Below are 144,179 nucleotides of genomic sequence, written 5' to 3' on the forward strand. Positions count from 1 at the left end.
GTGAGAAGATATGCAGACAGTTATTAGAACTAAATGAAAAAATTTATTAATTACTAAATGTGCTCAGCGATTACATAGAGAACATTAATGATTAATTTGTGGTTCATACTGATGCAATAATTTTTAAAATAAAGGGAAGGATTATGGCAAGGTAAAATGACTAAGAGAGGGATGCAGATTTGAAGCCCAACTCTGTTCTTTGCTAATTGTGAGCTCTTACCTAAGTTCCTTAAACTTTACAAACTGTGTGTTCCTCATCTGTAAAATATCTTTTTCACAAAGTCATTGTGAAAATTTTAAGACTGTATTGTAAAATAGATTAAAATAATTGGTGATAAGGATGGTATTTGACACTTACACAGCACTTTTATGTACCAAAGACTATTTGAAAAAATCACATACAATACCTCACTGAATCCTTGAAAAAAAAGAAAAAAAATGAGGTAGGTACTATTGTTATGCCACTTCGAGAGGAAACTGGGACACAAAGAGGTAAAGAGCAGGAGAAGGATCAGGATATAAACTCAAGATGCCTGGTATTAAACATTACAGTATATTGTCTCTCAGGAAGTTACCAGTCAGGCTTCTCTGGCGGCTCAGTGGTAAATAACCCACCTGCCGATGTGGAAGATGTGGGTTTGATCCCTAGGTTGGCAACATCTCCTGGAGAAGGAAAATGGCAACCTACTCCAGTATTCTTTCTGGGTAATTCCATGAATAGAGGAGCCTGGGGGTCTACCCTTTGGCAGGGTCACAAAAGGGTCGGAAACAACTCCGTGACGACACAAGAACAACAACAAAGTTATCAGTCACAATGAGAACAGTGTTGTTATACAGGTCAGTTAGCAAGAAGCTGAAACATGAGGTTAAAAATAGCATTTACAAAAGACAAAGAATATGTAAAATGATAAATATTACTGGCCACTTGGTTTAACTGTGGAGTCTGGTGGAAGAACTTTTAAGCAGGCGTTTTGTTTTGAGTTGTCACTGCTCCTTGGAAAATGACAAATTCTGCTAACTTATATAATTTAAACGAGGCTAGGCCTACAAGGATAAAGTCCCTTCTCTTCTGTAGGACAAAATTTCCTTTAAAATGTTTCGTCCTCCTGACAATTGTGTACGGGTTTCCTTGTTAAATATTTTATTTTTATCCATTAACAACCTTGTCTCTTATTTTCCTGGCAATACATTCTTTTTACAGGCCCTGACATTATCAAGTTTCCTAAGTTTCTTACTTGACCATGGCAAGTCATTTAAGACCTATGCATTCCAGGGGTCATGATCTGGGTGCATTTCCTGTTCCTATTTCCTAAATTTATTTAACCGGTTTTCTAATGAGTTGTGTTACTTCCCTTCATATATTCACGGTGGTTCCTTCTCAGTTTTGACCTGTCTATAGAATCCCTATCACCACTGCCCATCTGAACTTTCTACATGCTGTATTTTCATGTATGAATTAAACCCATTGTACCTTTCTTCTGTGTACACTTTTTGTTAATGATGCCATAAGAAAGCAGGAGAAATACATATATCCAGAGTTACTCAAAAAGAGTCTCTGTCTTTATTATAGACTTTCCCAACTCAACACTGTCTTTTCTTTTTCCCCCCTCATTTGATATATTCTCCATAGACCATCTTGTCTATACAAAGGAATACTATCTCTATACTTTTCCAAAATCTTTATCTCTAGTCCAGATCTCTTCCCAAACTTTCCTATTCAACTACTTACAAGATCTCTCCAAACTCAGACTCAATCTGTGCAAAACTGAATTCATCTCCCATTCCTTCCTCCCTTCCCCAGCCAGTGGGTTTCTCCTGCTCTCTTACCAACCCCAGGAAATGGCACTTTATCTACCAAGTCATCCAAGTTGGAACCTTAGGGTCATTCTTGACCATTGCCTCCTCAACTCCTATAGCCAGTCATTAGCCAGCTCTTGTCAATATTACCTCCTTAACCTTCTATTAGTCCCCCAATGCCATTATCTTAATTCAAGTCACCATTATTTCTCACCTCATTCCTGAAGTAACCTTCTAATTGATCTACTACTGCCGGATGTTGCCACCCTCACAACAAACAGCTAATAATAATTTATGAAGAACTATTACAAAGCAGTAAGAAAAAGGCCAACAATCAATAGAAAATGAATGAAGGGAATGAAACAAAAGAACAAGGACCAACATGGAAAGATGTTCAATCTCACATAAGGAATAGTACAATACATTAATTAAAAATAAGCCAACAACACTGGCTATAACTGTGATTTCTTTCGCTTTAGAAAATAAAGCATTCAGCTTTTTCCAGACTTTACCATGCAAGAACTCCTTGAATTCTTGAGCTAAGGAGTAATATAATCAAAGAGGTGCTTTAGGAAGGTACAGGTTGAGGGCATTGGAAGAACTAGGAACAGAGATAAGTTAAGAGGCTATTGCTGTCAGTCATTGAGAAGAAGGTCTGAATTAGAATAAAAATAGAAATAATAATGTGCTTAGTTTAAGGGATGTGTCTACTCACAGCTTTAGTCATAGATATATGCATGTATATGCTTTCATGCAAATAGATATTGTTTTTGCAAGGAGAGAGAAATTTACATAAATAGATGTGCATTTCTCTGTGTTACCTTTGTTTTTCACTGTCTGTGACTGTATCGTTTACTTTTTTATTCAGCAAATACTTACTGAGCCCTGATTTTGTGCAAAGCAATGTTCCAGGTACCATGGTAGAACATGAACATGAATCAAACACAAATCCAATGCTTGAGGAGCTTACAGACCAGAAAGAGAGAACACATTTGTCAAATAGCTAAAATGCAAATTAATGAAGTGATAAATATCATAAAGTTAGAAAGTTCAGAAAAGAAAGTCATTACCTTAGCTGGAGAGATAAGGGAGAAGATGGCATTTGAACTTGGTTTTAAGGAATTAAGAGGATGATAGAGTTACCATATGATCCAACAATCCCACTTCTGAGCATATATCTGGAGGAAAATCTAACTTGGAAAGATACATGCACCCCAGTGGTTATAGCAGCACAATTCACAATAGTCAAGACGTGGAAGCAACCTAAATGTCCACTGACACATGAATGGATAAAGATGTGGCATATATACACCACAAACACACACACACACATCCATACAATGGAATATTACTCAGCCATTCTCCAACACCACAGTTCAAAAGCATCAATTCTTCAGTGCTCAGCTTTCTTCACAGTCCAACTCTCACATCCATACATGACTACTGGAAAAACCATAGCTTTGACTAGACAGACCTTTGTTGACAAACTAAAGTCTCTGCTTTTGAATATGCTATCTAGGTTGGTCATAACTTTCCTTCCAAGGAGTAAGCATCTTTTAATTTCATGGCTGCAGTCACCATCTGCAGTGATTTTGGAGCCCAGAAAAATAAAGTCTCTCACTATTTCCCCATCTATTTCCCATGAAGTGATGGGACCAGATACCATGATCTTAGTTTTCTGAATGTTGAGCTTTAAGCCAACTTTTTCACTCTTCTCTTTCACTTTCATCTTAAGTTCCTCTTCACTGTCTGCCATAAGGGTGCTGTCATCTGCATATCTGAGGTTATTGATATTTCTTCTGGCAATCTTGATTCCAGCTTGTGCTTCTTCCAGCCCAGTGTTTCTCATGATGTACTCTGCATAGAAGTTAAATAAGCAGGGTGACAATATACAGCCTTGAGTACTCTTTTTCCTATTTGGAAACAGTCTGTTGTTCCATGTCCAGTTCTAATTGTTGCTTCCTGACCTGCAGATAGGTTTCTCAAGAGGTAGGTCAGGTAGTCTGGTATCCCCATCTCTTTCAGAATTTTCCAGTTTATTGTGATCCACATAGTCAAAGGGTTTGGCATAGTCAGTAAAGCAGAAATAGATGTTTTTCTGAAATGCCCTTGCTTTTTCCATGATCCAGCAGATGTTGGCAATTTGATCTCTGGTTCCCCTGCCTTTTCTAAAACCAGCTTGAACATCTGGAAGTTCACAGTTCACATATTGCTGAAGCCTGGCTTGGAGAATTTTGAGCATTACTTTACTAGCATGTGAGATGAGAGCAATTGTGTGGTAGTTTGAGCATTCTTCGGCATTGCCTTTCTTTGGGACTGGAATAAAAACTGACCTTTTCCAGTCTTGTGGCCACTGCAGAGTTTTCCAAATTTGCTGGCATATTGAGTGCAGCACTTTCACAGCATCATCTTTTAGGATTTGGAATAGCTCAACTGGAATTCCATCACCTCCTCTAGCTTTGTTTGTAGTGATGCTTCCTAAGGCCCACTTGACTTCACATTCCAGGATGTCTGGCTCTAGGTGACTGATCACACCATTGTGATTATCAGGGTTGTGAAGATCTTTTTTGTATAGTTCTTCTGTGTATTCTTGCCATCTCTTCTTAATATCTTCTGCTTCTGTTAAGTCCATACCATTTCTGTCCTTTATCGAGCCCATCTTTGCATGAAATATTCCCTTGGTATCTCTAATTTTCTTGAAGAAAGCTCTAGTCTTTCCCATTCTATTGTTTTCCTCGATTTCTTTGCATTGATCGCTGAGAAAGGCTTTATCTCTCCTTGCTATTCTTTGGAATTCTGCATTCAGATGGGTGTATCTTTCCTTTTCTCCTTTGCTTTTTGCTTCTCTTCTTTTCGCAGCTATTTGTAAGGCCTCCTCAGACAGCCATTTTGCCTTTTTGCATTTCTTTTTCTTGGGGATGGTCTTGATCCCTGTCTCCTGTACAATGTCATGAAATTCTGAAAAAAAAAAAAAAAAAGAAATTCTGTCCATAGTTCATCAGGCACTCTATCAGATCTAGTCCCTTAAATCTATTTGTCACTCCCACTGTATAATCATAAGGGATTTGATTTAGGTTATACCTGAATGGTGTGAGTGGTTTCCCCCACTTTCTTCAATTTAAGTCTGAATTCGGCAATAAGGAGTTCATGATCTGAGCCATAGTCAGCTCCTGGTCTTGTTTTTGCTGACTGTATAGAGCTTCTCAATCTTTGGCTGCAAAGAAAACTAGCCAATCTAATCACATGGACCACAGCCTTGTCTAACTCAACGAGTAAAATTTAGTTCAGTTCAGTTCAGTCCCTCAGTCATGTCCAACTCTTTGCAACCCCATGAATTGCAGCACACCAGGCCTCTCTGTCCATCACCAACTCCCGGAGTTCACCCAAACTCATGTCCATAGAGTCCATGATGCCATCCAACCATCCCATCCTCTGTCGTTCCCTTCTTCTCCTCCCCCAATCCCTCCCACCATCAGTCTTTTCCAATGAGTCAACTCTTTGCATCAGATGGCCAAAGTATTGGAGTTTCAGTTTTAGCATCAGTCCTTCCAAAGAACACCCAGGACTGATTTCCTTTGGAATGGACTGGTTGGATTTCCTTGCAGTCCAAGGACTCTCAAGAGTCTTCTCCAACACCACAGGTCAAAAGCATCAATTCTTCAGCGCTCAGCTTTCTTCACAGTCCAACTCTCAATGGACCTTTGTTGGCAAAGTAATGTCTCTGCTTTTCAATATGCTGTCTAGGTTGGTCATAACTTTCCTTCCAAGGAGTAAGCATCTTTTAATTTCATGGCTGCAATCACCATCTACAGTGATTTTGGAGCCCAGAAAAATAAAGTCTGACACTGTTTCCACATGTATTTCCCATGGAGAGATGGGACCAGATGCCATGATCTTAATTTTCTGAATATTGAGCTTTAAGCCAACTTTTTTTCACTCTCCTCTTTCACTTTCATCAAGAGGCTTTTTAGTTCCTCTTCACTTTCTGCCATAAGGGTGCTGTCATCTGCCTATCTGAGGTTGTTGATATTTCTTCTGGCAATCTTGATTCCAGCTTGTGCTTCTTCCAGCCCAGTGTTTCTCATGATGTACTCTGCATAGAAGATAAATAAGCAGGGTGACAATATACAGCCTTGATGTACTCCTTTTCCTATTTGGAAACAGTCTGTTGTTCCATGTCCAGTTCTAACTATTGCTTCCTGACCTGCAGATAGGTTTCTCAAGAGGCAGGTCAGGTAGTCTGGTATTCCCATCTCTTTCAGAATTTTCCAGTTTATTGTGATCCACACAGTCAAAGGCTTTGGTATAGTCAGTAAAGCAGAAATATATGTTTTTCTGGAATATCTTTGCTTTTTCAATGATCCAGCAGATGTTGGCAATTTGATCTCTGGTTCCTCTGCCTTTTCTAAAACCAGCTTGAACATCTGGAAGTTTACATTTCACATATTGCTGAAGCCTGGCTTGGAGAACTTTGAGCATTATTTTACTAGCATGTGAGATGAGTGCAATTGTGCAGTAGTTTGAGCATTCTTTGGCATTGCCTTTCTATGACTAAAATTAAGACAGCTTAAACCTCATCAACTGTAATGCGCTCTTCTAGAAGCCAGAATTAATGGTCATGGGGAGTGAATGATATCTGTAAGAATCATTTGGACAGGCGGTTGGAAAATAAGTATTGGTCATGTGTCTCCAAGATGGTATTGATCAGACAACATGCAGTCGACTTGGAAATGTTTACTGCATGGGATGCACATGTATCAGGTAAATAGCCACTAAGCTTAGTCAACCAGATCTTCACAAGCTTCCTGTGCCAGGTTCCCAGGTTTGTTTGACTTCTCATACAAGTTTACCTGTAATCAGCCTTCAGTCTCATCAGATTCTTGGCAGCTTTAGGAGTCATTTGGTTTAACCTCTTCTCAAAGAGGAATGTTCCCAGAGTTCTCATCATTTCTTATCCAGACCCACCATCAGTGATTTTTTTTTAAAATAAACTTGTTTTATCAGTCCATGAGCAAACCTTCCTGCCTACAGCTTCAGTCCCAAGATTAAGATAAACTTTTCAGGCCTCTTTTAAGCCTCTTGAAACTCAAATTCACTTTTATAAGGTAAATGGTTAATGTTCTTATAACTTTCTCTCTCTTGCTCCATGCTCAATCACATCTGACTCTTTGTGATGCTTTGGACTACAGCCCGCCAGACTCCTCTGTCCATGGAATTTCTCAGGCAAGAAAACTGGAGTGGGTTACCATTTCCTACATCAGGGGATCTTCCCGACCCAAGGACTGAAATTCCATCTCCTGCACTGCAGAAGATTCTTTACGATTGAGCCATTGGGAAGCCCTCTCACAACTTTATTTGGCCTTAATTGAGGGGAAGGAAAATGACACAGTTATTGTTTTAATTTCTTTATTTATCAATAGTATCCAAAAAAAGAATCAAGAGTTACAAAAACAAGTTAAATGCAATATGGAAGCCTACTAAATACAAATACATTTCACAAACACACAGGCAAAAGAAACCTGTCCAAATTTGCTTCTTGAAATTTGACTATTTAAAAACATAAATGTAAAGGAAAGACATTCAGACAGGTCCAAATGGTCTTATTAGCAGGTGGAGGAGCCCTGCTTTCCAAAAACAGTGATGGAGTCCAGAGCCATGGCATGTGAGAAGGTTTCCATGGACACTGAATCTTAACAGATGCTATAATGTCTTTATAAAAACCATAGACACACAGAGAAAGCCCAAGGAAGCTTGCAGTCTAAGCCCTGTGCTTTTAGAGAGCTGGAGGAACTGAACCTGATTTAATTCTGTTTATTTGCTCCATGCAAAGCTCTATGCAAGACTCCCCAAACTAGGCTATTTAGCAGCTTTCTGTGAATGATCATCATCACGTGACTCTATGGTGCCGACAGCAGCTTCCCTATTTACAGGAGGAATGCAGGTTAGGGTCAACATCGCAGGGTAGGGTCATCTTGGATGGCAGCCACTGACCTAAAGGTAACAGGTGAGGAGACATTCTGCCTTCTTTTTTAAACAGACTGGTACTCCCGCCCTCTCTTCTGGTGTTCAAGGGCTGGCAAAACTTGGTCAAGATGTGCTGTTGGGAGCTCTCCAAGGCACTTTGACATGGAGGTGCATTTCAAACTGTATAAGTTGGGTTGGAAGAGAGCTTTTAAGTGGGATGATTTAACAAAAACTCAGAATTCTAAACAAAGTGGAATGTTCTTCTTTCAAAGGAGAAAAAGGAAACCTGGTTAGAAGGAATTACATTTTCAGCACAACTTTCTCAGAGTTGCCTGTGCAATACGGCCCCCATGATTTCCCTCTGGTGGTCTGTAATCTGCTTTCTGAAAATGAGATCTTATGTCAAGTTTTTAATTTTGTTATTCTAAATGCATCTTAAACATGGTATTGCGCGGGGTTAATTATCACAAGGGTCAAAAGACACAGAAATGACTGACTTCTCCCCAGTCACACTTTTAGGATTTGATTCCACTTTTTTCCCTGTCTTAAAATGTAAACCTTCTTTTCCCCTCATCTCTAAAGGGAGAGTCCTTTTTCTTCCCAAGAAGGTTAAAGATGAACTGCAAAAGCAAAGACAAAGAAGTGGTTCTCTTTCTCACTCTCTTCCTGGGTAGGCTTTACTTGAGGGCTCTACATCATAGCACAACCTGTGGGGCCATTCAGACCGAGGTCAAATTTGGTCATCTGATTCTTACATAAAAACAAGGTTTCATTTATCCTAAGGAGGAGAAAAATCATCTTCTCCTTCTGGACCTATTACCAGAATCACAGAATTTACAGTTCCTCAAATCAAGTTTAATGCATTCCTACCTGTTCACCGAGGAAACTAAGGCCCAGAAACAGGAAGAGATGGGCCAGAGTCACTCTCCTACTTAGTGCAGGATCAACGAGCATATTGATAGGCTGGGAACTAAGTCTTGCTTAGCTGCGCTTGTTTCCATCCTTTGGAATACTGATTTGTATGGCTCTATCAGAATAAATGAAAACAAGTTAGCGTTGTGGATCTTAAAGGCTTTGTGTGGGGATACTTCTCATGGCTTCTGTCTGAGGCACCCCCTGCTCCTCTGGCAGACTACAGACCCACTGGAAACCATAGGAGAATTCCAGGCTGCATGTGGCAGGGTGGGGAGATGTCTGGGTGATAGCATCTCTGCACAAGGAAGAATCCCAAACTCTCCCATCTCTGAAATGCAGGACTAATGAAAAATAATTACAAAAGCTTAATTTCTAGTTAAGAAAATAAAATATTAAACAACAACAATAATATAATGATAATAATTGAAGAATGAAATCAACTTGCCAAAAAAAGTTTACAGAAAAATAGCACCTTTGGTAAAAAGTATTTTAAAAATTTGGTTAGATCTCTAAGGGGCTCAAAGTCTACAAGTATCTGCATCATTTGGGGGCACCCTCTCTGAGACACTGGGGAACTAGCAGGATGGCCGTGTGTCTAGAGCCAGCGGCTGGGGCCTTGAGGAGAAGCACAGATGCTAGAGGTCTGTTACGCTGATGGTGGCAGGAAGGGCTGGAAGCAGAATGCCGTCTTCTTCTCTGAGTTTCCCAATTCCCTCCTCTGGGGACAGCCTGCTCAGCTCTCTCTCACTGCCTGCACTCCCTGCAGCATGTTCACAGCTGTGCTATACTCAGAAGGGTTCCAGATCTGGGTCCACTCTCCCAATCCTGATGCAGTTTCCTTACTTGCCTCCGGCCCCTGAGCACACTGACAGCTTCTCCCAAAACACTCCTAGAAATGAAGGCTCTGGCCTTTCCCCTCCTAGCCAGCCACCCCCATTTCCTTTATTGCAAAACAAATAGACAAAATAAAACTCATTGCTATATAAGCAAATACAGGTGATTTGGCGGTTGTAGCAGACACTTGCATATACTGAACTCAGCGCTGAAACTGAAGAGAAGGTGCCAGGCTCCAGACACCATTCCCAGATGCCTCCTCATTAGATCTCTTTGGTGCTCACTCTCTTGGACTTTTCAGCTGTTTCCTTTGAGAGGCAAGAGAAATAAACATAATGAAATATTTTAAAAAATTATTGGCATTTATCTAGTCTTCAAGGCCAGCATTCACAGAAACATGCTCATGCTGAATTTTGGTTCTGTTTACTTGTCTATCTCCTCCACAGATGATGAACAACTTGAGGGCAAGGATCATGTCTTACCATGACACAGCTGCATAGGGCTGTGGCTAAATTAAGAGCTGACTCTAAACTCCTATGAAACAATAAGGTCAGACATTATTATATTCATTTAAAAAATGAAGAAAGGATGCTACATGGAAGTGCTACGAAATGTTTTGAATCCAAGTTTAGAGAAGCATTGAGAGGGACAGGCTCTGGAAGCAGACTGCCTGAGCTTGAATCATAGCTGTGCAACTTTCTGGGGGACTCGGGCATTATTATGAATAATAATATTATTATTATTTTTATAACAGTGGCAAATGTCTCCAAAGAAGACATTCTTACAGCCAAGAAACACATAAGAAGACGCTTGACATCATTAAGCATTAGGGAAATGAAAATCAAAATACAATGAGATGTCATTTCACACCCACTAGGATGTCTAATAAAAAATAACCACAATGAAAAATGATGGTGAGTTTGTGAGAAATTGGAATATGACTGGTTAGGATATAAAATAGTATAGTCACTTTGGAAAACAATCTGGCAGTTTATTAAAAGATTAAACACAAAGTTACCCTGTGATCCAGCAATCCCACTCCTTAGGTACATACCCAAGAGAAGTGAAAACATATGTCCACAGAGAAACTTGTAGAAGAATGTTTACAGCAGTATCATTCATCATAGTCAGAAAGTAGAAGCAAACTAAATATATACCAACTGATGAATGGATATACAAAATGTGGTATATCTATCCATGAAATGTTCTTTATTCATAAAAAGGAATGAAGTCTTGATTCACGCTACAATAAGGATAAACCTTGAAAACAGTACACTAAATGAAAAAAGTCAGACAGAAAAAGCCATATATTGTATGATTCCAATTATTTGTGTTCATAATAGGCAAATCTATAGAAACAGAAAATATAATAGTGGTTGCCAGGGGCTGAGAGAGGAGAGAATGTGAGTGACTTCTAATGGGTTTGGTGTTTCTTTTGGGGATGATGAAAATGATCTGGAAATAGACAGTGGTAATGGCTGACAATCTTGTGAATATATTAAAAACCATCTGATTGTATACTTTTAAAAGGGTGAGTTTTATGGTATGTGAATTACATCTCAATAAAAAATTAAATAGGGAATAAAAAACAGTGTTTGGCATCTAGTAGGCACTGTCAGCGGAAAAGGCGATGGCACCTGACTCCAGCACTCTTGCCTGGAAAATCCCATGGACGGAGGAGCCTGGTGGGCTGCAGTCCATGGGGTCGCGAACAGTCAGACACGACTGAGTGACTTCACTTTCACTTTCATGCATTGGAGAAGGAAATGGCAACCCTGGCAACCCACTCCAGTGTTCTTGCCTGGAGAATCCCAGGGATGGGGGAGCCTGTTCGGCTGCCGTCTATGGGGTCGCACAGGGTCAGACACGACTGAAGCGACTTAGCAGCAGCAGCAGCAGCAGCAGGCACTGTCAGTGCCCCATCCATAGCCCTTGTCTTCAACATTTCAGTACACTGGCCTGGCTCCTTACTGCCAGCACCTGCATCTTTTTGCCTGAGGCTTTCTCTGGCTGCTGAAGCCTGCTCTGCCCACACACGCTGACAGGCCAGAAATGCCAGGGAATTCATGTTTGCTGGTGGCGGCTCTCAGCCAGTGGCTGCTGGGAGCTCATGCAGGCACAGCCCGGCTCCCTGCCCCCTTTGCACTAACTGTTCCCAGAGTTCTGTAACAGGATAAGCTCCACTTGCCCCCAGTGGTAATGTGCCGGAATACACACTCATTATTTCTTCCCTCCTTGGGCTCACTTCCCAACTCCCCTTCTGGTGTTTCCTGGGGACTTCCTCCCAAATAAACTGTTTGTACTTGAGTTCTTACCTTAGCGTCTGCTTCTGAGGCAACTGACATAAAACGGACAAACTACATAATGTTAGCTATTATAACTCACTCCCCACTGTCTACTCTGATCATTTTTCCACCCTAGATGAAAGGAATTCCTATTAAGTGTTTTTTGCTTTTGTGGGTTTATACTAATCTGGAAGAAGCTCAAGGCTGCTGAAATATGAAAAAGCCAAGGACTAGGAGCTTCTGCATCTGTTTAAAAAACTGACATGAGGTTTCTACACTATCAGTGACAAAATGCACATGAAAAACCATCAATAAATATGAGCAATTACTATTAATACAAATAATTTTTGATTCTCAAGTCACATATTTCATCTCAATAGTTCCTGTGAGCATTACATTGCTTAAAAACTTATATGTCAGAGAGAAGGCTTGTATTACCAGACCTAGTTTACAGACAGATGACTCAAGGAACAATATCCTTTGTTAGGACTACAGGTAAACCAGTGGAAAGACAGTCCTAGGAGTCTAGCTCATCTAGATTTTCTCTCTAGGCCCTCAATAACATATTTCTCGCCAAGAAAGCCTTCAACTTAATGACATAGAACCTGAACAGAATTCTTATTATCCTTTCAAGTCTCTAGGAAACAGAATCTCTAAGTTCTCAGGCTCAGGCCAGCTTGGCATTTAACAAATCCTTTCTGCTACAGTCTAAATTCACTAATTTCATGCTCCCTGAGAGCCAATTATATACAGCAGTGTTCATAAGTTCATAAGTGAAAGTTGCTCAGTCAGACTCTTTGTGACCCCATGGACTATACAGTCCATGGAATTCTCCAGGCCAGAACACTGGAGTGGGTAGCCTCTCCCTTCTCCAGGGGATCTTCCCAACCCAGGGATCAAACCCAGATCTCCCGCATTGCAGGCGGATTCTTTACCAGCTGAGGTACCAGGGAAGCCCAAGAATACTGGAGTGGGTAGCCTCTCCCTTCTCCAGGGGATCTTCCCAACCCAGGGATCTAACCCAGGTCTCCTGCATTGCAGGCAGATTCTTTACCAGCTGAGTCACCAGGGAAGCCCAAGAATACTGGAGTGGGTAGCCTCTCCCTTCTCCAGGGGATCTTCCCAACCCAGGGATCAAACCCAGGTCTCCTGCATTGCAAGCGAATTCTTTACCAACTGAGCTATCAGGGAAGCCCATTATACAGCAGACCCTGTGCTAAATGCAGGGCTACACTGGTGAGCAGGTCACAGAGCCTGCTCTCAAGGAGCTCACAGCCTTTGGGTCTGGGCACTGGTCATGACAAGAAATAGGAATGCTTCTTTAGACCATGCTTATTTGCAAACCACCAACCACCTGATTCTAACTTATAGAGCAATTTACCAAGTTGTAATCTACATCTGCTGGGGCATATTGGCTCTACAAGGACTCTGGCAGGGAACTATCTGTATCATGATCTGCATGGCACAGGTATATAGGTGTGTCGTTCGGGACCTACTGTAAGGAACAGAGCACATGTCCTTGGTCACCTGGGGCATTAGGCAGTGTCTGCGTGGAGGACGGGCCTGGTGGTGACAGGGCTACCTAAACCAGCAACTTACCTGGTGCTTTTGAAGCTCCTGGACATATCTAGTCATTTCCTCCTCTGCCTGGGTCTGGGCCCCCTTCTGATTCTTTCCTATAAGAAGAATCAAGGCTCAGAGCAGTGGTAGCTGTTAGAGATCCCTCCAATACCTACCTTTTAGGCTTTCAAATTCATCTCCCATTTAACTTATGGAAGGAGAAATGAAATACCCACATTTCTCTGAATATAAAGTGTCCCAGGGAAATGGACACCTCCAAAGTAACATGCTTGGGTAGTAAGTGACTGGGCCAGGGCTCAAATCTAGGCTAAGTGGGGAGGGTGTGGAGCTAGAGTTCTAGAAACCTTTTCTGAAAGATCTCTTGGTAGAACTGTGCTAGTGGTGATGCTGGCTTGGGCACTGCACCCCTTCCCCAGATGTCTGATGTCTCCCAACCTGCCCTGCCCATGTCTTAACTATTTCAACTTTCTCTTTTTTTAGGCTTACCCAATCCTGCTAATTCAAACATGCTTATGAACATGTCTCCTTTTCCTGCCGGGCATAGATGGCAAGAAGTCATTTTGCCTTCCAATCACCTTAGTCTTTGACATAGAGGATTTCCTAAGCTGTCATAAGGATTAAGTGGGTTAAAATGTAAAGTGCTTAGAAGAAATGCATGCATGCATGTGTGTGTGTGTGCTCAGTTGTGTCCCACTCATTGTGACCGCAAGGGCTGTAGCCTACGAGGCTCCTCTGTCCATGGAATTTCCCATGCAAGAAAACTGGAGTGGGTTGCCATTTCCTACTCCAAGAAATGCACGTAATTCTCACTAATAAGTGTTTGCTTTCCTTTCTACTTTTACCACTCTAATCTCTTACCAACACTTGATCTTGCCCTGGGTCTTGAATCTTTCTTATTCCCAACCTCTGGAGTGACTTTCTAACATAGCACATCTAGCATAAGTGCTGTGCCCTCAAGGCTGCTCTCTGGGAGCCCTGACGGTCCAAATGTGAGTGGGTCTCTTGCCCTCCAGTTTCTTTTCTCCCAGCCACTGCACTCTTCCCCAGCATCCCCACCCTGACTTCTCTCATGGCGATTCATGAAGACAGCACTCTCCCTACCGGCCCTTCTTTCTCACCGTCACAGGTCATGGCTGTGCAGACCCAGTTTCCACAGGCACACACACAGCGGTTACAGTCCACCTCGGTCTCAGCTCCATCAGCATACGTTTCATCCTCCAGGGCACACTCTGTGTGACCAGAAATGAGGGGCAAAGGTTTAGGGTGAGGGTGGAACAGGACATCCTGGCTACCGTCTGTGCACCTTACCACCTTCCAGATAAGACCTGCTTGTCCCTCAGAGGCACGATAACTGAACAAATGCCTCTATCAACCCAAAGATTTTCGGACCTGAACCTCAGCATGGAGATAATGGGCTGGGGCCCAGTCTAGAATCACGGAAGGGAATTTTCTTGGTAAGCTCTGGAGAGTTCCACAGTCTCCTCTATCTTGGCCCCCTCCAAATAACCCCAACTCCCTACAAGCCGCTATTTCTTAGATTAGGCATACTCTTCTCTGGAGGGTTGAAGGATGGGTTGAGGCACTTGAGGAACTCTTGGAAGCTGAGTTTCCAGTCAGCATTTTCATCAGACAGTTCAATGAGAGCATCAACACAGAGTCCTCTGAAAAGAAAACACAGGAGAAACATGTTGGCAAGACCTCAGCTTCCCTCCTGAAGGAATCAAGCATCAGGATTACATACACCTGGGCCTCTGAAGGTGGCCCAAGAAACTATTTAAAGAGAAAGTTTCTACACTGACCTTCTACAACCATCATGTATCCTGACTCCAGTAAGCTTCCAACCTTTAGTTTATTATATGGGATATCAGATCATTCAAGTTTTTCAAATGATACTCCCAAGATGACTGAAGCTTCCTGGATGGTTTTGTCCACTTGGATTGACAAATGTTTCACCATCTGCACATACCTTCCACTATCAATTGCCTCCCCTGCTCCAGGTATAATGTATCAAGTCAACCGAACTAGAAAGATCAAATAAAAGTGGTAGGAACAGATGACATGAAAAGAATGTGTGATTTGAAAGAATATGACTTTGAAACCAGCAGCACCACTATCATCCTTTTATTATACAAAGAGATCTTTCAGAAAAGTTTTCTAGAACTCCAGCTCCCTCCCTCTCCCCTTGGCCTGGGTTTGAGCCCTGGCTCAATCACTTACAACCCAAATGGCCTTGAGCTAGTTATTCAACCTTCCTGCACCTGTTTGCTTATCTGTGAAATGGGGACAAGCGGCCTTCCGTCACTGCAGTGTTGTAAGGATCAAATGTTGAATTTGTAAAACATTATCTTATTGCAGGTCATCAAAATAAGAAGGATTTACAGGTATTATACTTCAAGGCAATAAGTAAAAGTTCAAAGCTCAGTCATGTCCAACTCTTTGTGACCCCATGGACTGTAGCCCGCCAGGCTCCTCTGTCCATGGGATTTTCCAGGCAAGAATACTGGAACGGGTTGCCATTTCCTTCTCCAGGGGATCTTCCTGACCCGGGGATCAAACCCAGGTCTCCTGCACTGCAGGAAGACTCCTTACCATCTGAGCCACCAGGGAAGCCTTAAGGCCATGGGTTATCATTAAAAAGGAACCCTAGAATCTGGGTTTCATTCTTTGCATTCTTTTGAACAAACAGGTGTTCTCCTGTTTTCCCTCAGTTGTGTCCAACTCTTTGTGACCCCATGGACTATACAAACCATGGAATTCTCCAGGCCAGAATACTGGAGTGGATAGTCATTCCCTTCTCCAGGGGAATCTTCCCAACCCAGGGATTGAACCCTGGTCTCCCAGATAGCAGGCGGATTCTTTACCAGCTGAGCCACCAGGGAAGCCCTTCCTATTTTTAATTCTTACCAATATACTGGAACCACAGTTAATTTAGGGATTAATTTTTATTAATTCTTAGGGGTTAACTTTATTAATATTTACTTAGGGGTTAATTTTTATTAATTCTTAGGGGGTAATTTTTAATAATGTTTACTCTGGAATAATACCAGAAAAGGAGAGGAACGTGCTCCCATTTGTAACAATTAGGGTTCTCTACATGAAATAGCACTTATTATCTTAAAATCAAATCTAAAGCTATTTTAGACTTATCATTAAATAGAACATTGAAGTAATTCCTTAAGAAAATGAACCATTAAAACATCACCCACAACACTAAGAAACAACTTTGCTCTGACGTGATCATTAATTTTAAAACTACTTTCTTCTATTCCTTGCGAGTTCTGGCCAAAAACACTAACTACTTGATCAGATATCAGTGGTGCTCAATGTATTAGTTCATAATGTTCACGGAAGAGATCAGGACAAAACCCTATTTCGCTTTTTAATTCACATTGACTTTGACACTGGAGGCTCCTTGGCAGGTAGGAAGGGGTTCAAATCCCTTCTTATACAGCCTCCCCTTGTGGGCCTCTCCCTGACCCCTTTATTCCACTCACCTGAGAAGCTTGTTGTTCTCCTGGTCTGCATAGGTGGTGATGTTGATGGCGGTTTCATTTTGCTCCACAAATTTCAGAAATTCGCTGGAGTCCAAGCGAGAGTCACCATTATCAAAGTTCTAGAAAGGAGATGAAGAGATCTTTCTGGAACGTTTTGTAAAACCTCAATTCTATCATCCCTCCACTCAGTTTGGCCCATCTCTGGTTCATCTTGTTTTTAACACAGTCCAAACCTGCTCTGCCCTTCGAGGAACAAAGCCTCGAAGCCCTGGGGCACCCAGAAGGCACCTGTGCCCCAAGATGAGAGACTGAAAGTGTCTGGGCAAAGGCTACTGAGGGCCTTTCAATCCCAGACCCTGATAAGGAAGGCAGCCTGAACCCAGGCCTTTGCTGTCAAGGAGCCTGGGGGTGCTTTGGAGGTCTCTGTAGCCCCATCCCTGGCACTATCCTCCAGACATTCTTGAATTCACTCCATCATCCCATGTTCTCAAACCCTAATGATCATGGAACAACAGACTTGTGAATCAGAATCAGTGTTGGAGCCCAGGATGCCTATTTCTAACAAGTTGCTTGTGAACAGTGATGTAGGCGACCCTCAGAGCTCACTCTGGGAACCACAGGATCATTTCTTGCTGCTTGATTTCCAGCCTTCCTGGCTAGCTCTCAGTGCTTACCTCTCCCATTGGTACCCTTAGCCGACCTCATCAAAGACAAAGGCCCCTGTACGTTATCCACATCAAAAACCTGCCTTGTGGAAGTGGTGCAAAGCCCCCCACCCTGCCGCCGTGTGCTGTGGGCCCCACTGTAGACAGTGCAGGCTGTCCTTGTGGTCCAGCTCACGTTCCATGAGCACAAGGCAAGGCAGAGTGAGCTCAACATTATGCTCCCTTTGGCAAGATGGTCGACTGAGACCTTAGCCACCTGGGACCATTCGGGATGCCCAGGCCCTTGCTGCAGGTGGAGGGCAGCAACTTCAAGGCTCTGATCAAATTCTAATTTAGATACTGCTGCTCTCCAAAATATTTTTAGTGGAAAAAAAATATTTTTTTCAAAATTCCTTCCCTAGGCTGCCTCATTCTGCTACCCTGGGAAATAATCAGCACCCCATGTTACTTTCAACGTGGCTCTCCAGATGGTGGAAGAGTTTCTGGAAGAAAAGGCTGCACAGGTTTCCAGGTAGAAGAGAAAGATACAGCTACTGACTCTGATGCAGGACTATCACATATCATGTATATTCTACTCTAAGGCTGTCAATCTTCTAGTGGCATGTATGACAGTTATGTATAAAACAACTCTGGGGGCCCTTGCTTAATACCTATTTATTATTCTTGTCCTAATTCCTAGGAAAAGATCTCAGATGCTCTCTCATCACTATACTTTTACCCTGGCTCCAGTTTCAGCCCTGTTCACCAGGAATTCAGGGTGTGTGTATGTGTGTGTGTGTGAGAGAGAGAGAGACAAGGTCATAAAAGGCTCTGTGGCTCTGTGTGTGTGTGTGTGACATGGTCATAAAAGGCTCTTTCTACCCGAGGCCTTCCCCTCTTTACTCTGTTGGGCTTTTGTCTAAAAAATAATTACTGAATCACCAGTTGAGATGAGAGTCTGATTTTGGTCTCATTCAAATTCCGATTAGATTTCTTTTGCAACTAATTTGATGTAAGGAATGTCAGCTGGGCTGGAGGGGAATTCACTGGCTCAGAAACAGTCTCTGTGAGATACAGATCGCTTAGCAACAGGCAGCTGTTTGCCTAGTGGGGAGAGGACTCCCTTTGAAGATTGTACCATATGGTTCTTTGATGATCATCAAGTAGATTGTGAAAACCCTATTTTCTCGGAGGACACTTGGAAGAGCGAGCATTGTGTTTGTCACTTATGAGCAAGCTTTCTTGGTTAGGATGAGAATGCTCTAGAGAAAAGGTACTTTCTCCAGGGGCCTTGCAGTTTTTAGACAGGCACCTATGAGAGAAAGTTATTGCCAGAGGGGGTGGAGATGTGTGGGGCCCTGGTCCTTGCTGCTGCTACTGCTGCTGCTGCTGCTAAGTCGCTTCAGTCGTGTCTGACTCTGTGCGACCCCATGGACTGCAGCCTACAAGGCTTCTCCATCCATGGGATTCTCCAGGCAAGAACACTGGAGCCCTTTCCTTCTCCAATGCATGAAAGTGAAAAGTGAAAGTGAAGTCACTCAGTCGTGTCTGACTCTTAGCGACCCCATGGACTGCAGCCTACCAGGCTCCTCCATCCATGGGATTTTCCGGGCATCAGTACTGGAGTGGGGAGCCATTGCCTTCTCCCCGCTGGTCCTTAGGAATCAAATTAATAGCACCTTCCAGTGATGCCCAAGGCATGTTCCATCAAGGGGCCACTATGAACAGTTAAAAGGTCCCAAGAAGTCTCCTGGAAAGTGTCCTGGGCCCCATGGCTCCTGAGCTGTAATGACCAAGCCGAAGTCACTGCTCACGACAGACCCAGCAGGTGCTGTTCACTTGGCTTTCAAAAAATCATTTTCTTTAGTTTCTCCTCCTGTCCAAATCTCCTGGCTCAGCAATGTGTGTTTTTCTGTAGATAAGGAACTACCCCTGCTCCCAGAGCTCCCTGATATGGGAGTGGCTGAGACAGAAGACAGAGAGGGCTGTGCTTTCTCTTCTCAAGCCCCTGGAATCCAGAGAGACCGACTTTCTGCCACAGTGAGAAACTTCTACTTAAATGAAGTCCTAGATGACCAATATCCTATTTCAGTCCAACACCGTATTTCTCCATCTCTGGGCAGGGGGTCCATGATGTCAGTTAACAAGAGGAATCCACAGACGAGGCTGGTGTTGACCACACTTAGTGGCCACAGAGTTGCCTAGAAGTCCCTCATGTGTGTGGGTTGCTTCTGAGTCTGAGCTGGTCAAGCCTAGGACACACCATGGAGGTATGTGAGGGCATCTGAGGATGAGCCTTGGAGGGCCTCTATCCAGAGATGTGACTGTCTGTAAGTGATGGGGGCTTTCGTGGCTATGCGGGAACGCGGGCGCCTGAACATGTGTCTGTGTGTACGACAGTCTCCATGTGGCATGCACACCTCTGCATGTGATGGTGTGTTTCTGTATGTGGTGTTTATCTGAGTGTGATGTACATACGTGTGTATGTTCTTATCAATCAGCTGGAAGAGCGCCCTTAACTTCTTCTTTTAACAACTGTCTCAAGCTCTCTGAAAGATCTCTATGGCATGGCCGCCCTATTCATTGATAAATACTGTTTCCTCCCTCATTTTCCTTTTGGAAAGCAGCATCTCTCCTCCCCACAAGTGGAACAATCTGTTGCTTCAACCAAACACGATGGGAACATCAGTTTCTAGGTTCATGAAGAATCCTGGACCCATGAAATACGAGTCCATTGATTCTCCTCAGATGAAGAGAAACTCTGTAAGCCATGGAGGGTCAAGTTAAAGACTTAGAGAAAAGCCAAACTGGGTGGGAAACAGGCTGAAGTGGCCTGGGTCTGAGAATAGGCAGCCAGCTCTGTGTGCTGGGTTACCTTAAAGTACTTGTCTAGGATTTCACTGTAGTTGCTGCCTTTGGAGAACCAGCCGTCTGGAATGATCTCCGCTTCCAGCCACTGGATGATGCGACGCCGGAGTTCATCGCGGTTGGACTGATAGCAAACGACTGCAGGAAAAGGGGTCGGCTGAGCAGTGAGGACTCCAATGTCACCCAGCACCCCTTAGCTGGTGGGCTCAGTGCCTGGGGATCTGGTATGTGTCATCTCACTGAATTTTCACAGCAACCCAGGGAAACAGGACTATTACACACATTTACAAAGGAGTCAATCCAGGATACTGGATTGTATCTACCCAGGATTCAAGCCCATGTCTAAAAAATTTATACAGTTTGAGATAGTTGAAACAGAGATTATGCTTAGTTGAGAAAAAAGTAAAAAGAAAAATAAAGGATATTTTCACTAACTTTAGAAAGCCAAGAGGGAAAAAAAAAATCAATCAATCAATCAATAGAACAGCTCTTTTGGTTCATAGATGAGCTGAATTAATAATGAATAAGAGAGAACATTACAATTCTTTACGCCACTGGATTTTTGATTCTTTCTATATAGCTTTTCCCTCTTTCCCACTTAAAAACTTCTACCATTTAAAATCTTATCCTATATTATAAACAACAGAAAATGAGGTTGGGGAAGGGCATGTTGAAGCCCTGCTCTGGACAGCTGTTTGTTGTAAGCCACATGGCAACAACAGGTGAGGCTGAAAGTCTAGTGGACTGGGAGGCAGAGAAGGGAAAGCTTTGGCAAAAGGGAATTCCCAACATATGTTGGGATGTAAAAAGGGCACTGAGCCAGGGAAATAAAACTGTGGGCACTTTTCCCCACTCTGGCACTTTCTGGCTGTGTGACTCAGGGAAATTCACTTAACCTCTCTGAGTCTCAATTTCCTCATCTATAAGGTAATTATAGTAACTACTTCACAAGGTTACATGAGGATCTAAGGAAAAGTATATGCTAAAGGAGTCTGTAGCTATAAATCGATGAAATCTTAAATTTGTATTCATTGAAAACCATGGAAGAAGATCTGCCATTTCCAATTATCCCCTTTCCAAACCAGCTGTGCCTCCTGATTCTGCTTGTCCCGTGACACCCACAGGTCTCACAGGGCACTGAAGGAGGGACTCAGTGGCTTTTCCATCCTTGCAGTTCAATCATTACTCAGCAAAAATGAAAAACACAGCCAACACTCTGATCCAATCAGCTGCTTTCCATGGCAAGTACCAAAAAATGCAGTACTGCAGCTTTTCTGAACTATGTTGAGGAGCAACCAGTTCTGGGTCACAAGCTCTGACACATTAAAGATCTTGTGAGCTTTGCGGGTAGGGATTGTGGAACATGGAATTTCCATCATGAAAAGAATTTCCACCCTAAATGCACACTGTAGAAAAAAAGAGGTACTCACCTGGGCTGGCAGAAGGACTTACAGATTTCTTCTCTGTAAGACAAAAGGAGAAAATGCATAACATAAAGTGAAGAAAAAAGAAAATTCTATGTATTGCTAGGGTTAAAACTGCCCATATTAAGGGGCCACTTATATCTTTTCATCATTTTGTCTTGAATCCTTGTCTCCTCTCCTTCCAAGTCCCAAGTATGGGGATCATTTCTTTCCTGCTTTGTTTGAATTTTGAGGCCACTGAGCTGCCCTCCTGATATCACACCTCCTTTTGTTAGATTGAGGGGTGGGGGGCTGCTGGGACTTTGAGAATTCATACAGAATCATTACGGACAAAGAAATGCAGTGGAGACCAACATGTGGGAAACAGCTTCTTCTTTCTCCAGAGAAGTTCAAGGTTAGGCAGGAGGCTGGTGTCTAATTAGCAACAAGCTTAGAATCCCTTCCCTTTTACTCTGATAGCAGTGGTTTGAGTGTAAATTAGAGGAACTATATCATCAGGGCTGAAAGGTACCCAAATTTAAAAAGCACAAGATATGTGAAATTACCTGCTTTCTAAAGAGGTACAGAATTCAGCTAAATACTACCACACTATTGATTGTTGATGTGGTCCATATCCACTATCCTTCTCCAGACAGTGTGGGAAGCCACCTGGGGGCTCTGAGGCAGGAAGGGCAGGGTAGAAGCAGGGCCACCCAGGGCAAACCCAGCAGGCTCATGAGCACCAAGGGGATGCCTTTCTAAGCAACTGGGTGGTCCCCACAGCTTTGGGCACTATGTTCGGGGTGGAAAGAACTCCAGGAGGCCAAGCCACACTGCTCCTTCTCTGGCTCCCTGGCTGGAGCTGCAACATGGGATGAGAGCACCATTTACCTTTGCAGTGTCCATCATAATCGACCTGGATTTTGGATCCAGTGAGGCAGGCATCTCTATGCAGCTCACAGTGGTTGAGGTAGGTCTTGCCATTGCTGCCACACACAGGCCTCTTGTGAGGTTTGCATTGCTGAAACAGATAGTGGAGGATGCTGGTACAGTCAAGGCTGAGTCTGTGTGTGCGCCACACACACACACACACACACACACACACACAGCCATCTTGTGAGGCGTCCTCCCCAGCAGAGATGACTTCTACCCTGCCAGGGCACAGGGAGCCTCAGCTCTGGCATCAGTGACCCTACCCTACTCAGTGTTGGAGGGATTACATCACCTTGCAGTCCCTCATGGTGCTCTGTGCCGATCCTGGCCCTGGGTCATCTCTTCTATTCAGTGAAAAGAAATACCCACTCCTTGACCCCAATCCTATCAAATTAGCAGGAAGGGCATTTTGTCAGAAGTCAGGAATCTGGATTATCCGTCACTTTATCACTTTGTAGAAAGTCATTCAATGTCTGGATATTGAAAAACCCCTTAAAATTCCAAAATTTTATGACACAAAACAGCCAGAGCTGGAAATATGGAAACATTGAAAGGAATGTTTCCACAGCCCCCAACCCCCATTACCCCAATTCTTCAATTATTTCAGGGTCTAGCTATAAGAATCTTTGCTCTGTTGCTTTATTTAGTATTTTGTTTTTCTCCTAATCTCACAACGGTTGTTTTCAGGCAGGGAGAGGGGGTGCCAGGTCTTTGTGAAGTGGGACAGAGGATCCTTCTGGACCAGGAAATGGACTAAAGTTCACTTGGCAGCTTGATTCTACTTTGGCTATTAAAGTGCCACAGTGACAGGCAAGCTTAGTTTCTTTACACTTCTGTGGTTTTTGAAAGGGGGAAGGGGTAAGCAAGTTCTGCTTAGACCTAATAAAGACATTAAAACAAAACAGAGTAGATATGGTGAAAGAACATAGGACCCTGGAACTGAAGGCAGGTCAACCTCTCCAATTTATAGACTGGAAAACCAAAGCCCAGAGAGACAAACTTCACTTAACCAATATTTATCATTGGGTTATTAAGATCACCCACTGGGCAAAGCAACTTGGGCCCTGAGCAAAGCCAAACATGGTCGGTCTTCAGGGCATCCAGCGGCAATTAATTTGCTTAAAATCACACAATGGTATGTGGCCAAGTTGAGGTTAAGTTTCTGGACCCTAAATGGCCACAGAGTGGCCAGGTACACCACTAGTGAGGACCTTCCAGAATCCTTAACGGATCTGGTTTGCAAGTTTTTGAGTTGAGACTTCCTTTCTGGGACAACGGGTCGGGATCCTTCAACTGGTTACTAAAGTGGGTGAATTAACTTGCAGCAATATGGATGAATCCAGTCTTGGGTTCTTCTGACAGAAAGAGGGGAAAAAGGCACACATCCAAGCTGTTTATGTTCGCCAAGAGAGAGAATTCTGCCTACAAAAGAAGTATTTCTCAAAAGCTCACTTTGTTTTTTAAATTTCATTAAAAACAAAACCAAACCTGAAAAATCTGCATTCCAGCTAGTATTTTAAAATGTGCATATCCTTGACCTAGCAAGCCTAGGACTCAACCTAACAAGTGGGACTCAATCCTATAGAAATAAAGGCAACAGCATGTAAGAATATTTGGCCAAAGACATTACTGTTTATAATGGTAAACAACCGGAATGTCCATCTGTGGGAAAATGATTACATAAATCTGGTTCTTTTATATCACTAAATATAACTGAGCTATTACAAAATGAGAACTATATGTGCTGACCCATAGAGGGTTGTGTTACATATTAAAGAGTACAAGACGCAAGTTGCATATATCTAGATCTGTCTACATTATGATCTCATTTTTGCATAAAATAGGGGGAAACTCTATATATTTATAGTGCAGAGAAACAAAAAAAACTATGTGGAACAAATATACACAAACTATTAACACTGATTACCTCAGACTAAGGGGATTTGAAGGTTATGGGGGGAGATTATTAACTTTATCTTTGCATAAATGTCTTATGTATCACTTATAAAAAGCAATTGTTAATTTTGTAATTTGAAAATCTTATAAAGCTAAATAATTTTTAAAAGGAAAAAAATCCCTACATTCACATCTGATTTTTAACCTCTGAGATAAAAAGTTCACGTCTTTCAGAGAGTCAAGGTGTGCTTTTATAAAGATGACAAAATCTTTGGCTCTGCTCTGTAGACGGGTAGCTCCAGTGAGGTAACCACATGGCCTTGGCCACCATCCTCTGGCTCTCGCCCGCAGTTCTTACCTCGATGCAGAGGCAGGTAGGCTCTCCTTTCTCTGTGACTGCACATTCCCGGCCAGCTCCACAAAACACATTGGCACAGATCTTGGATTTGCTCCTTACTTGCTCCTGAAACACAAAGCCATCAGGGAAACACGGTCCATGGGAGGAGCCCGTCTCTGGATGAGTCAATGGTGGTGATTATCTCTCAGGCTTGGGTGTGGTCCAGTCGAGGCTCCTGGTGCTGAAGGGTCCTGCACAGCCAGAAGTTCTCCCTGACAGCCGGCATCAGTCTTGCTAGCACTGCTCCTGCCCAGGCCCAGCTGCCTATGAATCCCTAAGACTGTTTCTCAAAGAGCAAGTGCATCTTTCTAGCAAGCTTCCTTTCTTCTGAAAATGTTTACTGAACACCCATTAAATGCTAGTACTAGGCTAAGGACTGGAGATATAAAGGCACAGTCCTTGTCCTCAAGAAGTTCCAGGGCTATCCAAGGAGACACAATAAAGAGACATCTAGAAAGCAGTGGGGAAGTGTAACAGGACGGCAAGACTCAAACAAGGCTTTCTGAAGACAGGTTGCCTTCACTGACTCCTAAAGGATGACAAGAATAAGCCAGGCACAAATGGAAATGCTTGAGAGAAAATACAGGTATCTGAAGGACCAAAAATCTCACTGAGTAGTGTTCAAGGCACTGCCATCTCAAAAGGCAAAAGAAGGATGGCTAAGCCATAGGAAACATGCATCTGCTGTTATTCACATGGTCTCATGCAGCCCCTGTCCAAGTCTGCCTCCAACTTTAAGATCAAGAGGGCTGAAGAATCACCTGACAGAGAGAATTGTTCTCAAACCACTTGTGGTCAGACACTCATGTTCAGACACATGCAGCAGAACTGACAAGGCAGGGAATGGTCCCAGTCTATGCCACTGAGAATGTGGATGTCCATAGGCACTAACCTGTCAGTGACACAGTCCTTCCCTCATATTAATTGGTGGCAGAAAGCCAGCCCCACCTCATCTGCCACTCAGGCCAGTGGTAGTGGAGGCTGAACAAAGAAGTACGTTTTTTCTCTAGCCCTTTTCCTGACTGGCTGGGCAGGTAGTCACTAGGGCCTCCAGGCTCCTGTCCACTGGGGTAGCACTGGCTGTGGAAGAACCAACAAAGATGGCAGAGGTTGGGATGGGGTTGTGGGACTGGCTATAGTAAAGGTGGGGGGTGGAAGCTAAGATTCCATCCTTCGGGAATCCGTCTGCCACGTCACGCAGAGAACTCACAACCACAAAGCTTATAACTGTAAAATTCTTAGTTGGTAAATGTTCTATATCCAAAGCAATAAACAAAAGTGGATGATGACAGCGGAGAGGCTATGTCTAATACAGCTGGTCTGCTGCCACCTGGAGGCTGCTTTGCAAATTCCAGGTTATTTTCTCTCAGCCAGCTTGCCCATGATGCAGGGCTCCCATTGGTCTAGAAGCTCTTGCTATGCTCTCATTTCATTGGTTCACAGGTTGTTGCTAAACCCATTCTTTTTTGTATGTTGCTAAGGAGAATTCAATAAAGCTGGCAGGGAGAAAAGAAGTAATTCCCAGAAGGCTGGGAGTACTGGAGAATTGTTATTTCCTAAATCAGGAGTGGAATATAAAATTGAGTCTATTTGAGTATATTCCGGCTAAGGCCCTCTTGGAAACTGTGCCTGGGAATGGCAAGCAGGTAGAAAAATGAAGAGGAAAAAGGCTGTCACTGACCAGTGTGAAAAAAAAAAAAACACAACTCCCCCTCTTCATGAAACAATATGCTAATTGAGGAATACAGACAAATATATACCCACAGCGAGTATGTCACATGAATAAAAGACACACTAATGCATAAAAAAGCATGCTCAGACACATGCCTACACTCAAAGGCACACCAGCAGATAGCCCCACAGGGAAAACACCCACAAGACTTTACCACTTACAGGGTTCTTGCCTGGAGAATCCCAGGGACGGGAGCCTGGTGGGCTGCCGTCTACGGGGTCGCACAGAGTCGGACACGACTGAAGTGACTTAGCAGCAGCAGCAGCTGTATGTCTGTAATTAGTCACTTTAATTCTTTAAGCCTTGGTTTCCTCATCTGTAAAATAGGGGTAAATACTAGCCCTGCCTTGTGAAAATGAAGAGAGAGAATGTATTTGGAATTGCGTCATAAGCTGTAAAGCAAATCTGCCTGTTAAGTATTATTCATGTTAATGTTTATAGAGCTTCCTGCAGAATAATCTGTGGCATTTACAGAGCCTCTTTTTATCTTATGTTTGCTTTTAGTGAGTATAAAAACTAAAAGCTTTTACTGATAGGTCAAATTCAACCCAAGTCATTTTTCAGAAATAATTATCAAAAATCCATTTGAAGAAACAGATACTGTTTACTTAAAATATAATGACTAACATTTGAATGTTGTTGTTTAGTTGCTAAGACCCCATGGACTCTAGCCCACCAGGCTCCTCTGTCAATGGGATTTCCCAGGCAAGAATACTGGAGTGGGTTGCCATTTCCTTCTCCAAGGGATCGTCCCAATCCAGGTATCAAACATGCATCTCCTGCTTTGGCAGGCGGATTCTTTACCAATGAGCCACCAGAGAAGCCCAATGTCTGAATAGTACTATTTACATTTACAGTGTTTTCATGCCTAAAATTTCATCTTACTGTGGACAACCCTACAAAAACATGCATATTATTAACCACATTTTATAGAAGAGGAAACTGAAGATGGGAAGGTCGAGTAACTTGCCAAAGGTCCCACAGCTAAAAATGAGGAGCTAGGATTCCAACCCAGATCTTCAGACAATAGATGTCTAGGCTCTCATTTATAAATGCCTGACACCCTGCTAAGTGATTTTCATTATACATGATACATTATGACAACATCATAGACATCATAACCATCGCCATTTTACAGATGAGGGAACTGTGCCTTAAGATGTTAAATAAATAGAAAGTGACACAGCTAGGATTCTAGACAACCAAAGAGAAAACTGTTCTTTAATATTTATTTTCATACCTAGAAGATTGGAGGTTAAGGAAATTATGATGGGGAATTGATTTGCATAATTAGCAAATGTCAGGTGAAAGTGCTTAAGAGTATGACAGAGAGTTAGATTTGACTTCCACCTCGATCCTCTGCTCCTTACTTGCCAAGGTTGTAGGCAAGGTACTCTCTGTAAACCTCAGTTTCTGGTATGTAAAACGGGAGCACTGATCTCTGTGAGGACTGGGAGGGTTATACAAGACGTGCTGCATACAGCAGAGTGCCTGCCACACATCAGAAAGCATCCATAATTACAGTGGGCAACTGATGTTCAAACAGTTTTCCCACTGAGATGCCATCATCACTGTGGGCTGTCAAGTCTCCACCCATCCTTCCTTACAATGAATGATAATACTGAGAACTGCACTGACTGGATGGAAAAATCCAAGGACCTAACAACCCCATTATCCTGTTTGAAGACCACAGAGAAATGCTAGCTACACAAGCCTTTCTCTTTGCAGGTGGCTCATCTGTCAATAGGTGGCAATCTCTCTCTTTGTCTTGTGGAGCCTGGCACCACTTGGAGCCGCAATGCAGAAGTGCAGCTTTGGCTTTAGCAGCTCCTCGCAGCTCTGTCCTCTCATGGAGATGTGGGGAAGGGGGCTGGGAGAATGGGCAGGTCCCCCTTGGGCATCAGGACACTACGAACCAGGAATTTGCTGACTTGGGGAAAAATGTCTAACCTGAAGCCCTCATAGCACCCCTGCCCCCTAATTCTGTCCATTCACAGGCATGCTGTAATGCAAGAATCAGCAAGGAAGAAAAACTTTCTTTAGAGAAGAGGTCTCTCTTGTGTTATTAAAAGCCTTTCTCCAAGCCCTATCATCTCTGGGAGTAGGGGTGTCAGGACCACCCTCAAGGCTTCTAGAAAGTTCCTGAGACGGTAGATAGTCTTGCCCATCTGCTGATTCTGAGTGGTGGGGTGGGGGACACCTTGAGAGGGGATAAACATGGCACGAACATGCTCATAGTACAGGACAATGGCTGCCTTGTGTGTGAGTGGAGGAGGGCATGGTGAGGAAGAGATGAGTTGGGGTGTCAGGTGGCAAGAGGTGGGTCTTGCCAAGCAGTCTAGGGGGCTCGCTGCTGAATCTGATGCACAAAGAGGACCTTGGGAGGCTTGGGACAGGTGTCATGATGAAGGTGGTACTTTCAGATATTATTTCTGGTCCCTTCCAGCTGGGAAATACAGACTCAAAGTGCAGGGCAGCCTGGAGAGAAGCTGCAGGCAGAGAAACCTGCCAGGTATAAGGCAGTAAATCTTTTGGGAGTGACCAGGGCCTAGGGCTAGTATTAATCAGAGCCCTTGCAACTGAGTGAGGCTCTTCACAGATCGCTCTGTCCTCACAACATCTTGTAGGTTTCCATATTTTTAGTCCCATATAACAGAGAGGGGGGCTTCTCTTGTGGCTCAAATGGTAAAGAATCTGCCTGCAATTTGGGAGACCCAGGTTTGATCCCTGAGTCGGGAAGATCCAGAAGGGAATTTCAGATTCAGAAAAGCTCTGTGATGTGCAGAGACCACATTAACTAGCGAGAGCTAAGTCAGGATTGGAACACAAGTCAGCCTGACCCCAGAGCCTCGACAGTCCCTTATTGGGAATAGTTGAGGACATGAGCTGCAGGGAGAGCGTACAGCTATAGGAGCTGGCACAGGGAGAGGTCACAGGTGCCGTGCAGCTCTCACAACTGAAATAGATTTGTCTGCTCTACCACCAGAGCAATTTTAGGAATTGGGTTCCAGGGCCGTATGAGAAATTCATCTATGCAGAAGCAACCACATTGGCATAGGAATATTCTCTGGGAGTGTGAGCTCTCAGGTACATGAACCCATAAGTCTGAATATACACCTGTGAGAGTGTGACTGAGTAGGGAGATGGAGTATGTTCTGGAAGGGTGGACACCATGATATATTGAGAAAAATCAACAAAATATCTGCTCCCTATGGAGAGATATATCAAGTTCTAGCTTTATCCTTCTATATCATTTCCCTCACTTGCTTTTATGTTGTTTTCATTATGTGTTGTATGCCAGGCTCTGGGGGTTTGATCTCATTAATTTGCACAATGCAAATTCTCCTTGGAAAAAATTGACCAGAACACATTGCTGACTTTTACCAGGGAAAAACTTCTCTGAACCTCTGCATGGTGATAATGACACTTTTTAAAAAAAATTTTTTATTGGAGGATAATTGCTTTACAATATTGTGTTTGTTTCTACCATACATCAACATGAAACAGCCAAAGGTATACATATGCCCCCTCCCTCCTGAACCCCACTCCCATCTCCCTCCCCATTCCACCCTTCTAAGTTGTCACAGAGCACTGGGTTGAGCTTCCTTCGTCACACAGCAAATTCCTACTTGCCATCATTTTACATATGGTAATGTATATGTTTCTATGCTATTCTCTCAATTTGTCCCGACCTCTCCTTCCCCCACTGTGTTCATAAGTCTGCATATCCACTGCTGCTGCTGCTGCTGCTAAGTCGCTTCAGTCGTGTCCGACTCCGTGCAACCCCATGGACTGCAGCCTACCAGGCTTCTCCGTCCATGGGATTCTCCAGGCAAGAACACTGGAGTGGGTTGCCATTTCCTTCTCCATATATCCATATCCACTGCTGCCCTGCAAATAGGTTCATCAGTACCATCTTTCTAGATTCCATATGTAAGTGTTAACATACAACATTTGTCTTTCTCTTTCTGACTTACTTTACTATGTATTATAGCCTTTAGGTTCATCCACCTCATTAGGACTGATTCAAATGGGTTATTTTTTTAAAGCTGAGTAATATTCTATTATATATATGTAGCCCAATTTCTGTATCCATTCATCTGTTGATGGACATCCAGGTTGCTTCCATGTCCTAACTATTCTAAAAAAAAAAAAAACTCTCCAGAAAGTAGGCATAACCCAGGTGGTGCTAATGGTAAAGAACCCACCTGCCAATGCAGGAGACTTAAGAGATGCAGGTTCGATCTCTGGGTTAGGAAGATCCCCTGAAGAAGGAAATGGCAACACACTTGAGTATTCTTGCCTGGAGAATCCCATGGACAGAGGAGTCTGGTGGGCTACAGTCCATGGGTCGCACAGCTGGACATGACTGAAGCGACTTAACATGGCATGGCACCTCAACATAATAAAGGCCACACACAACAAACCCACGGCAAACATTATTCTCAATGGTAAAAAACTGAAATCATTTCCATTAAGATCAGGAAAAAGACAAGGGTGCCCACTCTCACAACTACTGTCAACATACTTTTCGAGGTCCTAGCCACAGCAATCAGAGAAGAGAAAGAAATAAAAGGAATCCAGATCAGAAAAGAAGAAGTAAAATTCTCACTATTTGTAGATGACATGGTACTATACACAGAAAACTCTAAAGATTCTACCAGAATATTACTAGAGCTAATCAGTGAATGTAGTAAAGTTACAGGATATGAAATTAACACACAGAAACCCCTTGCATTCCTGTACACTAACAATGAAAAATCAGAAAGAGAAGTTAAGGAAACAATCCCATTTACCACTGCAACAAAAATAAAATACCTAGGGATAAACCAACCTAAACAGACAAAAGAGCTGTATGCAGAAAACTATGAGTCACTGATGAAAGAAATCAAAGATGACACAAACAGAGATATACCAAGTTCTGGGACTGGAAGAATCAATATAGTGAAAATGACTATACAACCCCAAGTAATCTACAGATTTGATGCTATTTGTAGAGCAATTTTAACTAGTTTGTAATTTTTACTATTGCCTTTATTCTCAAAACCTCTTAGGATAGGAAGGAAGGGGTTACCTCTAAGGTCGCTCCAGATATAACATCCTGTGATAAAGAAGAAATGGAGGCTCACAGCTGTATTGACAGTTCCAAGACCTCATGGATACAGAACTGTGTCCTGAACCAAGGTCTCCAGACTTTAATTCCAGCCCTCTTTCCAGTAAACCACTATAACTCTTTATAAATCAGAGTTAGAAAAGACAAGGATCCAAGGTCTAAAAAAAAAAATCAGCAATTATTTTTGCAATTGAAAAAGATTCTTTGCAAGCAAAGGGAAAACCAAGTAGAGGTTTGCAAAACCACCAGTAGAGGTGATAGTGTGTCTGAGTCTCTGGGTCGAACAGCATTAAGTCTGAACATAAAATATGCTTTGAATGTTTAAAAAAGTCTTCTGAAGTAAAACAATTTCTGGAAGAACAGTGTGCTTTGGCAGGGGTTGGAAGCTTATAAGCAAAGCCATAAAACTGTCAGCTTAATATACCATCATTTCACTAATGTGAACTGGGTAGGCTCTGTCCCTCCATCCCTTTCCTTCTTCCCAACTTTCTTGTTGAAAAAAGAAAAAAAAGCAGCCCTACGTATGCCAAGGTGGAATTTTGGCTCCCCTTGCCACTATTCTGTGACAGAGCGGCTTTGTTGACATGAGAAAGACTCTCCCTGCATTGCCAGAATTAGTCATGGAAACTTCACAGGAACACGAGGGCCCCTCAGATACGCAGAGCACCACAGAGTTGGGGACAAAGGAATTCACAGAACTGGGGGGTGGGGGCGAGCAGGAGGAGACCTGGGTTGGGCACAGGGTGGAGGGCTGTTCTGGAATGGAGCCCAGTAGCACAGGCCGGAGAAAGCCAGGGGAAAATCCAAGCCACTTCAGGACCTTGAAACCTGGCTGGGGCATCATGTGACTTTGCTCAATTCTCTGCGATTCTTCTCTGAAAAGTTGTGTTGCTGCATGCTACATATTCTAGGGAAGAGGAGGAAGGAGTGATTTCTTGCAGTTGCTCTGACATGCTTGGCAGGAGGCACTTGGTTTGCAGGGACTGTGCCCCGCTTTGTGTGTGCTCACGACCAATCCCTTATCTCCAGGTTTAGGCACCAGAGCCAGACCTTGGTTTTGCAGGGCCTGCAGCTTAAACAATTTGATGGGCCCTCCTTATGAAAAAGAATACATACGTAAAACTGCAAAATTGGGCACAGGGCTTTGGAAGGGGCCTTACAAGAAAAAGGACTGAAACTGAAGCTTAATTAGCTTCTCAGTTGATCTGACTCGCTATATACCCTGTATTTTCTTCATAAACATGGAGGCTTTGAGGCCTTCAATCTATTAGTCAGAGCTCTATTTAATATTTTATGCACATATAGCTTATCTCAAGTACACTAAACGCCTGCACACTGTGGCTTCCCACAGGCTCACCACATTGTCTTGCCAGAGAAAATTCTCAATAAACATATATATATATATTTTTACATTAAATGTCATTTGGGGTTTTTCAGGTTGATGTCAGTGTCAGTGGCTGGTGACAATGCACTCTGATGTTTAGGGGAAAGCGTGGCTGAGCTTTATGATATCAAAATAAGGGCTGCGCCAACCCCAAGAGGATTAGCCTTAAGATTAAAAAAAAAAAAAAAACTCTATTATGGATCTGTCACTCAAGAATGACCTAATTTTTCATTATATTCATTTTGTTTTTTTTAAAAAAGTATTTATTTATGGCTGTGCTGGGTCCTTCTTGCTGAGTGCAGGTTATCTCGAGCTGCAGCGAGCAGGGGCTAGTCTTCGTTGTGGTGTGCAAGCCTCTCCTTGTGGTTGCTTGTCTTACTGCGGAGCATGGGCTCAGTAGTTATGGCTTAGTTGCTCCACAGTATGTGGGATCTTCCCGGATCAGGGATAGAACCCATATCCTCTGCATTGGCAGGAGGATTCTTAACCACTGGTTACATTCAGCTTCTATCATAGCTTATGGGATAGCACATTTTCTACTCACGATATGATAATATATTATGTGCCCGGAAATGACTACTTTCAAATTTCAAATGGGACAAGGCTGTTTACCTTAATCACTGTCTTTATTATTTTACAGATTCTGTCACATTCTCTGAGCGCTGGCCCTGTCAGACAAGGATCTACACTGCCACCTTCATATGGAAGCCCTCCCACTTTCCCAGCTGCTCAGCACCATCTCTGGAATTGCCTCTCGCTTCATACATTTCTCTTGACGTGGCCCAGATACAGCATGGCCGACTGGATGTCTGGTTTCTATGTAAGTTCAGTTTTCGGTCTCCAGTCAGAGCACAAGTACACAGCAGCACTGAGTAAGCACTTAAAGAGTTAAAAATATGCCAGGCCCTTCCACGTGAACTGAAAACAACCTCACAAGGATCTACGAGGTTGGAGGATTCATCCCTGTTGACGGTGAAGAGACTGAATCTGAGTTGTGACTGAGGTAAGAGTCAGCCCAGGAGGCGCTTCTGCTCTCATGCCTTCAGGCCATAGTCCACCACAACGAGCTGCAGTCCTTCTGGGAGTGCCAGGCTGTCTCCCCGACTCAGCACATCCAGTGACTCCACTCTGACGCACAGGGGCTACTAACAGTCTTTTGGACTGTGTGGGAGAGGGCGAGGGTGGGATGATTTTGGAGAATGGCATTAAAACATGTATTTCATATGTGAACTGAATCGCCAGTCCAAGTTCGATGCATGATACAGGATGCTCGGGGCTGGTGCACTGGGATGACCCAGAGGGATGGTACAGGAAGGGAGATGGGAGGGGGGTTCAGGATGGGGAACATGGGTACACCCATGGTGGATTCATGCTGATGTATGGCAAAACCAATACAATATTGTAAAGTAATTAGCCTCCAATTAAAATAAATACATTTATATTTTAAAAAATGAATTAAAAAAAAAGAAAGAGAATTCCAGAAAAAAAAAAAAAGAGTCCTCAGAGTGACCCCTGGGGATTCCCAAGATCACGTGTCAGTCTTACTAAAGAGTGCTTTTTGTACGTTCCCTAGTTTCACCATTCCATCCTTCAGACCACTCTCCACCCTGAATTATTAGTCTGTTGAACATGATATTCCTTTTCTGTTTCCCAACCGTCTGCCTGAGACTTTTCCACTTTAAAGGACAAAGCAGAGGGTATGGATAACCTCCTAGTCTTCTTCAGTGAAGATCAAGGCAAGGAGTTTAAACCCATCAGAAAGCATATCTGACAATGCCTATAACAACAAACAAAAAGGAGAGCGACCTGTGACCGGCACGGCACAAGTTGTATGGCATATACTCTAAAAGCATATAGGATGTGGCCTTCGCCTTCATAGGAGTGTCTAACCTAGCCCAGGAGATGAAATTATCACAGACACTAATGCAGTCCTGAAGTAAATGGGGCTGACTTTGGGAGATGGGTATTATGAATGAGACGGATGGGGAGGGAGGAGGGTGGAGGGTTCAGGATGGGGAACACATGTATACCTGTGGCGGATTCATTTTGATATTTGGCAAAACTAATACAATTTTGTAAAGTTTAAAAATAAAATAAAATTAAAAAAAAATGAATGGGACGGGACTTGAGCCAAGCCCTGAAGAATAGTGGGATCTAGACAGAAAAAGTTGTTGAGCAGGAAGGTTTTAAGAACAGTTGGGTGGTGGTATATGGGAAGAACTAGGTAAAGAGGAGGGGCTTCCCTGGTGGCTCAGACGGTGAAGCGTGGGGTGATGAGTCTCACTGAAGGTGGTGACACAGATTTAGAGAAAGAAAGGAAGCCAAGAGAAATCTCTAAGGAATAAGGAGATCTGGCAGCACATTGGACAGAGGAGAGCAAGGAGAAAATCCAGGGAGCTGCCAATATCTTCGGCTTTGAGGGCCTGGAAGGCTGCTGGTGGAGATGGAGCCCTGGGAAGGGGCTGAATGGAAGAGGGACAAGCGATGACGAGTCAGTTATGGACATGAGTCTAAAAGGACAGTAAGATAACCCACTGACAGCTGAAAATAAAGAGCTGGAGGTACACAGCTGGACATCATATGTGTAGACGATGAGAACAAATGAGCTTAGGAGGAAAGGGTGGGAATGGAGGGCTGAGGGCGACTGAGAGAAAGGGACAAAATGAACACCTAGAGGAGCAGGGAGGAAGGCCCATGGGGGCCTTGTGCAAATCAGAAATGGTGTCTTCTCCTTTGAGCAGATGCAATACCGGACCAGGTTACCAGGCTTGGCAAGGAGATGGCAGGTTGGAATTTAGCCCCCCAACTGTATGAGGACTCTGAAGGCAGACCAGCCAAGCAAGCAAAGTAGACACATTCAGAAAACTGGGAGCTAAACCAGGAAGTCTAGAGAGCTCCAAGAAATGGATGATGAATGGCACTGCATGAGAAATGCTTTAGCAAACACTGCGAAGAAGTAGCCAAAAAAAAAAAAAAAAAACGTTTAAACTTCTGCTAAAACCTGAATCGGTAACTCAGGGGGCAGACCAAGCAGAAGCAGTGAGGTCTTATGTAAAGAGAACTGGTGTAAGAGCCTGGAGACAGGCCCTGGACATGTCTCTGCCTCTAACATACTGTGTGATTAGGGCAATGTGCTTGACCTCTGTGGGCCTCAAATTCCCTGTCTATAAAATCAAGTCTTGTTGATGATACCACAGCCCCTTAAATTGTTAGAAATCTCTTAACTAGTAAGCACAAGAACTTAACATTTCAGATATTCCTGAATATCAAACTTCAATCTCCCAAGGAAACTAACCTAAGTGTCCAAACTAAAGATATTGGTTATGTATAGACTCTCGTGAGGGTTTCAGGGTTTTTGCTGGGCTTTGGTGGGGGAATTAACGTTAGCTTTCATAGTCAAAGGATTTTCATAAGCAATGCTTTTGCATTCCCTCCTGGATCATGGCAGAGGAAATCAGGGGAGCAGTAATGGGACCCCAATTGAGGGGCCTGGTTTCACTCTTAGTTAACTGGTTGGAACCCTCTACTCCCCTAGAATGCCATTAATAATGTTTTTATTCTATTTGTGTTTGCCTTGCAAGAGAAAAAGGGAAGAAAAGAAGGGAGAGAATGGCTAAAGGAAATTCACATGAGATTCACAATTCTTCATTCCTGCCAAGAACCTGTCACTGAAATATGTCTGGGACTGCCAGGACTCACATTTACTCAGCATTCATGCTCTAATTATTTCCACATGTAGTTCAAGGAAAATGGTTGATTAAAAGTAAAAAAAAAAAAAACAACCCACACACCTAAATCCCAACTCCCTCAACTAAAGAGGGGAGATAGCTCTAGGGCAGCTCAGGGAGAGTTCCGAGAGCCAGTTTTAGAAGTGTCCCCTGCAGTGCAGGCCACATCTGGACTAACATCCCCACACATTCCGGGCACTTCATCCCAAGCAAGCCAGCCGTCCACCTCCCCAGGCTTCCCAAGCCCTGAACCACATAGAATTCACATTCTTTGGACTTCTGAGTGGAATATAGGATTTATTCCTCTGCTCTGGTGGAAGGCAGAAGAGATACAGATACAGACTGAGAGCTCTAGCTCTTTTGACTGGGGCTCTTCTGAATTTAGGTAGCTCATGATTTCAGGAGGGCTTCCCTTGTAGCTGTCAGGAAAGAATCTGCTTGCAACGCAGGAGACCTGGGTTCAATCCCTGGGACGGGAAGATCCCCTGGAGAAGGAAACAGCAACCCACTCCAGTATTCTTGCCTGGAGAATCCCATGGACAGAGGAGCCTGGAAGGCTACAGTCCATGGGGTCACAAGAGTTGGACACAAGTTAGCGACTAAAACACCACCTTCTGGGCTCCAAAATCACTACAGATGGTGACTGTAGCCATGAAATTAAAAGACGCTTACTCCTTGGAAGGAAAGTTATGACCAACCTAGATAGCATATTCAAGAGCAGAGACATTACTTTGCCAACAAAGGTTCGTCTAGTCAAGGCTATGGTTTTTCCTGTGGTCGTGTATGGATGTGAGAGTTGGACTGTGAAGAAGGCTGAGCGCCGAAGAATTGATGCTTTTGACCTGTGGTGTTGGAGAAGACTCTTGAGAGTCCCTTGGACTGCAAGGAGATCCAACCAGTCCATTCTGAAGGAGATCAGCCCTGGGATTTCTTTGGAAGGAATGATGCTAAAGCTGAACCTCCAGTACTTTGGCCACCTCATGCGAAGAGTTGACTCATTGGAAAAGTATCTGATGCTGGGAGGGATTGGGGGCAAGAGGAGAAGGGGACGACAGAGGATGAGATGGCTGGATGGCATCACCGACTCGATGGACGTGAGTGTGAGTGAACTCCGGGAGTTGGTGATGGACAGGGAGGCCTGGCGTGCTGCGATTCATGGGGTCGCAAAGAGTCGGACATGACTGAGCGACTGATCTGATCTGATCTGATATCAGAACACTCCTAAGGAAGGAATCCACTGTGGCAGAGAACTTGGTCACCTTCCCTGAACTGTGTCCCCTTTCCAGCATCCCAAATTGCACATGCCTCCCCCTAAAACTGAAAGGTAAGCCACTGTTTTCCAAGGTGGTTCACACGACTTGGCACCAGTGCCAACACTGTCATCTACTTGACCACATTTAACCAGATCTCTGGCACGTGGCTCAGTTTTCTTCCTCTCTCCTGGGTGACTTCCTTGTTTACTTGGCCTGCTCACCTCCAGGAATCCTCATTTCTACAGGCACTTCAGGAGGTGTCTGTGAGTAGAGCAGGTGGCCACAGTAGACTAAAATTAAGGGGATGGGGCTTCTGAGGTTCTACATTTTGAAATAAGAACTCATTACTCTTTTAAAATGTCAACACATAAGGCATTGTTAGCTGCTTCTTTAACCTTCAGATAGGTAGAGAATGTCCCACAAGACCAGCCAAAAAATAATGTTACCATCTGGGAAATCTGATTTATCATCTGAATTACCCCAATTCTTCGGTTCTTCAAGGCTTAGTTCAAGTTATTATACACCACTCCATCTTCAGTGACTTTTTCCTTTTTGTTGGTTATGAATTCCTTCTTCCTTCTCTGAATGTTCATTCCTGTCTTTATGAACTCCTTCTGATCACTTTTTAAAAATTGATTGTGCAGATTTTGCCTTCCTATCTGAACTAAAAGTTCTGAAAGGACAAGGATTATGCTTAAAGTTCTGTCAGGTCCTGGCATCCTGTGACACTCAATCAACCTTTGTTGAAAGTAGGAAAGGGGAACTGAATCCCACCTCCCTAAGGACTTGGAACAGGGGCAGAGAGACAGCTCCTATGCCAGTTCCTCTCCTAGCACTGCCCACTTCCAGGGCCAGTCTTTTTGGGGAATAGCCTGAAGACCCCACTGTTTTCTCTACCAGGCCATAAACAGCTTGGAATTTCACTAACCAGAGATTGTCTTAGACCCACAGAAAGACACTGGGGTGTGTGTGTGTTGACGAAGTGGACAGGAGAACACTACAGGACTGAAATGGCTTTCAGTCACGCCCTTTGTTCACAGTTAATGTACAACCTAGCTGACATGCTGGGGGAATGAGAATTTTGGTGGAGGGAAGCGGTGTGGAAGATGAGGTAATGTGAGAATGTGAGATCCCTCAGAGGAAGGCAAAATTCGGTGAGACTTCAGAGTATAGGGTACATGCCACCCAAGAATAGCCCCACAAGGTGGCAAAAATGGAGAAGATGAAGAGAAGCACATGAGAGGAGGCCAAGAGAAATTGTGAAAATGGGCTTATTATCAAGGCAGCTGTTTTGTGTTCCCTCTTCTCAGGACCCTCACCCCAACACTGCTCTATGAGGTAGAAGGAAGGCAAGATGGTCAGTCTCTCCCTAGATGAGAAAGAGATGCTTCTTGCCTTATTCTACCCCTCCTCCAGCCCCAGAATGTCTCTAGCCACTCCCCTCTGGCTCATCCACTAGGCTGACCCAGCAGTGGGTTGGAAGACACTGAAATGTGAGTTGCCAGAGAAGGGCAAAGGCTTAGCTATGCCCAAGTGATTTATTTCCCCTGGGGCTTGGGGACCTTAAAAGGAACTGTGATGTCCAACTAAATCCTGAGACAATCTGACTGAATGGAGGGGGAAATAAGGTGGGGGGAAAGCAAAGAATTCAGGGCTGACTGGAACAACATAGAACAGAGAGACCCGGAGACTCAGCATAGCAGAGCAGCGTGAGTTTCCTCTTTATAAAGACATAGACAAAGCCCTGGGAATCTTTGGGGCAGTGCAGCTGAAAAGTACTTGTCAAGTTTCCAGATACTGGCAATTATTCTCCAGTCTAAGGAATGAAGAAGGGGTTAAAACCCAGCAAGAAACTCTGGGTTAAATGAAGTCTCCATATGTGTGGCTCAGTATGGTTCCAGGAGAAACAGACAGATGTAATTAGAAGTTCTTAGACATTGTGTTGCCATGGCAACTGCCAGCCCCTGGAGTGGAGGGAGTAGGGGGAAAACCTGGAGTCCGAGGAATACAGTCTTCCAAGGAAATGCCCGAGGTGGGTGGCAATCACCCTCAGGCTCTACAAGCAGGGTCTGTTTCTCTATCCTACCCACTCTCAGACCCTTGAGGACCCTTCCCAGCCAGTTTCTCCTCATCCTCACTTCCCACTACCCAGATACATACTCAGAGCAATTCCAAATGCCAGTGAAGGGCTCCATTCAGATGGCACCCAGAGAAAGTCAATTCTTGGAGGAAAGTTTGTGCAGGTGATAATGTCCTCTGGGCAGTCTCTGGCCCTAGGAGCTTTCTGAATCTGAGTCTGAGGATCAGTGAAGGAAGCTGCAGGCTTAATTTATATATCACTAAGGAGCCCAGTTCCTCTGTGAGGGGGATGCTGGATAAGTGCTGAGGGCAAGTAGGGGCGTGTGAGCTTGAGCAGGGAAGGGGTACACTTGTTCATAATAGGACAACAGTGTATGTTATCAGTCAAACTGGGACATATCTGAGAGTAGAAAGGGAACTTTCAAACAGATATACTTGTGACACATGGTCACTTTAATCAATAGGCTGCCTAAGTGGAAAATGTTTCTTTCCATTTTATGATGTGGGAATTCTTACCTGGTGTCTATGAGACCCTAGAAATCCACCTATAGATTTGGGGACTCAATTTTCCTAGGGTATAATCTAGGAAAGATGAAAAACCCAAAAATGTACTGCTTTAGAGATGAACCGCCTCTTGCAGCTTTAATCTCCCTTGATTCAACTGCGACATAAAGCTATTCAAGGGGGTCTGCTGCTGCAAAGCTGGGGAACCCAGGCAGATGAGACCACTTTTACTTCAGAATCCTTGTCATTACAAATCCTTCTAACTACTTCTCTAAAGAGACAGCCATTTAATACATCATTGCCAAAAGGAGAGGGTTCTCAATGAATATATGGCAATAATGTGGTCAATGGAGGGGGATCATTCCACAGCAGTGAGACCTAATAAATCTCCCCTGAAGAGAGGTTTCCAGAGGTGCTTTCTTACACATTCCTTATCAACCGAACCAAAATACAGTGGCTCAGGGACCCTGTGGTCACAAAACCCAGGGAAAGGTCAGACTCTCCCAGGGAACCAGAAGAAATGACTGTATTTTAGGTGCAATATAGCCAGCCTAGAAATTATGAGCATGTGGTTCAGCCACAACCTCAGTCACAAAATTGTAGGATGTTTAAAGGGTAAGGCCCACCCAGGGTGCATCCCCTGGTATTTTCTCAGGGACGCTGGGAATCACAGCCAAGAGTTCCTGGCAGTTACTTAGCAACCATGGCTGGTGGTTAGCCCTCTTCTTTCAACTCTGCTGCAGGGTTGGGAGCCACTGGGGCTAATGAGTTTTATTTACCTGGACCTATATCCAGACAGATACTGGAAAATGGGGCACAAATCTCTGAGTTTAATGTGGAGCTTCCCCAAATAATTTGGGTGCCAATTTACAATCTTTAACTATCAATTTTAACTATCAATTAACACTGTTGCTCTCTGCTGGGCAGGAGTGTCAGGAAGTTCCAGCACCTACTGCACGTCTCCTGGGTTTTAACAGTCCAGTTTAGAGGAATGTTAATCTCTCTGAAACAAATTAAGAATTACATAAAATCAATCCTTTTGAAAAAAAGCTACATTCCAAACACAATTTAATCTGCATTTCCTTATCATTGTCCAAAGTGGAATTGGACAAAAACCTATTTTGGAGAAAGTCAGCAAAATATAGGACAATCAAGCAACAAAATACCAAACATTATGCTAGATGCTGGGGACTAAAGGAACAATAAAGCATAGTCCATGTTCCTCAGCTGCTGACAGTTTGGATGAGGAGATGGGGTATAAATACGTAAGGGTTTTAAATAACAGAAAAATATAAGCTAACAAGAGCAACCTCAAGACACTGTGAGGCTAAATGCAACATCTGGTGAAGTGACAATTGTCTAGAGCAGTGCTGTCCAATAGACATCAGTCTCACAAATGAGTTAAAATTTTCTAGTAGCCATATTTTAAAAGTAAAAAAAAATAGATAAATTTATTTTAAGAATTTATTTAAACCAATATAGCCAAAAGATGACCATTTCAGCACATAATCAATATTACTGAGACAGTTTACACACTTTTTTCATACTAAGTCTTTGCAGTCCAGCATATATTTTATATCCACAGCACATCTTAACGGGACTGGCCCCATTTCAAGTGCTCAAGGGGCACTTGTGGCTCGTGGCTTTTTCTACTGAACAGCACAGCTCAAAACAGTAAGTTCCAAGTTCTGATACATTACTGAGAGCTAAATCAGGGAGGAGAGTTTAGATAGAAAAATTAAGCCTTTAACTGGGAATGTTTTAGAACATAACTGAAATCGACAGATGTTATCTGATAACAGGGAAGGCAGCACGCTGGCTGCCTCTGGGACTAGGAAACTGAAATACCTAGTCCTGTGAAGATGAACAGGCATCATGGGCACTTCGGCCTAATTCTGACTCAGCTTTCAGAGCCTGTGGGCAAGTCACTTCACCCGTCTGGTCTCCTCTATAAGATAAAATGCTTGCTATCTTCTATTTTAGGACTTTATATGGCTTATTTCATGAAAAAAATAAGGGGCTAATTAAATTACATATTTTGAGCCTTCTCTTAACTACTTAAAGATACTTTTTTGTTTGGGCATAGAAGTACATGGACAACTTTCACAATGACGTAGATATTTCTCAAAACTCTTTTTTCATTTTTTTCTGCTTGACTGATAGACTTACTCTGTTGCTGTCGGCTTTCAATAATCTCTCTCTCTTTCTCTCTCACATACACACACACACTTTTAGTGCCTTGAGATTAAAGTCAACGAATACATGTACATCCTATTCCTCTTGAGACTTTCCTGCCTTGCATTCTTTCCTTGGAACAGTTGCAAGGTCACAGCTCAGGGGGAAGGAACTGTAAAGCCAACTTCTGCCGGTCAGGTCTTAGCTGACAGCAGACCCACCAATGAGAATCTGCCGGGTATCCGGCTCCACTGTAGTGAAACACCCTATTTTTGCAGATTAAAATCCTATGAGAACTTTAAGCTATACCAGCAATGCACAAAGACCTCCTTTTCTGTTCATTTTGTTTCCCCCAAGGACCGTATTAGAAACTCTACCCCAAAACCCACTAGTTTAGTAGCTACACACAGATTATCATTTGCAGTAAAAACATTCCCAAGTATTATGTGGGAGTATACTTCTTAAAATTCTGTTCTCCTTCATTTTTAACTGACTAACCACTAGAGACTCTTGAGAGTCCCTTGGACTGCAAGGAGATCCAACCAGTCCATCCTAAAGGAGATCAGTCCTGGGTGTTCTTTGGAAGGACTGATGTTGAAGCTGAAACGCCAATACTTTAGCCACCTGATGCGAAGAGCTGACTCATATGAAAAGACCCTGATGCTGGGAAAGATTGAGGGCAGGAGGAGAAGGGGACGACAGAGGATGAGATGGTTGGATGGCATCACTGACTCAATGGACATGAGTTTGGGCGGGTTCCGGGAGTTGGTGTTGGACAGGGAGGCCTGGAGTGCTGCTGTTCATGGGGTCACAAAGAGTCTGACATGACTGAGCGACTGAACTGAACTGAACCACTAGAGAAATGCCACACGTAAAACTGGCTCTGTTGAAAAGCAGAGCAAGATGCTGTGGAAGTCAAGAACTTGGTTTGTGGGTCATCTGGAGAGCCTAAAGAGAGTAAGACTGCAGAAAAGCGGAGGTGGTCTGTTCCCTGGGACTCCACTCACTACTGATGACTGTGCCTCTGCTGGAGCTGTCCCAAGGACATGAGACTTCCCTGAGATTTAATGTGTAGGTCCAGAAATATTGTTTTACCCACACTGGGGACATCATAGGTGCCATTCAAAGGAAACAGAAGAAAGAACAAAAGCTTTAGGATCCCAGAAAGCAAAGGTCTCAGCAAATGGTGAGGTCAGAAGACAGACTGACCAGAGGCTTTGGGGCAAAGTATCACCAATAACAGAAATATAATGCTTTATTTTACATTCCTTTGGGACATTTGCTTACTCTAGGAATGATGCCCAGTTAAATCAGAATTGCTGATCATGGAGAAAAAGAATAAAAATATTTACTATTCAGCTAGTGTCTGTGTAAATTCCAACTTTTCCTGGAGCTGAGAGAATCAGGTTTCAGACTAAGTAAGCCCAGCATTACTACCAATTCCAAAGTTAAGCAAAGTATCGATGGCACATGCTATCAACCACCTTCCCAGGTGCACAATATTCTTGCAGAATCTGGCACAGAGATGACTGAGGTAGGCAGGATACTATGCATCTTCTTATACTGCAGATGACATATTTTGGTGTACTGAGCAATGCATTTAGCCAGTGGATTAATCCCACAAATTACTTACTGAGCACCTACGATATATGCTAAGCTCAGTTCTAAGGGCCTGGGATTCACTGGTGAAGGAAAAAGAGAAGGGCTCTGTCCTGAAGAGTACATATTCTAGAGGGAGGACAGTGAATAAACACAAATAACAAGATCATTTTGGATTGTGATGAATGTGTACAAGAATATAGAGCATGTCTCACAGAGCAATCTGGAGAGAGGGCACCATTTAGATCTAGTGCTTAGGAACCATTCTCTTGAGCTGAGATCTGAAGGATGAATGGAGCAGTTCAGACAGAGCGAAGAAAAGTGTGAAGGTTCTGAAGCAGGTGGAACTGGTCATGCTCCTGGAACAAGAGAAAGCCCAGTGTGGCTGTGACACAGGGCCCAACAGGGAGAGCAGTGAGAGGCGAGCTGGGAAAAGCAAATGAGGGCTGGAGCATGTAGGGCCCTGGAGTTGCTGGCAAGAAGTTGACATTTTATTCTTAATGAGACGAAGGCTACTAGAGGGTTTTACATAAAAGAGTGCCGTGAGTGTATGTGCTTTATGAAGATGACTCAGGTTGCTGTGCAGAGAAGTGGATGGAGAAAGCCTAGAGGGCAAAAAGAGCAGCTAGGATATTACTGCAATAGTCCAAGTACAAAATAATGGTAGCATGGACTAAGGTGGTAGTGATGGAGACAGAACAGTCAATGGAGAGGTAATAGATTCTGACAAAAGAGCTGAGAAAATCTGCTGATGGACTGACTGGGTATGGATGGGGAAAGTGAAAAATAGAAAAGAAGACACCTGGATACTTCAAGCTGATAAAAAAAAAAAAAAAAAAAAACCCAGCCAGTTCTAGGTAGGTATACATATGGCCATGCCAATGGTCCAGTCTAGAGTCAGGCTCAGAAGAATCTGTTGGACTGACCCTAGGATCCAGATGAGCCCCATGCCCTCTTAATAAAACTGAATTAGTTTAGGAAGTGAGTTCAGCAAGCTCACTGAGAGCCAGGGGTCAGATGTAAACAGACTCTGCTTGTGGAAATCTGGAATTGACCCATGTTTCCAAACTGTTCCACTAGTCTTTAAATATTTACGGTATTTTTTGAAATGGCTTTATGTGGTGAAATGTCTGGAAAACATTGCTTACTTTTGTTTTAGAGAGGAAAATAAATAATACATATGAACATTATAAGGCTCTGAAGTCTTGCAACAAAAAACCCTTTTATCTGGGCACATAATATTAACATCAATCAGTATTCAGTTTGAGAAACATGGGTTTAGGCTCTGTATGTCTCTCCCTGTAGTTCTACTCTCCCCTGGAATTCAAGCAACAGAAAGAAGAATCATATCAGATGAGGTCAGTCGCTCAGTCGTGTCCGACTCTTTGCAACCCCATGAATCACAGCACGCCAGGCCTCCCTGTCCCTCACCAACTCCTGGAGTTCACTGAGGCTCACGTCCATCGAGTCAGTGATGCCATCCAGCCATCTCATCCTCTGTCGACCCTTCTCCTCCTGCCCCCAATCCCTCCCAGCATCAGAGTCTTTTCCAATGAGTCAAATCTTTGCATGAGGTGGCCAGAGTACCGGAGTTTCAGCTTCAGCATCATTCCTTCCAAAGAAATTCCAGGGCTGATCTCCTTCAGAATAGACTGGTTGGATCTCCTTGCAACTGGTTGGATCTCAAGAGTCTTCTCCAACACCACAGTTCAAAAGCATCAATTCTTTGGCGCTCAGCCTTCTTCACAGTCCAACTCTCACACCCATACATGACCACAGGAAAAACCATAGCCTTGACTAGACGAACCTTTGTTGGCAAAGTAATGTCTCTGCTTTCAAATATGCTATCTAGGTTGGTCATAACTTTCCTTCCAAGGAGTAAGCATCTTTTAATTTCATGGCTGCAGTCACCATCGGCAGTAATTTTGGAGCCCAAAAAATAAAGTCTGACACTGTTTCCACTGTTTCCCCATCTATTTCCCATGAAGTGATGGGACCAGATGCCATGATCTTTGTTTTCTGAATGTTGAGCTTTAAGCCAACTTTTTCACTCTCCACTTTCACTTTCATCAAGAGGCTTTTTAGTTCCTCTTCACTTTCTGCCATAAGGGTGGTGTCATCTACATATCTGAGGTTATTGATATTTCTCCCGGTAATCTTGATTTCAGCTTGTGCTTCTTCCAGCCCAGCGTTTCTCATGATGTACTCTGCATAGAAGTTAAATAAACAGGGTAACAATATACAGCCTTGACGTACTCTTCTTCCTATTTGGAACCAGTCTGTGGTTCCATGTCCAGTTCTCACAGTTGCTTCCTGACCTGCATACGGGTTTCTCAAGAGGTAGGTCAGGTGGTCTGGTATTCCCATCTCTTTCAGAATTTTCCACAGTTTATTGTGATCCACACAGTCAAAGGCTTTGGCGTAGTCAATAAAGCAGAAATAGATGTTTTTCTGGAACTCTCTTGCTTTTTCCATGATCCAGCGGATGTTGGCAATTTGATCTCTGCAGCTACTATTTATTGAGCACTTACCTTTTGTAAGGTACTTTATATCATTATCTCCCTTGCTATACACACTATATACAGGTGCTGTTTAAATTTACAGCTTGTGTGTTATCCTTTGCTGTTGTGATGAGACCATACATCCATCTAGCAAAAACAGTCACCTTTCTTTTCGGGTCATATGTATCAACAGTGCTCACTCACAGTATTTCCTCACAAAGCATTCACGATAAAGACCAGATATTCTTTTTTTTATCACCTCTTCTTCATTTACTTACCCAACTAAGCTAACAGTAAGAGATTCCCACCCCCACCACTGCCTTTCTCCTCTTCCTGTAGTCTTCCCCATCACTATTTTCCTTCTTCCTATTTACTCCACCCATTTCTAAACAAGAAACTGTTTTAGGACAGTTCTCATGCTTTTGATCTTCCCTGGTGGCTCAGAGGGTAAAGGGTCTGCCTACAATGTGGGAGATCTGGGTTCAATCCCTGGGTTGGGAGGATCTCCTGGAGAAGGAAATGGCAACCCACTCCAGTATTCTTGCCTGGAAAATCCCATGGATGGAGGAACCTGGTTAGGCTACAGTCCATGGGGTCACAAAGAGTCAGACACGACTGAGCGACTTCACTAACCCATGCTTTCAACACCCTTGGCTTTAGAATCCTTTGTCTCTCCCTCAAAGAGAATGCCATGGCTTTCCAAATATGGCTGTTGTCACATCTAAATCCACAGACTGGTAATCTAGAGCCCATAATAGTCCTCAGCTGCCTGGGAACAGGCCCCACTCCCCCCTACACACACTTGTGTGTGTGCACTCATTTCACCAAACTTGACAGAGAGAAGACTTTCCCAGATTTAAACAAGAAATCATTGGGGAATGAGAAGGTCTTTGCATTCTAGGCCACTATAACATGAGTAATTATGGTCACTACATGACAATGCCATTTACACTGGGCAAAATAGTGATAACACTACCCAGAAACATAAGCCAATCACCAGCTGAAATATAGCCCCTGGGGAGGAACCCAACCTGCTCTCTAATCCACACAGCAATTCAATGAAGCAACTTAAGCAGGAAATGAAGAGCCTGCTGTTTAATCAAATGTGTAAAAGGAATTTAGAGGGAAAATGCAATTATCTAAGCTATCAAATGACCAAACAGTGGAGTTAATAAACCTCAAGCATTAGTTTTTCTTACAGGATTTCATATCACCTTCATGGTTTCTTTATTATTATGTAAAAAAAAAAAAAAAAAAGAGAGAGAGAGAGACAGAATGCCTAGATAGGGTATATCACAAAAAAAATAGTTTATTATCATCCAGATTGTATTTAACACGTTTTCTCATAGAAGACAAAAAAACCACAGACTCTTTTCCAATTGTATTTCTCAGAGAGAAAACTGTTAACTTTGAAACTATTGTTTAAACAATATGGTCCACAAATAGCTGAGCAAGTTTTATTAAAAAATAAGTCTGCAGTGAGTACTGAATTTATTATACTCGACATTTAGCAAAGACTTGAATGTCTGGCCTCTGCTCAAAACACTTCCCAATCCCATTCTCCCTTCTAGACATCCCCCAGGAAAGGAAATTGAGAAACCCCAAACGAACTCACACCTGAAGTGGATATCCTTGTGCTGGGGTTTTTTTCTTTGATCATTAGCCAGCCCTTGGTGCATGCAGAAAATTACTCTTTTGTTGAACATGATACAGACACCAATTAATGCAAAAAGTGAAAGGTTTCACCCTTAAAATAAATAGCTAAACCATGAAGTCTGCTTCTTGGCATGTGGCTGCTGGCAAGGCCAAGGCCACACAGGCTAAGAAAGGAAAGAAAACAGAAAATGCCAAGGACAGAAGAGGGGTAGGGAGAACAAAGCACAAATGAACAGATTTCCTCAAAGATTCTTAGGACTCCGAGGAGAAGCCAAGTGAATTTCCTGCTTCTGATGTAGACCTCTGTCTGCTCCAATTAATTGTAGCATTGCAATTATAGCACATGGTGAAGACCCAAGGATGGGAATGCCCTTGGGAGAGTGAAGGTGAACGTTCTGAGCACTTGTGAATCCTGCCTCCATTTCCAAGCAGGTTTTGTGAGCTGGGCCGGGTCACCCAGAAGCCACACCTGGGTCCTCTTGACAGGGACCCTGACAATGAAGGGGACTCTGGTTATGTCTGAGTCTCAGCTCAGTGAGGGCATCTGGAATCCTGCTTCAAAAGTTTTAGCTGCTCTAATAGAAATTCCACACTGGTGTGTCAATTTTTCACTAACATCTACATGAGCCAGGTATGCTGGTGAGTCACCAGGAATTTTAAGTTCTCCATCATTTTATTTTTCTCTGTTGCAAATGTTATGCTATAAACTTGGGTCCTTGTCCATAACTGAAAATATTCCTAGTTAGTATAACCCTGAGGGGAACTAGTAGGACATGCTAGCCATAGGATTTGAGAAGAAAAACATTCTTCTTATTCCTGGAATGAGGTAGGGAATGAATGAATGAATGACATATATTAAGTTAATGTTCATTAACAAGCAAACTTCACAACCACAAGTACTGATCTATATCCCTAGATTCAGATAGAAATCAGGACAGTGTAACAGAAGTTAAATACCAAACTAGAACAAACATAGCAATCGAATTAAGGGAAATTTAGTAACATATATCCTTCTTTTCATTAGTTTCCACAGGAATTTGTTTTTGTGAGGGGAGTGTATTTGAACTATAAGTAGATGGTCACATTCTCCAAGTAGTGAAACTTAAGTCAATTAAGCAGTAAAATTTATGTGTGTGTCTGTGTATATAGTCTACCCTGGAGCACAGCCAATTTCAATTCAATTCTGACACTACAAGTGGCCTTATTAGGAAAGCCACAGACAACACTGGGCTGGTCCCCCCTTCAGAACCAAAAGTCAGCACAATTTAGCATACTGAGATTGTGTAGTGGGATTCAGGAACTAGAGGGCAGTTAAGGCACCAGGCATTAAGCAGGACTGAAACATCTGCATTGGCCTCTGCTTCCTTACTGGGTTCACCTTCTCAGGTCACTCGATTTAACCACCGAGGTCAAGGCCAAAGGAGCAGTGCCCTCAGCTGTAACAAGAGCCCTGAACTGATCTAGAGAGAAGGCATGGGGACCCAGGCAGGAACTTCATCAGTTCCTGTTGAGGAAACCCAGGATCTGGTCATGGGCCAGGCAACATGGTGAGAAAGCAAGATGAATTCCAGAAAACAAAATAGTGTCCGTGCAACACTTTCAGACAATGATTTTTGTAAGCCATGAACATTTACGAAGGTCAGAAGGAAGTTTTGTTTTTGTTTTTTTGGTAAGTTCAGCAAAAGCTCAAGTGGCACATTTTGGAATTTCGAGGTCTTTCATTAAAAAAAAAAAAGATTCCTTGCTCAACCCCAAGAGGACCCATCATCCTTCATTTCTTGCCCAGTGTTGTAGAATAGCTACTTTCTAAAGTGGAATAATCAAGTGATTCCTTTCTGTAGAATAAACAGCAGTTGGAATTTCTGGGCATGAAGACTGTTTGGGTGCCACAGGATGTACTGGTTATATTTCAGTCAATGCACACAGGAGGAAGCAAGGGACACAACATGACTTCTGCTTTTACTTGTTCTCTGCTCCCATTCCCTGGCCAGCTTCTCTTTCAAACTCCTCCTCTTTGGGCCATGAGTTAAGAGCTAATCAAATATCCTAACTCCATTAAGTAAATACCGTGACAATCCAACCTAAAACGTCTGCCTTCTTTTATATGGATAGGATTTCAGAGCTGAGTTTGAGAGCTCACCTGCTCTAACCCCCATATTTTATTAATGAGGGGCCCAGTGACTCGCCCAAGTTCACTCCACCAAGGACAGCATAAGGCTCATTACCGGGGTGCCACTGTCAGTCCTGGGTTCGCTCCAGCCCATCTCTGGCCAGTAAATGGAGGCTTACTGGAAGCTGGCTCACATCAGGGATCACTGCAAACCCAGCCACAGCTGCAGCCAGCGCTGCTGATATTTTTTCATCTCTGAACCCCTCAAGACCGCTGAATCCTCATGGTCTCACAAACTCATTCACCTGCTGCTTATATATGCGGCCAGTACCCTGAGACAGTTTAAGGCTAACTAAGAAAATTGGGTGAGGGTGGGGATGAGTGAACAGAGGCAACTGAAGTCAGAGCTGCAGAACTGTGCAGATTGTGCTGCAGAGGCTCACTGCCAAGCAGACACTGTCTAGACTTTAACTGGCCTCTCCAGGGTCGGGGGTGGGGCGGGGAGGACGGGGAGCAAGGCCGGAAAGCCTGCTTGCTTTTTGTTCAGCTAATGCAAACACATGACACAACCTCTGACGGTTCCGGGCTGGGAGTTCACTCTGTCTAAGGCATTTCTTCCTTGGAGCTGGAATTCAGCTGTGGGCTGAGGGAAGTTGTGCTAATCCAGCAGTCAGGGGGAAGCTAGGAATGCTTTTCTCAATTCCTGGGGAATCACAGTTCCCCAACTAGATTGAGTTGGACAAGAGCCAAAAGCAGCACATTTTTGGTTGCAACAGCAAAAGAGACACTGATGTACAGAACAGTCTTATGGACTCTGTGGGAGAGGGAGAGGGTGGGAAGATTTGGGAGAATGACATTGAAACATGTAAAATATCATGTAAGAAACAAGTTGCCAGTCCAGGTTCGATGCACGATACTGGATGCTTGGGGCTAGTGCACTGGGAGGACCCAGAGGGATGGTATGGGGAGGGAGGAGGGAGGAGGGTTCAGGATGGGGAACACATGTATACCTGTGGCGGATTCATTTTGATATTCGGCAAAACTAATACAATTATGTAAAGTTTAAAAATAAAATAAAATTTAAAAAAAAAGAAAACAAAAAGCAAAAGAAAAAAAAAAAACAGATTTTAAAAAAATTTCCATTTATATCATCTTAGGTTATCCATAAGGAAAACCCACAAAAACAAAGAACTGGCTTTTGATGGAGGCCAGTTATGAAAACTTTCTAAGACCCTAAAATGATATTGATTTACAAAATGTATGGAGGAGAAATGGCCACCACAGTCCAATAAGCATCACACATCTGAGAGAAAATGGTGGGTTTGGGTAGCTCTGCACATCAGTTAGAAAAACGGTGACCCTCTGGGAGGTCAGAAAAGCCCCAGGACAGGGCATAGAGACTTGTAAGCAGAGCACAGGGTGGGGTCAGCCCAATTTGCCCCCTTGCCCAGCCACTGTTATGCAGTCGACAGTGTGGACAATCATACCCAGACACTTCGCTGGAGATTTACAGCTCTCTTGCCAATTGGTCTTATTCAATGTGGAATAGTTCTGAATACATCTGAAGGACAAGGACACTGCTATAAAGCATCTCCTGAGTCACTGACCATTATGCAGCAAGCGCTCTGATGGGACATCTACACTTCACTGTGGTTCAAAGAAGCACCTGGACGTGAACCAAGTCGAGGCCATGTCTATGCTGACGTGGCTAGAATGACCATGACCAGGCCTGAAACATTGATCCAGGCACTTGTAGCTGATAGAGTGTGAAATGGTAAATGACAGAGCTTGGGCAGCTGTTTTTGAGTTCAAGTTACCTAGAGAAAAGGTCTTTGCTTTGTTTTCAAAGTCACTTTCATAAATAAAACTAAGACGACCTTAAGCACACTTGAACACAGAGTATTTGCATTGAGAATTGAAGTCCTGGATTTGTATCCTGGCTTTACTATTTATTTACTAGGTGGCTGATTTGGAGTAACTAACTGAATCCTCTGAGCTACGGTTTCTTCTCTGATAAATGAAGAGTATAGTAACAGCATCATCATGTTGTGAGCATTAAATAAGGCTCTTTGTGTCTCCCTGCTGTTGTCTGGCTAACAGCACTCATATTTGGGGCTCAGCTTGGGGACACACCCTCTCTGAGGCCTTCCTGCAACCCCCAGTGATGGGTTAGGTTGTCAGCCCTGTCCTAGCACTTACCACAGTGTGTCACCCTGTCAGCCTCCCCTACTAGCCTGCAAGCTCCTTGGAGACAGGTCTGTGTCTTAGTCACCAGCACTAACTCAAGAGTGCCATAGAGAACAGGCTTGTGATACTTTCTACTTGCCTTCCTTGAGTTTACTCGGAGAAATGTTACTTTGTCCCAGATGGATGAAGCAAAATAATGCATCAAGATTGTGTGCGGTTTTCTTTCTGTATGAGATGTGAGCCTGGTGCTCTGTGCATGTTTTGGCAGCTCCTAAGGCAGCCCAAACACTCCACGATGACCTCTCTGTTATGGTGGATGAAGGAGATGAGAAAGAAGAGGAAAGACAAGAAAGGAGGGGAAAAGATGAAGTGAGCAACACAGGGAGCAATAAAGAGACAGGCTCCGGGGCCTGGGAACCGGCAACCACGTGAAGCTGCAGTCAGGGCTGGCTGCCAGACACAGCAGTGCCCAGCAGAGGATTCAAGTTTGTGTGCAAAACACTGCAGCGCTGCCTTGGTTCCCAAACAGACAAATCAGCCTGCTCCAGCAACACTGCCTACCCTGTCTTTGAGAGAAGGTATTTATTTTTCAAACAGTGAAGGCAAAGGGTTCTATTTTCTAAACCCCAAATTTAGCATCTGGCCTGGGAACAGGCTGTGCTATGGGGACTACACCAAGAACATATGTAAATGACAAATCCCACAAAAAACGGAAGATATCTGGTGGCCACCTCCATATGTCAGAAGGTGGGACACAGGAAAACAACTGGATCTGCAAAAATTCCACAGGAGTTTTATTACCTCTTTTTTTTGCCTTTTCTCGCTCTTCTTCCCTTTCCAGTTCTCTGCCTTATTCACTGTCTTCAGAGAGAACCTGTGCTGGCTTACACAGCTCACTGCCTGCGCAAAGGAGGTTGATGAGTCCTTAACTCTTTTCTCAGAGGAATGATAGAACCGTGGCTCTACAGAGGACATGCTGGAAGTCTGAAGGCAAGACTGGCTAAGTCTAAGTGGAGGCAGGGTTCTGATATGAACTCTGGGTGACAAAGCATCCACTGAAATAAATGCTCTAGTTGTCTTTTAAAAGGTGATCCTTAATCCCTGGAAAGAGTAAAGGAGGCAAGGGGAATTCTGCCAGCCATGAGCACATGCGAGTATGCAAACACACACACACACAACACACACATACACAGCTGTGAAGTTCTTTCAATAAGTAGAGATGCCACAAGGTTGATAATAATAGCTAACTATTTACTGCACTCTATGTGCCAAACCACTCTTCTAATTGGTTTACATGGAACAGCTGGATTCTCACAGCTAACTTATGGGGTGAATACTCCATATTAAGCCCATTTTATAGATGAGGAAAGAGAGCCAGAAGGTCAAGTAACTTCCCCAGGTTCACAGAGCTAATAAGGCCTAGGATTTAAACTCAGGTAATATAGCTTCAGGGTTCCCCAAGGGGTGCTAGTGGTAAAGAACCCACCTGCCAATGCAGGAGATGGAAGAGAGGTGGGTTCCATCCCTGGGTCCAGAAGATCCCTTGGAGGAGGGCATGGCAACCCACTCCATTATTCTTGCCTGGAGAATCCCCATGGACAGAGGAGCCTCACAGGCTACAGTCCAAAGGGTCGCAAACAGTCGGACACTACTGAAACGACTTAGCAGAGCACAGTACAATATAGCCTCAAAGCCTGAGTGCTACACCATTATGCTATACTTCCCCTCAAGGATAAATCAGTAAACAGAGTAATAACCTGAGCTAGGGCACAGGCGGTACAAATGGAGACAATACCTTGTGAATGTCAATGTGTAAACTGAGAATTCTCTCATTGAAATCATGAGTCAAAAACATTCTGGGAAGGGGCACTTCAGTTTTGCAAATGTTTGGCGTTGACTGTGTGCTATGAGGAGAAGGCTTTTCTATCTAATTGATTGACTGGCAGGAGAGATGGCCATTTTACAAATGAGGAAAGTGAGCTCAGGGAGGTTAAGTAACTTGCTCATGGTTTCACAGCTCAGCAAGGCCAGAATTCAAACCCGGTTCATTACCTCAAAGCGCTTGCTCTTAACTGAAGCTGCAAGTCAGAGATATTAATTAGGTGGCTTTAAAATGGTAATATCAGCAAGAAAGGGGAAGAGCAGGACTTCTAAGTCAAGGACTCTTTCATTATTTTATAAGGTTCTTTTCAATCACAAGGAGTTTTGTAACAGGATCCACATAAAAGATAAAACTTGAAAACACCCAGATACAAGAACCAGAGAAGAGAATGAAGAAAGGAGCTCAGTGGAAGGCTCAAGTGACAGGAAAATGGGAAATAAAAGCACCAGCCCTCAAGCAACAGACAATTTCAGATGAAGTTCCACACAAAAAGCTGCCACCTACTGGATAGACTGGTCAAGCGGGCTAGGTGAACAAGCTGAAAATGGCCCCAGCAGCTCTGCTGGAGCCTCTTAAATTCTGAGAAGGCATCCATCCCACAGCTGCATTGCAAAGACTTCTGCACCAGCAGCAGGAGACGAGGAAGGAGGCGGTGTGGCTCCCTAATGGCCAGGTCCATTTGAGCTGTACAGTAGCTATGGTGGTAGCAGCTACTTCAGAATAGGGACCAAAATGGTATTGCTTTTTAGTTCCACACTATTCTTAATAGAAGCATATGTGCAGACTGACTGGCATAATGCCTGGCACTGCTGTAGGAGATCAATAAATTATATTCATTTACTATCATTGAAGGGCAGAATGACAGACTGTGAGGAAAAAGGCAAATTTTGACTCAGACTCAGGATTTTATCCTTGAATACAATAAAAGGTAGAAAACAGAGACATTTTCCCCACCTCAAGCCAATTCAAGCCAATATCCCATGCCACACACATTATAAACCGTGCGTGCATCATATCAGGCTTTTGCCATGTGTCACATGACTTGTTTTGGCAACAGCTTAGTTGGTCATATATAGTGTCTGGGATTATACAGGAAACATTTTAAAGGTCATAAATTCAGACAATCCTGGGAACAGCTTACTGGTGATGGCTTCCAAATGAGCATATAAAAAGTCTGTGAAGAGATTACATGGAAATTCTCCAACCATAGCAGAAAATGCAGATTTACAGGATATATTTTGTACTCCAACTACCCAAAGAGCTTTCCATTAGCATGTTCTTGCCAGGCGGCTGTTATCTATGACAACAGCAGTTCTTAGAGCCTTAGCAAGAGCAACTATTTATTCCACCAGAAGAGCCAAGACAACTCTCATATTTTTGTTGATGGCCAATGTTAAAAAGTTTGCCTTAGGTTTTAAGATGCTCGGATTCATCTAAAGAACTCAGAAGCTTGAGCTAGGAACAAACTTACTGTTTTCCTGACATTTTCATCCATTTCATTTGCAACCCTAGGTCTATCACCCCATGTCGTCTTTGTTTCACATAGTCCCTAACTCTGCCTTCTAAATCATCTTAATTCTGGCTAAAGACATAGCGCTATCTGGATTGACTTCCAAATTGGATTGACTTTTCCAACAGAAAAAGCAAGTATCTTTTTATCTCACACACAGACTAATGGATTGCTAGTGGCTACCTAGAGCACTGGGGCTTCCCTGGTGGCTCAGTGGTTAAGAATCTGCCTGCCAAGGCAAGAGATGCAGGAAATGCGGGTCTGATCCCTGGGTCAGGAAGATCCTCTGGAGGAGAAAATGGCAACCCACTCCAGTATTCTTGCCTGGAAAAATCCCATGGACAGAGGAACCTGGCCGGCTACAGTCCATGTAGTCACAAAGAGTCTGACAGGACAGAGAGACTGAGCACGCACACGTACACTGCATTCCTGAGAAGGATTTTCTAACTTTCTCCAGCCTCAGAAGGGAGAATTCTATGATTGATTAGCAAGGTCTGTCGTAGGTAAGGGAGAAGGTAGTGGTGACACACACATCATGTTTGTTTCATCTCTGCAGGCGATCTATCCTACTGTTGCTCTGCTTAGTCTCCCAGTTGTGTTGGATTCTTTGTGACCCCGTGGACTGTAGCCTGCCAGGCTCCTCTGTCCGTGGGGATTTTCCAGGCAAGAATACTGGAGTGGGTTACCATGCCCTCCTCCAGGGGATCTACCCAACCCAGGGACTGAATCCAGATTTCCCACACTGCAGGCGGATACTTTACTGTCTGAACCACTAGGGAAGCCCCTTATCCTAGTGTTGGGAGGTACTAATTTTCATTACCTGTAGGGTCTAGTATGCACATCACATACATCTGTTAACTGACTGATAATTTCTCTAAAAGGAGGGATGAAAGGCTAGTTTAAGTTTAGGTGGTAGAAGTACAGGCAACTTTATTCTTTGCTCTAGTTTTTTCTATATTCCTGAGCTTCTTATTAACATATTTCTGTATTTTATCAGAAAATAATACTACTTTTTTATTTAAATAAAATAGGATGTATTAGGAGGATAAATTCCTCTTGGAAAATGTGAGATGTCACAAGAATCCTCATGATGGCTTTTAAGACATTTTGTTATCAGTTCAGTTCAGTTGCTCAGTCGTGTCCGACTCTTTGCGACCACTTAAATCGCAGCACGCCAGGCCTCCCTGTCCATCACCATCTCCCGCAGTTCACTCAAACTCACGTCCATCAAGTCGGTGATGCCATCAGCCATCTCATCCTCTGTTGTCCCCTTTTCCTCCGGCCCCCAATCCCTCCCAGTATCAGATTCTTTTCCAGTGAGTCAACTTTTCGCATGAGGTGGCCAAAGTACTTGAGTTTCAGCTTTAGCATCATCATTCCTTCCAAAGAACACCCAGGGTACTTCTCTATAAATTTTTACATAGGTGTGAGCATAGAGCATTGGAGTGGGAATTGTTCTGCTTTTTAATTTAAATCACAATAATCTGCTAGAGCCTTAAATTTTTGTAAACATAACTTTTACTGGCATATATTGCTGTTAACTCTTAACTCTTCTCTTATAGTAGGTTTAAAGTTTTTAGCTTTCAGAATTAATGTGATAGGCATCTTATGTGGAGTCCCTTTAAAAACAATACTGGCCAGGGCAAAGTAGTCAAGGGAATTACTTGAGTTTCTATCCTTGGTTTAGTTTCTCAATGTAGATTATATTGAGCCCTGGAATATCTATTGGCAAAACAGTCAAGTCAGCTCCCCCAAAGCCTATACAAAGTTTGCTAAAATGAATTCATGTCAACAAAGACTGTATTCAACTGTGTTTGTTATGTTTTTGTAGCTAACAAGGAAAACAATTTCCTATTGAAAGCACTGTTACCTGTCAGTTAAAATGTTTAATATCCAAATCTCATATGGAGAGGGTTCGTTTACCTTTTCATTAATTATTAAAGGTACATTTAATTCATTGTTAAAACATGAATTAAAACTTGCCAAAAAACTTGTTAGTAGGGCCAGACATTAAGAGATTGGACTAAAAAAAAAAAAAAGAGAGATTGGACTAATTAAATGATAATGATCATCAAGTGATGAAATGTAACCTTGATCATATCTATTCCTCACTTTTTTCATTGTAACTGTTTCCACACACCCCGCATTTATGGCCTCCTTACTGCATCAATTCCCTCAGTCTTGATTGGATAGTGGCTACATGTGTATATTCATATGTAAAATTCTTCAAGTGATACATTAAAAATGTGTGCACTGTATTAATGTAAAGGAACTTTAAAAATCAAGGTATGTCCTCTGTTAATGTAAAAAAAAAAGCAATAATAATAATAGTGAAGATACTTGTTCATCAGGTAGTAATAATCTTACGTATTTTAGCTGCCATCGTTTAAATCTCCTGGCGCACCATTAGATTGTAAGCAACCTGAGGTCAGAGACCATGTCCTGTACTTCATCCACGACTCTGCCCTGTGTAGGGCATGCTCAGCCTTCAGCAGGGAATACTGCCTGATGGGCACCGGGAAGGCAAGGTCTGCGCTGTTGATGACTCACTCCTAGAGAAAGCATCCCACACCAAAGTCACGCGTGACAGAAGATGGCACCTTAAGAGAAAAGTATACATTTGACCTGCAGGACATCAGTCACCTAGCTTAAAAATGAACCCATCTAAAGATAAGTTGTTTTTTAATCCTATAATATCTGGTGTCCTTAAGCTAATACTATTTGTGGCTACTAGAAATTTCTGTCTGGATGTCCATTTATTTAAAAGGAGTAGGAAGAAGACACCATGACATTTTCAATTCTCTGTGTGTGACCACTGGCATTTACAGATCATCCTTTACTTTCTCTGTTCTCCTGGAAACATGTATCTTCTTGCCTCACTGAATTTGAAGACTTTATTTCCTTCTTCAAGATATTACATTCATAGCAGCCATGCCCCCACCTCACAGCTCCTCCCAAACTTGTTCCTCTGAGCTTGAGAATGGACCCCTGCTTTCTGTTTTCCAATCCAGAGACTTCTATGGGAATTGTGACATGTTCCTTCTAAAGATGTTTTCAGTATCCAAGGCTTCAATTTGCAGGGTGCTTGTCCCTCTGTTTTGGCTATTCAGCAGAGTCCCTGCTATATTTTAACATCCCATTTTCTAACAATGACCTCCAGAATCACAGCAAGGAGTTTCTTTGCCAAAGGATAAACAAACAAGAGATTATTTTAGTGGTCAATATACAAGATAGATATCAAAATCCTAGCTTTTCCTGTAGAAGATGTGGGGAAAATCAAGGGAAAATGGGGGGGAAAAAGTCATACCTTGGCCCACCTGAATCCACTATTAGAATAATTCTCAAGAATATAAGGGAGATCTCACATTGGCCAATAATACCCCTGCTGCTGCTAAGTCACGTCAGTCATGTCCAACTCTGTGCGACCCCATAGATGGCAGCCCACCAGGCTCCCCCATCCCTGGGATTCTCCAGGCAAGAACACTGGAGTGGGTTGCCATTTCCTTCTCCAATGCATGAAAGTGAAAGTGAAGTCGCTCAGTCGCATCCGACTCATCGAGACCCCATGGACTGCAGCCTACCAGGCTCCTCTGTCCATGGGAGTTTCCAGGCAAGAGTACTGGAGTGGGGTACCATTGCCTTCTCCAAACAATACCCCTAGTGGTTGATTAACTGTATGTTGATAATAGGGTATGAAGGAGGTAAGAAATCTGGCTTCAGAGGAACAATGCACTAATAATCTTCTTGCCTATCTGTACAATTGTTGTTATTCTTGTCACTATTACCTTAAGCGATGCACTCACAGTTCACGGGTTAAGCATCCCCTCCCTGGAATAAGTGTTCTGATTTGTGAATCAGTCACCTGTACTTGTGACTTATCATGTGACCTGTGAATTTATAGACCTGGAATGTTGGAAATCAGAGTGCCAGCAGACATAACCACCAGCAGAGAGTGGAGTGTGCTTGGGCACTTGCCAAGGCTGCCTTCTGGAAGCAGGCAGTTGAGCCACAGGGTCCCCTCCAGCCTATGGTGTTGGACTCAGACCCACCCACTAAGACTCCAGGGCACAAGCACTAATACCTGACTTCTCAACCTTTCCCAGCCTCTACTATCCACACTTCCCAGTGAATTGTAGTAATTCTCACTGGGAGAGGGGGTGGTGAGGGAGAGTGCTCTGTGCTGCCACTCCCCAGTCCTCATCCATAGCAGACACTAATATATCAAGAGACATGGCTCATCAGGAGACATGTGCCAACACCCCCTTTAAGAAGACTCTAATGAGCACATGGGAGTGAGCTCAGCTGAATGGGATGGAATTTTGATGGAGGCTGCCTGAAGTATTGAGACAGAAAGACAGAGAGGAAGCAATCAAAAAAGCAACCCTGAGGTGCCAATAAGAGACCATGGAAAACATTCAAAACAGAACACTTTGTTTAACGAGATTTGCTAATAGTTTCTTGAATCCAACCAAACAGGATTTTTACAGACTGACACTGATAATCAAGACAACTACCTTTTCTCAAGCTTGGCACTTGACTTCTTCAAATATCAACATAATTTGTTGTACAATCACATGCTTTAAAAATATGCCGAATTGAATCCTTGTGCTTATACTAAATCAAAAAGGAGCAAGAAAACTCTTTGTTTTTTAAATTTCATTTTAAAAGCTCAACAATATTTGTACAATTTTAGCCCTAAAGACTACTAAAGTGGATGTCAATAAAGACAGTAAATTATTTGGCTTTGTTTGCTATATGTTATTATAGCTAACAAGGAAAAAAATTTCTACTGCAAGCACCATTAACTACATGATAAAATGCTGAAAGTAATATCTAAACTGCTAACGCTAATTTATCTTTTCATTAATAATTTAAGGTATGTTATTATTAAAACGTGGATTAAAGACTTGCCAAATGTTACCAGGTCCAGACACCAAGAGATTGTACTCATTAAAAAATAATCCTTAATAATCTGGGGTCATGAAATGAAACCTACATCATACCTGCTCTTCACATACCTTGAGTTCACAGCCTTCTTTCTGCACCACTCCTTTCCTCAGTTTTCATGGCTCAGCACTTCTTGATTTTGCCTCTCTGCCCTCAGATTTTGCCTTGGGAATTCTGTGAGAGTATTTTCTGCTCTTCCACCTCAAGCAGGAAATTGCTGCTGAGGGAACTTCCTATGAGGGCTAAGCTTTTCCCCTGCAATGCACTGGGGGGAGGGGGTGTAGTACAAACAGCTTCTGAGAATAGATCCCAGACCTTGGGCTACACAGCCTTGTGACAAGTGAACCTATGGCCTCCTCACTCCTCACACTTGCATTCCAGTTCACAGAGCGATTTCACACACTAGCTGGCAATTCCTAAACCTGCAGTAAAACAAATCAGGGATTCTCCTCAACCATCAATGGACTGTGGCTTTTGCCTTTTGAGGGCAACAGCAGGGATGCCAGGGTGTTCCTTAGCTAGGACTAAATCAGCCAGTGAAGAAGGGTCCTCCCTCAAACTCAAACCCTGGAAAACAAAATGCATGAGAAACTGATCTGGAGTTCAAGATGAGCTCTGCCAGTGGAAAGAGCTGGGTTCAGATCCTTCTTCAGAACTAACTAGCTGTGTGTGACCCTGGGCAGGTTACCTAATCTCCTGGAACCCGTTTCTTTCCCTGTAAAATGTGGATAACAAAAGTGACCCTACAAGGTTCTGGGAAGCTTTAAATAAAATGATGTATGCAGCCCAACCAAGGTCTGCTTTATGCCAAGAAGTACATGGCAAATATGAAGTCCTTGTGGGAGGGAGTGGTTAAAAGCCTGGGGTGTGATGCCAGACTGTCTTCAAATCTCACTTCTACCATTTAACAATTTAGGACTCTAGATGAATAATGTGACCTTTCTGACTTAGTCTCCCCATCATTCAAATGAAGTTTTATTACAACACAAGTAGATATCCAAAAGAATTAGCTCTTTTTAATTTAATATAGTATTAGTTGCTCAGTCGTGTCCGACTCTTTCTGACCCCATGGACTATAGCCTGCCAGGCTTCTCTGTCTATGGGATTCCCCAGGCCAGAATACTGGAGTGGGTTGCCATTTCCTTCTCCAGGGACTCTTCCCAAACCAGGAATCGAACCCAGGTCTTCTGCACAGTAGGCAGAATCTTCACTGTGTGAGCTTCCAGAGAAGCCTGACTTTTAATTTCATTGTGAGTAAAAACAGCTCCTATTTCCAGATCAACCAACAATGTAGTAGTGAATTAAATGAGAGTTCAGTATAATGTGCATATTTTTTTAAATCGTGAAGACCTTGCAGGCTTTTATGACTTTTCTGGGCAGAAAAGCTGTGATGCTAAGGGTGGGGCTAAACTGTAATATGAAGAAAAAAATTCAAAGAGGGAGAATAACCACCCACCAGGGAACTATTTCTTTTGTAATGTACATTCCATTTCTTCTCCCTCATGCTTTTTAATTCCTTCCACATTTCCTGCCATAATTATCAAATGTTTGGTTTCTGACCTCACTTTTCTGGAGACTAGAGCCCAGGGAACTTAGAATTGTTTATTTTCTGTCCATAAACCTTTGAGTTAATGGAGGGGCTTGTGAGTGAAGGGTTTGTTGGTTTGTTTGTAGTGTTTCAGGAAGGTCACTGGAGTTGAAAAGAAAACATTACCCCAAAAGCGCTGAAATACTTTGACTGGAAACGCGGAGCCCTCAAAGAGCTGAGCAACGGATTGCTCATACTTGCGCAATGCCCAGTTTAGGAAAAAAACTGAGATTTTTAAAAGGCCGTTATTTGGCTCTGATAGTAACACAAAGTCCCAGGGCACTTTACAAAGAAAGAAAAAAAAATCAGAGAATCATAATCTTACTCTATAAAAGAGAAAAAAAAAAAAATATATATATATATCCCGCCCTAAAAGAAGAATCTCTTGAGCTCCTCGGACCGCCCCCCATCCCCCAGGAGACAGACTCGGAAGGGAGAAGGCTCCAACTATTCTCAGATTCCTCTCAAGTGAAGGAAAGAACTCGAGCGCCTTTTTGAACTCGGCTCCTGCTCGTGTCGCCGCCTCTGTCCCAATCGGCCCTGCTCGTCCTCACTCCCCCTCCCCACTCTCCCTCCATATTAGCCTTGGTGGGGCTCCAGCTTACGGCCCAAACTACTTTTCCTGATTTTTCAGGTTTAAGTTTCCTAAGTAGCATTTCTGCTCCGAGCGCCCCCTCACCCGGCGGATGGAAACTCCCAGTCCGACCCGGGGAGAGCATCCCCGGGGACGCACGCACCGCCCGCGCCACGCGCAGACCCCAGTAGCCCCGGCGCCCGAGTTCGGACCGGCTCAGAGGCTCACCTACCTCGGCGTGGACCCAGGCGACCGCCACCAGCGCGAGCGCAAGCCAGCGTCTCCACATCTGCGGAAGAGAGAAGAGCCAGACTGAAGGCTCCGGGCCCCGTGCCGACCCCGGAAACTTCCTCGGGTCCCGGCCGCTCGCCCCCTCCGCCCGGCCACCGTCGGCCGCTCAGAGGGGTCGCACCAGTGCGCTCGGCTTCGCGCCACGCACCCCACTCTCACCATGGTCCCGTCCCGGTCTCCGGAGGGCGCGGGGCAGGCGGCTGCAGCGAGCTCTAAGGGAAGGTGGGAGCTTCGCGGATCGCCAGCCTCAGAGGAAATCCGACCTGGGCTCGCCGCCCCTTAAGACCCCTCCTTCCCGACAGCCTGCCCCCCAGCTCCTCCCCATTCTCCTCCCCCTTCTGCAGCAGCGGCCCCAGCGGCTCAGGCTCCGCTCCCTCCTCCCAATCCCTAGCTACCTCGAGCCCGCGAGCGTCCGAGCGCTGCTGAGCCCCTTTTCCCACCAGGCCCCTAGTTTAGCACCTTTCTGACTCCCAGGACGTGGAGAGAGAGTCGGGGGGTTGTCCTGGGGGGGCCCTGCAACAAAGCGAGTGTGGGAAGGGGGAGCCTAAACCCCACCCCCGGGAGGGGCCGGTGGCTTGCGGCAGCTCGGGCTGGCTGCGGGCACGGGCTGGCTGCGGCGGTGGCCAGGTGGGGGGGTGCTGGGGAGGACCCCGGCTCTGACGGGCGGCAGGAACCTGGAGGGAAAAAACCCTGCGGCGTGGGGAGCTGGAGTCGCCCCCTACAGCTGATAGAGGGACTCCTGCAGCCCGTGGTCCGAGGCGTCACTGTCGCCAGAGCATGAGGAAGGGAACTCAGGGCCCAGAAGACACAGGCCAGCCTGAAGAAAGCTGCTTTGGGTCCAGCTGTGGATTTCCTGGGGGGCGGGACAGGGGAGGGAGGTGGAAGCCATCCTCCTCTGCTGACAAGATCCTGATTCCAACCTTTTGCCAGCCGCCTCATCCTGCCCTTCCCTTCAGTCCAGGAGCGACCCGTGTCCCCTTGCTCTCCTCCCAGCTTCACCTGTGTCCCTATTCCCATCCCTGTCATCCCGAGTCCTCTCCATGTTCATGCTTCACATCTCCACCGCTACCCAGAGGCTTTCAAATGTGTGCTGCCTCTTTGTCGATGTTGACTCCCCAAAATGCTTCCAACCCTAACTTCTTTCCTAGCCTGTGCCTGGTGTCCTTGGTGCCAAGAACAAGTCCACTTGAGACCTCAGATTTAAGGTGCCCAAGGCTGAGACCTGGACGTTCGTTGGAAGGGCTGATGTTGAAGCTGAAACTCCAATAGTTTTGCCACCTGATGCGAAGAGCTGACTCATTGGAAAAGACCCTGATGCTGGGAAAGATTGAGGGCAGGAAGGGAAGGGGACGACGAGGATGAGATGGTTGGATGGCATCAACGACTCGATGGACATGGGTTTGGGTGGACTCCGGGAGTTGGTGATGGACAGGGAGGCCTGGCATGCTGTGGTTTATGGGGTCGCAAAGAGTCGGACATGACTGAGCAACTGAACTGAACTGAACTGAAGGCTGAGACCCACTTCTCACCAGCTCTGGGCGTGCTCATCTACGTTTTTCTGAGTGGTGCCTGAAAAAGGTATCTCCACTTCTCAGACCCCAGTTGTGACCATATCCTGGCACTTTCCCCTTGATCTCTCCTGTTTGTCCTTTCACCCCAGTTCACATTTCCACTTCCCTGGACCAGACCTTCATCCTTCCTCACTCAGGAATTCTAGAAACCACTTCTGGTTGCCCTTCAGCTCCTGGTTTTCCTCCCCTGGCCTTCACTGCAGCCCATTGATAATAAGGCAATGGATATTGCCATATAGAGATATCTATATAAGCAATAGAGATATCTACATAAACACTGTCTTCCTCATGCTCTTTCCCTGCTCAGAAACTTGAGCACTCTTCCCACATCAAAAGCAAAACTCTTTCTTGTAAGTCATCCATCTAACCTTACAAGCTACTTATAATAGGGCTTCCCAGATGGTGCTAGTGGTAAAGAACTTGACTGCCAATGCAGGAGACACAAGAGACGGGGGTTTGATCCCTGGGTCCAGAAGGTCCCCTGGAGGAGGGCATGGCAAGCACTCGCGTATTCTTGCCTGGATAATCCCATGAATACTCACAAAAGCTACTTATATGTTCTCTACTCAAATCAGGCCGTCTTCTCATTGTTCTCTGAACTTGTCATATTCATTCTTTTACCATGATTTGTTGAATGCATACTGTTGCAGTCTTAGGGGTCTTCAGATAACACCCACAAGGCCCATCCAAGTTCAAAATCCATCGAGATAGCTGCAGGAGTCAGACTAGTGGAAAACAAAATGTCAGCTTTGTCCCTGGGAAAATCTGGAATGGTAGCCATGGCTTTTAGATCCGCAGGGATAAAGACCGCTTTGTACTTCAGTCCAGAATGAACATATCCCATAATGGAGATGTGGGTTTGATCCCTGGGTTGGAAAAATTCCCCTGAGAAGGAAACAGCAACCCACTCCAGTATTCTTGCCTGGGAAACCCCGTTGACAGAGGAACCTGGTGGGCTACAGCCCATGGGGTGTCAAAGAGTCGGACACAACTTAGTAGACTAAACAACAACAACAAACAACACCAGTCACAAGCAGAGTTGGAAAGTCTGCTTGTAAAAGCTGACTGTAGTTTTGCAACTTCTGGAAAAGCAGAAAATACATGCTTCCTGGGTTAGGCCTGCTTTCCAAACTTGAGGGTTCAGAAGGACACAATGCCAGTTCTTCCTTCAAGCTCACTAGACAGGCAGTGTACTCCTGCTTCCTCCTCGTGGAAACAGACGTAGGGAATAGACACCCCCGACCCAGTAGTTACCCTGTCCCCATCTCTGTGCTTGGACTGAAGGGCACTATGTTGCCCTCTAATAACTCACAGTACTTTTCATCCCCGTATATGCACTGTACTCCCTCAGAATCTGGCAGGGTGTCCTCTCCACCTTCCTCCTTTTGTCTATTAAAATTCTGTCTTTTTCTTTTCTCTTTTTCTTCAGGATCCAAGTCAGGTTTCATTGCTTTTTCTAGCATCTTTTCTGGCAATAAACTGACATAGTGGAAAGCACGTGAGGTCTAAGGTCAAATGAACCTGGCTTTCAATATTACATGGACAGACCATGGGGTCACAGAGTCAGACTCGACAGTTTCTAGTGTCTAGTACACTTTCAGTATTATTACCACCTTATACCAGCTGTGTGACTTTGTCAAATTACTTGAGCTCCCTGAACCTAGATTTCTGCGTCTGACAAATGGCAGTAATAATGCCTTGCAGAGGCTTGTGGAATTTAAATATGGTGACTTAGAGTAATGCCAGGCAGGTAATAGACCTCTATAAATGGTTCAGTTCAGTTCAGATGCTCAGTCGTGTCTGACTCTTTGCGACCCCATGAATTGCAGCACACCAGGCCTCCCTGTCCATCACCAACTTCTGGAGTTCACCCAACCCCATGTCCATCGAGTCCGTGATGCCATTCAGCCATCTCATCCTCTGTCGTCCCCTTCTTCTCCTGCCCCCAATCCCTCCCAGCATCAGAGTCTTTTCCAATGAGTCAATTCTTTGCATCAGGTGGCCACAGTATTGGAGTTTCAGCTTCAGCATCAGTCCTTCCAATGAATATCCAGGACTGATCTCCTTTAGGATGGACTGGTTGGATCTCCTTGCAGTCCAAGGGACTCTCAAGAGTCTTCTCCAACACCACAGTTCAAAAGCATCAATTCTTCGGTGCTCAGCCTTCTTCACAGTCCAACTCTCACATCCATACATGACCATATGGAAAAACCACAGCCTTGACTAGATGGACCTTTGCTGGCAAAGTAATATCTCTGCTTTTCAATATGCTATCTAGGTTGGTCACAACTTTTCTTCCAAGGAGTAAGCGTCTTTTAATTTCATGGCTGCAATCACCATCTGCAGTGATTTTGGAGCCCCCCAAAAATAAAGTCTGACACTGTTTCCACTGTTTCCTCATCTATTTCCCATGAAGTTATGGGACCAGATGCCATGATCTTCGTTTTCTGAATGTTGAGCTTTAAGCCAACTTTTTCACTCTCCTCTTTCACCTTCATCAAGAGGCTTTTTAGTTCCTCTTCACTTTCTGCCATAAGGGTGGTGTCATCTGCATATCTGAGGTTATTGATATTTCTCCCGGCAATCTTGATTCCAGCTTGTGTTTCTTCCAGTCCAGCGTTTCTCATGATGTACTCTGCATATAAGTTAAATAAGCAGGGTGACAATATACAGCCTTGATAGATATAAATGGTAGCTGTTATTATTTTGTTGATGTGCTCTGCTTATGAATTGCAATTATTATATGCCAGGTACCAACTACAAGAACCAGGTCTTACTTTATTTAACTATCACAACAAACTGAAAAGTATTTTTTAATTGCTTCCACTTTCCAAGTAAGGAAACTGAAACTCAGAAAAATTGGGGGTACTTTTCTGAGGTTAATAGTTGATTATATAGGGGCTTCCCAGGTGGCACAGTGGTAAAGTATCCACCTGCCAATGCAGAAGACTCAAGAGATGAGGGTTATATCCCAGGGTCAGGAAGATCCCCTGGAGGAGGGCATGGCAGCCTACTCCAGTATTCCTGCCTGGAGAATCCCATGGGCAGAGGAGCCTGGCGGGCTGCACTCCATAGGGTTGCAAAGAGTAGGACACAACTGAAGCGACTGAGCATGCGCTCATACATAGTGTCTAACACGTGTTTGTTTAGTTGTTGGTTTTGATTCTTCAGTTAGATTTTAAGTTGCTGATGGCATAAACATTGTTTTTCATGTTTTTATTCTTTCCACATTTGGGGCACAATTGATCACATTGATTATATAAAAACTAAAGATTCCTGTTAATCAAGGGCACCACAGAAATGTGATAGATTAGAAGATGTTCAATATCTAAAGTGGACATAACTTCAATATGTGACCCCTGAAAATCAATAAGAAAAAGACACCAAACTCAATAGAAAAATGGGCAAAAGGTATGAACAGGTAGTTTCTCAAAAAAGGAGTCCTAAATGGCCAATAAATACAGAAAAGATGTTCAAAGTAACTGGTACAATTTAAACTATCCAACAACCTTATAAAATCAGTATTATCTTATTACCTCCATTTTATAGGTAAGGGAACTGAGACACAAAGAGTTTAAGTTGTGTAACTTGTCCAAAGTTACATAAGAAATAGTAAATATTACTTTATATTCATTATAGTGGCAAAAATGAGAGAGTTGGACAACGCCTAACTATAGTATGTGAGTAGTGTAGTCTTTGCCTTGGTAGTAAATTTTGGCTTTATTACTTACTCAGTAACCTCGGGCAACTTACTTATCTCTGGTCTCAGTTTCCTCTTTTGTAAAATGGGGATAATATAGTGCTACTAGGGGAATAATTCAATGGAAGGACCTTGCAGTACTGATGATAATTCTGTCCTCAGAGTACGGTTAACTTGACACACTATAATAAACACTAAATAAAACAAGATTAATCAAAAATGATAACAAAACAAAAAACCAAAAGAGTTGATAGCTGTATCATGAGGAATTTTCTGGTTGCAGATGATAGAGAAGCCAACTTGACTAAATGGCTTATGCAATTACATAGAATTTATTCACCTACCAGCTAAGAAATCCAGGGGTAAATTTGATTTCAGGAAAGCCTTCAGCTGGAGCTCAAATAAGGTCACCAATGATCTATTGCCATCTCTCCCCTTTACCTTCAGCATCTTTTTTCCTCCCTGGATTCCACATGGTGGCTCCTGGGAGTTCCAGTCCATGCTCTCACTGTGGTAACTGGCTGCAGTGCCAGTCTTATCATGCCCGTGGACTACCCCCATCTAGGTGAGGGAGAGAGTCTCTTTTGGGTTCACTTTTTTTTTTTTTTTTTTGACTGCCTTATGGGATCTTATTTCCCTGACCAGAGACCAAACCTGGACTATGGCAGTAAAAGCACTGAATTGTAACCACTGGACATCCAGGAAATTCCCAGCATTCACTTTTTAAAAAAGCAAGCCAAAATTGAGTTTCTTGACATCTCCATACCAATCACTTTGCCTGGAGGCTGGACTGGGCTGACTGGTTTAAGCCAATGAGGATCTACTCAGAAGAAAATCAGGGTAATGTTGACAGGAAAGGCAGGAATGAATGCTGGGACCAAGTCAACAATGTCCACTGCAGCAATGAATCACCAACCTACACTGTGAAACCAGCACTCTCCAAAGTTGGGGTGCCCCTTTTCCCAGAGGGTATGGGAAAAGAATATTAGAATGTCTATGTTTACTCATTTCCAATCTAAAAATAGAAATTAACTTTGCAAGTAGCAGACAGGCTCTGTTCCTCATATTTGGTCTCTGTGTCAGACAGTCATGGATTACACCCTATTGCCAAGCACCATTGCCAAGAACAGCAGTCATTCTCCCCACAAAGGGATGGCTCCAGCTAGTTCCCTTTAATATATTGTCATATACTGTGGTGTGCCCCCTTACATGGATTTACATAGTATACAATCTAGTTTTAACTAGATTAAAAACATTTTAGCTACAGAACCATAAATTGAGGATAAACCTTCCTATTAATAAGAAAAGGGTAGAGCTGACATATTTTCTACTTCTGAAAACAGCTCAATGACTGCCACATTAACAAGGTAAAAACAAATGACTTAATTAGATCTGATGAGTCAAACTCAAAAATAACAATAAGACTATTTGAAATGTGGATTCACATTCATTATTATTGGTGATATCTTCATCCTTAGTATGTTTTGAGTTACTCAGTAGGAATACTTGGAATTACCAAGAACTTTAGAAACCATAAACTGTGGAAAATTCTGAACGAGATGGGAATACCAGACCACCTGATCTGCCTCCTGAGAAATTTCTATGCAGGTCAGGAAGCAACAGTTAGAACTGGACATGGAACAACAGACTGGATCTAAATAGGAAAAGGAGTACATCAAGGCTGTATATTGTCACCCTGCTTATTTAACTTCTATGCAGAGTACATCATGAGAAACGCTGGGCTGGAAGAAGCACAAGCTGGAATCAAGATTGCTGGGAGAAATATCAATAACCTCAGATATGCAGATGACACCATGACACCACCCTTATGGCAGAAAGTGAAGAGGAACTAAAAAGCCTCTTGATGAAAGTGAAAGTGGAGAGTGAAAAAGTTGTCTTAAAGCTCGACATTCAGAAAACGAAGATCATGGCATCTGGTCCTATCACTTCATGGGAAATAGATGGGGAAACAGTGGAAACAGTGTCAGACTTTATTTTGGGGGGCTCCAAAATCACTGCAGATGGTGATTGCAGCCATGAAATTAAAAGATGCTTACTCCTTGGAAGGAAAATTATGACCAGCCTAGATAGCATTTTGAAAAGCAGAGGTATTACTTTGCCAACAAAGGTCCGTCTAGTCAAGGTTATGGTTTTTCCAGCGGTCATGTATGCATGTGAGAGTTGGACTGTGAAGAAAGCTGAGCGCCAAAGAATTGATGCTTTTGAACTGTGGTGTTGGAGAAGACTCTTGAGAGTCCCTTGGACTGCAAGGAGATCCAACCAGTCCATTCTGAAGGAGATCAGCCCTGGGATTTCTTTGGAAGGAATGATGCTGAAGCTGAAACGCCAGTACTTTGGCCACCTCATGCGAAGAGTTGACTCATTGGAAAAGACCCTGATGCTGGGAGGGACTGGGGGCAGGAGGAGAAGAGGACAACAGAGGATGAGATGGCTGGATGGCATCACTGACTCAATAGATGTGAGTCTGAGTGAACTCCAGGAGATGGTGACGGACAGGGAGGCCTGGCATGCTGTGATTCATGGGGTTGCAAAGAGTTGGACACGACTGAGCAACTGAACTGAACTGAACTTAGAAACCATGTATCTGGAACATAAAGACATTAAGACAGATATTTATTTTTGGAGGGTGATATTTGCAATACTCATTTCAGTACTTTAGAAAATTTCACTGAATTTGATATTAAATAGAGACACTCGGGTTTCTTAATAGCAAAGGACATACCTTGAGGGGAAACAATTATCTTCCTGCTCTAATTAAGAATAGTAGAAATAGTACATGGGAAACAATATGATGACAAGCTAAAATACATTTTTGGTCAGGATACACCATTGGAATTGGCAAAAAAAAAAATAAAAAAATCATATATATATATATATGGTTTACACATACACACATCTGAAAATTAGCAGGAAAAGCAAGTATTAAAGCAAGTTATACCATGCAAAGTTACTACATCAATTCAGTTCAGTCAGTCACTCAGTCATGTCCGACTCTTTGCGACCCCATGAATCGCAGCACGCCAGGCCTCCCTGTCCATCACCAACTCCCGGAGTTCACTCAGACTCATGTCCATCGAGTCTGTGATGCCATCTAGCCATCTCATCCTCTGTCGTCCCCTTCTCCTCCTGCCCCCAATCCCTCCCAGCATCAGAGTCTTTTCCAATGAGTCAACTCTTCGCATGAGGTGGCCAAAGTACTGGAGTTTCAGCTTTAGCATAGGGATGAAAATATGGATGTCTCAATGTTTCTCTTCTTAAAGATTGACTATATTGTTTCAATAATGAAATCAACAAGGAACTGCTTTTTGTGTGTGAGCAACTACAGAAAGCTGTAGTTGGAAAAGATACATTCCTAATAATAAACAACTTCTTTAATGAACTCAGTATCTTCTGGAAGAACTGTGTAAGTAAAACCGAGGAGGAGTGGCTGCTTTGAACAGAGCAGAAGGACTCAGGATAACATTCCACAGCTACCCTCACAGATGGAATCCTATGCCCGGCAATTCACAGATGAGCTACAAATGAGTTACTGCAGCAAGGATACTGAGGTCAGAGCTGCATACCATGGTATAGAAGGTCATTGGTGTCATTAATTTTATAAATTAACATAGAGCAGGATATTTTAATATTTAGTATTGATATGGAAAGTGACCATGAAAATATTTTGTGCCACACAGAGGTCACAGATTGTCTTGAGACACAGGCCATAAATGTTGAACTTGAAAACACAAATCTTTGCCTGTGAAGACTGCTGTTCCAAATTTGTTGGCTTTTTATGTGATAACAAATAGAATGCCACCTATCATATTAAAAAAATAACCCACATACAATCTACCACTACATGGAAAATTTGTGATGCTAATGAGTGAGAAAGTAATTGCTCTTTGAAATAAACATGCTGTGAAACAAAATATTTTGAAATTGGATATTTGGAAGCGTTTCATTGTTAGGTGATTTTGTTGTCCCAAACAAAAATGGTGTGGCACCCATAAAAGCTCTCATGTATGCACTCTTAAAAAACTTTAACAAAATTTTCTAACCCTGTTTAAAAAGCTTCCAACAAAGAGATTTAGTAGTTTATCTATGCATTTGTAGAAAGTTAAAGAAGGTAACTTTCAATTAATTTGAAGAGCAAATGATTTCCAGAGGAGATGGAAATTTACTAGCTGAATTTCGACAAAAATTTTTTGCATGATTGGTTTATAGTGCTGTCTGGAGTAGGAAATGGCAACCCATTTTAGTATTCTTGCCTGGAAAATTCTATGAACAGAGAAGCCTGATGGGCTGCAGTCCATGGAGTCACAAAGAGTCAGACATGACTGAGTGACTTAGCACAATCTTGTGACTGGGCCATTGATACACATCTGCCATCTAGATCTGTGAATGTTGGGAGTGTATTAGTCTGCTAGAACACCACAAACTGGTGGCTTACCCAACAGCAATTTATTTTCTTACAGTTCTGGAGGCTGAAAGTGCGAGATCAAGGTGCTGGCAGCATTGGTTTCTGGTGAGGTCTCTCTCTTTGGCTGGCAGACGGGCACCTCCTTGATGTGTTCTCACGTGACCTTTTCTCTGTGTGATGCATCCCTGGTGTCCTCCTCTTCTTTTAGAGAGAGCAGTCCTATTGGATTAGGGCTCCACCCTTCTGACTTCTTTTAACCTTGTGTGTGTGCAAGTCATTAAGTTTCGTCTGACTCTTTGTGACTCCATGGACTGTAGCCCATCCGGCTCTTCTGTCCATGGGAGTCTCTAGGCAAGAATACTGGAGTGGGTTGCCATTCCTTCTCCAGGGTATCTTCCCCAACCAGGGATCGAAGCCAGGTCTCCTGCAATGCAGGTGGATTCTTTACCATCTGAGCCACCAGGAAAGACTTTTAACCTTAATTACCTCCTTAAAAGCCCTATTTCCAAACACAGCCACATTGGTGGTTCAACATGTGAGTTTTGGGAAAACACAATTCTGTCTATAAAAAAAAGTTGTCTTTTTTACTTCTCAGAGTCTTAAGCCAAATATCAAAATAAACTGGACTTAGGATCAAACCTTCAATTTTCTCTGTCACAAGATATTAAGCAAATATTTTCTAAATAAAATAAAAACACCACTCTCACTAAATTTATTATCATTATTTTTCCCAGAAGAGCATAAAGGTTTTCTGACCATTGATAAGTAAAATGATGTGTTTTTTGAATGTTGATTAACTTGTCTTCTTATTTCATATTTCCTGTATGTTTTATAATATATTTAGTTGGTTCATTGTTATTGGTGGAGGTATGTCACCAAAAAGTTTGAAGACCACTGCTACAGAAAACTAAATCTCACACTTAGGCCAAAAGAAGATTTCTAGAAATGAATACAATATTTACTATTGTTAATCACATTCATTGTGCCATTAATCAAATTCATTGTGACATTTTGTTTAATTGTTGAGAGTACCTGTGACAAGATGCTTTTATCAGCAACTTGGGCAAATATTTGGTACATATTTCTGTGTTTATTTACATACACAGAACAACGTATAATTTATATGTATGCCTATTCTACCCTGTCTAAAGATGCTAGATCCACACAATCTTCTCCAAGCTAATTTCTGAAAGTTCTGTAAATTGGTAGTATAAATTATCACGCTATATTCACAAAACTATGGTTTATGATAACAATCTCTCATACACTTGGCAGGCCTATTCATTTGAATGAATAAAGGAATTTGCACCATGAAACACTCCAATATTTAGTATACATTTATTCCTTTTGTAGCCAGCGCGCTTTCACCCCACTTCAGGTAACCATGCTGCATTTCCCTCTAGAATACCACTCTTCTTTCACTCTTCATCCTTGTGTTCTACTCCACTCTAGAGGTAAAGCAACGATCTCTAGGGTAAGCAAATCACTGCCTTTCATTCCTCTGACCACAGTTTAGCAGTAGGCATCTGGCAGGAGTCAGACCAATTGGGCCAATGAGATCTAATTTCACGATTTTTGTTCTACCCATCCGGGAAATCTACTTTCTCTTCCACTGGTCAGGGTACAAGACATGTGAGTTTGAAACTGCAAGGGGCCACCTCCTGGGACTTGAGATGCTGCCAACCTTAAAGAGACAGAGCCAAGAGATGGAGCCCAATAATATCATCAGAGCCTCAAACTGAGAGGTACCTGATTAGCCCCAGACTTTTTAGCTTTGTTGTCTGCTTGGTTTTGCTCAAGCGTCTTATGTTGAGTTTTTTGATCACAATTTCAGAAAGTCCCAGCTAATCATCAGACCATAAATATAGTTACACAGTGTTTAAACCAATAAAATACCTAGCATAAGCAAATGCAACAGTCCTTTAAGCCTTATCTTTGTAAGAGTTATGAAACATCAAAGCTGGGAAAAGGAAATTATTTTCTCAAACTCTTGCAAAAGAACAGATGTTCTGTCTATGGTACCAGGCTGCCTCCTCCATTTCCCAGCTTGCTGCAGACACGGGCATGTGTATTATTTAAGATACCTTTAATACAAGTGACTAACTCAACTTATGGTAGCCTAAGCCAAGTGTTAGTTACTCAGTTGTGTCTGACTCTTTGTGATCCCATTGACTATAGCCCATCAGGCTCCCCTGTTCATGAGATTTCCTAGGCAAGAAAACTGGAGTGGGTAGCCATTTCCTTTTTCAGGGGATCTTCCCAACCCAGGGATAGAACCCAGGTCTCCTGCATTGCAGACAGATTCTTTACCATCTGAGCCACCAGGGAAGCCAGGAAGGAACTCATTGACTGGTGATAATATATGGCATTGAAGGAAGAGCTGCAAGAAATAAGGTCTCGGGGACTTGAATGAGACATGTAAACAAAAAAATAAAATAAAAAAAAAAAGAATGCTTCCCCAACTCCCATCAAGATATACTTACTTCCTAACCTCTGGAACCTGCAAACATTACCTTTTATGCAAAAGAATGAATATTACTTATATGGAAAAGATGTGATTAATTTGAAGATATTGAGAGGAGGAGCTTATCCTGATACATTATTATAAGAAAGAAGTAAATGGATATTCTATACAGACAAAGGAGGAGAGGACATACAGAGAGAAGGTGTTATGAAGATGGAAGTAGAGGTGGGAATGGTACTGGCAGTCCCCAGAAGCTGAATGAGGCAAAGGACAGAGTTTCCCCCCCGAGTCTGCAGAGGGAGCACTGCCCTGCCCACAGCTTGAGTTCAGTCTTCTGGTCTCCAGAACAAGGAGAGAATAAATTTCTGTGGTTGTAAGCAACCAAAGTTGTGGTTAATATTTTATGGTACCCCAGGAAATGAACACAATATTCAATACTAGAAGTACTTGCTCTTTCTTTCTCTCTCATCAGTGCATGTGCTGAGTCACTTCAGTCGTGTCCTACTCTTTGTGACCCCACGGACCGTAGCCTGCCAAGCTCCTCTGTCCATGGGATCCTCCAGCCAAGAATACTGGAGTGGGTTGCCGTGCCCTCCTCCAGGGTATCTTCCTGATCCAGGGATCTAACCCACATCCCTTATGTCTCCTGCACTGTCAGGCGGGTTCTTTACCACTAGCACCACCTGGGAAGACTCTCTGCTTAATCTGTAGTTTTAGTTTCTCCATTTGGCTGAATAGATGGCTAGTGCAAGTGCCCAGATTGCATCCTCTCTGCTTTGGTATTGCAAAAAGAAGGGAGTGTTTACTGATGTTTTCCCAAGGTCCCTACATCCAACCCGGGGAAGTTTTCTGATTGGTTCTGTTTGTATAATGTTCTGCTCCCCACCCCCATCAACATGTGTTTGGACAAAGCATACTGTCAACCGGGTGGTCCTTTTCTTGGCTGTATTTTGGTTGTGATACCATCCCTGTAGCAGGCATGACATGCTGATTAACAACTTCCTAAACCACATGTGGCTAGAGGTTTTTCCTAAGAAAAGAGACAAGGTGGACTGAAACAACAAATATCCATAACAAGGCATTTGGCCAGATTCCTGGATTCTTTCCTAGCTTGGGACACCATGAGGCTGTGTAGGGTTATGGGCAGAGGAACAACAGCCTTGTCCCTGGGACACGGGCTACTGGATATTCCTTCCTCTGATCCAGATGTAAGGGCTTCCCTGGTGGTTCAGACGGTAAAGAAATCGCTTACAATGCAAGAGACCTGAGTTTGATCCCTGGGTTGGGAAGATCCCCAGGAGAAGGGAATGGTACCCACTCCAGTATTCTTGCCTGGAGAATCCCATGGACAAAGGAGACTGGCAGGCTATGGTCCATGAGGTCTCAAAGAGTCAGATACGACTGAGTGACAATCACTTTCACGTTTTCACTTTCAACCCAGATGTAGGTGTAAAGAACTGCCTTTGGAATTTATGTGGAGATCAGAAAAGCTGCATGTTTGATCAAAATGTTGGTCCCACCCTCCTATAGGTTCCCGTCAGAGTGGGACTGGTCTAGGCTGGATGAGAGGGTGGCCTCAGTGGTGCCATGAAGTTACTAGGCAGTGGCAGGTTATGGATGGGCTGGGCCTCTCCTGAGAGGACCCCTGGGGATAGGGATTTTCATGGCCAGAGCTCAAGGCTGAAGAGAGCCCTTTCTCATTTTCTGGCAACTTCATTTCCCTCTCTGTTCCCCCTTTTAACCTCCCTTCCTCTTTTTTTTTTCTCCTTGTCTCTCCTAAGTCCTACCCTCAGGAGAAGAAGCAGAATGTTAATGCACCAGTTGTGGGCTTTGTAGAAGCAGTTTATGATTTTTTTTCCCCAGCTGAAAAGCAATGCCTTCCCTGCCTAGTTTTGGTGGAGTACTCTATTATCAGCATAATCACTGATATTTATCATAAAATTTCACGGACAGATTCTTCCAGAGTCTGGGCTACTCCCTAGGAGCAAACCAGGCACTTTTGAGCAATGGCAGGGCTTCTTTCAGATTCTTAGGTATTATTTTTAATGTACCAGCAAAACCTAAAAATGGAAGTGAATAAATGCAGCTGGTTAAAGGAACTGACCTGCACATGAAGGTCATGCAATAGAAGAATTTGGTTCACTTAGGATATGCAAAAGTGGCAGAAAATGTTCATTTTTACTGGCTTTTCATGAAATAGAAATGTCGCCATTAACCTGCTGATACAGCTCAGAGTGAGCCTGCCAGAGAAGCATCCTCCAGCTGGGTCTGCCCCCTTGATGTTTCTTCTTTTGCCCTCATTAAATTTTTAGACACTTATGGCTTCTTCCAAAGAAAGCTGGCTCTTTCAAGTTACAGACTTAAATAGCTGTAATGGATATATGGAGGAGGGGAATGTAATGTCTCTTCCTTGCAGAGAGACTATTTTTGTTTTTAATGTGAAGAAATGGTGCTACTGCAATATGAATGGAAATCTGTGGACCAGGTTGACTGTGTGTTGAGGATCCCCAAGACCACTTGATTCCATGTGATTCCAGTTCCATGACTCTCTAGGGGGACTAACAGGACTGGGCACATAGTTGTGTTTACAGCTATGATTTATTATAGTGAAAGGATACAGAGCAAGAGCAGCAAAGAGAAAAGGCACATGGGGCAAAGACCAGAGGAAACCAGGCCGGGGTTCCAGGGGTCTGCTGCTATTGGAGTCAGTCATAATGCACTGAAATCTTCCAGCCACAAATCGGGACAACATATGTGAGATGCTGCCCATCAGAGAAGCTGATTAAGACTTGTGACCAGGAGTTTTAGTGGGAGTTGGTCATGCAGGCACACCCTGCCTAGTACCTACCAGAATTCCAGAGCTTTAGAAGAAAAGCAAGTGTTTGGCATAGCCACACTGCTTGCACAATTTAGGCACAATGGGCCACTCTCATAATTTCTGGGAATGGTGGGAACCCTCCTGAAATCCAAGTTTCCTGATGCCAGCCATGGACCAACCTTGCAGTCAGGACTTTCTAAGGATAACTGTCTCAGATCTGCTATGTTAACTCATTAATCTCCACAATTTTCCAGTGTCTGTAGCTTTTCCTGCATTAAGGAAAACTTGAAGTTATAAAACAGAACTTATTAAATATAAATTGGGAGATAAACCATGAAGCCTCAAATGTCTGTCATGACCCCACCTGTCTTTCAAACTGGGTTTATATGTCACATGTTTATCCTGTTCTCCTGGCCATAAATGATGAAACAAGAGATTTCTCCTTGAGTCAAAAGCTAAGAATGCAGTTGGATATGACCTAGACCAAGAGTCACAGAGTCCAACCAGAAAGGGGGATGTTATGGTGGGGCATAATTAACTGATCCCATCCATTGTCTTTTGAAAAATAAATTCTAGATGGAGAAAGGGAAAGTGGGTGACTAGAGCTCAGACTGAGTGAAGCAATGTTGAGTTGTTGTTTCAGGTCTTTATGAAGATTGCTATGCTCCTCAATCTTGGAAGTCTACGGTCAAGACAGAGAGAAACCTCCTGTCTGACATTCTCATGTATCCTTGCAATAAATTCCTTCACTGATACGGCTGTGTCTTTTCCAAGCAGCCTGAAAAAGCCTAGAGAACATGGTGTAAATACTTCCTTTACAAAGAGATTTGGCAACTAAAAAGAAAAGATTGTACTAAAGAGTGTCCAAGGAAACTTGAAAGAGTACAATTTAGGTCAATAACAGGAAATAGTACCTTACACTGCAGAAAGGAAGTTTCAGAACACATTTCAGTCCCTCAAAAATAGAAAACATAGATGGGCTTAAGAAAAGCTTCAAAACATATCTATGTGGTTGAGTCATAAGGAGTTACTGGGAAGAGCTCAATATGTTGGGACTATTTCGTCTCCTATGAGATGGATGTCAGGAAGGACAGTGATGATCTCCTAGACATAACTCTTGTGTCCTGGGCAGGACCAGCTCAGGATGGCCTGAAGCAAGGGTTCCTCTGATGAGGCAGCCAGCAGGGTCTATGAAGTTGAGAGTAGCCCCTGAGGATTTAAGTCCCAGAAGCTCCACACCAGAACTGAACAGTAGGTGGAAACATTCTGATGGACTCAGTGGGAGGCAACATTCACCCCCTGTATCCAAATCAGGCTCAGAGCAGGAGTATAGTGTATTTATCAACTTGTCTGTGGATTAAATATAACTCAAGAGTCAACATTTTGGGTCTCTGCAAGGATAAGTGTAATTAGGAGTAGGCTTCATGGGCACACCCCCTAGCCCAGGATGTTCTTGTGAAAGGCCCTCAGAACATGCAGTCAGTGTGGGGAACACAGCGTCTGCTATCTGGCAAAGCACTTCAGAGACTCCCATTGACATGTTGCATGAGGCAGGACTGATTAGAAAGGCTGGTTTCATTCCAACACCATCACCTTCTTAAGAGAAGGGTAGATAACCTCTCTTTATCTGGCATGTGACCTTATAGTTGAACTGGAAGTATTTGGGGTTGTTCAGAGATAGTTCTAAATGGGACAGGAATACTTGCTCTGTGATCACTGTTCCCTGGTGAGCTTCCTGCAGTTAAAATGATAAGGGTTGTCTGAGAAGATCCAGTTTTAGTATTGGGGCCATTTCCATTCTTTGTTATTAAAAATGGGCTCAACTTTTCTTTCTCTATAGAAGGAGGGGAAAATTAATAGCTCCCTTAAAAGCATTCAGGGCACAGTTATGCTTTGATATACAGAGTAGTGGTTAAGACTACAGATTCACGTATATGAGAGGTCTGCAGCTTACTAGCTGCTTGGGCCATTTACCTAAGCTCTTTGCTCATTAGTTTCTTCTGTAAAATGTGAATAATAATATCACACAGGGTTTTTGTGAGGATGGAACTGGATAATGTATATAAAACACTTAGCATAATGCCTAGCACAGAGTGACTGCTCAATTACTACTAAGCTACTATTTAACTGTTTTATTTTTTCATAGGTACTGAACCTGTGTACAATTACTTTATTCCAGAACTTTCCAACATCAGAATCCCATCACTGTAAGTGGTCAAGAGCAGAATGTTTTATAGACATTAAGGAGGGGTAGGTTGGGCCGTTTGTAAAATGAAGTAGGCCTTTGTCTTCCATGGATTTCACTCTTGTGGTTTCAACTATTCATAAACTGTCTCAAGGGTTGTGACATGGTATACGTTATATATGTAATATATATATATACACATATAACCTTAACCTAAAATGGATACGAAGCAGTGAGGATGCAGTAGAATCATTTTGAGTACCCGCCCAGTCATTCTCTTCTCTGACAACTGCCCCCCACAAAAGAGGTGGGCTTGGAGGAAGCTTTGTGTCTTGTGACCCCACACCACAGCTGCTGGGACACGCAATGCAGGGAGAGCTGATCTGGTGTTTGGATCAAACTGCTTTTCTGTCCTGAATCGTTCTCATTTTCAGGAGATACATGAAGAAGAAATTGGGGGTCACATCTCATGATATACATAATTTATTTTCAAATGGTTCAGGAAAACTGTATATATGTATATATACTGTACAGGGAGAGAAAGCATCACAGAATTAAAACATCACAGAATTAAAATAATTAATAAATCTAATTGAAGGGTGTATAAATGTTCACTGCACTGTTATTTCAGGGGTTTTTTGTGTGTGTTTAAAATTTTAAACATTGGAAAAGATTTCAATGGGAAATAGCCCTTTTTAAAAAGGTCGATGATGAACTAAAAGGGTGGGATGGGAGTGGGGTGGGAGGGAAGCTCAAGGGGGAGGGGATATATGTTTACTTATAGCTGATTCACATTGTTGTACAGCAGAAACTAACACAACATTGTAAAGCAATTACACTGCAATTTTATAAAGTTATCTATTATATAAAGTAAAAATAAATAAAACTCCTTGAGTTACAATGAACTCCTGAATTTCTGGCTGTTTCTCCCAGGCTTTGAACTGAGAAACTGCATGTGATCTTGGGTGGAGAGCCAAGCATGCATAGAAGAGAAAGCTGTACTTCAGAGAGAGACAGAGGAAACAGAGATGCAGAAAGAGCCTAAGATCCCTGGGAAACAGGAGCATGGGGTGCATTCCTGACTGCTTGGTTCTGCCTCCAGAGGCCTGGTTCTGGTGCAAGGTCTATCTCCTCTTTCTGTCTCAGAGGTTCATGAAATACCCTAGTAGTCTTCCAATAAATTTTTATTATTATTATTATTTTGCTTAAGATATCTTAAGTGGTTCTGGCCCTTGTGAATAAATGGACTCCCATCAAGCCCCCTGGCGGGTCTGTGGTAACAGGTGCTCTGGGGCATGCATGAGCTGTCTCCTCTGAGCTGAGGTGGGGATGAGTGGCTTAACTGGAGAGTATGCCTTGCAGACTGCTAGCTTCTGCATTTCAATGAAGTCGACCTGGAATAAAAGTATTAACTGGGAGCATATTTTTCAATTGTACTTTACAGCTTTTGAAAGGATAAATCACATGTGTAGTGGGAACATATCTTCAGACCACAAACTCAAGTGTGGGCTAGGGGGTAGGTGGAGTAACATTTGCTCCTTTTCAATGCTATATTTAAGTACTCTCTTCAGCCTTCCTTCTGCCTGGTGGCAGAGTCTGAGTTTGCTCCCTGGGTTCAGTGTTTTTCTTCTTTTCCCCCGGGGGAGCGAGTTGGTGAGGATGGCCTATAACCCTGGGTTCATCACCACTGATGCATGCCTGACACCTTCAAAGATTTCCCTCACCCTCTGGTCTTCCTGGCCCTCCTGCTCTCCTGGGTCCTGACCTGCTGCCTCGGGGCACAGGGACTCTCTGAGGCACTTCTGGCCTCTAAGCCCACACCTTCTCTAGGGCCAGACCCTGCAACTGCTCCACTGCTTGCAGGGGTGGAGTCACACCACTCCACTCCCTGGGCTCCTATTTCGCCAACAGTTTCTGAGCATTTTGTTCACCTTCTTCCCTGGCTTAGCACATGGCCTTAAGGGCACGAGGGCCTTTCTCAAGCCTTTCTTTCTTTCCTTTTGTGCAACCGTGGGATGGCGGACTGGATCCTAGACCCTTCCCTGGAAGTCTTCTCAGGCAAGTCTTCTCATGTTTATGGAATGTTTCTCTTAAAACACAGTGTTTTATTCTTACTAGAGTACCTACACAGAAATAGCTTATTTGGTTGTTTTCTTTAATTACAAAATAACCAGAACTAACAAAGAGAGCCTTTCTATATTGCTCTTTTAGAAACATGGGAGTCACAGTTTAATAATATATAATTTGGCATGATTTTATGCCCTGAATTTTGGGGGGGTGGTATTAGCTTTTGCTATCTAAAGGCAGAGCTTTTGGATCACAAAACCCTTTTTTCTTGCAAAGCCTATTTTGAAACTAAGAACTGACTTCTTTGCTATTTGCATTATGTTGTAACAAATCTACCCTCGACAATGTCAGCTTCAGGTCTAGGTCAAATGCAGATTGGACAAGGCACAGCAGAAAGTGTGGGGTGGGGAGGAGGAGAAGCCATTGTGTCATATTATCCACTCTATATGCCAGTGGAGTATTCATGAACTGGGGGATTTAAATAGATCCCAGAGTTCCCACTGCCAGGCTCAAGGTTTTCTTCTGTGAAAAGGTAAAAGATTTTTCTCTTGCCAAAACTCTGCTATACAATGACCTCTCATCCACCTGAAACATGGACTGAACTTAATCTAAACACAGCTAGGGATAGGAAGTAGCAAAAAAAGTCAGGAAAACGGGTTTCATAGAAGCCATACACCAAAGAGTTCATTCATAGGCAAGCCCCTTATCCAATAAAGCTTATTTGTTTTTGTTACATATTCAAAGACACTCAGGTTATCAAGTTTCTATGCCAGACTGAGGTTGCTAAGTGATAGGAGGATCTAGTTGCACGATGTAAACAGTAAGAAAAACTGCTGATAGTGACAGAGGAGTCAGAAATACAACAAAAAATCAGATACAAACATTTAAAGCATCAGTGCTGTCTAGGGATATCAGTGTAAAAATAACATGTCTCAAATCTCTCTTTTGTTTCTGTAATCAGAACTATAATTGATCAGTGTGTTAGAGCTCAGTGGAAATTCAGAGGAATCTAATCCAAGTATGAAATACGGGATTCAAAATTTAATAATAGGACATAATAATAGTGTCACATGATTTTATGCCCTAAATCTTTTGGAGCATTAGCATTTAATATCTAAAAGCCAAGCTTTTAGATCTTAAAACTTTTTTCTGCAAAGACTATTATGGGCTGAACTGTGTCTCCCTCAAAACTCATATGTTGAAGCCCGAACTTCCAGTACCTTAGAATGTAACCCCTAGGAACTTTACAGTAAGTATTATCTGGTTTGGAGATTTTTATTTTTAAAAAATTTTGCCACGCTATACACAGTATACAGGATCTTAGTTCCCCAACCAGGGATCAAACCCATGTCCCCTGCTTTGGAAGCACAGAGTCTTAACCACTGCACTGCCAGGGAAGTCTGAGAATCTTTTTTTAAAAAATAAATTTTGTTATTTTCCATATTCCCCCAAATGTATGTAATGACTGAATATTAATTTTAAACCAAGACAAAAACCATCATAAAATCTTTACCAAAGATCAGATAGTACAAGAGAGATTAAAAAAAAAAAAAAAACAAGAGAGATCAAGTAAGACAGTGACAGATTTTATTTTCTTGAGTTCCAAAATCACCATGGATGGTGACTGCAGCCATGAAATTAAAAGACGTTTGCTCCTTGGAAGAAAAGCTATGACAAGCCTAGACAGATATTAAAAAGCTAGCAAATATCAGTCAAGTCAAAGCTATGGTTTTTTTCAGTAGTCAATGTATGAATGTGAGAGTTGGACCATAAAGAAGACTGAATGCCAAAGAATTGTTGCTTTCGAATAGTGGTGCTGAAGAAGACTCTTGAGAGTCCCTTGGACTGCAAGGAGATCAAACCAGTCAATCCTAAATCAATCCTGAATATTCATTGGAAGGACTGATTCTGAAGCTGAAGCTCCAATGCTCTGTCCACCTGTGAAGAACTGACTCATTGGAAAAGACCCTGATACTGGGAAAGATTGAAGGCAGGAGGAGAAAGTGATGACAGAGGATGAGATAGTTGGATGACATTACCTAAGTCTGAGCAAACTCCAGGAGATAGTGAAGGACAGGGAAGCCTGGCATGCTGCAGTCCATGGGGTTGCAAAGAATTAGACATGAATGAACAAGAGAGTACAAAATACATTTGATTATTTGGTCGTTGCTGACCTTAATGGAAGGCATTTAAGTAAGTGACAGTGACAGATGCCAGAGTACTTGGGTGGAAGAGTGACTGAAAAGTGAGGAAGTGAAGATATGCTGAGAACATGATAAGGGGGCTGAAATTTGGGGAACCCTTTTTTCAGACGGGAGAAGACCTGGATATATTCTTGGTGAAGAGGAAGTAGCTCTTAGAGAGGGTCAGATTATAAAAGTACAGACAAGAGAGCAAGGCCTGGGAGAGACAGGCAAGATTGGGCTGAGGCCCAGGCAGGTGGGGAGGTCAGCCTGGGGCAAGAGGACTGAAAGCTCTTCTTCTGAGCCAGGCAGGAAGGAGGAAAGTGAGTAGATAAGTTGAGAGGAAGAGGAGAGAGAAGTTGAAGGGTTCTGGCCTGATAGCCCATTTTCTTTGTGACAAATAGGCTGGAGGAAGGGCTGTGGAGAGTATGTGGAATTGTCAACATGGAGAATGAGAAAGGGCATTTAGTAGGGACAAGTGAAATCACTGATGGTCAGGGCTGAGGGCCTGGCCAAGGTGGGGAGAAAATAGGGTTATAGAGAAAACAGTGAGTTACTAAAAGTTTTTGAGGAGAGGAGCAATGTGACAACAAATGTGTTTCAGGGAATTTATAAAGAACTGGTATACCAGATGGTGCAGTTAAGTTTTGCCAGGTCCTAGGATGGAGAAGCTTGGTAGGCTGTGGTCCATGGGGTCGCTAAGAGTCAGACACGACTGAGCGTCTTCACTTTCACTTTTCACTTTCATGCACTGGAGAAGCAAATGGCAACCCACTCCAGTGTTCTTGCCTGGAGAATCCCAGGGACGGCGTAGCCTGGTGGATTGCCATCTATGGGGTCGCACAGAGTTGGACATGACTGAAGTGACTTAGCAGCAGCAGCAGCATGATGACTAGCAATGGGGTGCAGGAGGGATGGTGAGCAGGGCCTTCCTGAAGGAAAGTCATTTAGATCTTTAGAATAAGACAGAGGTCATCAAGCCACATTTCTCCTTGAGTAGCTGGTCCCTGTGACACTCTGACAATAGGTGACACTAAAGGGAGACTGGAAGGCTGAGGGGATTTTTAGAATTGTTTTGATTTTTGTTCCTGTCAGTGTCACCTCAGGAAAGACTGCTCACCCTGTTGATGACAATGGGTTCTGGTTCCCACCCTTCTGAACAAACCTCACAGCATCCACCCTGGAGACACCAGCCCCAGCGACAGGCCACATCTCCTCAGAGATGAGTTCCAGGTTGGTGGGTCCATCTCCTGAGCTCCGGAGGCACCAGCACTGACAGGCAGCCCTCTCATCTGGATCCCGGCTCGGTAGGGCCACTCCTCTAAGCCTTTAGATTCTGATGACCCTGATCTCTTCTCTTTTCCCCTTGCTCTAGCATGGGAGCTGCTTCCTGAATTCTCTGTTGCCTCCATGCTCCTCCTTCACCTTTCAGTCTCCAATACCTGCTTAATCAATTTCAGTAGTTAAATTCTTTCTGTAAAAAAAATAGCTGATGAAGTTTTTATTTTCTTGATTAAATCCTTACTATGGGGTCACTGTATTAGTTTGCTAGGGTTGCTATTGTAAACTACCAGCAACTGGGTGGCTTTAACAGCAGACATTTATTGACTCAGAGATCTGGAGGCTGGAAGCCTGAAAGCAAGGTGTTGGCAAGGTTGGTTCCTTCTGTGGGCCGTGAGGGAAGGATCTGTTCCTTGCCTCTATCCTTTAAATGGCCATCTTCTATGTCCCTTCATACCATCTTTCCTCCATGTACGTTTCCAAATTTTCCCTTTTTAGAAAAACACCAGTCATACTGGATTAGAATTCATCCTAATGACCTCATTTTAATTTGATTACCTCTATAAAGACCCTGGGGCTTCCCAGGTGGTTGCACTTGTAAAGAATCAGCCTGCCAATGCAGGAGACACAGGAGAGGCAGGTTCGATCCCTGGGTTGGCAAGATCTCAGGAGTAGGAAATGGTAACCCACCCCAGTATTCTCGCCTGCAAAATCCCATGGGCAGCGGAGCCTGGCAGGCTACAGTCCATAGGGCTGCAAAGAACTGGACATGACTGAGTCACTGAGCATGCACACATGCACATAAAGACCCCATCTCCAAATAAGGTTACATTCTAAGATACTGGGGTTAGGACTTCAACATATGGGGGTCACAGAATTCAACCAAACTGTTACCTTCAGCATAATGAAGAGAAATTAGAGAAAACTGTGTTTAAATTTTCCATAGCCAACTTCTACCTCTATATCCCTAGATAAGTAGCTTAATCTGTCAATGCCTTATTTTTATCTTCTATAAGGTGGATATAGTAACTCCTACTTTAAAGATTAAATTAGGTACTATAAAGACATATCAATTCTCCTTTCTTTTTCATATTTTCTGGAAGATAAATCTACTTCACCACCACCCCTCCCCCAACTCCAGTATTCTCATTGTATTTAGATGGAAAGATGAAGTTTGGTTGCTCACATCTTACTTTGAGACTTGACTGATAAGCTGTACTGACCACGGGAAATTCATACCTCCACCACCAGCTGTTTACAGTCATTCATTCTAACTCAAGTGGTATCACCAGGACTGCATCCCAGCCTTCCTTTACTCTGTAACTCATTTCTCTGCTCCCATTGGCACAATCTGGGTGTGTCTCTGTTAGAGACCCCACTTTCCCAAACAAGTTTTGGCCAAGTTTCTGGTAGCTAACCACACCCTTGCCTCTCAGGAGAAAGTGCTTTTCCACATACTACTTTGTTTAGAAATCCTTGTTCCTGGAAGCTAACATGCTGTGAGTTGCTTCAAATGTAATGGTTACCTATGAACAGCACAGCTAAATATAGTCATGAAAAAATGCAGTATTCTGAAACAGAAGAGCATTGTTTAAATGAGATTTTGAATAGTTTCTTCCATGTAGGGATACAGTGAGAGGCCTTAGTGAAGCCTGATTTATATATTTTTAAAACAAATAGAATTTTTAAAGTGATATGACTGTTATTTTTTTTCCTACCAACTTGACAGGGTCATGCACGCCCAAATGTTTGGTCAAACATTATTCTGAGTGTTTCTGTGAGGGTGTTTCTGTGTGGGATTAGCACTTGAATCTGTAGACTGAGTAAAGAATATTGTCCTCCAAGATGCTGGCATAGAGAACAGGCTTGCGGACACAGTGGGAGAAGGAGAGGTGGCAAAAACTTAGAAAGAAGCATTGAAACATGTATTAGACATGTAAAATAGACATGTAGAATATGTAAAAATAGACATATTTTGTAAAATAGACAGCCAGTGGGAATTTGCTGTTTGATGCAGGGAGCTCAAACCCAGTGCTCTGTGACTATCTAGAGGGGTGGGATAGGGCGGGAGGGAGGTTCCAGAGGGAGGGGATACATCTATATATACCTATGGCTCATTCGTGTTGATGCATGTCAGTCTGTGTGTGTCCAACTCTTTGTGGCCCCATGGACTGTAGCCTACCGGGCTCCTCTGTCCATGGAATTTTCCAGGCAAAGATACTGGAGCAGGTTGCCATTTTCTACTCCAAGAATATCATCGACTCAATGGACATGAGTTTGAGCAAACTCTGGGAGATAGTGAAGGACAGGGAAGCCTGGCATGCTGCAGTCCATGGGTCACAAGGAGTGGGACATGACTGACTGACTGAACTACAACAAACCATCTGTATAACTTTCCCTGGTACTTCAGGTCATATCTTGAGAGATACTTCTTCAGGAATCCTTCCCTAACCTCCAAGCCTGAGTTAAATTTTCCCTCTTAAAGCACCATTTAGGGGCTTCCCTGGTGGCTTGGTGGTAAAGAATCCACCAAGGAGACGTGGGTTCAGTCCCCAGTCCAGGAAGATCCCATATGCCTCAGGGCAACTAAGCCCATGCGCCACAACTACTGAGCCTGTACTCTAGAGCCCGTGCTCTACTAGAGAAGCCACCACAGTGAGAAGCCTGAACACTGCAGCGAGAGAGTAGTCTCTGCTCGCTGCAACTAGAGAAAAGCCTACATAGCAACAAACACCTGGCACAGACCAAAATATAAAATAAATAGATTGTATTTTAAAAAAGCACCGTTTGATAGTCTGCCACATTTAATTCTTCCAGGCCTATGTTTTAGTAAATGATCCTCTATGTCCTCAAGCTAAATACGATTTATGTAAAAACAGTGCCACAGCCTATGTGTAGAGTCTATTTATTATTACACAGGCTCTGGATAAGGCAAAGACACGGCATTTATGACAGAGTAAGAAATTATGTCTTGAACCTTGATGTACAGATAAAAAAATAAACAAAAAAAGAAATTACAACCAATGAAGATAATTAAGCTACAGTTTCAGGGTAACATGCCCAAGGGCCAGAGTTCATAGTTTCCTTATCCCGGACAGGAACCCAACTCCCAACTCCCCTCCCAGATCAGCCACTGTCACCAACAGAAAGTGTTTGTCAGGAGGGACTAGATAAGGGACTAGAGGAGATCCTAGAATTTGTACTTATCTAGAGTCTCTAGTTGATATCTCTTTCCCTTTGGCTGAAAGTTGTATCCTTGAAGCCTACAACTGTAGAATGAAATTTGCCTACAAGCTCTACAGTGTATTTGAGTGTTGTTGTTGCTTAGTCCTTAAGCTGTGTCCACCTCTTTTGTGACCCCATGGACTGTAGGCTGCCAGGCTCCTGTCCATGGGATTTCCTAGGCAAGAATAGAGTTCTCACCAATTCTACAACCCAGTTTTCTGCTTAATTAATGATCACTTTTCACTCAATATTATAATTTCCTATTTGGCTGCTTAGACATTCCACCAAACCAGAATTTTTAAGGTGGCAGAAATACTCCTGCATTTCTATCATGAGTATAGTGCCTATCATATGGAAAGTGCTTATTTATGTTTGCTGAAAGAATAAAGATGAATTTTTGTCATGCTGAGTTCCAGGAGCCTTTGAGACCTCCAGGTAAAGACACCTAAGAAGCAGCTGGGTGTGTAAGGCAGAAGCTCGGAGGCTGTTCTGCTCTGGAGTTAGGGAAGATGGTTGCTACCATTGACAGGAATGCGGTCTCTACATCCAGTGTCTAGAGCAGGGCATTACTGTTATTCGGGGTGGGATATTTGTTGTAGGGGGCTGTCTTGTGCCTTGTAGGATATTTAGCAGCATCCCCAAACTTTACTCACTAGTTGCCAGTAGCACCTCCTATGCTTGTGACAACCAACAATGTCCCCAGACACTGTCAGATGTTGCCTGGAGAGCAAAATTGCTCCCAGTTGAGAACTACTGATCCAGAGTGACAAGCAGCATTGGAAGGTCAGCATGTGAATGTGTGCACCTCTGCAAAGGCTTGGCTCTGCAGAGTCAAGTGAGGGTCCTTCTTCATTGCCTCATGACCTCACCTACCCTTCTATCCTGTTCCTCCACCCAGATACTCACTTTGGTGTTGGAAGTAGTAGTATGGCCTTGACAAAGCAATAATTATGTCTATGCTGCTTAGTATTAAAAAGAAAAACAGAGAAGTCATACTCCTGGTCATGTAAAACTGAGTCATTTTCCCTAGCCTAATTTCATGGGAGAATGCCTCCTTCCTGAGTGGGAGCCCCTCCTTAAGATGCTTTACAGCTCCTCTAAACTTCTGGGACCCTGGATAAGACTTGAGACCTCTGAGACAAGGTAGGTTGCCTGGGAGTGGGTGGTTCTAAGGAAGTAGTTGGAGCAGGTGCCAAGTGAGATATTTCTTCTGAGGCTCCACATATCAACCCTTTCCTTTCATGCTCGGAAAATACGTGCCTAGCTACCAGACAACAATAACCCCAGTCAGACAACAGTGATGTTTCTCTAGATAGATTTAATCATGAAAATATTGCATATAAACTGAAGTCTCAAAATGAATTCACTCTGTTTTCCAAACTATGAGAACACAAGAAATAAAACCACAAGGGGATCTTGGAGTGGGTAAGTGTATGTCATCTTGTAGCAAGACTGGAGGATGCTGGAAAGGCTTTCCTTTCAGGTTCTAAGTTGAGAGCAGGAAGGGCTGGTTTTCCTCTCTATCCCTTCCTATATTTCCCAGAACATTTTCTCCTCAAACTTAACATGCCTAAAAAGTCTAGTTTAGATTTTTTATGAACAAAGAAATCAAGCTAATCTAAGAAAACATGAGCTCTTCTCTGTTTAGGGTAGTAAGCGTCTCATTTTTCACTATATCTCATGATGCAATGTTCATTATAAGTAGGATCACAATTTGAAAGCAGGAAATGTGGAAGGGGCTAGTGGTTTCTGTCAGAGGAGCAGCATAATTAAGATGGGTAAATGGACACTTAACCTTCTCATCATTCAGTATTTGTGGGGTCTCTACCATGTTCTGAGCTCTGTGCGAGACACAGGAGATGTAGGTGGAAAAGGTACAGTTTGTAAACATAGGTGGAGTGAACAGCTGACTCCCAGCCAGGGTGATAAGCTTAGTAACAAGTAATGGGTGCAGTGGGTACATATAAGGGTGCTCTAAATAAGACGGCCTCAGGGGTAGGGTCCCAGGGGAGGTGTCATGTGAGTGTGTAGGACTATCCAGGTGAAGGGCATGGGCAGAGATGCATCTAGTTGTCACACTGTGGTTCCAAGTACAGACTGAACATGTGGTTCCAATAAGAAGTGCTCTGAGGGACTACCCAAATAGAATGGGCAGTCAGACTCATTTCTATTAAAAATAAAGAAAGTGTCCTCCTACTCCAAAAAAGGGAAAGAATTTATAAATAATATATGCCAATTACAGGTAAGGAACAATCTAGCTAGAGTTTCTGTCAGCTATTACGTGTAAGTGCATAATGCCTACCTAAAAGTGCATCTACTTCTGCCTCATTGACTACGCTAAGGCCTTTGACTGTGTGGATCACAACAAACTGGAAAAGTCCTAAGGAAATGGAATACCAGACCATCTTACCTGTCTCCTGAGAAATCTGTATGCAGGTCAAGAAGCAACAGTTAAAACCAGACATGGAACAATGGACTGGTTCAAAATTGAGAAAGGAGTACGTCAAGGCTGTATATTGTCACCCTGCTTATTTAACTTCTATGCAGAGTACATGACGTGAAATGCTGGGCTGGATGAAGCACAAACTGGAATCAAGATTGCCAGGAGAAATATCAATAACCTCAGATATGCAGATGACACCACACTTATGGCAGAAAGTGAAGAGGAACTAAAAAGCCTCTTGATGAAAGTGAAAGAGGAGAGTGAAAAACCTGGCTTAAAACTCAACATTCAAAACATGAAGATCATGGCATCTGGTCCTGTCACTTCATGGCAAATAGATGGGGAAACAATGGAAACAGTAAGACTTTATTTTTGGGGGCTCCAAAATCACTGCAGATGGTGACTGCAGCCATGAAATTAAAAGACACTTTCTCCTTGGAAGAAAAGCTATGATGAACCTATACAGTATATTAAAAAGCAGAGACATTCCTTTGCCAACAAATGTCCGATCATCTAGTTAATGCTATGGTTTTTCCAGTACTCACGTATAGATGTGAGAGTTGGACTATAAAGAAAGCTGAGTGCCAAAGAATTGATGCTTTTGAATGGTGGTGCTGGAGAAGACTCTTGCAAGTCCCTTGGACTGCAAGGAGATCCAATCAGTAAATCCGAAAGGAAATCAATCCTGAATATTCATTGGAAGGACTGATGCTGAAGCTGAAGCTCCAATACTTTGGCCACCTGATGCAAAGAGTTGGCTCATTGGAAAAGACCCTGATGCTGGGAAAGATTGAAGGCAGGAGGAGAAGGGGATGACAGAGAAGGAGATGGTTGGATGGCATCCACCAACTCAATGGACTTAAGTTTGAGCAAGCTCCAGGCCTGGCGTGCTGCAGTGTATGGGGTTGCAAAGAGTAGGAAACAAATGAGTGACTGAACAACAAAGTGTGAATCTCCCCCCACTCCAGGCTACCTGTCAGAATCTCTCCTCCCATTGGCTAAGCCCATGAGCTCACTGGGTCTTGAGAGATTCCAGCTCTGAGCCTCACCCCATAGCTACCTTCTCTGTAGCACTTCTGCTCCCTCACACCCACTGTAGCTGGCTTTCCATTCCTTCTGTCATTTACCACACAGGACCCTTAATAGAATTCCATCGAATTTCAGAGCCAGAGGGAGCTTGCAAAGCATATTATCCAACTTTTTCATTTAACAGCTGAGAAAACAAAATTTACAGCTGAGAACTTTTGAAGGAAGAAGCCATTACCAGCTATGTGGGCTGAGTAACAGAGAAAGCCTACACTGGTGCAAGAGAGGCTAGGAAGCAGAGGGATGCTCAGAAAGGAGCAGAGATGAGAGACCGTGAAAGAGGATTCCCAGGTGGCATAGTTCCACCTATTCCTGAGATCCAATCACTCTCCTGCCTTCAGCATTTGTACGGCTCCCTTGGGCCCTAATTACAAATTCCCTTTCTGCTTATGGTTACTAAAATCAGTTTCTGTTACTTCATACACATAATGAATTAGAATTCAGTCAAGTAAAGTCATCTGTAAGAGAAAGAGTGACTCTCAAGCTGAATCTGTAAGTATTGGTGTATTAGATTATTATGGCTTCTATAAGAAAAAATTACCATGAACTTGGTGGCTTAAAAACACAGAAATTAATTTTCTTAAGTTCTGGAGGCCAGAAGTCCAAAGTCAGTATCACTGGAATAAAATCAAGGTGTTGGTAGGGCCATGCTCACTCCAGGGGTGTGCTCCTTCCAGAGACTCCAGGAGAAATCTGCTTCCTGTCTCTTCCAGCTTGTAGTGGCCGCCACAGTTCCTTGACTTGTGCCCACATCAGTCACTTCAGTCTCTGCCTCTGGAGTCATGTTGCTTTCCCATCTGCTGCCTGGGCATCAAATTTCCCTACTCTTAAAAGGACACAGTGATTCCATTTAGGCCCACCCAGATAATCCAGGATAATCTTTCATCTCAAGATATGTAATGTTATCACATCCACAAAGACTTCTTTTGCCATATAAGGTAATATTCACAGATTCAAGGGATTAGGACATCAATATCTTCTAGGGGACCATCAATATGGCCTTCAACATTTGGCATATTTAAAAATAAAATGCCAATTAAAAATGGTGTTAGCTATCTTCTTTGTGAATCGTACATTTTTTTCATTTAAAATAAATAAATTAAACTGAAAAAAAAAATGGCATTAGCTGGCAATGGGATGACAAAGAGTGTTTTCAGTACCAGATGGAATAAAAGGCCTGCAGATGCAAAGAACACAGGTTGTGACCCACCAGATTGCACATCCCCCTGGAGGAGATAAATGCACCATGTTTTTTTGGTCCGGACACCAGCCACTATGCTCACTGAGTTAGCATCCGTTGTTCTGATTTCAAGTAATTTTCTAATAATTTGGCTGCTTATGCAGATTAAGCAGTGACAGGATATGCTGTTCTGTACGCCTAAGTATTTAGTCTGCTGGATCATTATATTTCTCAATATAAATCTAAAAATCAGAGTTTTGGCTTTTCACGCATTAATTTTCATGACTTTGGGTAATGCATATCATCAGGTTCTGAGATGGGGGCTGTCCATTTCACAAGTTCAGAAATACAATCTGCCAGCGCACTCATGGTTAATGCATTCCTGCAGGATAGTTAAACTGAGTTGTAATCTCTTGGTCTTAATTTCAAATTCCTAAGGAAGGAGTATAATTAGCCAAACTCCAGTCAATTTCCTGCCCTGGAACAATCAACTGTGGCTAGGGAACAAGGTCCCTTTGAATATACTACTTTTATTGTATGTTCATTTGAGAGGAATAGGGCAGTTTCCTCAAAAGCCAGAGAATGTGGCAAACAAAGGACACAATCGTCCATGGCAGCTGTGTTATACTTTAGCTCTCAAAAGGAATTCTAGTTCCAAAAGTTCCCTGGACTACCTATTAAGCCTTCTTCATGATTGTGTATTTGTATTTTGGGAATTTATGGGAAAACTACATTTTGTCCTTCCTCCAAAGTATTATTCTCACTTCTACTGAATTAATCTCTATAAAATACCTTAGATTTATAATCTATAGTATGTGTGTGTGTGTTTAGTTGCTAAGTTGTATCAGACTCTTTGCAAACCCATGGAGTATAGCCTGCCAGACTCCTCTATGTATGGGATTCTCCAGGCAAGAATACTGGATTGGGTTGCCATTTCCTCCTCCAGGGGATCTTCTCGATCCAGAGATTGAATTCGTGTCCCCTGCATTGCAGGAGGATTCTTTACCACTGAACCACCAGGGAAGCCCAATCTATGATGACTATTACTCATATACTGTCTCTGTGTTTTAGCCTTATCTATGTTACCTCTTGTATTTCATTACTTAATGTCTTAAAAAAAAACACAACTCAGCCTATAACTAAATACATTAATTTAAAAAATACACTCTACCATAACTGATATCACTTTCCTTAAATAGAAAGTAATCATGTAAATAAATATAGCAGGATGTTAGAATGTGGTTTCGAACCATGGTTTTTGACTAAGACTCCAATGCAACATACAATATATACTGCCAAAGTAGTGTAAGATGGAGTCCTTATATGCAAGTTTACATAGGAAGTTGTGGAGAACTGGCTCTATGATTTTTGTACCCCTTAGCCAGATCAATGATATTTAAAATGAGTCAGACTGTGGAGGGAGAGGAGGATTTGTGGAGGAGCTCTTAGGATTCTGGTGCTATTGCAGAGACTCAAGAAGGGTCCTTCTCTTCAGACTTAGAGTGACAAGTTTCCTCGGGACCACACACATACAGAGCTGCAGACTATGTTCCCTACAGTTAAGGGAAATGGAGTAATTGCGACCAATTCCCACCCCATGAAGGGTAGAAGTGGCTGTGTTAGGAGTGGGCTGAATTACCAGTGTTTTGGGGACAAGGAAGGTATTACTCTTTGTCATGGGCCAGATTTGGGCCACTTGGGAGAAAGAGAAGTTGGGTCAGAACATCTAGGATCCTGAAGGAAGTTCAGCAAAAAGAAGCTAGGAGGGAATGCTGTGACAGGACTAGAAATACGTACGTGCCCTGCTCCAGGGGGTGACAGAAATCTCTATTAAGGTGCCCAGTCAAGGACTCAGATGTGAGCTCCTGGGCCCACAGAGCACTCAGTCACCTGTCAGAAAATACTGTCCTAGTGCCTGTACCTCTCCTGTCTTGGACCTCCCCTTCTCTAACCAGGGAAGAAGTAAAACAGCAGCTAACAAGTGGAGGAGAAAGTGAGTGGAAAGAGCAGATGCCAAACACACTCCCTTCCTGGAAGGCAGGCAGCTGTCAAGTTAGAGGCCTTGCCCAGGGGAGGGGGAGGAGGTTGAAAGGTTGGCTAAAGGACCTGACATTCAAATGACCAAATTAAGACTGAATTAGAACATAAAAGACTGTACTATCTTTAACCTAAGAGTTAGCAAAGAAAAAAAAAAGCTTTCCCACCAGGTCAGGTTTTAAGGAGACTTGGGAACAAAACACTGCTGACATAAACACCGCAAAAACAAAAGTTGTACTTAAAAAAATTAAAATAAAAAAATGATAAACAAGTAGTAAATATAGTGTTTAAATGCATATACGAAAAACGCTTAATTTAAACATGTGAAAAATTCCTTGGTTTAAGTTCACGACTGTCCAACTGGTGCTTGATGTTGCCACCACGCCTAGATGCTTCCTTGGTTCAGAGTGGGTGGGCCCCGGCTTGGTGGTGTGACACAGTCCTTGGTTCAGAGTGAGTGGGCCCCGGCTTGGTGGTGTGACACAGTCCTTGGTTCAGAGTGAGTGGGGCCCCTGCTTGGTGGTGTGACATAGTCAGGCCACCTTGACAACAGTCTCAATACAGGAATGATAACCTACCATGACCACTATGGGAGGATAATAAGAGCAGTCGTTCTTACTATCCCTGGTTCCAAGAAGTTGTGGTGAAATGCTGAATACATAAAGGTCTGAAATATTCATGGCAGTCTGTTAATCTAGGTGGTCTATGAAACCATGTTTCTATCTTCTGTGCCCAAGTACTTGTGCCCCTAATAACATTAAAATACTTATGCATAATGTAAAAAGCAAACTAACATTGCAGTGGTAAGCCTCCTGAAATCATCTTTCATACCACACTCTGCCAGAGTCCTCAGGTCCCATCATATCTAGCTGACTCTCTCTCTCATGGGGCCCAGCCTGGCTCATCATCAGTGCAAAGTCCATCTTTACTGATTTCCAATCCTGTCATGTTTTCTGGGTTCTAATTCTCTAGTGATTCTGCTCTTCCTTTAGAATTCCTCTATGTCTCCTTTCAGTTCTATGTTTTCTGCAGCTCTGTTGTTTAGCACAAACATATTTAAGGCTTCCCAGGTGGCTCTGGGCTTCCCTTGTGGCTCTGCAGGTAAAGAATCCACCTGCAACGCAGAAGACCTGGGTTCAATCCCTGGGTTGGAAACATCCCCTGGAGAGGTAAAGGCTACCCACTCCAGTATTCTGGCCTAGAGAATTCCATGGACTGTATAGTCCACAGAGTCACAAGAGTCAGGCACGACTGAGCGATTTTTCACTTTCACTTTCTTTCAGGTGGCTTTACTGGTAAAGAACTTTCACCTGCCAATGCAAGAGACCTGGGTTCGATCCCTGAGTTGGGAAGATCCCCTGGAGGAGAAAGTGGTAACCCACTCCCGTATTCTTACCTGGGAAATCTCATGGACAGAGGAGCCTGGGGGGTCACCCATCATGGGGTCTCAAAAAGTTGGACACGACTTAGAGACTAAACAGTAACAGCTATCTTCCTGATGGATTGACTCATTATTATATAATATCCCTTTCTGTCTCTAGTAATTTTACTTTCTCTAATGTCTACTTTATTTGTTACTAACATTCCTTCTTTCCTTAATTAATGTTTGCATGGTATATCTTTTTCAATACTTTTACCTTCAACTTCAGGCACTCTGTCTATCATATCTAATCCCTTGAATCTATTTGTTACTTTCACTGTATAATCACAAGGGATTTGATTTAGGCCATACCTGAATGGTCTAGTGGTTTGTGACCTAAGTCAAATCCCTTACGATTATACAGTAGAAGTAACAAATAGATTAAAGCGATTAGATCTGATAGACATAGTGCCTGAAGAACTATGGACGGAGGTTCATGACATCGTACAGGAGGCATGATCAAGACCATCCCCAAGGAAAAAAAAATTCAAAAAGGAAAAATGGTTGTCTGAGAAGGCCTTACAAATAGCTGAGAAAAGAAGAGAAACAAAAGACAAAGGAGAAAAGGAAAGATAAACCTATCTGAATGCAGAGTTCCAAAGAATAGCAAGGAGAAATAAGCAAGCATTTCTAAAGTGAAATGCAAAGAAATAGAGGAAAACAATTGAATGGGAAAGACTAGCGATCTCTTCAAGAAAATTCAAGATACCAAGGGAACTTTTCATGCAAAGATGGTTACAATAAAGGACAGAAACAGTATGGACCTAACAGAAGCAGAAGATATTAAGAAGAGGTGGCAAAAATACACAGAACTGTGCAAAAAACATCTTCATGACCTAGATAACCATGATGGTGTGATCACTCACCTAGAGCCAGACATTCTGGAATGTGAAGTCAAGTGGGCCTTAGGAAGCATCACTATGACCAAAGCTAGTGGAGGTGATGGAATTCCAGTTGAGCTATTTCAAATCCTAAAAGATGATGCTCTTAAAGTGCAGCACTCAATATGCCAGAAAATCTGGAAAACTCAGCAATGATCACAGTACTGGAAAAGGTCAATTTTCATTCCAATCCCAAAGAAGGGCAATGTCAAAGAATGTTCAAACTACCATACAGTTGCATTCAACTCACATGCTAGCAAAGTAGTGCTCAAAATTCTCCAAGCCAGTTTTCAGCAATACATGAACCATGAACTTCCAGATGTTCAACATGGATTTAGAAAAGGCAGAGGAACCAGAGATCAAATTGCCAACATCTGTTGCATCATAGAAAAAGGAAGAGAATTCCAGAAAAACATCTACTTCTGTTTTATTGATTATGCCAAAGCTTTTGACTGTGTGGATCACAACAAACTGTGGAAAATTCTTTAAGAGATGGGAATACCAGACCACCTTACCTGCCTCCTGAGAAGTCTGTATGCAGGTCAAGAAGCAACAGTTAGAACCGGACATGGAATAACAGGCTGGTTCCAAATTGGGAAAGGAGTATGTCAAGGCTGTATACTGTCAACCTGCATATTAACTTATATGCAGAGTACATCATGTGAAATGCCAGGCTGGATGAAGCACAAGCTGGAATCAAGATTGCCAGGAGAAATATCAATAACCTCAGAGATGCAGATGACACCATGCTTATGGCAGAAAGTGAAGAGGAACTGAAGAGCCTCTTGATGAAAATGAAAGAGGAGAGTGAAAAAGCTGTTTTAAAACTCAACATTCAAAAACTGAAGATCATGGCATCCAGTCCCATGACTTCATGGCAAATAGATGGGGAAACAGTGGCAACAGTGACACACTTTATTTTCTTAGGCTCTAAATCACTGCAGATGGTGATTGCAGCCATGAAATTAAAAGATGTTTGCTATTTGGAAGGAAAGTTATGACCAACCTAGACAGCATATTAAAAAGCAGAGACATTACTTTGCCAACAAAGGTCCGTCTAGTCAAAGCCATGGTTTTTCCAGTAGTCATGTATAGATGTGAGAGTTGGACTATAAAGAAAGCTGAGCACCAAAAAACTGATGCTTTTGAACTGTTGGAAGAGACTCTTGAGAGTCCCTTACGACTGCAAGGGTATCAAACCAGTCAATTCTAAAGGAAATCAGTCCTGAATATTCATTGGAAGGACTGATGCTGAAGCTGAAACTCCAATACTTTGGCCACCTGAAGTGAAGAACTGACTCATTGGAAAAGACCTTGATGCTGGGAAAGACTGAAGGCAGGAGGAGAAGGGGACAACAGAGGATGGGATGGTTGAATGGCATCACCAATGTGATGGACATGAGTTTGGCAAGCTCCATGAGTTGGTGATGGACAGGGAAGCCTGGCATGCTGCAGTCCATGGCGTTGCAAAGGGTCGGACATGACTGAGCGACTGAACTGAACTGAACCTTCAACTTGCGTATATCATCCAAATCGAAATCTCTTGTACATAGCATATACATTTTGTCATGTTCTAAAATCCAGTCTGCCTACCTCTGTCTTCTAATTGGTGTATTTAGACTGTCTGTATTTAATGTAATTATTAATATGTTAGGGCCTTAATCTTCCATTTAATTTATTTTAGTTTTTTGTTAATGAAAATAAGCTTTATTAAATAATAAATATGCACAAAGATGAAAGCAGTTTTAGTCCTTTTTTTACAGATGTTTTGATCAACTTACACAGTAAAAGCAGTACTTAAATCTACATACAGTCAGTATGAAAGTTGCTGTTGGATTGATTGCTCTTTTATCTGTATTTATAAACTGTGACTTTTAAAGCTGACTTCAAAGCACTAACAGTCATGCAAGTGCTTAAGCAAAAAAGTTCTGTTATGTAGCATTTATATTGTACAGCTGTCAGTAAAATAAAAATTTAAAAACAAAGTGATCTGTCAGGATTCATTACAAACAAAATCCTTAGGGTTGTGTTGGCTTACGAAAACGTACAAGGAAGAAGTTGGGCTACCTAACTGTTATCAAGAGAGATTAAAATGAGACACTGGTATCTGGGAGGCAAACTACAGTTTGCTGCAACAGTAGATAACTTTCATGTGCATCTTTTTAATCGATGCTTTAAAAACTAACCCAAATAGTTCCTAACTACTTAAGACGAAAATTCTAATTAAAAGCAAAATCTGTTCTTTAGGTTCAGAACCTAATGAACCGTGAGAGGGAAAAGGGGAGAAAAATTCAAACTGTTACCATTTTGGAAGCATGTTTCATTTAAACAGAAGAGAAGCTGTAATCTTCCATCTTATTTAAAAATATATATATGGAAAATCTTTCAGAACTAACAAAGTGACTAGGGTCTGGTATTGTGTTCTGTTTCAGCCAAGTACTCCTTATCCAGTCCTTTAGGGTGAATGATACCTCAGGGTAGGTGGGTCTGATCACTTTCCTCAACTCTATGACAGTCAGCAGCTCTGCATATTTGCTCCGAGGTACTTGGCTGTTCCCAGTTCCCTGGGTGTAGCTTAGGGATGGGGGCCTGCGGTCCCTCAGCAGCTGATAGTACCATGAGGACATGGCCCTGAAGATGAAAGAGGAGGGGATATTTCCAGCTTTGTTGAGCAAGACCATAAGCCTGTGCAGTCTAGTTTGGAAAACATGCTTCATCTCCCCACCCCATCAGTGATGGATGGCACTTGGTTGCAGCCAGGGGAAGGCCTGTGAGTGAGGCAGTGGTGAAGCTGGGCCTACAAGCAGGTAGTAGTGGGGGCTGAGCAACCCTGGCATTTGTGTGCTGTTCACGCACTTGTGCACCCACTGAGCTCCCGAGCACTATTTTATTATTTCCATTTTATTTTTTGTTTTCTGTTTTTTTTTTCCCTTCTGGTTTTGTTTGTTTGTTTCTTGCCCTCCTACAGATTACTCAAACATTTAAAAAAAAATTCCATTCTGATTTATCTGTGGTGTTTGTAAGTATATCTCTTTGCATAGCTTTTTAAATAGTTGCTCTAAATGTTACATCATATCTACTTAACTTATCGGTCTTTTGGTGCCATCATTTTACCAGTTTGAATAATGTCAGAGAAACCTCACCTCCTCTTTCTATGTACATTTACCCTCCTCCATCTATAATATAATTATCTTAAATAACTTACATTTAGAACCCCATCAGATAGTGTTATAATTCTTTTGCTTTGATACTCAAGCAGAATGTTGAAAACTCAAGAGGAGAAGAAAATTCTATTGTATTTACCATAATTTTGCTTATTGTGTTCATTTGCCCTGGTCTTCCAAACTTCCTTCTTTTACTGTTACCTTTCTGTGTAAGGAACTTCAGTTAGCTTTCTGACTGATACCTAGACGTTCTTTTGACATGGATCTGGTGACAAATTCTCTTAGTTTTCCTTCACTTGAGAAGGTCTTAATTTCCCCTTCTTTCCTGAAGGATATTTTCAGGACTTCTCAGGTGGTCCAGTGGTTAAGACTCTGTGCTCCCAATGCAGAGGGCATGGGTTTGATCCCTGGCTGGGGAACTAAGAGTCCACAAGATCCCACATGCCATGTGGTTGTAGGCAAAGATATTTTCACTGTGTGTAGGATTCTGGGTTAAACGTTCTTTTCTTTCAGGACTTGAAAAAATATTGTATCACTTCCCTTTGGCCTTCATGATTTCTAATGAGAAATCTGCTGACATATAAATCAGTCATCTGTAATAGATAAGGTGCCATTTTTCTCTGGCTTCTTTCAAGTTTTCCTTATCTTCAGTTTTCAGAAGATTAATTATAATGTGTCTTGGCATGAGTTTCTTAGGCTTATTCTGTTTGGGGTTTGCTCAGCTTCTTAAACCTGGAAATATACATCTCTTGACAAATTTGGGAAGTTTTCCATTATTATTTATCTCAAGAATTATTCAGCTCCCTCATCTTTCTTCTCTTCTGGGACTCTGATGAGGCAAATGTTAGATCATCTGTTATGATCCTACAGTCTGAGGTTCCACTCATTTCTTCAAGTATGTTTTTCTCTGTTGTTTAGACTGGGTAATTTTATGGTTCTATATTTTATTTCACGATTTCTTTCCTTTGTCCCCTCTATTCTGCAATTAAGCCCATCTACTGCTATTCTTATTTTGGTTTTTGTATTTTCAGTTCTCAAGTTTCTGTTTGATTCTTTTTTATATCATCTGTCCCTTTGCTGAAACTCTCTTGTTTTCACAGATCTTAAACATATTTATAATTGCTTGTTGAAGCATTTTTATCATGGCTGCTTTTAACTCATTATCAGATAACTCCAACCTCTCTGTTATATCAGTGTTGGCATCTGTTGATCGTCTCTTTTCATTCAATTTGAGATACTCCTAGCTCTTGTTATGATGAGTGATTTCTGACTGATACCTAGACATTTTCATATCAGGTTACGTGACTCTAAATCTTATTTAAACCTTCTCTTTTAGCTGGCCTTTTTCTGGACCTTGCTCTGGCAGGAGAAGGAGACTTCCACATTTTTACTGTCAGGTAAAGGTAGAAATCCAGATTCTTCACTAACTTCCACTGATACCCAAGGTGAGGAGCCACTCAGTATTGTGGGACAGGGTTGGGAGCTCTGATTCTCCTGGTGGTCTCTACTGGAACTGTGGTAGAGGTGGCCTAGTTTCCACAGGGTAATGATGAACGTTCTAACTCTTCACTAATCTTCCTCTGACAACACCCCAGCAGGAAGGCTGAAGGATGTCTCATTACTGCTGGGTGGGGACAGAATTCCAGGCTTCCTGTGTGGTCTCCCTTGCACCACTCTAGCAGAGGGGCTGGGGTGCCTCATTTCAGCCTCCCAAGGGTGGAAATCTAAGCTTCCCACCAGGGCTTTGCTGGTGTGAGAGAGGTTGAAGCATGGCTTTTCTTTGGTGTTTCACTGGAGGATAGTAGGTTTTGTTTAAAAGTTTTGTCTAGCTACAATGTTCAGTTAGAGAGAGCAGGTTTTTGTTCAAGGTTTTTCTTGCCTGCACCTGTTGGTGTTTCTGGGTTGTATGTTCTTCAGCTCCACATCTGGGATGTGTGAAGCAAAGAGAAAGCCCAGGGAATTACCATCATGTCATTCTTTGAGTTTAGAAGCCTTCCCTCCACCTTTCAGAGGCTTCTTGTGCTTGTTTTCAGTTGTGCTGAGCAGGAGCAATAGGGAAAGTATATTTCCTCCCACTTCCTGGAAGTAGAAGTCACTGAGTCCTTTTCAAGTCTTAGTAAACACTTGATGGCTATGTCAGGCACACCACCCTCCCCGCTTCCCACTCCTACTCTTTACAGAAATATAAAAGAGTAAATCATCAAGTTAGTAAAATAAGTTAATAGTATATATATAATTAATCAATAGGTGTTTATTTAAATTAAAAATTAAGCAAATAAAATAAAGATATAGATACATGTTTATCTACCCACGTAGATATTTTTATACATGTAGGTATATGAAGTTAACAGATTAAAAAATATATACATTTAGACTAATGCTGTGAACTGGAGAGTGGTGAGTATCCGCTAGAAGTCCTGAAGTTCAGGCCTCAGGGATAGAAGATGATTATTACCCTGGACACAGAACCTTGGGCAGAGTGGAGGGTAACACGCTCCCCATTCTGCCCACAAGCAGAGAACCAGGGCCCTTTTTCTTGTGGTTCCCTAATATACATATTCTCACCCATGCATCCTCAAGACAGATAGAGCAGAATAGTCGGCAGACAGACAAATATACATACACACTGTGACACACTGGACTAGGCTGATGGAAAAGTGAATAAAATGGCTTGAATACAGGAGAGTTTGTGAATAATTAATGAAAAGGCATGTTGCTCATCCACTATGTATCAGGTACTCTATAAACATTTAATTTTTAAAAGGTGATATTATTACTCAATTTTAACCAATAAGTAAATAACTGAGGCCAGGAGAGGTTCACTTGCCTAGCATCACATCTAATAATTGCAGAGTCCAAATTCAAACCCCAGTTTATCATATTTGGACACTGTCTTCTTTGCTATCTATTTCTCATGGAAGATGGGGACTGGGGGAAAGCAGGGCAGGGAGATAAGGTAATAGAGATCTTGGTAAACTCCATGAAGTGGTCATGGAGGATTGATAAATGTGACTTCACTGCCTTCCCCAGTCCCTTCTGTTCTCACAGTTGTGATGTGCATTGTCTCAGAGTCTGCAGCCTTCTTTTCCCATGATGAACTCTCATTTCAAAGAAAAGTCTGGGCTGGGTTCTACTCTCCTCCCAGTTGTGAAGGGAGTTGGCCAGCTCTCCTCTTCTGAGTGTACATGACTAAGAGAGATGGGAGGGGGCCCACAGCACAGAGACCCATTGCCAAGAACATCTCAGGGTGGAGAGACCTCTGGAACATTTTTTCCATTCTGCATCAGACAGGGTAAAATTGATTACCATTTAATTGGTTTCAGCTGTTCTTAACATGTTGCACAGAAAACGTCGATGTACTTTGCTAAACTCAATATTCCTTATGGTTAACAGATTGAAAGCCAAAAACACCCTTGAAGAAACACCAGAAATCAGTGCTTTGGATCACACTGAGTTCTTTGCTTTCGTTCATCCATTTGGAATGCTCTGGGAATGCTAAATACTTGGGATTAGGTATAAAGAAAAGAAAGAAATCTGTGTCTGGTAAGACTCTTGGGTAGATAGCTTCCTAGAAATCAAGATGTATAAACTGCAATTCCTGCCTTCCCTGTGCAACCAGGCAATTGTGATGAACCTCTTCACCTCCCTGGACTGCCATCAGGCTGCTAATGTAGAAAGCAAGGAGGCCGAGCTCAATGACCTCAATGACCTCTGAAGTTGCTTCCATCTCTCAGATCCTTTGATTTATTTTCATTATTCTGATGCTTTGGTACAATTCTGGAAAAAAAACAATGCTATAATACTCTCTAATTAAGAAGTATACAGAACAGCTATGGGAGACTGTGTCGTGGAACCCAGTGAAGAGAAAGGTTTCAAAGGACATAGTTAAAGCTTAATCAATAAGGCATTTTAATCTCCAGAGGTCAGAAGACAAATGAGGAACTGGGAAAATGTCTGATATTGTGTGTCCTTGAGCAAGAACTCTCTAGTCCTCACCCTTCATGACTCTATCTATGAAACACAAATAAGAACACCTACCTGTTAAGGCAAAAATCTTTGTTAAGACATCTGGCCAAAATGTGGGATGTAAACAGTATCAGATGCTAAGGGGGTGCAGCTACAGTAACTGCTTTTCAATCTCACCTCTGTTCTTTACTGAATTCCCTTCAATTGCTCATTCTCCAACTTCCTCTTTGCTTTATTTCTTCTCTGTCTCTGCTTCTCTCTTGCTGAATCACCCTTAGTGGGTCTTCTTTTTGTGAATGTTCATGTATGACCAAGGTGGTAGGTAGAACAGTGAAAAGCCCAGAGAAGTTCCATCCTATAACACAGCTGCTTACTAGGAACTGGGAGGGAGACTTTGAGCCCTGGTTGCCACCCATTAGAATTCATGGGGCCCCCAGGGGTTGTTGCTTCCTTGCCATCAAACTTTAGGTTATCAGTCTGTTGACTCACTTGCAGGGCTAATCCCAAGGCCTAGAGAACTCTAGAGCCATCTCCAGCAGCCACAGGGGCTTCTTCACTTACCCCCAGGATTGTAGGGCTGAATGAGGACTTACTAAGCTTGAGGAGGAAGAGATGCAAGATATAGCCACTTCCCTCATCCTCTGAAGATAAGAATTCCCCTATGCCCCCAAGATTCAGTGAATGCTTGAAACAGCTCAGACTGCTGTACCCATCCCTGGAGTTGCTGCCTGCATAGTCTAGGACCCTTTATGGTCATAGGCTTTCACAATGAGGGCAAGGCCAAGGCCAGCTGAAACATCTGGAGGCTTGCCATTAGTGGTAACCCTGAAGAGCTGTTGGCTTTGTCTGAAGTGGTTCTCCAGGATTTAATACCCCGTGTGGTAGCTCAGTGGCTCCCCAGGTGGCACTAGTGGTAAAGAACCTGCCTACCAATGCAGGAGACAAAAGAGACGTGGGTTCAATCCCTGGGTCAGGAAGATACTCTGGAAGAGGGCATGGCAACCCACTCCAGTATTCTTGCCTGGAGAATCCCAAGGACAGATGAGTCTGGCGGACTGTGGTCCATAGGGTTGCAAAGAGCTGAACACGACTGAAGTGACTTAGCATGCATGCAGGCATGGTGGCTCAGACGATAAAGAATCTGCCTGCAATGTGGGAGACTCGAGTTTGATCCCTGGGTCAGGAAGATCCCCTGGAAAAGGAAATGGCAACCCACTCCAGTATTCTTGCCTGGAAAATCCAATGGACAGAGGATCCTGGCAGGCTATAGTCCATGGGGTTGCAAAGACTAACACTTTCACTTTCATAGACAATGTAGATTTGTGTTAGCAAAACACAGAGCTATGATGCTGAAGGTAAAACTAGACACTGGAAGATGAAGCCTGCTTGTAAAACTTCATGAAGGTTATTGTGTCAATGTGGAACCTTCTTTCCCAGGGACATACCAGATTCCCATATGCAGAGAATCTGAAAAGAAAAAAAGTGAAGTTGCTCAGTTTGTCCAACTCTTTGCAACCCCATGGACTGTAGCCTATCAGGTTCCTCCATCCATGGGATTTTCCAGGCAAGAATACTGGAGTGGGTTGCCATTTCCTTCTCCAGATCTTCCTGAACCAGGGACTGAACCCAGGTCTCCCGCATTGTAGGCAGACGCTTTACCATGTGAGCCACAAGGGAAGTCCACTGAAAATCTGAAGTGCAGGAGAAAGTTCAATTTTTCTCCTGCCTCTGACTTACCCACTTGGAGATACCAGCCTCATTTGATCGGAAAGTGGATGAATAGTGTTTTCTGCCTCTGGGAATGTCATGTGACCATCTAGGAGGGAGTGAAGGCTTGTGGGCAAGATCTTCCCAGCCCCGTCTGGTATCTCTTTACCACAGTCTGAGCAGGACTGGCCTGCCCGTGCTCTTCTCCACAGTAGTTGAACATTCTATCTCTCTGAACACCCTGGAGGAGCAGAAGAAAACCGAGCCTGCTAAGTATGCCTACCAGTGCAGCCAGTCCAGAGTGCTACACGCTGTAGTATGCTGACTGCTCTGTCAGAACCTAGTTCTCTCATGCTTTTATTTGGAACATGTTACTGAATCTTTCCAACCTAGATGGCATATTCAAAAGCAGAGACATTACTTTGCCAACAAAGGTCCGTCTAGTAAGGCTACGGTTTTTCCAGTGGTCATGTATGGGTGTGAGAGTTGGACTGTGAAGAAAGCTGAGCACCGAAAAATTGATGCTTTTGAACTGTGGTGTTGGAGAAGACTCTTGAGAGTCCCTTGGACTGCAAGGAGATCCAACCAGTCCATTCTGAAGGAGATCAGCCCTGGGTGTTCTTCGGAAGGACTGATGCTGAAGCTGAAACTCCAGTACTTTGGCCACCTCATGCAAAGAGTTGACTCATTGGAAAAGTATCTGATGCTGGGAGGGATTGGGGGCAGGAGGAGAAGGGGATGACAGAGGATGAGATGGCTGGATGGCATCACTGACTCGATGGACGTGAGTCTGAGTGAACTCCGGGAGTTGGTGAGGGACAGGGAGGCCTAGCGTGCTGCGATTCATGGGGTCGCAAAGAGTTGGACACGACTGAGCGACTGAACTGAACTGAACTGAACTGAATCTTTCCCTGGTAACATGAAAATCACACACTATTTCAGGCATCATTTCTCTTAAGGGTTTACCCATTGACGGAAATGTGAGGAATAGATATGTGAAAAAGAAGGTGAAAGTGCTTTGTAAATTCTAGCGTGCTAGTGCTGTTTATTCTTATTGGTGTATGACACCCCGTGGAAACTTCCCCAGGGTTCCCTTCTCCTATGTACTGATTCAGGGAATGGGGCACTGTCACCTGGTGATGACAGATGTGCTCACACTCCTCGGGGAGAAGTCCAATCCCATCCTTGTAGCCTGACCAGCTTGGCAATAAGCCCAGGTTCATCTTACTGCATCCTGATTCTTTCTCCCCATGGTCTTAGCACATTGACCCTAAGCATTTTCGTTAACTTCCCAACTCTAATTCACCTTGGGTTATGAATGAATGATGGTAGGTCACATGGTTTCCTTCAGTTTGATTGTAAGGACAGAACATGAAGGAGTTTTTATTCTTACAGTCACTCTGTGCGCCTCACATGTTCCTCAGGTGTGGGGGTAGAGGGGTGACTGAAATCATGCCCCACTCTTGCTTTGCTGTGCAAAGCTCTCAGCACAGGCTATGTTTCTCCTCTGGTTTCCTCTCCCGGCTCTTCTGAGGCCTTGTCTCTCTCTCTCTCTCTCTCTCTCTCTCTCGCATCCTTTCAGCCTGAACTCATATAGACTATTAATGAGCCAAGCAGCATTACCCAATTTTTATAAACTAAAAGGATAGAGGTTTATAAGAAAACAAGGCATGATTATGGATGGTGCTGTGAACATTCAGCTCTACACTGCTGCTTTTGAACTGGCCTTTATTAAAAACTGATTATAATTCTTCTGGGGTCAGGACTGCTAAAAATATTAGGAATTAACTTGGAAATTCTATGCTTTCATTATGCCCACGTTCCCCAGTTATTTGTTTTCAGCCAGAAAATCTGACATGTCTTAAGATATGTTGCTTTTGCCATAGGCCATAAACTTAATCTTCAGCTGCTGCACTTTGGAAACCCAAGATACTCAGAATATTATTTATATTCAGAAAAAAATTTATTTTAATCTATCAGACTTAGTTTATAGTAATTAGGTCAGCTTGAAAAAACCTACATTTTCCCCTCTTTTTTTACGATGATGAAATTATGAGAACTATTGTATTCCATGATTATGTATTTAGATATCATGCTTTCAAAAAGCACCAAAAAAGGAGAAATAATCAAATGAAACAGATAAATAGGCAAAAATTCTATCCCCATTCCTCCCTCTCCTACCTTTTTGGCTATTTATAATAATAGTCATCCTAACAAGAAGTAGATTTAAACTTCCTGGACATTAGTGAAACTGTTTATGTTCAAACTCCTCCCTATGTGAAGATTTGTGTTCTGAAGTCATTGTGTTCTTAGGCTTTGTTCCAAAGTGACTTCATTTTCTGCCTGCTGGGATATAAGAGAGACTGCTAATGTAAGGGCGGCAATTTCATGAGCCAAAGATGCCTTTTTTCTGACTCATGTTAAATAGGACTGAACTGTGTGTTAAGATGCCCATTAAGTGTCTCCAAAATTTCAATTACGTTTTGCAGAATTCTATTTGGCTCAACTATGGAGTTAATTAAAATGTACATTATAGATCTGGTACACTTAACAATGAATTGGCACTGGGAAGGCATAGGAACAGCTATGAAAACTCTAAAAATAACAAATCTTAGAGAACAGTTTCCAAACTCATATTAAACACATCAAAATTAATTTCAGCTGCTTCAAAAAGTTGGCATGTGAGCTAGCTCAGGATTTTTGTTTTTTAATTGATTTGAATAGAATGGCAAAAAAAAATCTAGGGTTTCAAGATGGAAATGAAGAGTTTACTTCCCATGGACCTGTCGATTAAGAATGATGCACCATCTTACTACTAACACCAGGCCTTCTACTAACTGACACCACTGTGAACCAGAAGGTCAACACTTCTGGGACAGCCTGAGCTTGAAGAAAATTGGACTTAAAAGTAATCTCTCAAGTCACTTACTCCAGCCTTCAGGAAGGAAAAAAGATAATCCAAGATGTGCAAATACAAAACAAAACTTTGTAGAAGGTTGTTTGTTGCAACATTATTTATCATTGTGAGAAATTGGAAACAGCCAAATAGCCAAAAAGAGAATCCTCCTTTAAACAAATTACAATATATTTAGGGCTTCCCAGCTGGCACAACAGTAAAGAATCTGCCTGCAATGCAGGAGACATAGGATTGATCCCTGGGTCAGGAAGATCCCCTGGAGAAGGAAATGGCAACCTACTTCAGTATTCTTGCCTAGGAAATCCCATGGACAGAGGAGTCTAGTGGGCTACAGTCCATAGGTTTGCAAAGAGTCAGACACCACTGAGCAACTGAGCACACACATGATACAGTCACACAGTGGTATACTATACAACCATAAAATAATGTTATGTTATAATAATATTAAATTTCATAAGAAAATTTTGTGATATATTAAGCTAATTATTATATGTATTAAGAGAAAAAAAGCAGGTTAAAAAATAAGACTCCAAAAGTCAGTCGTGGCCATCACTAGGACAATGAAAGAAAAATCTGAATTTCTTCCCTCTGCCTTTTCCCATAATCAAAGAAAAGTGAAATAAATGCCACAAAGAGGCATTTCATTTGTAAAATATGCTGAGAAATGGTGTATATGTTAATCTCTTATTTTTAAATTAGAACTCTCACATTACTTGGCTTTTTAGAGGCATATGTATTTATATTTCTTATCAATAAAAAATACCTATCACTTCTTGTCATATTTGGAAGTTTTCTGCTCTTTACTTATGCGATGCTTTGGGGAAATTAAATTTGATTGTGCCAAAGTCAACAGAAATGGTCCTAATTCTATTTCTGTGAAGCCTCTTTAAAAGTTGTTAGGTGGTGTTAATAGGCCATTAAATTGGTCAAGAGGCCACCAGGCCTGAAATAAAACAGTCCTCTATTACTGCAAAAACCTCTAGGACAAACTCCACCCTCAAAGCAATATGCAAACCCTAGAAACTGAAAAGAAGGCATACATGCTAAGCCAGAATGCTCTTGCCTGCAGAAGACAAATCAAGCTGTTTGACTGAAGATGCAGAATTGACGTTTTGACCAGTAAGACTGGGCACTGGGGGAAGATCAGGCCTTAGGTCAATACACTCTTATGTGGAAGGATCCCTGTCCACGGCAATTTCACAGCACAAATGAGAATGACTCATGTTTACATGGGAAATTCCAGTAAACCCTATTATCCAAGATGGTCAGGAAACTAAAGCATTACTGTATTAGCTGCTCCTGAACTGAGACACATGTACTGTATTTAAAAACTGCAAAATCCCCAGTCTCAGTTGTCTTTGCCTCTGTCTCTCTCACACACACATGTGCACCCTCCAGTGCAAAGAGAGAGATATTTTAGGATCAGGATTTATAGCAATAGTTGGAATTCTCAGGGTTTCCTCCTGCTACATCTTTTGCTTTATGACCTGGTGTTCTTACTTTTCTCCCTGGCACTCATAATTCTTCCCTCCAATCTATGTCCTACACTAACCCAACTGCATACAAGATAATGAAGCAACCTTTCTGATGTTTCCAGGCTTAGGTTGCCCACATTGCATGCTCTAGGGAAGAAGATAGCAGAAAATCCATCAACTGATGTGTGGCTGGTTGCTTAGGCGGGCGGAGAGATGCAGGAGATGGCAGTTGCTTGGTGCCTGTACCATGGGGATAAGGAGAACCAGGGCAAAGGAGGGGGAGGGTAAACTGAGGAAGCGCAGAGAGAGACCAGAGGGAAAGGGTTAATTGTGTGTACACTATCAGGGCACCAAACATGGCAGAAACTGGGAGGAGAGTGAGGTAGGAGTGCTCTGAGGTGGAGAACTGCTGAAGAAGGGGTGGGCGAGAAGCCTGCTTGGCAAAGCAAAAGTCCTTTCAGTGGAGGTCTGTGGATTATAAATAGTTTTAGTTTTGTGTGTCTGAAAATATCTTTATTTTTCTTCATCACTCAAACTGTGGTTTGGCTGAATATAACAGTCTAAGTTGAAAGTTTTGTTCATTCAGCATTTTGAGGAATGTTTTCTCTATTGTTTTGTAGCATTTAATGTTGCTGCTGCTAAATCTGATAATCTGGGGTGTTTTTTTTAACAATCTGTATTTTTTTCTGGCACATTTAAGATTTACTTTTATTCTTTGTGTTCTAACTCTCATGACAACATTCCTAGATGGGGATTTATTTTTATTTACCCTTTAAGTGAACTTTCAGTCAGAGGATTTACGTCTTTCTTCTGCTCTGGAGAATTCTCAGCCGTTACTTTTATGTGAAACAACTTGTATTGCTTCTCTGTCATCCTTTTCATTCTCTTTTTCTGGGACTCATAGAATACGCATGTAACCACTCTTTTGTATATTCAAACTCTTTATCTCTTTGTGTTAAATTTAGGGTGAGTTCCTCAATGTGAACTTTCCAGTGACCAGCACTTTCTTCATTGATCTAGAGGTCATTCCGTCTATTAAGTAATTTAAAAATTTTGAGGGCTACTTGAAGAGTAGTTCTATTTGGTTATTTTGCATATCCATCTGTTCTTGCTTCATTTATGCCTGTTTTTGTTCAGTAATGGCTGCTTCTTTTTATGACTGTCATTCTCTTATTTATATCTTTGTGCTTCCTTGCTTTAACCATTTTGTTATACCCATTATGCATTCATTATAATAAATTTCCTTCTGGAGTGAATTCATGTTCTGATTTCATATTTTACTGACTTTATTTTTTTAGGATTAGATTTCATGGATCTTGGTATTTTGATTTGCAAGCTAATTTTGTGTTGTTTTTAATTGTTGTTTTCAGTCTGTTTTTTTTTCTTCTTTCCCTGTGTCTACTTTTCTAAATTCATTGGTTTTGTGATTGTCACTTCACTTGGCCCCCTGGAATTCCATTTCGGAACCAGATGCTATAAAGGCAGTTCAGGACTCTTGGCCATGGTGATGTCATAGGTACCACAGGTCCATTCACCAGGCCAACATGTGGCTTGGTTCCTTTCCTGCTCTCAAGGCCGGATCTGTGTCCTCCCATCTCCCTAGCTATATAGACTTTTCTAACTCACAGTTTAGGCAGCTTCTGCCTAAGGCAGTGATTCTAATCCAGGCCCCTTGTCTCAAGTGGAGCAGACTTCCAGTCACATAGCCTTCACCACCTAATTTTAGACATGGAGACTGACACGTTCATGGCTTTAGCCCAACTCACTCTTTGGCATTCTGTTGTTTTCTTTATCATCCATGGAGTCAGTCAGTCAGTTCAGTCACTCAGTCGTGTCCGACTTTTTGCGACCTCATGAACCTCAGCACGCCAGGCCTCCCTGTCCATCACCAACTCACGGAGCTCGCCCAAACCTATGTCCATTGAGTCCGTGATGCCATCCAGCCATCTCATACTCTGTCATCCCCTTCTATTCCTGCTCTCAATCTTTCCTAGCAGCAGGGCATTTTCCAATGAGTCAACTCTTCACATCAGGTGGCCAAACTATTGGAGTTTTAGCTTCAACATCAGTCCTTCCAATGAACACCCAGGACTGATCTCCTTTAGGATGGACTGGTTGGATCTCCTTGCAGTCCAAGGGACTCTCAAGAGTCTTCTCCAACACCACAGTTCAAAAGCATCAATTCTTTGGCACTCAGCTTTCTTTATAGTTTAACTCTCACATCCATACATGACCACTGGAAAAACCACAGCCTTGACTAGATGGACCTTTGCTGACAAAGTAATGTCTCTGCTTTTGAATATGCTATCTAGGTTGGTCATAACTTTCCTTCCAAGGAGTAAGCGTCTTTTAATTTCATGGCTGCAATCACCATCTGCAGTCATTTTGGAGCCCAGAAAAATAAAGTCAGCCACTGTTTCCCCATCTATTTGCCACGAAGTGATGGGACCAGATGTCATGATCTTAGTTTTCTGAATGTTGCGCTTTAAGCCAACTTTTTCACTCTCCTCTTTCACTTTCATCAAGAGGCTCTTTAGTTCTTCTTCACTTTCTGCCATAAGGGTGGTGTTATCTGCATATCTGAGCGACATCCATGAAGACAGCAATCTTTTTCCCCCCTTGAACTCTGCAACATCATTTTAATTTTCTTTTTCATAGTTTATAATCACCATGTATTTGAGGGAAGAACAGCAATGTCAGTGTGAATTTCCTGTCTCATCTTATTCAAGTCCAGCAGCTGTTTTATAAAAATCTTCCTTGGGAAGTTTTCAATTTTCTGTGACAAAGTGACCATTAATAACATACACCATGGGTTGTAATGTTTAAGGTATGAATGGGAATTTTTGTAATTAGCAAAGTTGGAATGACTTGCTGATTCTAAAAATATGTGATATTTGCTCAAGGTTACGTGGTATACTGACAGCAAAGCTAGAACTTAGTAATTGGGTTCTCTTAGATTTGTATTTCTTCAACAAAGCTGTCAGTAGCATATATCAGAAGTGATGGAACTAGGATACTTGATAAATGATTTCTATTGCAATGCATAACTATTTAAAAAGTGGAGGCATTTCACAGAACAAATCACATCCAGTTTTCATAAGGTCTCAGTTTCAATCTACTGCAAGTTTTTCAAATGCAAATATGTGTATATCAGCCTTTCTTGCTTCTGATAGAAAGCAGTTAGGAGGCTACTCCTTATTCTGTCTCTCATGTGGCCCTATTAAGTGTTTCAGTTCAGTTTAGTTCAGTTCAGTTGCTCAGTCATGTCCGACTCTTTGCAACCCCATGAATTGCAGCACGCCAGGCCTCCCTGTCCATCACCAACTCCCGGAGTTCACTCAGACTCATGTCCATCGAGTCAGTGATGCTATCCAGCCATCTCATCCTCTGTCGTCTCCTTCTCCTCCTGCCCCAATCCCTCCCAGCATCAGAGTCTTTTCCAATGAGTCAACTCTTCGCATGAGGTGGCTTAAGTACTGGAGTTTCAGCTTTAGCATCATTCCTTCCAAAGAAATCCCAGGGCTGATCTCCTTCAGAATGGACTGGTTGGATCTCTTTGCAGCCCAAGGGACTCTCAAGAGTCTTCTCCAACACCACAGTTCAAAACCATCAATTCTTCGGTGCTCAACTTTCTTTTTTTTTTTATTTTTTATTTTTTTTTCCTAATTTTATTTTTAAACTTTACATAATTGTATTAGTTTTGCCAAATATCAAAATGAATCTGCCACAGGTATACATGTGTTCCCCATCCTGAACCCTCCTCCCTCCTCCCTCCCCATACCATCCCTCTGGGTCGTCCCAGTGCACTAGCCCCAAGCATCCAGTATCGTGCATCGAACCTGGACTGGCAACTTGTTTCTTACATGATATTTTACATGTTTCAATGCCATTCTCCCAAATCTTCCCACCCTCTCCCTCTCCCACAGAGTCCATAAGACTGTTCTATACATCAGTGTCTCTTTTGCTGTCTCGTACACCGGGTTATTGTTACCATCTTTTTAAATTCTCAACTTTCTTCACAGTCCAACTCTCACATCCATACATGACCACAGGAAAAACCATAGCCTTGACTAGATGAACCTTTGTTGGCAAAGTAATGTCTCTGCTTTTCAATATGCTATCTAGGCTGGTCATAACTTTCTTTCCAAGGAGTAAGAGTCTTTTAATTTCATGGCTGCAGTCACCATCTGCAGTGATTTAGTTTAGATAAATATGGGGCTTCCCTGGTGGCTCAGATGGTAAAGAATCTGCCTGCAATGCAGGAGACCCAGGTTCGATCCCTGGGTCAGGAAGATCCCTGGAGAAGGGACTGGCAACCCAGTATCCTTGCCTGAAGAACTCCATTGACAGAGGAGCCTAGTGGGCTACTGAGTGACTAACACTTTTACTTTAGATAAATATAAGAGAATAAAAAAATAAGAATAGAAATGCAAAGAGAAGTATTATACATTTCAGGGTCCACAGTTACAAGCATCAGAAACTGACTCTGGTTGATTGAGCAGAAAAAATTTATTACTAGGGTTTTGTGTAGCTCACCAAATTGTTGGGAAGGCTAAACAGGGCTCCAAACCTTAGAAGTAGCCTGCTGAGAAAGGCTACTGTTTCAAGCGGTGAGCACTGGATGCTATAGTAAACTAGATGCTTACAGAAACTTGGCTTTACTGAAACTATGACTGCCACTAGCATCAGTGCTATTTCTGTGTAGAACACACCTTGGTGTCAATGACATCTGCTGGAATTGTGCAGTGTGTTTGTACTTCTCTGGTTATGGGAGCTCAACTATAATCCTACTGATCCCGAAACCCAATCACCTCTCTTGCCATCCTGAGCAGCAAAACATGAAGTTTATCTTCAACCAGAATCTGCTGTGCTTTGGATATGTCTAATTGATGTACCCCGGCTCACGCCTGAAGCTTGCTGCAAATGAGGGGCTGGGGAAGCAAGTTTTTTGTTTTCTATCTTACAGAGCCAAAGCTCTGAACATGGGAACCTCCCCAACAATGATGAGGTACCAAGCAGCCAGAAAGTTTGCCAGTGTTTTATAGATTTAATAAGTTAAAATTGGTAAACAAATAAAGAAGCTGAAGTGTCCACGGTGGTACCTGGGGACCATCCCCTGTGCCAGATGTTCTCCATTTATCCTTCTAAATCCATTTTCCATTCTTCTCCTCCCTGCACTGTGCCACTCAAGGCTTACTTACATGGATTGCATTGACCAGCTCCCTTGCCCTCTGCTCCAAGTCAAGTCTGGCCAGTGGGAGAGGTGGGCAGAAGACAGGACGGTAGCAGAAGGGCAAGTTTGGGGCCTTTAGCGCCTCAGTTCCCTCCTGGCTGGGCTGCAGCTCGTTTCTCTCCTGAAGGCCCCTGTCGGGTGGCCCTCTCCTACAGCTGCAGTTCTGACCACCACTACTTTCTCCTGCCCCTCCAGGCCCAGTGGTTCCCACCATTGCTGGTGGGGGCACTTACCCATCCTTTGTGACTTCCCTTACCCCCTCGACACTTTGTAAATAGTTTCTTTAAACTCTCCCCAGTTATCCTATTCACATGTTCCATCAGTTCCCTGACAGGGTCCCAAATGACAAATATATCCATCCTTACTGTGACACATGCCTGACCTTATTTTCTCATCTCACCAATAAAATTCCCGAATATATTTCCTTTTGTTTTCTTCTCAAACCCAAATCACTGATTAACTGAATTATATGAAGACAGTATTGAAAATATGATAGGAGGAGAAACATATCACTAAGGTTTCAACATTTATTTTCTACAGCTATAGCCAAATTCATTTCATAACTGGCCATGTATCATGAAAACACTTAAAAAATCAGGAATTTGAGGCTCCATTTCAGACCAGGAGGAGGGAGCCCAGGCTATACATATCTTTTTTAAAAGTATATCAGCTGATTGTGCGGCAAACTACATATAGATGCTAGGGAAAAGGATTTACTGAAACAACACAAAGTGATAAACACAGCTCCCACTTTTCACATATTCCAATGGACTTATTTCCTCCTTCAAGAGTGTCACAACTCTGAAAAAGCTAAAATGAGTACCAAGTGGATTTTTTAACAGAAAAATCAAATGTGTCTGAATTCTCATAAAACTCTACAAAAGGCTTCCTTGCTTAAATAGCTATTTCTCCCAGTTGTTTCTGATTGATGGATAACTTGCTCTTATGTTCTTACAGATGTCTTAGCTATTTCTGTCACCAGTAACATAAAATCATCTGCATATAAAACCTTTAGCAATATGATGCAATAATGAATCCACTGCAATTTCTGCTGGACTGTGTTAAAAAAAAAAGCCTCAAGAAAACAAGGTCATATAAAGGTAACAAAACAATCAACTGACAGTATAGGTATAACCATGCCTACATCTACTCTTAGAATCATGTATGTTATTACTGATCTTCAGAATGACAGATGCAGAACTTACATTATCTTCAGTCTTTAAAAATCTTCCAGGGCACTAAGATCTCACATGCAGTGGGGCCAGGTCAAAAAGTTAAAAAAGAAAAACATAAAATCTGTTTTATTACATTCAGTATCTACTAAATGCCTCTTATATGCTCAGCTCTCCTCCAAGTTTTATGGGGAATGAAAAATACAATCTGTGGTGTGTGTTTTTAAGGTGTTTACAATGTAATGGGATCCTCTCAGTTGCTCAGTTGTGTCTGACTCTTTGTGACCTCATGGACCATATTGTAGCCCACCAGGCTACCCTATCCATGGGATTTTCCAGGAAAGAGAACTGGAGTGGGTTGCCATTTCCTTCTCCAGAGGATCTTCCCGACCCAGGGATTAACCCCGTGTTTCCTGCATTGGCAGGCAGATTCTTTATCACAGCGACACCTGGGAATCACAGGAAGAGATAATGGGAAAAACAGTGATAATTAATGAAATCATATTAAATGCTAAATGGTATGGCATTCAGTGGAGAGACGTTCAGAAAAATCTGTTATGTTCCTGAATGATACATATTTCTGTGTTTCTCATTGGTTAACAAGCTTAGACCAGTCAGTCCTGGTGGATGACCCCACCAACAACTGTGACCACATCTCTCTTCCCAAGGTTTCTCCTAATATGGCTTGAAATTGTTATATTTTTATCATCTACATCATAGAACTGCTTCTACAGTGATGATTCTAACATCTCAGTTCAGTTCAGTTCAGTCGCTCAGTCGTGTCCAACTCTTTGCGACCCCATGAATCGCAGCACGCCAGGCCTCCCTGTCCATCACCAACTCCCGGAGTTCACTCAGACTCACGTCCATCGAGTCAGTGATGCCATCCAGCCATCTCATCCTCTGTCGTCCCCTTCTCCTCTTGCCCCCAAATCCCTCCCAGCAACAGAGTCTTTTCCAATGAGTCAACTCTTAGCATGAGGTGGCCAAAGTACTGGAGTTTCAGCTTTAGCATCATTCCTTCCAAAGAAACCCCAGGGCTGATCTCCTTCGGAATGGACTGGTTGGATCTCCTTGTAGTCCAAGGGACTCTCGAGAGTCTTCTCCAACACCACAGTTCAAAAGCATCAATTCTTCGGCACTCAGCCTTCTTCACAGTCCAACTCCCACATCCATACATGACCACAGGGTTGGCAAGGTAATGTCTCTGCTTTTGAATATGCTGTCTAGGTTGGTCATAACTTTCCTTCCAAGGAGTAAGCGTCTTTTAATTTCATGGCTGCAGTCACCATCTGCAGTGATTTTGGAGCCCAAAAAAATAAAGTCTGACACTGTTTCCACTTCTAACATCTAGGTGTCTTATATCCTGCACTTACACAATTCATGTTCTGAACCTTTAAAAGTTTATACTCATCCCTAGTCCATTATTTCGGAGAAGGCAATGGCACCCCCCTCCAGTACTCTTGCCTGGAAAATCCCATGGATGGAGGAGCCTGGTGGGCTACAGTCCATTGGGTCACTAACAGTCGGACATGACTGAGCAACTTCACTTTCATTTTCACTTTCATGCATTGGAGAAGGAAATGGCAACCCACTCCAGTGTTCTTGCCTGGAGAATCCCAGGGATGGGGGAGCCTGGTGGGCTGCCGTCTATGGGGTCACACAGAGTCGGACATGACTGAAGCGACTTAGCAGCAGCAGCAGTCCATTATTCTGGTTGTGTGAGGCCTGTTGTTTCAATTCATTAGGATAATTTGGACCCTACTTCAATCAGTTAATTTATTAGCTTTCCCTTCCAACTCTGGCCACTTGAAACTGCAACATGGATATGAAATTTCAGTGCAGTGAAGTTTGTGTGAAACCTTGCTGTTTATATCTCGTTTTGTTACAGTGTTTCAAGGCAGTGCTCATTCCCTTTCTTTCAGTGGCCCTGGTACTCAGAGCAGCATGGTGACTTACTAGCAAATGCAAGGCCAGGACGAGGATACCTGTCTACAGGGTAGTGCCTTGGTGCCTTTTCTTTCTTTATTGTTTTTCAAAAGGGGTCTTTTCACTTATTTTTAATTTTACAAGTAACATGCTAAGTTTCTAACACTCAGTTCAGTTCAGTCGCTCAGTTGTGTCCGACTCTTTGTGACCCCCACGAATCGCAGTACGCCAGGCCTCCCTGTCCATCACCAACTCCCGGAGTTCACTCAGACTCACGTCCATCGAGTCAGTGATGCCATCCAGCCATCTCATTCTCTGTTGTCCCCTTTTCCTCCTGCCCCCAATCCCTCCCAGCAACAGAGTCTTTTCCAATGAGTCAACTCTTTGCATCAGGTGGCCTAAGTACTGGAGTTTCAGCTTTAGCATCATTCCTTCCAAAAAAATCCCAGGGCTGATCTCCTTCAGAATGGACTGGCTGGATCTCCTTGCAGTCCAAGGGACTCTCAAGAGTCTTCTCCAACACCACAGGTCAAAAGCATCAATTCTTTGGTGCTCAGCCTTCTTCACAGTCCAACTCTCACATCCATACATGACCACTGGAAAAACCATAGCCTTGACTAGACGAACCTTTGTTGGCAAAGTAATGTCTCTACTTTTCAAAATGCTATCTAGGTTGGTCATAACTTTCCTTCCAAGAAGTAAGAGTCTTTTAATTTCATGGCTGCAGTCACCATCTGTAGTGATTTTGGAGCCTCCCAAAAATAAAGTCTGACACTGTTTCCACTGTTTCCCCATCTATTTCCCATGAAGTGATGGGACCGGATGCCATGATCCTCGTTTTCTGAATGTTGAGCTTTAAGCCAACTTTTTCACTCTCCACTTTCACCTTCATCAAGAGGCTTTTTGGTTCCTCTTCACTTTCTGCCATAAGGGTGGTGTCATCTGCATATCTGAGGTTATTGATATTTCTCCCAGCAATCTTGATTCCAGCTTGTGCTTCTTCCAGCCCAGCGTTTCTCATGATGTACTCTGCATATAAGTTAAATAAACAGGGTGACAATATACAGCCTTGACGTACTCCTTTTCCTATTTCGAACCAGTCTGTTGTTCTATGTCCAGTTCTAACTGTTGCTTCCTGACCTGCATACAAATTTCTCAGGAGGCAGATCAGGTGGTCTGGTATTCCCATCTCTTTCAGAATTTTCCATAGCACTTTCACAGCATCATCTTTTAGGATTGGAATAGTTCAACTGGAATTCTATCACCTCCACTAGCTTTGTTCATAGTGATGCTTTCTAAGGCCCACTTGACTTCACATTCCAGGATGTCTGGCTCTAGGTCAGTGATCACACCATCATGATTATCTGGGTCATGAAGATCTTTTTTGTACAGTTCTTCTGTGTATTCTTGCCACCTCTTCTTAATATCTTCTGCTTCTGTTAGGTCCATACCATTTCTGTCCTTTATCGAGCCCATCTTTGCATGAAATTTTCCTTTGGTATCTCTGATTTTCTTGAAGAGATCTCTAGTCTTTCCCATTCTGTTGTTTTCCTCTATTTCTTTTTTTTTTTGCATTGATCGCTGAAGAAGGCTTTCTTATCTCTTCTTGCTATTCTTTGGAACTCTGCATTCAGATGTTTATATCTTTCCTTTTCTCCTTTGCTTTTCGCTTCTCTTCTTTTCACAGCTATTTGTTAGGCCTCCCCAGACAGCCATTTTGCTTTTCTGCATTTCTTTTCCATGGGGATGGTCTTGATCCCCGTCTCCTGTACAATGTCACGAACCTCATTCCATAGCTCATCAGGCACTCTATCTATCAGATCTAGGCCCTTAAATCTATTTCTCACTTCCACTGTATAATCATAAGGGATTTGATTTAGGTCATACCTGAATGGTCTAGTGGTTTCCCCTACTTTCTTCAATTTAAGTCTGAATATCGCAATAAGGAGTTCATGGTCTGAGCCACAGTCAGCTCCTGGTCTTGTTTTTGCTGACTGTATACCCCTGACCTCCTTTTCTCCTTTAGAGAATCTGTATTTTTGCCTGCCTTAGATTTCTGGCACATGTCCTATTTTCTATTTCCCTGAGACCTATAATCTTTTGTTCAGACTGCAAATCCTGCATACCTGTTCTTTCTGACTCTCTCCTCACTTAGATTGTGTTTCAATTTATTCTTTGTGGTATCTGTTATACTCTTCTCAGTTTGAAGATCATGTTCCTTATTGGAGAAGAAAGAAGCAATTGAGTAGCTCTGCCTTTTCTCCATAATCATTTAACAGAATCTTCTCTAGTCAGTCAGTTTATGCATTCCTTCATCTTACTTCAAACTGTGTGTGTGTTTTTAAAGCCCCTTCTGTGGTCCTCGCCATTTAACACTCCTCAGCTCATTCTGAATTTTCACCTTTTGTCACTTTCTTACAGTGACACTTTCTTACACTTTTATAACTTCCTTATTCATCTTGGTGTGTCTTTTTTCATCTTTTATATGTGTCATTTCAAAATACAGACTCATTGGAGAACTCCATGTTGGGTCATATTGGCCTCTGCAGGTAATTATTATAGTACAAAGTTTAATTTTTCTGAGTTTCACCGTTAAGGAAAATGGATGTCCTTTTTACTGCCTCTGGCCCTGGGGTTATATTTATATTTCTGTGAACTTGTTGAAGTTTGTTTTCCTAAAGCCTCAATTACATGTCTATCAAGACAAAGGTTTCTTTTTTTTTTTTCCTATTACAGACTCTAGGATGACACAATTCCTTTCTTTTTCTTCAGGAAGGCAAGGACTGCATTTTATTTCATATGCTTGTTGAAAGATTTCTAGCATATAAACACCAACAAATCCTTCCTTGCTGATCAGACTGAGTCAAGTGTAGCAGTTCCCTTCATTCTTTCTTACACTTTTTGAAAGATCAAATTATTAGGAAGGCAAGCCAAGAATGTATTAAATTCTAAGATTGTTATAGAGATTTTGAACAGATGTCTAAGTAGTTGAAGTAACATAGCCATATTATATCTTGCCTCTGTGACATTTTTATCATTTGATTTAGGGAAGCATCCTCCGGTTTAGCCTGGCATTCTTAGCACGCTCCTATAAATAACAGTACTCTCTCACTCTCATCTAATCCTCTCCATATGCTGTATGCTGTACTTGTGGATTCCATACATTTGCAGTTTTGACATAGAGTGGTACTATATATCCATTTTTATCAGATCTGCTTACATTGAGAAACACATACCATTTCATTGCTTAAACCAGTTTCATTTCCCCAAGCCTGATTAAGATCTAAGAACTTGTATTGATCTGTGTGGTGGATGCTATGTTGTACCACCCATTCCCCTTTAGGAATAAAGGAAGTATCACTCAAGCTATTGGGAATGACTCTGAAGCTGATCTTCACCTGTCAGTCTCTTTGGGAACTGTCTCAGTTGAGGAGAGCTGAGTCATCTCCCAAGGCCATGCCCCTTCCAGAGTAGCCTGTAGTCATTCAGTGACTGACCGATGCGGGAATAAAGTCCACTCCCTCTTGCCTCCGTTCAGGTTAGCTCTGGAGGGTCATCCCAGCAAGGTTGGTGAGACATTCCGTTGAGGTGGCAATGAAACTCCACTTGTTCCTCTGCTCAATTCTGCTCCTTCCCTCCCAGTTCACAGGTATTAATCCTAAGAGCATTCCCTAGTCAGCATCCTGCAAGCTGAACTCCATCTCAGCATTTGTTTCCTGAGAAGTCCTATATTGTATTATCTCATACACTGAAACATGACAAAATGAGCCTTAAGTATTATTCTCAGCCCAGTTCTCTGTAATTTTCTTAGAATTACTGGGCTTCTTTTTCTCCCAGAGTGAATCTTCTTCTACACTACTCATATTTACGACCATTTCTGTAATTTAGAAGTTTCTTCTAAGTCTTTTTCTCCCTTCCCTTCAAACTTCATGTGGAGCCCTTTGGCTAGGAAGCTTTTTCCCTAATCTTCCTAACATGCATCACTTGTTTTGCCAGGAATCTGTCATTTTGGTATTATAAATCAGAGTTGAGAAGAAAAAGTATTGACACCATCTTCTGAGATACCTATTCACTTCCAGTAATCTTAACCTTTCAAAGGCACAGCTTTCAAGTGGAAGAGCTAAGACAGTTCTGGTACATTCAGCTCTCTGCCTGAAACCCTCCCCAACCAGCAGCTCGGGGTCCACTGTCTGAGGGGATTCAGAGTGAGGTGCCACCTCTCAGTGGGCTCTGTCTTCGGAGGTGTGCTTGGGGGTGATCCCAGTGTTAGTTTGGGTCCTCCAGGAAGCATGGTGGGTCAGAATCAAGAGTTCAAGAGTCAAGATAAAGGGGGTGGAAGCAAACTAGGGCAGGGAAAGACTTCACAGGTAGTTCTGACAGCTGTGAAAGGCAAGTAGAGAAGAAGCATAGTTGGGCAGAGAGAGCTGCGACTGTGCTGCAGACCTAATCACCTTGTATACACACAACAAGTAAACGGTAGCAATTCAGGCAAAGAGAGGAACAGGATTCATGCCAAATCTTACAATATCTTCCTCAGGAAGTATTCTCAGTCTTAAATTCTTCCTCATAAATAAATGATTTTATTAGTTGTAGTGGTTAATACTGATCACTGATGTTGTTCAGTAGCTAAGTAGTGTCCAACTCTTTGTGACCTCATGGGCTGCAGCACACCAGGCTCCTCTGTCCTCCACTCTCTCCCAAAGTTTGCTCAAATTCATGACAGTGATTACTATCCAGGGACTATTCTGCATATCTTAGAACCATACAAGAACCTGTTTGCTCTTCACAACAATAAACTCTATGAAGTGGGTACTATTGTTTCCTACATTTTGCAGACAGTAAAACTGAGGGAAAGAGAAAGTGTAATGACTTTTCCAAGGTCATATAACCTAGTGGTCCCCAATCTTTTTGGTGCCAGGGATCAGTTTTGTGGAAGATAAGTTTTCCATGGACCAGGGGCAGGGGAATGGTTTCAGGATGATTCAAGTGCATTACACTTATTGTGCACTTTGTTTCTATTATTATTACATTGTGATGTATCATGAAGTTCTACAACTCACCATAATGCAGAATCAGTGGGCAGCAGCTATAAATACAGAAGAAATGTCACTAGATCACCCACTGCTCACTTCCTGCTGTGAGGACCATTCCAATCAGGGTTGGGGACCCCTGATACAACCAACAAAAGGTGAGGCCAGGGTATAGATGATATCAGCTGGGTACAACCCAGCTAGGAACCTCTAGACTACAATGTCCAGTGAAAGATTCATCAAGCCTCCCTATGGTGCCTCGAGAAAACTTAAGAGTCAAGAATACATGGTTACTCGATAAAGAATACATGGTCACTTGGTATGCCACACCTTTTCACAAGGGCTGCAGACTCTGGGGCTTCTGAGAAGGCTCTTTTAAGACTGAAAACTGGTTTTCTTCTAAATTTTTACTTCCCCCTACTTTCTAAGCAGCCTTGGCCTATTAGCAAAGCAATTAACACCTGGAAAGGAGTTCACTTCCCCAGTGGCATTCTACAATAATTTATTTCTTTCCACCTGTTTGCTAAGCCTATTCAGTGAGTCTCTTGGTCTAGGTACCTGTGAGAATCCTCTTAAATTCACTTTGGTTTTTTGTAAATTGTTTTTTCAACCCTTAGGAAACAAGCAAAGCAATGAATGCTTAATAATAAATTAACATGAAAAGTGCACTAATTCATTTCAGAAAGATTTTTCTACTGGAAGCTTTTTCCAGTTAACCTTCCATCTCCCATTACAGAAAATTAAATTAACAAGAATGTCCAATTCCCCAAGCAAGATGGTCAATTCATATTTCAATGTAAAGCAAAGTTAATATTTACGGTCGTTAATCTAATTTTTCTCTAGAGAGTCTATTCATTTGATTAATGTTTCTCCTTGTAACTCTCTCACTTACCTTGTGAATCCCTCCAATCCAGTTTTTTCCTTGTCTGGGAATGATTTATGAATTTCTGCCCTGAGTATAAGAAAATGTTCATGCAAGTGGTCCATAGCATACATATCACAGAGGAGCTACTCATGGGACAAGGAAATCCACACCATTTTTCTCATCATCTAAAGCAGGGTAGTTAGACATCCATGAAATTTGGGTTTGTGTACCAGCACTGGATGGACAATACTGATTGGTCATAATATTGTATAATATATGGTATCAGTTGTTCGGTTTAACTGTGAACCCAATGCCATGTTCTTTCACCAAGTTTGTGGGTGTAATCAATTTCCTCAAAGCTTGTGGAGCATTCTCTAGGTTCCAGGGAAGCTAGGGACATGTTTCCCAAATCATAGTCCATGATGATCTTTGAGTTTAGACTGATGGGGTATAACAGCGGCAGCCTTTGGCCAAGTTCAGAGCAACTCTGCCAAACAACCCAATAATATGAGGGTGTGGTGTACACAGCACATAGCCCTCAGAGTCATCTGGACTGCATCCCCTTGATGGTTCACACTGTGGCATCACTGGGGATAAGAGACTAAAACTCATGTCTATCTGCCTGCTGCCTCTGGCTGGCCTTCCTGTGGTGCCAGACACCTGGGGATGGGGGGACTCATGAATGAGGGAGCCACGGCAGTCCTGCCCACTGCCTCAAACAAGAGCTGTCCTCTCAACTCCCGTACAAAGCAGCAGCAGCCACACCAGGGCTTGCTGCCCTCCTTGCCAACCTCCAGAAGTCAACAGTAGCTTTCTCCACAGCCATTTTCATTTGGTAAAGTGGCCCAGAGGTGAGACTGGGAAGAGGCCCAGGTGCTAAGGATTGCCTGACAAAATGGAATGAAGAGTTCAGGGAGAGGCACCGGGCTGTCTGAGTGAGAGACGGTCCCTGTGTAGGTAGGTGTGTGACTGGTGACTTGACCTCTTCTAGTCAGCACCAGCTTCTCTGAAATGGGCTGGGGAGCCTTGTGAGCCATTCACAAGACCAGGAACTGTATTACTGAGAAGCCCTGTGAGCTGTTGACAAGAAGAGGAAACAACCAATGCCTGACCTCTGCCCTCTTCTACTTACAAGGAGAAACTTGGGTGATTTTTCATTGACTGAGTTTCCACGGGCTCCCCTCCCCAGTGATCTGGTGAGTACCCTGTGAGAATCACTCATGTTGTTAGCTCTCACCTGATGGAAAGTCAGAAAACTTCCTTTTTGGCCAAAAGGGAGAAAAAGAAGACCCCTGCCTGAGACATTTGTGCCACCCTCTAATGGACCAGGTGGGTCAGGAACTAACATGGCTCAGCTGCCCTGGCCTGGAAGTAGTCCTGTCTGACTGCCTGTGGCATATTCTGACTAAGGAGGGGCTAACTGTCTCAAGCACAAGCCATTACAATTCAAGGGGGACCTCAGTTATATCAGAGTCCATGCCATCTGGACGTCTCCTCTTTTGGTCTTTAAAGGAATCCATTAATCTGGTAGTGGTTCCAAATTTCCTGAACTGGAAATCTTATCTGGGTCAAATCTTGTGCCATATCACTCCAACCACCCTCTCAGCTGTTGTTTAGTCACTAAGTCGTGTGCGACTCTTTTGTAACTCCATGGACCATAGCCTGCCAGGCTCCTCTGTCCATGGGATTTCCCATGCAAGAATATTGGAGTGGGTTGCCATTTCCTTCTCCAGGGGATCTTCCCGACCCAGGGATCGAATCCATGTCTCTGTGTCAGCTGCATTAGCAGGTGGATTTTTTTTTACCACTGAGCTTCTTGGTAAGTTCTTGCCCCCTCGGTAGTTGGAAACAAATCCAAAACAGAGCATCTAAGGTATTGGGAATCAAATGTCCACCATACCTAAGGACAACCTATTAGGGTGCATCCTGTAGAAACATTTAGTCTTCTAGGTAATACAGCCTAGACCCAAAACCAGCTGGGAGATGGGGAAAGTTGGCCCTTCCAATGGTCACAAACTAGAGTGACCTACCTAGGCTTCATTCTCACAGAAGGTCAGAGAAGTCTACCCCAGGAAAGGAAATAAGCCATTTTCAATTTTGCCCCTCCTAAACTGGAAGACAGCTTAGAGATTTCCTGGGCATGGTCAGGTTTTGCCATGTCTGAATCCCTAACTATGATCTAATAGCTTGGCCTCTATATGAAATGTTAAGAGGAAAAGACGATAATCCTTTTGAATGAAATTCAGAATGTGAAGGGGGCTTTCAAGAATTGGAAAAGCGATTATTTTAGGCCCCTGCCGTGGCCCTCCCAGATTTAGCTAAATCCTTTGACCTTCACATTCATGAGAGAAGGGGACTTGCCTTTGAGGATATTAGCTCAAAAACTGGGATGGCTTACTGAGGTGGTTGCTTATTTCTCTAAACAATTGAATCAAACTGGTAAGGGACGGCCTCTTTACCCATGGGCAATAGCAGCTACTACAACCCTGCCAAAGGGGGCTGAAAAGTTAATGTTCAGTCAGCCGATCATTATATGGACTCCACACCAGGTTCAGCTGTGGTAAGTTCTAAGGGAATGGAATGGCTATCACTCAGAAGGCCAAGTCCAGACAACCCAGTGGTTACCATAAAAACCCGACACATGCTAAATCCTGCCACCCTGCAGACTGCCATCCTACCCACAGAAATGGGGCTCCTGGAGCATAATTGTACAGAAACCCATACACACCACTCTATTCCAGTTGCCCCAACTTAGGAAGTGGTCCTCTCCCAAGTGCCGAAGAGGACTGGTTCACAGATGGAGCAGTTTTATGAGAGAGGTGAAAAGGCTAGCGGGATACGCATTAGCCTCCCTGACCCAAGTCATAGAGGCACTATCCCCAGGGACTTCAGCCCAAAAGGCCAACCTGATTTCCCTCACTCAGGCCTTAGAGCTCAGGTCAGGGGAGACCTTGAATATTTATATAGATTCTCAGCATGTGTATGCCATCCTACACACACCAGGGCTATTTGGGAAGAAAGAGGTATGCTCACTGTGGAGAATACAAAGGCAAAACAAGGCTTAAGTGTATTGATGCTCTTCAAAGCGGTAAAGCTTTCAAAAAGGTAGCAGTGATTCATTGTAGGGGTGCTAGAAGTGGGATATAGAGGTTATAAAGGGAAACACAAGGAAGATGCAACTGCCAAAAGGGGGGCCCAAGACCCAGTAACTTGGCAACTATCCCTCATACCTTGAAGGCCAGCTCCAACCAATTACTCCCCAATCTACACAAAGGAAGAATTAAGAGCCCAAAAATGGAGTTTCAGTAGAGATCTAGGAGGCCACGGGCAGCTAGTTAATGAACATGGGTGATACTTCTTTCCTCAAACTTCAGCTTGTCCAGCTGCCAGGGAGGCTTATCAAGGAACTCATTATGGGAGGGTAGCTCTATATAACTCATCAGCTGAGATAATGGTAACTCCAGGTGTGAAAAGTATAATCAGTCAGATGGTCAAGAGGTGCCCCATCTGCACAATGAACAACTCTAACACCAGACCCCACCCCCTCCCCCAGATAAGGCCCCTCAGACCAGTTAGACATATCCTGGGGAAGACTGGAAGGCTGATTTCACTGTCATGCCGAGAGCATCTGGCAGCTTCAGGTATCTCTTGGTGCTAGTGGATACATTTTCAGGGTGAGCAGAAGCATTCTCCACTAGACCTGAAACTGCAGCCAAAGTGGCTAAATAGTAAAGGAAAATAATGCCCAAGTTTTGGCTCCCAGGACCCCTACAAAGTAATAATGGTCCAGAATTTGTGTCTCAAGTGATGAAGAGATAAGGAGTCCATATAATGGACCTTGCACTCATCCTGGAGGCCCTGGTTGTTGGGGAAAGTAGAGAGATCCAATCAGAACTTGAAGCAGGCCTTTAGGCAAGTTGTGTCAAGAAACACAAGAAAATTGGGTTAAGTTGCTTCCATTTGCCCTGTTTCTTATTCAGTTAACTCCATGAGATAAAGTTAAGTGCTCACGAGAGAGGGGACATATGTATACTTATGGCTGATTCACCGGAGAAGGCAATGGCATCCCAATCTAGTGCTCTTGCCTGGAAAATCCCATGGATGGAGGACCCTGGTAGGCTGTAGTCCATGGGGTCGCTAAGAGTGGGACACGACTGAGCGACTTCACTTTCACTTTTCACTTTCATGCATTGGAGAAGGAAATGGCAACCCACTCCAGTGTTCTTGCCTGGAGAATCCCAGGGATGGGGGAGCCTGGTGGGCTGCCGTCTATGGGGTCGCACAGAGTCGGACACGACTGAAGTGACTTAGCAGCAGCAGCAGCAGAAATCAACACAACATTGTAAAGCAATTATCCTCCAATTAAAAATAAATTTTAAAAATATGAAGAAAAAAAAGTTAAGTGCATTTGAACTCATGTCCCAACTCCTGTCCCAAGCCTGAGGGAAGGGACAGAAACCTTAACTGCCTTGAAATGGAACAACTCAAGTGTGCCCTTCAGGTAGCAGAAACCATGAAAGCCCTCATGAAATTGCCTGCACCCACTGACCTGGCCCTACACTACTTCTGGCAGGAGACTGGATAACCTAAAATCTAGAAAAGTGGCAGTCTGCAAGTCCAATTCACCCCTAAGGAGAATGGACCCCATTTGGTGATCCTAACCATCCATTCCATCCTGAAGTTGCCAGAGTCACTCTGTGGTTACATCACATGAGTGAAGAGGCCCCCAAGCCCCAAACTCTGGAGAAACAACCTGGGACAATGAAACTCCTTGACTACTCATGAAAACCTCTCTGACCTGAGGCTTCTCTTGCAGAAAACAACAAAAGTGTGATAAGGGATATTCAGGCCTTGGCAGTGAGCCTCAACATTAGGGCACATGTAGCCTATAGGCAAAATACCTAGATGGGCTTCCCAGGTGGTGCTAGTGGTAAAGAACTCACCTGCCAATGCAGGAGATGTAAGAGACTCGGGTTCAGTTCCTTGGTTCGGAAAATCCCCTGCAGGAGGCATGACAACCCACTCCAGTATTCTTGCCTGAAGAATCCCCATGGGCAGAGGAGTCTGGTGGGATACAGTCTACGAGGTTGCAAAGAGTCAGACACAATTGAGTGTCCAACACAACACAAAAGACCTAAATAATGGCATTTTTAGGAGAACAATTTGAATGTGATCATATTCTCTTGTGATCACAATTTGAATGTGATCATATTCTTTTGGGCCGTGTATTTTGAATTAATTGATTAGTTAATTAATTTCTATTAACATATAGTTGATATTCAGTATTATATATTATAGGCATACAATACAGTGATTCATAATTTTTAAAGGTTGCATGTGCGCTAAGTCACTTCAATTCTGTCCAGCTCTTTGCAACCTCACCGACTGTAGCCTGCCAGGCTCCTCTGTTCATGGTTTTTTCCAGGCAAGAATACTGGAGTGGGTTACCATGCCCTCCTCCAGGGAATCTTCCTGACCCAGGGATCCAACCAGGGTCTCTTGAACTGCAGGTGAATTCTTTACAGTCTGAGCCACCAGTGATACTGCGAAAGTTGGACAAAAGATGGTGGCTCAGGCATACCAACAGTCAGGGCTGAGGTCTGGTGAGCCTCAAATGTACCTAAAGGCAGCTGAGAAGTTCTGCTCCTCTACCCAGGGGTATGATATTGCCCGAAATCAACAGAAAGCAGAAGATGGACCTGTGCCCCTCAATACCCCTCAAGAATGAGGAGCAGGACAAAAGACAGAACAGAGATTTGTCACAGGCAAAGCCCACGAACAATTCCCACCCCGTAAAAATAGAACGTGGTAGTAAAATAGAGTCTAACCTTTTTCTTTGTGCTTCATCCAGTTTCACTTGCTTAAAGGGTGCTGTGTGCAAAGGTCTTATTCCCAGCACTTCAAACCAGTTCCTAGGGTGAAATGGCTGCACCCGTACCTCAGCTCAGGGGTGTGTACAGAGACTCTGCTCATAACACTCAATTCAAGATGGCGGCAGAGTGCCGCGGTTAGAGTCGCTGCGCTCCTCATGGTGGTCTGGACCCGGAGGGGCAGAGCTGCGCATGCCTTGTGAGAACTCTGCCCCATCCCAGCTGATTAAATCCATATAAAGCAGCATCCTCCCTTCCCCCCACGGTTCGTCTTCTGGGGAGAGCAGGGGCTCGAGGAGTTGAGCTCACATCGTCATTCTTTGATCGAATAACAAAGCTTCCTTATGCTTCTGAACCAAACTGTAACTTGTTCTATCAGTGTTAGTGACACAGGAAAAGGACCTTTGTTGGGGACTGACTTGGGAGGGTTGGTTAACAAAGAAAATTTTGGAAAAAAGCAAGGTTGAAAGATCCATACTACCTGGTTTCACAACTTCCTAAAAGTCTTGTTAAATCAGCTTTGTGGTACTGATAAAAAGATAGGTTTATAGCAGTCAAAACTGCAGTATTCGTAAAAAGATAAGTAAGTAGATCAGTGAAGTAGAATAGAGAATCCAGAAATAAACCCACACAAATATGATCTACTGGGTTTTGACAAAAGGGTAAATGCAATTCAATGGAAGAACCGTCCTTTCAACAAAAGGTGCAGGAGGGGCTTACCTGGTGGTCCAGTGGCTAAAACTCCCAGCTCCCAGGGCAGGGGGCCTGGGTTCAATCCCTAGGCAGGGAACTAGATCTGGCATGCCACAGCTAAGATCCAGTGCAGTCACATAAATGAACAAATATATTCTTTAAAAAGGTGAAGGAACAACTGGATGCCCAAATGCCATGAAAGTGAATCTCCAACCATGCTCCAAACTTTATACAAAAGTTAACTCAAAATGGGTCATGGACCTAAATACAAAAGGTAAAACTATAAAACTTTGAAGAGAATACAGAGGAGAAAATCTCTGTGAGTTTGAGGTAGACATGGAGTTCTTAAAAAGGATAGCAAAAGCATGATTCCCAAAAGAAAAAAATTAATAGATGGAACTTGATAAAAATTTCAGTCAGTTTATTTCTGTTGCTCAGTCATGTCTGACTCGTTGCAACCCCATGGGCTGCAGCCCCATGTCAGGCTTCCCTGTCCATCACCAACTCTCAGAGCCTGCTCAAACTCATGTCCATTGAGTTGGTGATTCCTTCTAACCATCTCATCCTCTGTTATCCCCTTCTCCTCCTGCCTTCAATCTTTCTTCCAGTGAGTCAGTTATTCACATCAGGTGACCAAAGTATTGGAGCTTCAGCTTCAGAATCATTCCTTCCAATGTACATTCGGAACTGATTAACTTTAGGATTGACTAGTTTGATCTCATTGCAGTCTGAGGGACTCTCAAGAGTCAAAATTTAAAGCACTGCAAAGATAAGTCATAGATTGGGGGGGGGGGGATATTTGCATATCGCAAATCTGACAAAGGACTTTTATCCAAAATATATAAGAAATTCTCTAAATTCAACACAACTGGAAAAAATGGACAAGATTTTAACAGATATCTCATTAAAGAAGTTAATACATGGGTGTCAAATAAACACATGGAAAGGTATTCAATATCATTATTTGTTACGGATATGCAGATTAACGAAAAAATTGTGGGTGTTTATGCTAAGTCACTTCAGTTGTATCTGATTCTTTGCTACCCTATGGACCGTAGCCCTCCAGGCAAGAATACTGGAGTGAGTTGCCATGCCCTCCTCGAGAGCATCTTTCCCACCCAGGGAAATCCATATCTCTTCCATCTCCTGCATTGGCAGGTGGGTTCTTTACCATTAGCACCACCTGGGAAGCCCATGGGAATGGGCTATTAGAATGTACCTGATGTGAAGAGCTGACTCATTGGAAAAGACTCTGATGCTGGGAGGGGTTGGGGGCAGGAGGAGAAGGGGACGACAGAGGATGAGATGGCTGGATGGCATCACCGACTCGATGGACATGAATTTGAGTGAACTCCAGGAGTTGGTGATGGACAGGGAGGTCTGGCGTGCTGCAATTCATGGGGTCGCAAAGAGTCGGACACGACTGAGCGACTGAACTGAACTGAACTGAAAACTAAACAAGCTGACAAGCCCTAGAGATGCTGAGGATGCAAAGCAATAGGAATCGTACATTGCTGATAAAAATACAAAGTGGTACAGCAACTTTGTGAGAAACTGCCAGTTTCTCATAAAGTTAAACAGATTTATTATACTGTGGCTGCTACTGCTAAGTCGCTTCAGTCGTGTCTGACTCTGTGCGACCCCATAGATGGCAGCCCGCCAGGCTCTCCCGTCCCTGGGATTCTCCAGGCAAGAACACTGGAGTGGGTTGCCATTTCCTTCTCCAATGCATGAAAGTGAAAAGAGAAAGTGAAGTCGCTCAGTTGTGTCTGACTCTAGCGACCCCATGGACTGCAGCCCACCAGGCTCCTCCGTCCATGGGATTTTCCAGGCAAAAGTCCTGCAGTGGGGTGCCATTGCCTTCTCCGAGATTTATCATACTACCCCACAATCCCACTTTTAGGTATTTATCCAAGAGAAATGGAAATTTATGTTCACCCCAAAGCCTCTATGCAAATATTTACAACCAGAAACAACCCAAAGGTCCTTCAACTAGTGAATGGATAAACAAACTGCAGAACATCCATATAGGGGAACAATACTCAGTAACAAAGAATGAACTATTGATAGACTCACCAAAATAGATGGCTTTCAAAAGCACTTTTCTAAGTGAAATAAGCCATATTCAAAGGCTACATTCTGTACCATTCTCTTTATATGACAATCAAAAAGGGGTAAAATTATAGGGATAGAGAATAGACTAGGGATCTCAGGAACTAAGGAAAAGGGAAGTTTTTGACTACAAACAGTAGCATGTATGATGGAGCTTTTTAAGGTTATGGAACTGTTCTATTATAATTGTGGTGGTGGTTACAGGGCTTTTCATGTTTGTCATGACTCAGAACTCTATGCCCAAAAGTATGAAGTTTACTTATGTGAATTAAAAGAATCTGATTAAAAACTGCCAACAAATTCAAACTGGTATTTATTAAGCACCTATTATAGTAGGGCCTGGACTAGTGGTATGAGGAAAACAAAGCCTTCTAGTAAGCTCCTTCTCTCCATAGGCACCAGTCCACTGCAAGACACAAACAGGTACACAAATAACTACTGTTTATTTAGAATATGTGCCTAACACAGGAACGATGACGGTGTAAATGGAGAAGTCTGGATTATTACAAGGAGAATTGTAAGCTTGGAGAACTGTAAGGCTGAATTGCAGCAGAAATAAATCAGATTGTATGCTCATCAAAAATCAGATGGGAAAAGGTTATGAAGGTGGAAAAATGTGATTATTGATCAGAGGGGGTAATGTAATAAAAGCAAACTCTAAAGGTAATGAGATTGAATCAATGCATGTAATGCTATTTTTTAAAAAGGCTAGTCAAATAATTCAGTACTGTCACCATGAAGGGAAATAAACAGATAAAGCTTGTGGTATGAAGTTGTGTTGACTTTAGATTCCACGAGCAATTCTTTATCTATTCTGCCCCCATAAAAAAGGCTCCCTACTGATAGAAGAAAAAGGCAGGTCTCCTGTAAGGGGAATATAAAGGTTATTATCAGGAGAGACCTCTGTCCCTTCTGAGTGTGAGGGAGTCATCTGGTAGCTAGATCCTAGAGAGGGTGTTGGTGACAAAGAGTTATAAAATGAAAACTCTCCCTTTATAGCATTATGTGTCTGGGATAGAGGTTCTCAAATCATGGCCCTAGGATAGCCACAAAACTTCATTTGGGAACTTGGGGATACAGGCTTTATGCCCAAACTACTGAATCAGAAACTCTGGGGTTAGGCCCAGCAATCTGTGCCTCAGCAAGCCCTCTGTGTAATTCCAGTGAATATTTGAGAATTTTGAGAGTTTGAGAAGATGTCAAAACTGAATGCTAGGGACTTTTCTGGTGGTCCAGTGGTTAAGACTTCTTCCATCACAGAGGGTGGTGGTTGGATCTCTAGTCAGGGAGATAAGATCCCATGAGCTGTCAGTCAAAAAACCAGAACAAAGAAACAAAACATAAGCAATATTGTAACAATTCAATAGACTTTAAAAATCGTCCACATCAAAAATCCTAAAAAAACAAACAAAAAAAACACCCATGGTGGATTCATGTTGATGTATGGCAAAACCAATACAATATTGTAAAGTAATTTTTTTTTTACAATACAATATTGTAAAGTAATTAGCCTCCAATTAAAATAAATAAATTTATATTGAAAAAAAAAACCTGAATGCTATACTTAACCATAGTAACTGGCTGAAGCTGAAAAAGGAACATCAAGTTCTGGTGAGCCCTCACTCAGACTCTCCAGACCAATGAACAATGGGGCTTGTTAAATCAATCACATAAGACCTAGGGTCTGGCTCCATTCTATCCAAAGAAGTAGTTTTCAATGCTTACTTGGCATAAGCACCTTGAATCTTTCTAAAGCACTTACAAAATTCTGACTTTTCCTTCTAAGTAAATAGTCACTGAATTTGTTTTTGTTTTTAACTGATTAGTGTTTTCTTGTCAAAGAAATAAACTTTGCTTTCTTCTTCTTCTTTTTACTATTTAAACTCTGGTGGTCTTTGTTTCATTTACAGAGAAAAGGCAGTCAATAGTGACTTAGCAATGTAAATTTTCTTTTTCATCCCTGAACAAGTTCTTTAGAATTGGAAGGCCTATATTCTAACCCTTGTGTCAACCCAAATTGCTGGAAGGCCTTGGGCAAACTAGTTAACATCCCTGGAAGTCAGTTTTCTCATCTGTAAAGAGCAAGGAAGTAATTATCCTACCCACCTCAACTGGCATAATGGCTGTGAAGTTGCTTAGTGATGGGAGAAGCAGATGCACATGCAATTATCATTTTGTGGGCCTTTCTCAACACTGCACTCAACACCCTCAGTTTTCCTCCCTGTCATTAGAGCAGCCCACGAGGAAAGCCTGTAGCCTGAGCATGGTCCAGTCTCCTCTAATGGTCCAGCCTGCAGGCAACCATCATTGTTTTAGAATTACACTGAGTGAATGAAACAGCAGAAAACATTTCAGCCTGAGGGATCATCGATAAAAACATTAGATGATTTTAGGAATACATTATAGACTTTGCATCAGAACTTGGAAACAACCTGGCAAGCTGCTGTGAGGTTTACAACAAAAAATATTCTTCAGATGCTTGGAATAAGCAATTGGCTCACAGCAAGTCTTCTGAGATTCACTCCACGGCGATCCAATTAAGTGTTCTCCATGCACAGTATCTCATTATCTGACACAAACGAATAGGGTACGGCTGATGCCAGTGTCCAGTGGTCCTAGGAAATAAAACTGCTGCTTCTGGTGTGGTGGTTTAGTCGCTAAGTGGTGTCTGTATCTTGTGACCCCATGGACTGTAGCCCGCCAGGCTCCTCTGTCCATGGGATTCTCCAGGCAAGAATACTGGAGTGAGTTGCTATTTCCTTCTCCAGTGGATCTTCCTGACCCAGGAATGGAACCCCCGTCTCCTGTATTACAAGCAGACTCTTTACCAACTGAGCTACGAGGGCAACATAAACTGCTGCTTTTGGTAAGTAGGTGGTAATTTATGTTGAATTATTTGCTAAAGTCCAAATTAGTCCTTGTAATTCTTTCTGAAGAATTAAATGTTTTTCTGCTTAAATAATATTTTGATCCAAAACAATTTTACTGCAATAATTTATCTGACATAGGAATGATCCTGACGCTTTCCCAGGGCCTTTATGAGTAAGAGGATCTTTCTAAAGCATGCTAATGTTGAAAAGAAAGTAGATTTCTAGGCTTGGCTTAAAAGAGGCAAGCAGAGAATAAGTTCAATGAAGAAGGGAAAATAATAGCATTTATCTAGCACTTACTGTGTGGGCAGGTACAGCACTAAATGATACACATTAACCTTATCCTGACAATAATCTGTGAGCTATTTACCTCGTTTTAAAAGACTAGGACACTATGGTTCAGAGCAGTTAAGTATCTTCCACAAAGTCACACAGCACACAGTTTATGGCAGAGTTGAGATTTAAATTCAGTAGGTGCTCTTGGGCTTCCCATGTGGCACTAGTGGTAAAGAACATGCCTACTAATGCAGGAGACACAAGAGACACGGGTTTGACCCCTTGGAGGAGGGCATGGCAATCCACTCCAGTATTCTTGCCTGGGAAATCCCATGGACAGAGGAGCCTGGCAGGTTACAGTCCGTAGGGTTGCAAAGAGTTGGACACAACCAAAGCGACTTAGCACGCACGCAGGTGGTCTCTTATCTAGACAGTTGCAACAGCCCCTGTGCCAGATGGCTTCCCTGGGCTCCTCCACATCCTCCCTATACACGTCTCCATTTTACTCTGTTCCCACAAAGGATGCACCAACTTGCTTGCTGGTTTCCAGCTGTGTTTGGCCAACTGAGATTATTGGCAGGAGGTGAGAAAGAGGGAGAGTAAGACAAAGGTTTTTATGCTCCCCTCCCCAGCTCTCTTCTGCTCCACCAACCAAAAGTCTTAGCTCCTCTCCACACAGGATGCTTCCTGCGCGTTTTGATAACCACTCACTCCTCTGAGGGCCCTACACCCTGGCCGCACCTCAACGCTCCCAGTTCGAGTGTGCCTACAGTTACAGTGAATTTTATCTCCACCGGCTTATAAGACATCAAAGCCTGGAGACGCCAGATTGTCCAGCTTGTTGTTTCGTTACTGGTTCTGCTTCAAATGAAGTCGCTGAACGATGGACACAGTCTGTGTGTCCTCCACAGTGTTCGGCCTGAATAGCTCCTGGTTCAATGTTTAAACAGTGTCTCTACTGCTGGCTCCAGCTCCCTGAGAGAAACCAAATGGTTTTATGAGCAAAAGCATCTCATTGGGCCATATGTAGTTTCTGAATTACGGCATTCTTAGTTTGGTGAAAAATAATAACAGAACCTGACATTTATATAAAGTTCTATAGCATTACATTTAGTACTTTCTATTTAAGGGTGCATTTGAAACTAGATGCATGCCCAGAAGAAAACAGCTGAATTCAAAGCTTAAGTTATTTTTTTTTAAGACAGGTAATGACTGAACTCTCATCAGGACATAATAGCTGATGAAGGTCTTTCCCCTGAACCATTTTCATGAAGCTAATGAAACTGGTCTATCTTGGCAGTGCTAACTCACTCCTGTTTTCTGAGTGAGTTCATTACCTGTAACTTCAGAAGAATAAAGAGGAAAGAGAAGCAGACTATTACATAGGACAGATGCGAAGAGTGGTTCTGCACATTAATGCTATATAGGCAGAAGTAAAATAAAATCTTTGGTGATCAGCAAATGTAATAGTCCTAACATTTTCACAGCTGTCACTCTTAAAAGTCTAATGGCATGCATGGATGAGCAATTAATTTTTTAAACTTGATTTTATCTTTTTTTTGTGCTTGAAATGACAAAGCATTTTGGAATCATCCTCTTACCTGAATACAGTTATTCTATTATTAGATAATTATAGCACTTAATGAAAGAAAGGAAGATAGAAATGAGTAATATTCTTAAATGCCTTTAATTATAAACTGTCCCCTTTAATCTCTAGCAATACTTCTAACCTCAGCATCTACTTTGTCTGATATTAATTTAACTATATCAGATTTACTTTGATTAGTATTTGAGTAGGATAGCTTTTCTTATCCTTTTATTTTTCAATCTTTATCTTTTCATCTAATGTGTGGCTCTGATTAATAATAGCATATAGCTGGTTTTTGTGTTTTTATTTGGTCTGGCAAACTGTCTTTTAATCGGCTCATAGACCACTGACATTAAAATAATTAATAGTTAATGATACAGTTTAAGTCTAATGCTTGCTATTTCTCTCCTATCTGTCCTCTTGTGTTTTTTCTTTTATTTCTCATTTTTTGCCTTCTTTTGGAGTATGGAAACATTTTTTTATTATTCCATTTTTCTTCTTTATTCCATTTTTAGTTATACATTCTTACATAGTTTTTTTTAAGTGGTTGCCCTAGAGATTTAGCAGGTAAAGAATCCACCTGCAATGCAGGAGACACAGGAGATGCAGGTTCAATCCCTGGGTCGGGAAGATCCCCTGGAAGAGGAAAACTACAACCCACTTCAGTACTCTTGCCTGAAAAATCCCACATACAGAGGAGCCTGGCGGGCTACAGTCCAAAGGGTGGCAAAGAGTCGGACACGACTGAGCGACTAAGCACACACACACAGGCTAGATATTACAATATGCCTTCTTAGTGTATTGTAGTCTACCTTAAATGAATACTTTTGATTTTACCACTTTCTAAATAAGGCAAGAAACTTTGCAACAGTTAAACTGCATTTGTCACACTCCCACAGTTTGTGCTATTGTTTCCATGTATTTTATCTCTACATATGTGATTATTATTGTTTTGATGTAAACAGTTAGCATTCTTATATTTTTAACCACACGTTTTCCCTTGTCAGTGCTCTTCCATCTGAGACCATTTTCTTTCAACCTGAAGAACTTCTTGGTGTTTCTTTTGGTTTACAGCTGCTGGCATTGAATTCTCTCAGGTTTTGTTTGTCTGGAAACAACTTTACTTAACCTTCATTTTTATTTTTACATCTGTATTGTGGCATGATTTACATGTAATAAAATTCACCCACTTTTGGATGTATAGTTTGATAAATTTTGGTAAATTTTATGTATGCATGTACAGAGTCACGCAGGCAGCCCCTCACAATCCAGTTTCAGTACACTCTGCTGCTGCTGCTGCTAAGTTGCTTCAGACGTGTCCAACTCTGTGCGACCCCATAGACGGCAGCCCACCAGGCCCCGCTGTCCCTGGGATTCTCTAGGCAAGAACACTGGAGTGGGTTGCCATTTCCTCCTCCAATGCATGAAAGTGAAAAGTGAAAGTGAAGTCGCTCAGTCGTGTCCGACTCTTAGCGACCCCATGGACTGCAGCTTACCAGGCTCCTCCGTCCATGGGATTTTCCAGGCAAGAGTACTGGAGTGGGGTGCCATTGCCTTCTCCCTCAATACACTCTATCACCCACCAAAAGCTCCCTTCTGCAGTCCATTCTTTCCCCTAGAAATGACTAATTTGCTTCAGGTTGTTATAGTTTTGCCTTTTCTAGAAGTTCATATAAATGGAATCATACAGTGTGATAATACTTTTGCAACTAGTTTCCTTCATTTAGCATGATGCTCTTGAAATTCATCCAGGCTGTTACATGTATCAGTAGTTCATTTCTCTTAATTGTTGAGTAATATTCTATTGCATGCATATGCTACATTTTGATTATTCATTCACTAGATGATGAACATTTGTATTGTTACCATTTGTGGTTATTATGAATGCTTATGCTATATTCATATACAAGTTTTGTTTAGCTTTACGTTTATTAGGTAAATATCTAGGAGTGAAAAGGCTGGACTATATGGTACTTACATGTAGTGCCAAACTGATTTTTGAAGTGACTGTGCCATTTTGCATTCTTGCTTATAATGTATGAAAACCAGTTTCTCCATATTCACCCAGGCCTAATATCATCAATCTTTTAAATTTCAGTTACCCCTCTGAGTAAACCATAGTTTTAATTTGCATTTTTCTTATGACTACAATTGGGGCATCTTCTCATGGGCTTGTGGACCATTAGCATATCTTCTTTGGTAAAATGTTTACTCAGATCTTTTGTGTTTTTGTGAAGTCTTGAGAGTTATATATTCTGAATACCAGTCCTTTATCATATACATATTTTGTTTTGCAAATATTTTCTTTATCTGCAGTTTACCTTTTCATTTTCTTAATACTGTCTTCTGATATTGGTATGGTGGGTTATACTGAATGATTTTGAAATATTGAACTAACATCACATTGCCAGGATAAGTGCTCTTGATTGTGGTATATTATTCTTTTTAAACATTACAGGATTCAATTTGCTAATATCTTGTGTGAATTTCTGTGTTTCTAAGTTATATTAGTCTCCAGTTTTCTTTCCAAGTATTGTCTTTATCTGATTTTAGTATCTGGGCAAAGCTGTCCTCATAAAGTAAGTTGGGAAGTGTTCCATCCTCTTATATTTTCTGGAAGAAATTGTGTAGAAATAATGTTATTTATTTTTTAACCATTTGGCAAATGAAACCAAGTGAAGCTGTGAAATCACGTGGGCTTGTAGCTTTCTTTTTTTGAAAGATTTTAAACCATTAATTCAATCTCTTTAATATCTATTTACTCTTTAGTACATATCATAGTAATTTTCAAGAAATTAGTCTATTTAATGAAAGTTGTTGATTTTTTGTGTGTAGAGTTGTTCTTTATAGTACCACCTTAATATTCTTTTAATGTCTGTAGGGTTTATAGTCATTTTCCTCTTTCTTTCCTGATACTGGCAGTCCCCGCCCACTGCTTCACACACGCCTCTGTCTCCCTCTCTTTCTGGCTAAAGATTTATCAGTTTTATTGAGTTTTTTGCTTTACTGATATTTTTCTACTGGGTTTCTGTTTTAAATTTCATTGCTTTTTGCTCTTCTCTTTATTTTTCCATCCTTCTGCTGTTTGGGGTTGATTTGGCTCATCTTTTTTAAAAGCTTCTCAAGGTGGAAGTTCAGATTATTGATTTGAGAACTTTCTTCTTTGCCAATATAAACATCTAATGCTATAAATCTCTCTCTAAGCAATGCTTTAACTGCATCAACAAATTTTGATGTGTTGTATTTTCGTTTTTGTTCAGTTCTAGATATTGTCTAATTTTTGCTTTAGAAAGTATTTTAAATAATTCAAAAAGAGAAGAGCATATTTACCTATGTATTTATTATTTTTGTTGCTCTCTCTTCATTTCTGATATCCCAAGTTTTCTTCTTCTGGTATTTTTTTTTTTTTTCCATTCTGAAAGGCTTCCTTTAGCAGTTATTTTGGGGCAGGTCTGTTGGCTCTTAGTTTTCTTTAACTGAGACTGTCTTTAATTCACCTTATTTCCCGAAGGCATTTTGCTGGATATAGAATTCTGATTTGACAGTGTTTTTTCTTCTTTTCACTTTAGGGATATTGTTTCACTTTCTTCTGTCCTCCATAGTATCTAATAAGAATTCCACAGTCATTTGAATTATTGTTTGCCTATAAATAATGTGTTATTTTTCTCTGGTCACTTTCCCATTAATTTATAAGTTTGTTTACAATGTGTCTGGGCATAGATTTATTTGGGTTTATCCTGTTGAGGTTTGCTGAGTTTCTTGAGCCTGGAGTCTCATGTTTTTCACAAAATTTGGGAACTGGTTAGCCATTATTTCTTCAAATATTTTTTTACACTGCACTTTCATCTTCTCTGGGACTCTGACAACATCAATGTTAGATCTTCTGGTGTCATTCCACAGATATTTGAAATTCTATTCATTAAAAACAAAAACAACTTGGGAATTCTTTGGCAGTCCAGTAGTTAGGACTCTGCACCGTCACTGCTCAAGACCTGGGTTCAATCCTTAGTCAGAGAACTAAGATCCCACAAGCTGTGCGGCATGGCACAAAAAAACCAGAGCAAAACAAACCCAACTTTCTTCTCTCTGTTGTTCACTTTGGGTAAATTCTTTTGATTGGTTTACAAGTTCATTTACAGTTTCCTCTGCTATTTCTGTTCTACTGTTGAGCCCATTCAGCTTTTTCTTTGTCTTATGCTTTTTAAATTTCCCTTTGTTTCTTCCTTATATCCTCAATTTCTTTGCTGAGACCTTCTAGTTTTTTATATTTTAAGAACATTTGCCCTTAATTATAATAGTTGCTCTTGAAAGTCTTTATCAGACAATTCTCACTTGCATGTCATCTTGGCATTGGCATCTCTTATTTGTTTCTTGCCATGCAAGGTTGAGATTTTCCTGGTTATTTGTATGCTGATTATTTTCAGATTGTATCCTGTACATTTTGAATATTATATTATGGGATTATGGGTATTTGTTTTAACAGATAATTGACCCAGTTGGGTTCAGGTACAAGTTCCGAACAAC

The 144,179-nt window shown here is 42.6% G+C and overlaps 1 protein-coding gene across 1 annotated transcript; it reads right to left on the reverse strand.

Moving 5' to 3' along the window:
- Positions 1 to 7,186: 7,186 nt before the first annotated feature.
- On the reverse strand, positions 7,187 to 64,142 carry FSTL1 (follistatin like 1). The gene is made up of 11 exons (XM_027530435.1): positions 63,984 to 64,142; positions 63,766 to 63,822; positions 24,973 to 25,077; positions 22,677 to 22,806; positions 21,813 to 21,845; positions 20,390 to 20,520; positions 16,871 to 16,989; positions 14,925 to 15,037; positions 14,495 to 14,605; positions 13,395 to 13,471; positions 7,187 to 9,818 (listed from the first exon to the last, which is right to left on the reverse strand). The coding sequence occupies exons 1-11, from the start codon at positions 63,984 to 63,986 to the stop codon at positions 9,774 to 9,776; spliced, it is 924 nt and encodes a 307-aa protein (XP_027386236.1). The 5' UTR covers positions 63,987 to 64,142; the 3' UTR covers positions 7,187 to 9,773.
- Between the last annotated feature and the right edge of the window lie 80,037 nt (positions 64,143 to 144,179).

This window comes from Bos indicus x Bos taurus, chromosome 1 (assembly GCF_003369695.1).
Source record: "Bos indicus x Bos taurus breed Angus x Brahman F1 hybrid chromosome 1, Bos_hybrid_MaternalHap_v2.0, whole genome shotgun sequence".
Lineage (NCBI taxonomy): Eukaryota > Metazoa > Chordata > Mammalia > Artiodactyla > Bovidae > Bos > Bos indicus x Bos taurus.

Excerpts from the sequence above, each read along its gene's own strand:
- FSTL1 (XM_027530435.1), bottom strand. Across the intron at positions 16,990-20,389 it reads TCCTAGACAAGTACTTTAAG|AACTTTGATAATGGTGACTC; the intron begins GTAACCCAGCAC and ends TCTCCTTTCTAG. Across the intron at positions 15,038-16,870 it reads GAGAACAACAAGCTTCTCAG|AGGACTCTGTGTTGATGCTC; the intron begins GTGAGTGGAATA and ends TTTTCTTTTCAG.